At 47.0% G+C, this 139,565-nt stretch overlaps 7 protein-coding genes across 11 annotated transcripts; 5 read left to right on the forward strand and 2 right to left on the reverse strand.

Moving 5' to 3' along the window:
* Positions 1-306: 306 nt before the first annotated feature.
* ATP4A (ATPase H+/K+ transporting subunit alpha) lies at positions 307-43,289 on the forward strand. The gene is given in 31 exon segments (XM_043993879.1): positions 307-316; positions 379-468; positions 621-743; positions 1,181-1,321; positions 1,479-1,613; positions 1,706-1,870; positions 2,183-2,282; positions 2,461-2,622; positions 26,421-26,531; positions 29,500-29,764; positions 29,863-29,922; positions 31,121-31,180; positions 31,182-31,325; positions 31,532-31,645; positions 32,424-32,676; positions 32,831-33,099; positions 33,312-33,510; positions 34,856-34,965; positions 35,088-35,222; positions 36,225-36,417; positions 36,668-36,843; positions 38,407-38,543; positions 38,925-39,075; positions 39,986-40,154; positions 40,508-40,662; positions 40,815-40,938; positions 41,771-41,916; positions 42,048-42,181; positions 42,799-42,900; positions 42,998-43,089; positions 43,261-43,289. Coding segments are annotated over 31 exon segments (4,254 nt in total).
* A 4,172-nt stretch (positions 43,290-47,461) lies between these two features.
* TMEM147 (transmembrane protein 147) lies at positions 47,462-49,617 on the reverse strand. 5 transcript variants are annotated; one of them, XM_043990875.1, is made up of 8 exons: positions 49,543-49,617; positions 48,879-48,963; positions 48,715-48,784; positions 48,558-48,623; positions 48,167-48,303; positions 47,961-48,045; positions 47,759-47,880; positions 47,462-47,665 (listed from the first exon to the last, which is right to left on the reverse strand). In XM_043990875.1, exons 2-8 carry the CDS (start codon positions 48,953-48,955, stop codon positions 47,545-47,547), a joined length of 678 nt encoding a protein of 225 aa, XP_043846810.1. In that variant the 5' UTR covers positions 48,956-48,963; positions 49,543-49,617; the 3' UTR covers positions 47,462-47,544. The 5 variants fall into 5 exon arrangements, with proteins under 5 accessions (XP_043846810.1, XP_043846809.1, XP_043846811.1 ...); XM_043990874.1 differs by having other exon boundaries at positions 48,879-48,968; positions 49,543-49,611; XM_043990876.1 differs by having other exon boundaries at positions 48,879-48,968; positions 49,563-49,604.
* A 295-nt stretch (positions 49,618-49,912) lies between these two features.
* On the reverse strand, positions 49,913-59,659 carry GAPDHS (glyceraldehyde-3-phosphate dehydrogenase, spermatogenic). Its single transcript, XM_043996624.1, has 11 exons — positions 59,602-59,659; positions 55,547-55,685; positions 55,083-55,179; positions 54,827-54,933; positions 53,167-53,257; positions 52,931-53,049; positions 52,209-52,290; positions 51,655-51,806; positions 51,293-51,455; positions 51,023-51,120; positions 49,913-50,907 (listed from the first exon to the last, which is right to left on the reverse strand). The coding sequence occupies exons 1-11, from the start codon at positions 59,657-59,659 to the stop codon at positions 50,835-50,837; spliced, it is 1,179 nt and encodes a 392-aa protein (XP_043852559.1). The 3' UTR covers positions 49,913-50,834.
* Positions 59,660-82,622: 22,963 nt separating this feature from the next.
* SBSN (suprabasin) lies at positions 82,623-87,751 on the forward strand. Its single transcript, XM_043997381.1, has 4 exons — positions 82,623-83,955; positions 85,673-85,738; positions 85,912-85,956; positions 87,318-87,751. The coding sequence occupies exons 1-4, from the start codon at positions 82,633-82,635 to the stop codon at positions 87,339-87,341; spliced, it is 1,458 nt and encodes a 485-aa protein (XP_043853316.1). The 5' UTR covers positions 82,623-82,632; the 3' UTR covers positions 87,342-87,751.
* An 11,337-nt stretch (positions 87,752-99,088) lies between these two features.
* On the forward strand, positions 99,089-110,372 carry LOC122748200 (dermokine-like). Its single transcript, XM_043993880.1, has 16 exons — positions 99,089-99,132; positions 100,126-100,606; positions 100,877-101,101; positions 101,240-101,296; positions 101,644-101,691; positions 101,863-101,922; positions 103,135-103,179; positions 103,557-103,616; positions 103,854-103,880; positions 104,535-104,597; positions 105,571-105,618; positions 105,726-105,770; positions 108,265-108,333; positions 108,559-108,606; positions 108,773-108,820; positions 110,250-110,372. The coding sequence occupies exons 1-16, from the start codon at positions 99,089-99,091 to the stop codon at positions 110,274-110,276; spliced, it is 1,395 nt and encodes a 464-aa protein (XP_043849815.1). The 3' UTR covers positions 110,277-110,372.
* Positions 110,373-111,682: 1,310 nt separating this feature from the next.
* Positions 111,683-117,272, forward strand: LOC122751671 (dermokine-like). The gene is made up of 6 exons (XM_043998803.1): positions 111,683-111,768; positions 113,034-113,081; positions 113,435-113,500; positions 116,281-116,313; positions 116,395-116,442; positions 117,011-117,272. Exons 1-5 carry the CDS (start codon positions 111,691-111,693, stop codon positions 116,440-116,442), a joined length of 273 nt encoding a protein of 90 aa, XP_043854738.1. The 5' UTR covers positions 111,683-111,690; the 3' UTR covers positions 117,011-117,272.
* A 14,848-nt stretch (positions 117,273-132,120) lies between these two features.
* On the forward strand, positions 132,121-135,391 carry LOC122751816 (keratinocyte differentiation associated protein). Its single transcript, XM_043998980.1, has 6 exons — positions 132,121-132,233; positions 133,456-133,494; positions 133,585-133,626; positions 133,854-133,898; positions 134,821-134,868; positions 135,187-135,391. Exons 1-6 carry the CDS (start codon positions 132,147-132,149, stop codon positions 135,223-135,225), a joined length of 300 nt encoding a protein of 99 aa, XP_043854915.1. The 5' UTR covers positions 132,121-132,146; the 3' UTR covers positions 135,226-135,391.
* Positions 135,392-139,565: the final 4,174 nt, after the last annotated feature.

Consider the following 139,565-nt stretch of genomic DNA (forward strand, 5'->3'; position numbering starts at 1 on the left):
GGGCTATAAGAGACCATGGAGTTGGACTCATGAGTCCCTGAGGGGTTAAAGGGTGTCTGAGGCTGGGATGACTCATCTCTGGATCCCCCTGGGGCTGGGGGTGTCAGAAGCGGGGAGGCCGGGTCTTCACGAGGTTGGGGTGCCCAGGGCTGGGCGGTCTGGAACTTCAGGATCTGGGAGTACTCAGACCTGAAGAACTGGAGGTGAATGGCGGGATAGGACTCCTGGGTCCTTGAGAGATTGGGAGCTGCTTGGGTGGGCTCAGATGAAGGTGCCGTGAAGGGTCTAGGGGGTGATTTAGGTCGCATGACCGGAAGTTTATCTTGCCTCCGGGCTAAGGTTGTCCACTCAGGTTCACGACACCCTTTTGTCTTGCAGCCGCGGCTCAGGGCAGGTCCGAGTTCCTGACCATCGTCCCGGCACAGGGAGACATTTACCTGGGCACCTCCTATTACTTCATCTGCAAAGGTGATGGGGCGGGGGGCTCCCAATTCTCACAGCCACTATGTCTTGCGTCTGTGTGCCTGTACTCCGACCTTCCCTTACTCTCTGTCTCTCCTGGGCTCCACTTCATTCTTCTGATGGGCCCGGTGCCTTATTTGCAGTGTCCGGCGGGTAAGTCGAGGCTCGCCTTCGATGGCTGGGACCTGGTGGGGAAGAGGTGACTCTTGGAGGGTCCCCCTTCTCGGCTGAGCCCATCGACGAGGCTTCAGTGGGGTTGCGAGTGACTCTGAGCGAGCCAGGTCAAGGGGACCCCTAAATGCACAGCAGAGATTAGGGATACGGGGGAGAAGGAGACAAGTGAGATCCAACTTCGGGCCATTGGTGCGTGTGTGTGAATGGTGGGGGGGACAAGGGGGAAGACTCGGGAGTTGGAGCACGGAAGGATTGTGGGGATAGGACTTGGGAGACCACGGGGGACACCAGGAGAATGAGAAAGGCGGAGGACACTTCTGACTCGGGGCCTTGGGAAATGGGTGACATCTGTGGGGAAGATAAGAGAGGTCAAGTCTTTTTGTGAAACATGGGGGGAGATGGGGAACCGTAGAGATGGTGAATATGGCTGAAAACAAGAGATGTAGTACTGGGTGGGGCAGGAGATGAAGAAAGGAGGTATAACTGAAGAAAAGTCCAACAGAGACCCACCCCTTCCCAACCTCTGTCCCCTTTTGCCCCTCAGAGAAGCCCCGTATCCTCAGCCTTAACATCAGCCCCACGGTTGGGGAGGAGGGGTCTGTCGCGGAGCTGCAATGCAAAGTCTCAGGCATCCCCCAGCCCAACATTACCTGGGAACATCAGGGCTTGGTCCTCGGAGATAAGGGTGAGTGAGGGGCTAGGGACCCGGATGCCTGGGTCGCCAAAGTGGGGACTAGAAGATAGAGACGACTGGATTCCCTAGGGGGTGGGAGCTTGGGTCCCTGAGAGGGAGGGCGGCAAGACACATTTAGGTCTCTTGTGCATCTCTGCTGCTTCCTTAGGTCGGGTGTCGGTACCGGATGGGATTCTGAGCATCCGGGAGCTGGAGCCGTCGGATGCCGGGGTTTACACTTGCGAGGCGTCGATAGTCGAGCGCAGGGAGAGAGCGCGGGAAAACGTGACGCTGAGGGTGACTTGTGAGCATAGGGCGGGGGGAGACATCTCTGTTTCTTTGTCTTTTGGGGGCCAGTTCATATTCTCACACTCTCCTTTCCCTTCCACTTCGCAGTCCGTCCCCGGCTGGAGGGACCCAAAGGCGACGCGGTATGGACGCGCAGGGGTCGATTGACGGTGCTGGTGCACGGGGAAACAGCCACCGGAACTCTGCCTATCTTGGAAGGGCAACAGCCTCCGGGAAGTTCGCCAGGGGGCGCCCCATCTACTCACCTTCCAGGTGAGTGTTCTGGACCCCCGGGTCTGGGGCGGGGTGGGGGGCAGGGCAGAAGAGCCCAATGTCTGGGTCTTTAAAAGGGCCTGAGGGGCAGCTACGTGGCACAGTGGATGAGCACCGGCTCTGGAGTCAGGAGGACCTGAGTTCAAATCCGGCCTCAGACATTTAACACTTACCAGCTGTGTGACCCTGGCCAAGTCACTTAACCCCAATTGCCTCACCAAAAACAAAAACAAAACCAAAAAAGGGTCTGGGGACTAGGTCCAAGGGCTCAGGCGCGGGAGCTCCCCGCCCATTTCTGTCCTGTTGTCTCAGTTCACTCCTTCTCCGATGGAGAAGGCAGATTTCACCCCGATGAAGCTCCTGGCCTCCAATTCTTTTGGCACCACGGAGCTGGAGATCCAGGTACTGGAAGGTGAGCCTGCGGCAGGGACCCTGACCCCCCAGTCTCTTCCCTCCCTCTCTTAACTTCTCTGAAGCCTTAAGGGAACAACTCCCTTATGGGGAGCTGGGAACCCGAGTTTCTAAGGGGGTTGATTTGGAGCTGGGGGTACGAAATCCTCAATCCTTGCTGCCTTTTCTTTTGACATCAGTACCAGGGACCTTCAAGGACTGAGTTTGGGTGTGACTGGGAGCCTGGAAGCCCGGGTGTCTGAAGGCGCTGGAGCTGAAGGCCCAGATGCCTCTGACTCGGGGGTGGGGGCCAGGACCACGCAATTGTTCAGAATGTGGAGGGTACCAGTGTCCTTAAAGGGGTGAGGACAGGAGGTCTATGGCAAATGACCTCCCCTCCGAAAAGATCTGCCGGTGCTGTCTTCCCCTCTTTTCTCTCTGTCCCCTCCCCCCAGAGTCATCCCCCACAGGGCTGGGTCCCGGGGCCATTTCGGGTTTCGTCTTGGCCCTTCTACTCATTCTGGCCGTTGGGAATAGATGCCCTGTGCTGCCACTTTTGACGTGTGGGGCTCTTTGTTTGGTTTTCTCGTTGCCTTAAGAGAGAACAGGAGGAGACTGGTGAGCCAGGCTGAGATGGGGAGGGTCTGCAGGAGGTGGGGGATGAGGGTGGGAGCAGGACTGCCTCTGGTCCCAGCCAGAGGCCTCAGGACTGACCCCTGTCCTTTCTCCCTTCAGCATGTCTCAAGGATTCTTCTCAAGAAAAGCATTCTCCCTAGTGTCTCAAGGTTGGAGGCGGGAGGTTTGGCGATTGTTTGGGAAATTTGGGGGGGAGGTGGAGCTGGGATGGTTCCAACTCAGAATAAAGTTGATTTCATGGCTTTTCTGGTCTTTCTGATTCATTCTGGAGAAGGAAAGGGGTGTGAAGGAGTTAAGGGAGAGAAACAACCCAGGCCTCCTGAGGGGGGGGGTTATAAATATAAAAGCAAAGGCACCCCTTTACTTCAGGGAGCTCATATTCTTTTTTTTTTTTTTAGTGAGGCAATTGGGGTTAAGTGACTTGCCCAGGGTCACACAGCTAGTAAGTGTTAAGTGTCTAAGGCTGGACCAGAACTCAGGTACTCCTAACTCCAGGGCCAGTGCTTTATCCACTACACCATCTAGCTGCCCCAGGGAGCTCATATTCTAAAGGGAGAATCAACACAGTGGCCTGGAAGGAGCACTTTGGACTTAAAGATAGTAGGGATGGTGAGTGGGGTCATAGGGAAGTAGGTTGACACACCCCATCTAGGGACAGTGGTAGAGTTCATTTGATCAAAGTTCATTCATGTTTCCATTACTAGAGGAAGGGAGGGAAAGAAAGGACTAAAAGGAAGTTGGGTTGAGGAGGAAATGGTGTTCTGGGAGAAGTGGTGAACAATCAGGAGTATGTCATATGTGGGTAGACTTGAACCCAGTAATTTTTTTTTTTTGTGAGGCAACTGGGATTAAGTGACTTGCCCAGGGTCACACAGCTAGTAAGTGTCAAGTGTCTGAGGCTAGATTTGAACTCAGGTCCTCCTGAATCCAGGGCTGGTGCTCTATCCACTGCGCCACCTAGCTGCCCTGAACCCAGTCTTTTTGACACCAAGGTGCTAGCTGATGAACCATGTTGCCTCATTTCCCTTCCCCCTGATCCTCCCCCTACTACTGAGACTAAATATGCTTCTCTGTAGAAACCCCTTGGGGTCTTCCTATTGGCATTATCCCCAGGCTCCATCCTAGTTAATGTCCTACTTAAAATATGGTACCGAGAAAGCAATAGATCAAATAATTAATGGCCTGAATTGAATACCAATTCTGTCACCATAGGACCCTGTGCCAGTCCCTTTCCCTGTCTAGGCCTCAGTTTCTTCCTCTGTACAGTGAGAGGAATGATCAGCATGCTCCTGTTCTGATGTTACATTCCTGATGACACACTTCTGATTCTGATGAGGTGATGAGGGTAGAAGAACTTCTTGGAGGGAGAGGGGGGTCATGATGAGAAAACATAACATGAATACTCAGGGAGACAGGAATGTCCAGGATGAGAGAGTGATAACTTCAAAAGCCAAAGAGTTTAAGGAAGATGAGGATTCTTTTGGGGGGGGGGGGCAGGGCAATGAGGGTTAAGTGACTTGCCCAGGGTCACACAGCTAGTAAGTGTCAAGTCTGAGGCTAGATTTGAACTCAGGTCCTCCTGAATCCAGGGCTGGTGCTTTATCCACTGTGCCACCAAGCTGCCCCTGGAAGATGAGGATTAAGAAAAGATTATGGATTTAATACCTGAACCATCAGCGACCCTCCCCCAGTCTCACCAAAACCAAAATCAAAAACATGTGACAGATGTTTGGACTCCAAACTGGGAAGATTTTATAGAATCCTAGATACAGAGCTGGAAGGGACCTCAGATTTCAACCCATTAAGACTATACAAGGGGGGCAGCTAGGTGGCGCAGTGGATAGAGCACCAGCCTTGGAGTCAGGAGGACCTGAGTTCAAATCCCATCTTAGACACTTAACACTTACTAGCTGTGTGACCCTGGGCAAGTCACTTAACCCCAATTGCCTCACCAAAAAAAAAAAAAAAAGACTATACAAGGAATGAACAGCAAAGCTGGATTTGAGCCCAGGTCCTCTGACTCCATTTTGGAGCTTTCTAGGGTTGAGGATTCCAAAGATTAAGGGACAATTGGCTGGGGGGGGGACCCTGGAAGGGTACCCCTACTAAAATCTATTGACTCACTTCTGTACCCTAAAATTCTGATCTTTGATGCCCAAAGTGATGGAAATGGGATACTCCTCCCCTGGTTCCCCTTGATGCATTCTCCTAGGTGCTTGGAACAGAGAAATAGGGTCTGAGGTCCAGGAGGCAGTGGATGGTTGAAATAGCACTGTAGTCAGAGGACCTGAGTTTGAATTCCCATTCTGCCTTTTACTCCTTTGGGCCTCAGTTTCCTTTTTGGTAAAATGAAGGGTTTGGGTCAGTTGACCTCCTGAGGTCCTTTCCAGCTCTGTGACCCAATTAGGCAGCTGTTACATTATAGCTTGAGTCAGAAAGACCTGAGTTTGGGGACAGCTAGGTGGTGCAGTGGACAAAGCACCACCCCTCGATTCAGGAGGACCAGAGTTCAAATTTGGCCTCAGACACTTGACACTTAGTTGTGTGACTCTGGGCAAGTCACTTAACTCTCATTGCCCTGCCCCCCCCCCCCAAAAAAAGACCTGAGTTAAAATCTTGCCTCAGGTACTAGTCATGTGACCTTGGGCAAGTCACTTTCATTTCACTACCTCAGTTTCCTCCTCTGTACAATGGGGACAATAATAGCACCTCCCTCTCAGGGTTGTGATAAGGATAAAATGAGAGAAAATTAATGAAATATTTCCTTTGCAAAACTTGTGGTGTGAATTAGTAGGCATGCATGCACACAGTTGTTTAACAACATACAATGTGATATTGTATGCTTTGAACTGTTACCCAATCTATGGACATAACCTATGAACTGTGGGCCTTACCATCTGCTCCACTGCTGGACTTTGCAGCTGAATTCCCTTCCATGTCTTGTATTCCCTAATGTAAATAACAATTGTCTTTATTTTGGCCAGAAAGCCTGAGGGTCTCTCCCTGCTCCCAGGTCCTTCCTTCCTTCCTTCCTTAGGTAAAAGAAGCCATTCTTTGCCTCATTTCGTACCTAACCTTAAACACTCAATGGGCATTGCGTCAGACAAACTGAGACCTGGGGAAGAACTCAGCTTAAAAAGGCCAAGGTCTCCCACTGCATTTGGGGCCATCTCCAGTCATCTTGATCTATATTTTGCTGCTGTACCCAGATAGCTCTAGAGGAGAGAGTAAGGCTGGTGACTCTGCATAGATAGCCCTCCCTCACTTAAATCCAATTCACTGCAAGACATGACATCACCTCCTAGATATCATGGTCCTCTTCAAGAATGAAGGACAAGGGGGGCAGCTAGGTGGTGCAGTGGTTAAAGCACTGGCCCTGGATTCAGGAGGACCTGATTTCAAATCTGGGCTCAGACACTTGACACTTACTAGCTGTGTGACCCTGGGCAAGTCACTTAACCCCCATCGCCCCACAAAAAACCAAACAAACAAACAAACAGAAAACCAACAACAAAAAAGAATGAAGGACAAAAAATGTTGAAAACTATCTCTATATGTAACTAGAAAATAATAAAATCCTTTTATGATAGAAAATCAAACAACAACCAAACAAAAAGAATGAAGGACAAATAAGCATCCCTAGTTCTTAGCACAGTATCTGGCACATAGTAAGTACTTAATACATGCTTTCTCATCAATTAATGGATTAATTAATTAATCCATCCATTCATTCACTCAAGATTCTTTGAGGTGAGGGGGAATCAGTCAGTCAGTCAGTCAATAGGCATTTATTGCATGTTTACAATTGGCAAGCAGTGAACTAAGTGCTGGGTATAAAAATAAATGTAAAAATAGTCCTAGCTCAGAAGGAGTTCACACCCTAAAGGGACAATAACAGAGGAACAGTACAGAGGAGAACAGAATTCATGGTGAGGAATGAGGTATAAAAAGACTGGAAAGCTGGGAGGGGGCTAGGTTATAAAAGGTTTTGAATGCCAAATAGAGGATTTTGTATTTGTTCAGGAGGCAATAGGGAGCCACTGAAGTTTCTTGAGGAGGAGAAGGTGATGTGGTTAGATTTGTGTTTTAGAAAAGTCATCTTGGCAATGGGGTGGAGGATGGAACTGAATGAGGAGAAACCTGAGTCAGGGAGACCAGTTGGAAGGCTATTGCTGTGGTCCAGGTGTCTGGCGATGAGGGTCTGTGGCTGTGAGAGTGGAGAGAAGGGGGTTTATATGAGAGATGTTGTGAAGCAAGGAGATTTGGCAACAGATTGGGTATGCCCGGTGAGTGAGGGGAAGGAGCTGAAGTGATTGGGAGGATGCTGCCATCCTGACCAGTCAAAGGAAAGTTCAGAAGAGAGGAGGGATTCATTCGATAGGGAGGATGATGAATTCTGTTGTTTGCATGTTGAGTGTGAGATGCCCATGGGGGGGTCTAATTCAAGATGGCCAATAGGCAGTTGGTGATTCTGACCATTTCTTAGTTTCCTTTGCCATTAACCATGGGTGTCCCAAAGGATCTGTCCTGGGTGCTTTTCTCTTCTCTCTCTATACTACTTCACTTCCCATAGATTTATTTGTTTGTTTGTTTTTTTGGTGAGGCAATTGGGGTTAAGTGACTTGCCCAGGGTCACACAGCTAGTAAGTGTCAATGTTCTGAGGCTGGATTTGAACTCAGGTCCTCCTGACTCCAGGGCCAGTGCTCTATCCACTGCTCCATCTAGCTGCCCCCCCCCATAGATTTATTGACCGTCTCTACGCTGATGATTCTTAGATCTAGTTATCCAGCCCAAACCTCTCTCTTGACCTTTAGTTTCACATCTCCTTCGACTGGATGTCCCATAGATGTCTTAAACTCAGTATGTCCAAGACTGAATTAATTAGCTTTCTCCTCAAATCTTTCAGTCATCCTAATTTCCTAATTAATGTCCAGAGTACGACCAATCTCCCAGTCCTCAGAACCGATACGTCATTCTTGACTCTTTACCTCTCTCACTACCTCCCCTTCCAATTACTTGCCGAGTCTGGTCCATTCTACTTTCCTAACATCTCTTAAATATACCCCTTTCTCACCTCTAAGATTGTTACTTTGGCCTGGACTGCTAGTGGGTCTGCATGTCTCAAATCTCTCTCCATTCAAGTCTATCCTCCACTTAGCATTTAGCAGAGTCTAGAACATAGTAGGTGCTTAATAAATGCTTGTTCACTAACTGACTGATTTGAGACTGGAGCTTGGGAGATAGACTAGGGATGGATATGTGGTTACAGATGGTAACTGAATCTAGGGGAGCTGATGAGATCACCAAATAAGACAGTACAGAGGGAAAAGATCCTAGGGGATGGATGCCCATGGTTAGTGCTTATAATCTGGGATCCAGCTAAGGAGACTGAGAAGGAGCAGCCACACAGGTAGGAGGAAAACCAGGAGAGAGAAGCATTGATGAGGAGGAGGGAGAGCTGGGGCGGGGACACACAGTGAAAATGCTGGTGTCAGGAGATGGAGTGGTTTGTGCCAGGCACCATGCTAATTGCTAGAGGTATAAAGAAAGGCAAAATATGATCCCTGCAAATAAGATCCCTTTCTTTTCTTTTTAAAAAATATTTTTTGGCACAGTGGATAAAGCACAGACCCTGGATTCAGGAGGACCTGAGTTCAAATCCAGCCTCAGACATTTAACACTTACTAGCTATGGGACCCTGGGCAAGTAACTTAACCCTCATTACCCCACAAATTTTTTTCAACTTATTATTAATTTTTAACATTGTTTTCTTTTAAAATTTTGAGTTCTAAATTCTTTCCCTTCCTTCCCCTCCCACTGAGAATGCAAGCAATATGATATCAATTATACATATGAAATCATGTAAAATGTATTTCTATATTAGCCATATATTTATTTTTAATTTTTAAATTGTTTTCCATATTTCTTTTTTCTTTTCTTTTCTTTTCTTTTTTTTTGCAGGGCAATGGGGGTTAAGTGACTTGCCCAGGGTCATACAGCTAGTAAATGTCAAGTGACTGAGGCTGGATTTGAACTCAGGTCCTCCTGAATCCAGGGTGGGTGCTTTATCCACTGCGCCACTTACCTGCCCTCCATATTTCTTAAAAAGCAAGAAAAAATAAAGAAAGTTAGAAAAAGCTCACTTCACTTTGCATTTAGAGTTCAGTAGTTCTCTCCTTGAAAGTAGATAGCATTTTTCACCATGAGTCTTTTGGATTTTTCTTGGATCATTGTATTGATCAGAGTAACCTAATCTTTCACAGTTGATCATCATTACAACATTGCTGTTGCTGTGCACAATGATCTCCTGGTTCTTCCTGCTTCACTTTGCATCAGTTCATAGAGGATTTATGTTTTTCTGAAACCACCTCCTTCATCATTTCTCAACATACAATGGTATTCTATCACAATCATATGTCACAACTTGTTCTGCTATTCCCCAACTGATGAACATCCCCTTAATTTTCAATTCTTACCCACCATAAAAAAGAGCTGCTAGAAATATTTTTGTACATGTACATGTTTTTTCTTTGCTCTTTTTGGGATATAGAACTAGTAGTGGTATTGTTGGGTCAAAAGGTATTCACAGTTTGATAGCCCTTTGAGCCCAGTTCCAAACTCTTCTCTAGAATAAGCATTCTGGACCAATTTACTACTCCACCAACAATTCATTAATGTGTGTGTGTATGTATGTATACATATATACACACACATATTTATACATATACACACACACACATATATATACATATACACATTCACATATATATATATATATATATATATTTCATCCTCTCCAGCAATTGTCATTTCTTTTTTTTTTTTTGGTGAAACAATTGGGGTTAAGTGACTTTCCCAAGGTCACACAGCTAGTTAAGTATCAAGTGTCTGAGGCCGGATTTGAACTCAGGTCCTCCTGAATCCAGGGCCAGTGCTCTATCCACTGTGCCACCTAGCTGCCCTGCAATTGTCATTTCTGATGTATATGAGGTAGTAGCTCAGATTTGCCTTTCTCTAATCCATAGTGATTTAGAGCATTTTTTCAAATAACTATAGATTTTGATTTATTTATCAAAAATTGCCTGTTCATATCCTTTGACATTTATCAACTGGGGCATGGCTATTATTTTTATAAATTCAACTCAGTTCTATATTCAGTATATATTTGAGAAATGAGGCCTTTATCAGAGAAACTTACTGTTACAGATTTCCCTTGCTGCCCTCCTAAGTTTTCTTAGACCAGAAAAATGTCTCACCCTGACCTTTTGTCTGCTCTGGTGCTCCAAAATTTGATTCAAGTTGTTATTTTAAAGTTGTTTGGGGGAGAATGTTGAGAGAGTTCAGCTGGGTGGCTTCGCCTAATCTGCCATCTTGGCTCTGTCCGTCCCCTCAGAGGAAAAAAAAATAAATCAGGAGATCACTTCCTAATGAGAAAGATAACATGTCTCTCCCTCTAATATCCTTCCTACAATGTCCTCTCAGTGTCCCTTATTACCCTTTTACTTTGATGTCTAGAAATCCTTTCCTTTATCCCTATAATCTTTGTCCAGTCTTCCCAGCTGCCTCTTTGCTACCCATTTGTAAATTTCTTCCTGTCTCTACAATAAAATTTACCACTTTCTCTCCTAATGCCCACTCCTCTAAGACTCTCACTATTTTCCTCATAAATATGAATCCTGTCTCACATGGTACCCTTTTCCTTTAAATCCTCTTTGACCCTCCCAGCTTTCCCCCCCCCCCATAACCCCCTCCTTATTTACACTATCAATACCTTTGTGTATTTCTGTCTCCTCTGTGTCTTCTGCCCTGTCCTTCTAATCACCTTGGGGTGTTTTGCTAGTGATGGTACAGGTACTCCCTCTCTACCGATGCATCTACTCTTTAGATGGGCACTGGAAGAAGAAAGACAGTTGAGGGTGATAATTGATGCCTATGTGACCCCCAGAGGCATGGTCTGGAATGTTAAATAAAAATACAATTTGAGCCAGGGCCACAAGGGGGCGCTCATAAGTTGGGCTACCAGGTCCAACACTTGGATTTGTGCCAGGATCTCTGGCCTTGAGCTACTTCCTAGTGCTTGCTGAAGTTCCCCTCAGCTCTATCGAAAATAGATAGAGATCATTAGGGTGCAATATTTCAGAATCGACTTCTGCTCCATTTACCCTCAAGGGCTTTCATGTGACTGAAAGGAAGGCACGTTGACTTTATAGATGAGAGTGCATTTACTCCATAAGATCAAAATTAAAAAGACATCATGCTCCCATCCAGGCCTTTGCTCTGATAATGACCTCAAGGAAATATCTCCACTTCTTGAGTGCAGCCTGTTGTTCCCAGGTAAACCCAAATGACCTTTCTGGGGAAGCCCATTCCCTTTCCTCTCATTCAAATGGTGGTGGGATGGAGAGAAATCATTTCACCAATTACTAGTACAGCTCCCAGGCTCTTATTAAGCTGGCCATTAGAGGACTGGGAGAATGCCAAAAACCTTCCTTCCCCAAATCCTCTGCTTTCAAATGAGATAATATTTGTAAAGCCTGGTATGCAGTAGGTACCTAATAAATGCTTATTCTCTTCCCCCTCTGGGGGGTCTCCAGCGGGATTCTCCAATGTTTTCAACATCCAGATGGTCATGACCTCTTTGGTAGTTCAGGAACTGGTTTTTTCTTACTCAACCTTCCTGGCCCTCAGTTTCCTCATTTGTGAAAAGACCAGTTTGGACTAGATGGTTTTTAAGGTACCTTCCAGCCCTAAATCACTGGTCCTAAGGCACTGAGCCTCCTGGGATCTGGGTTCCTTTATCTATAAAATTAGGGTATTTTTGAAGAAAATTCTTGTCTCCTTCAATAAATTTAAGGTTTGTAAGAGTGGGAGTCATTTCATTTTTGTATTCAGAGAAGGCTTTTTTTTTTTTTTTAGGCAATTGGAGTTAAGTGACTTGCCCAGGGTCACATAGCTAGTAAGTGTTAAGTGTCTGAGGTCGGATTTGAACTCAGGTCCTCCTGAATCCAGGGCTGGTGCTCTATCCACTGTGCCACCAACTGCCCTGAATTTTGTATTTATAACTCCAATCAGTCAATAAACATTAATTAAGCTTATTGTATGCCAGGCTTTGTTTTGATCTCTGGCAAAAACATGGTGTGTTCTCAAAGGAGCTTACATTGTCTGGAATGCTCTTTCTCCTCTGCTCTGACTACTGATCTCTCTGTCTTCCTTTCAATCTCAACTAAAATCCCATCCTTTACTGGAAGCCTTTTCCAACCTTTCTTAATTCCAATGCCTTTCATCTGTAAATTCTTTCCTATTTAAAATGTATATAACTTGCTCTGTATATATTTGTTTGAATGTTGTCTCCTTCATTAGACTGTAAGCTCCTTGAGGGCAGGGGCTGTCTTTTGCCTCTTTTTTGTATGCCCAAGGCTTAGTACAGTGCCTGTCACATAATAGGCCAATACACAACAAATGTTTATTTATTGATCGATAATGGGGGAAATAACATGCAAGCAATTGTGTACTTATGAGATGGTGTTGTTCTTCAGTCATGTCCAACTCTTTGTGACCCCGTGGACCATATCACACTAATACTGGCCATGGGGTTTTCTTGGTAAAGATACTAGAATAGTTTGCCATTTTCTTCTCCAGTGGTTAAGGCAAACAGAGGTCAAGTGACTTGTCCAGGATCACACAGCTAATGAATGTCTCAGGCCAGATTTGAATTCAGGTCTTCTTGACACCAGGCCCAGTGCTCTATCCACTGAGCTCTCTAGCTATCTCTTCTTACAAGATATAAATGGTGTAAATGGAAGGTACTCTCAGAAGGAGGGATCTAGCAAGGGGAGGGGGAGAGATTGGAAAGCCTTCCTGCAGAAGGTAGGATTTGCTTGAGTTGAGTCTTGAAAGAAGCCAATAGATGGAGGTAAGAAGAGAGAGCCTTCCAGGAATGAGCTAAGTAAAAAGATGACATCAGGAGATGGAGTGTTGTGCGTGAGGCAGCTAGTGAAGTGGATGGTAGATTTAGGGAGACCATGCAGAATGGTTTTTTCAATAGTCTTGACAAGAGGAGATGAGGGCCATGAAGGTGACAGCCATGTGAGTAGAGACAAGTTCACATATACAAGAGATGTTGTGAAGATAGAAACAAGGCTTATCAACAGATTGAATATATGGGAATGGATTGTGAAAGAAGAATCTAGGATGACTAAGATTGGGAGCCTGAGAGTTGTTGAGTGATAGGGTAAGGTATTTGGAAGAGAGAAAGGTTTGGGTGAATGGCTGCATTGGCCATGTTGAGTTTGATATGGGGCATCCAGTTTGAGATATCCAAAAGGCAGTTGGTGATGTGGGACTGGAGATCAGGAAAGAAAGTAGGGTTGGGTGTGTATACACCTGGGAATCATCTGCAAAGGGATGAGAGAGACACAGAAAGGAGGGTCCTTGGCCCCAAAGTCCTGCTTCCAAATAATCCAATACCTGCTTCCCAGATTTGGACTTGAATGGGGAGGCAATCCCCAGAGGCACCAGGAACACGTACATCTTTGATCTTCAACAGAGGAAACAGCCTCAGCCTGTCATTCAACTGCCAACCTAATTCTATGGCATACCAGAGTTCAGATTAATCATGGAAGCCCAAGATGTTTGCCCAGGGCTATTGGCCCCACGTGTGCTTCCACAAGTCAAAACAGCAAGTCTGAAGGCTGCCACGCGATGGGATCAGGTCGCTGCTTTGTCAGTAGCTCCATGTTTGACCTTTTCCAGTTAATTTAATGGCCCCCCTCATTTCTTTTTTTTTTAATATTCAGAGGAAGATAGTGAAGTTTTTTGGGTTTTGTTTGTTTGTTTGTTTGTTTTGTGGGGAAATGAGGGTTAAGTGACTTGCCCAGGGTCACACAGCTAGTGTCAAATGGCTGAGACCAGATTTGAACTCAGGTCCTCCTGAATCCAGGGCCAGTGCTTTATCCACTGTGCCACCTAACTGTACCCCCACCATTTCTTAAGCTACAAGTTTGATGTGTAAGATACAATGCTGGGCGTGAAGGAATCTCTGCTATTCATGAAGCTTATATTCTACTGAAGGAAGGTGATATTTAAAAATATATGACACTTTTACTGCATAATGCTTTGTACACTGTGTGCTGACACTTCAGTTGAAACAGTCCAAATGATCTCTTGGGCTTTCTTCAGTTGTTTCAGTCATGTCCAATTCTTCACAACCCCATTTGGGGTTATCTTGGCAAAGATACTGGAGTGGTTTGCCATTTCCTTCATTTTTACAGGTGGGGAAACTGAGGTAAACAGGGTAAAGTGACTTGCCCAGGGTCACACAGCTAGTAAGTGTCTGAGGCCAGATTTGAACTCAGAAAGCTGAGTCTTCCTGACTCCAGGCCTGGCACTCTTTCCACTGCTGTGCCACTTAGCCGCCCAAACCATTTTTCTTAGAATGATGGAAAGGAAACAACAGTATCCCTATATTATTTATCCATCTAAGGAGCAAAATGCCTGAGTTGTCCACCAAATCGTGCTCTCCTCGAACCACTAGCCCAATAGCTTTCTCTTCTGATATTTGTGTTCAGCTTTCAAAAAGGGCTGTATCCTTCACAAATTCCTCCTTCTACCCTTTCTCAGAAGGCAATTCAATCTTCAAATGCCTAGGCTGACATCTCCAAACCATGGCCAGTAGATTCTTGTGGTGTCACTGAGCAGTTCAAAACCTGTGTGGGTTGAATTCAGAATTAAAGTTTGGGGATATATGAAATGTCACTCAAAATATTTAAGATAGGAAATCTATGATTCTACACCCCAGTCTACATCTGGAATTTTTTCTCCCTGTCCAAACCCACCTCCCCTCCCCTCCTCCTATTCATAGCACATAGACACTCAACATATTGTGACCACATAATTTATTGGGTATAGTGAAAAAGAAAGAAAAATGTTAAGTATTCCTACATGGAATTCTGTACTTCTAACCATTTCCCTAAACACCTCCCAATCACCTTCCTGGTTCTTCAGATGGGGTCAAGGAATTTCGGAACCCTTTTCTTTCACAGATCATGGAAAGGGAATAAGGGGGAGGAGAGGATGTATATCTGAAACCCCAATTCTGGGACATGGAGCATAAACAAGGGAAAGAGATCTGTCTCCCTACTCCTAGCTCACCTATCCCCTAGGATTTACTAAAAGTTACAGTTTGGGGTGCCTAGGATCTTTTATTCTTCTAGTCTCTACCTTTTCTCCAGAGTCTCAGACACTTGCTAGTTATGTGACCCTGAGTAAGTTACTTCACCTCGGTCTACCTCAGTTTCCTTATCTGGTAATCATGGTAATCAGGAAGTTTCAAGGACAGCAGAAGAAAAAGAGAACTCTAGATGTGCTTGGACAGATGTCTCATCACTTCCTGCTCCTCCAGAAGCTTCATGACCATTCTGAAATCACTCTCCTTGGAGAGTCCTGGCAATGGGGGGTGGGGAAGGTAGCATTAGATTCCCTGTATCTCTTTCCAAATCATCATCCTAATGATGGGGGCAAATAATAATTTGGAAGAGATAAGAGGATGTGGCATGGGCACACATCACATAATTTGAGGAAATGTCCACTTAGGAAAGCCTTGAAAGAAACTGAGGATTCAAGGAGGCAGAGGTGAAGGAGTACACTCTGGGCTTTTAATTTTTTAAATTTTAGTTAATTAATAATTCATTCATTCATTCATTCATTCATTCATTGCTCCATCCATCCATTTATTTATTTATTTATTTATTTCACTCTAGGCTTAATGGACAGCAGAAGCATGGATGTGGGAATGGAATGTCCAGTTTGGGGAGCATCAAGTAGGATAATTTGCTTGCAACCTAGAGTATGTGATAGGTAGTAAGTCTGGGAAGGTAATCTTAAGGTAGACTTTCAACACCAAGCTGAATTGGGAACCATTAGGAATTCTTGAGGGCAACAGCTAGGGGGTGCAGTGGATAAAGCACCTGCCCTGGATTTGGGAGGACCTGAGTTCAAATACAGCTTTAGACACTTGACACTTACTAGCTATGTGACCCTGGGCAAGTCACTTAAACCTCATTGCCCCGCAAAAAAAAAAAAAAAAAAAACAAAGAAAAAGAAAAAGAAAAAAAATTCTTGAGCAAGGAAGTGACAACTTCCCCTCTCATTTCCTCTCTTATTAGTTCCCTTATTTGTAAAATTTAAAAAAACCCTCAGCAATGTCCTTGTATATTTCTCGGGTAGTTCCTTCATGGCATCATTTTTCCAGTCACTGGTGTCTTTCCAAATTCCCCTGCAAATTTCTCTTACATACAGGATGGAGGGAACAACACAACCTGATCATAAACGGGGGTGGGGATACAGAGAACAAGCACCTAGGGTAGGGAGGGGTGTGAGGTCCATGTCAAATAAAGGTCAGTTGAAGAAATGGGTTGGGTTTAGCTGGGAAAAGAGAAAAAAGGGAAGGGGTGGGCAGGGTCAGAGATGTAACTGACTTTTTTCAAGTATTTGAAGGGCTCTTCATGGAAGGGTACCTAGGTGGCACAGTGGATAGAGCACTGGCCCTGAAGTTGGGAGGACCTGAGTTCAAATTTCACCTCAGACAGTGACTAGCTGTATGACTCTGGGCAAGTCACTTAATGCCAATGGCCTTAAACATTGGGGTCACCTCCAGTTGTCCTGATATATATCTCACCACTGGACCCAGATGGCTCTGGAGGAGAGAGTGAGGTTGGTGACCTTGCACAGCCCTCCCTCGATTAAATCCAATTCAGTACAAGTCATGACATCACCTCCTAATGCCATGATCCTCTTCAAGAAGAAAGGAACAACAACAATAACAAACCTCTAGATGGGACAGTGGATAGAATATCAAGTCTGGGGTCAGGAAGGCTCATCTTCCCAATTCCTTTTTTTTTTCTTTTTTTCTTCCCTTCCCCTTTTCTGGGGCAATGAGTGTTAAGTGACTTGCCCAAAGTCACACAGCTCATCGTCCCAATTTCAAATCCAACCACAGACACACAGACTAGTTGTGTGACACTGGGCAAGTCACTTAACTTCACTTGCTTCAGTTTCTTCATATGTAAAATGAGCTGGAGAAGGAAATGGCAAACCATTCTAGCATCTTTGCCAAGAGAACCCCAAATGGGGTCAAGAAGAGTTGGATATGACTAAAAATGGCTGAACAACAGCTTTAGGAGGATTTGTCCCCAAAGGACAAAACTAGGAGCAATGAGTGGAAATTACAAGAAGGTGAATCAGGGCTTGACATAAGAAACCTTATCTACCGATTGGAGCTATTCCAAAGTGTAATGTGCTGCCTAAATGGGGTAGCAACTCCTCGCCCCCATTGGAGATCTTCAAACAAAGGTCAGAGAGACCCTGTGGGGATGATGGAGAAGGAATTCCCGTTCAAGCATGGGTGACATGACTCAGGGCTTCTTAACTTGAGTCTGTGAACTTGGTTTGGAAAATATCACCTCTTGATTTTTACAAACCTCTGAGTGAAATTGAGCATTTCCTTCAATTATTCCTAATGCCCCTGCCAACATGTTGCCTCCTATATACAGGAATTACAAACCAGGCTACGTGAACTCCATGAGGCAGGAGCTGTGGTCCAGACAGGACCATTAGACTTTTCATTGCATAACTTCAACCCAGGAGATAAAATATATGTAAAGAATTTTCAGAGAACCAGTGGAACCCAACCTGCCTGGGAAGGACCTTTTCAGGTATTATTGACAACTCCCCAAAGAGTCTGATCAGAATTGCCCTACAGGGGTCATATAAGGGAACCTGGGCCCAGAGCTCCCTTGGAAACTTCTGGAGACTCCTAGGACATGTGTGACTCAGGCTGAAAGGACTCAGCTCTTTGCTATGATGCTGCAAACCCCATGAGGCATCTTGGTCCTCCACCCATTGTGATGGCTTTAGGGAGGTGAGTGCTCTGTCACCTCAAGAGGAGGGACAGTTTCCTAGCCGTCTTCTGTAACTCATTAGCATGGCAAGCAATGCTCTCAGTCACCAGCCCACTCTGTAGGGGGTTAGGGAATGGGCAATGATCTTTTCTCCCTCTCTTGGGCATGGTAGCCACTCTTTGAGTATTGACCTGCCCCCAAAGTGTTAGAGGCCTCCTTCCTCTGTCTCCAGTCAGCTCCACAAGATGGACCTGGGACTTCCAGACCTTTCCGGAGGTCCTAGAGGACCTCCCAAGGTCACCTCCAAGCTTTAACGCAACCAGCCACCTCAAGATGGATGCTGGACCACCTTCTCAGGCATAACAGGCAGCTAGGGCCCAGGGGCAAGGTTCTGAATTTGACTCTCCCTGTTCTCCCTGCCATGAGGGAGTGGTCACTATGGGGAGACTAGCAGGATTGTCGGGGGAGGGGGAGAAGGCTGCCACCTATCTCTCCACCCCACACAGGAAGCCTAGCAACAGAGAGAGAGCAAGTAAGAAGCTGTCTCTTCTTTTCAATTGATGCTACATCCCCTCCTGCTGCTGTGGGAGGGTGGGGCAGGATGGGGGACAGGGTCCAGATCAAGGGATCATACCACAGCCCTTAGTCCTTTCAGCACCAAATCACACATGTCCCTGAAGTCCCCAAGCATCCTGGGATTGCTCCTTTAGGCCAATCCTACCCACATTTCCTGAAGGTACCCTCTGATTCAACCTCCCCCATTCCTGTTTTATAGTAGCTAACCACAATAATCTCTACCATTTGCATAGTTCCTATTGGGTGCTAAGCGGTGTGTTAAACACTTCCCTTGATCCTCACAAGCACCCTGGGAGCTAGGTGCTGTTATTAGCCTCCTTTTATAGCCTGTCCTCAGCAAACAGACTGAGGTATAGCTGGCGCATTCGTTCTGGATAGTTTGCCGGGGCTCAGGGGAATGCAAGGCGTTATCTTCTCAGGCACCTTCCCCTCTGCCTCCCACCAAAGAGTCTCAAAACTATGGGCTGGGTTTTTGGTTTGTTTGTTTTATGGGCCAGGTTTTAATGGTCTTCTAAATGCCACATGAGTCCCAGCTGTCTATTCAACCTGGTTCCCATACAGTATCAAACTACACAGTCCTTATGGAAGACCCAGGTCTTACCACAGCTACTGGATCCCCTGGAGATCACTGTCTCTTGCCACCCCCTGCCATTCAAAGTTATGCCCAATCCAACCAACAAGTGACATTTTACAAAACTTACCTGAGTTTGCTGCCCAGTAAACACTTAAAAAGGATGTCCCTAAGACTGACTACACAGTTAAGTTAATTTCTACGCAAGGTATCATAGGAGGGGCAACGGGGTGTAGGGGATGGAGACTGTCCTTGGAGTCAAGAGGAGATGGGTTCAAATCCCATCTCAGACAAATACTGTCTGTGTGCCACTGAGCAAATCACTTCGACTTCTAGTGATCCCAGATAAGTGTCAAGGTCAAATAGAGATGAATCCCTGCAGGTCAGTGACTTAGAAAACCACATGTTAACATTATCTATGTTGTATTGTATTTTTATTTATTTCATTAAATGTTTTCCAAAAATTTGGCTTGGGCAACACTCAGCAGTCCCACAGCTGAGTATGACATCTCTGGTCTAAGACTCTCAAGCTGCTGACTTGGCATGGTGACTTGGAGAAGTAGTGAGAGTTTCCTCCCAGGGATTTCCCCCGACTAGTAAAATCACTCAAAAAGGATCATAATATTATTTCAGTCCCTCTAAATCCTCATCAGGATTATTTGTCCAATTCATTCTCATTTCCTTTTCTTCTAGCGAGGTGACAAAGTGAAGAGAGGGCTGGGCCTGAATCAAGGAAGAACTAAGTTCAAATTCAGACTCAGAGACTTATTCGTTGTGTAACCTAGGGCAAGTTACATCACTTCTGCATGCTTCAATTTTCTCAACTGTAGAACAGCCCCTCCCTCCCAGGGTTGTTGTGAGGATTACATGAGCAAAGCTCTTTGAACAGTGTCCAGCACATAGTAGGTGCACACTAAACATATGTTTATTTCCTCTCCTCCCCTTCCCCACTTCTATTTTGCCCTTTTACTTTGCATCATTTCATAAAGGTTTTCCCAGATTTGCTTGCATTCGTCATTCTTCTTGGGATTAATGACAGTGTAAGAGTCTATTGCATGTGTCCCATGACTTATTTAATTATCCTCCTAAGGCTGGACAGTTAGGTTGTTTCCAGGTTTCACAATTACATAAAATTGTTGCTATGAAAATCTTGTAACAGATTTTTTTTAGGGGAGCTCATTTATTATTTGAAAAAAAAACCAGCACAACAATAACCTTTCAGGTATATTTCTAACAATGGAATCATTGGACTGAAGGTTGTGATAAATCTTGTAACTTTTATGGTATAATGCCAGATTACAGTCTGAAGAAATCCTAGAAGTTTGCAATCCTACCAGCTGCAGATCAAACAAGTGTTTTTTAACCACCTACTATGTGCCAGGCAACAGGGATAAAAGTATGTCTGTGCCTATTTTGTCAAAGCCTCACCAGCATTAAATAAAAAATAAATAATTAGCTCTTTCTCCCAAAGTATAGGTCATCTGCTGCCAGGTATTATTCCTTTGGGGCTACCTCCTTGGTCCCTGAAACTCCCATGTCATGATTACATGGCAGTCACTGCCCTCTCCTAAGGACATCGTCTTCCTGATGCTATTCTTGATTTATCCTGGGAAAAGAAGGTTTTGTTTTAGGATCATGGGATTGCAAGATGAGAGGGAATTAAGAGTTTACCTGCTCCAACCCTACTTTCCTTTTATAGATGAGGAAAATGAGACCCAATATTAGAAAGCATTTTGCCCAAGCACACACATCATAAGTAGCAGAGATAGGACTCCAACCCAGGTCCTTTGTCGCCATACAAGTCCAGCACTGTGCCTGCTACTCCTGGTTGTCCCCAAAGTGCCACAAAACTAAGTATACAGAATAATGAAACAAGATGGAGTCTGCCTCAGATACCTTCTACTTCAATTCAGGACTGGGTTATAGAGGAATCGGAAAGACAGAATTACAGAATTTCAGAGTTGGAAGTAGTCCTCTAATCTGACCCATAGCTGAAAAAGAACCCCGCCTATCACAGCTGAAAAGTGGTCATCTTGTCTTTGAGTGAAGACCTCCAACGAGGGAGCACTGATTACCTCCTGAGACAGCCCATTGTACCTTGGACAGCTCTGATTCTTGGGAAGCTTTTCCTAACTAACCTCTTTCTTCTTGACAATTTCAGCCCATTGCTCCTAGATCAGCCTGCTGAGATCAAACAGAACTAGGGTCATCTGCCTTCCAAGTCACAAGCCCTTTCAGAAACTTGAAGGTGGCTGTCATGTCCCCATTAAGTCATTTCCTCTCCAGGTTAAACATCTCTGGTCTTCTTCTTCTTCTTCTTCATCATCATCATCATCCGTATTTCACCATTGACTCAAGTTGAGCATACAGACTCCCTCCCACCCCCCACCCCCTAGAGCTTCCTCAGGCAAACCCTTTGTTTAACCAAGCCTTCCCTCCCCCACCTTGTACTTGTGCTATTGATTTTTTTTGGGGGGGCAGGGCAATGAGGGTTGTGACTTGCACAGGGTCACATAGCTAGTAAGTGTCAAGTGTCTGAGGCCGGATTTGAACTCAGGTACTTCTGAATCCAGGGCCGGTGCTTTACCACTGCGCCATCTAGCTGCCCCCATGCTATTGATTTTTTAATCCAATGATAAAACTTTACATTTATCCCCATTGTTTCATTTTATTAGATATGGTCTAATCAGTGTTGCAGTCAGTCAAGTTTTTTTTCATGCTTGCCTCTCACATAGGGTGTTAGCTACTCCTCCCTGCAGTGAACTTTGAAACCTAAATTTCCAAAAATCTGTGTATCAGAGAACCATATCCTCCATTTCCCTCCCTTCTGTACCGTCTTCATATTGGTTCCTTAATGTTTCTATCCTCTTTTCCCTATCACTATTTCCTCTGATACGGTGGATAGAGAAATAAATAAATACATCAGTCAGTGAACTTGGGTCTCTCCTTTTTCTTCCCAGGCCCAATCTTGATCCTGTAGTTTTTCCTCAGGGATCTGTAAACTCAGAGCACCGACCATCTTCCTCTCTATGACCCAGGACCCTGCCTCTCCAGCTCTGGTTAAAACACCTCCCTTCTCTTTTCTGTTCCTCCCTTTCTTCCTGGATACTCTTGATTCCATAGAAGTGACTTATCCTTCCTGAAGAAATACCCTTAGGCTTTTGCCCCAATAAATTTGGGGTGTGTACATATGTGGGGGAGGTTTCCAATTTTGGAGCTGAGGATTTTGTGGGTGTGCTCATGTGCTTATGTGTCTGTATATGTGTGTGTGTGGGGGGGCAGAGAATTCCTTCCTTGATAATTGATGATGATTCTGTATGAAGGGTGGTTACTGGGGAGATAAAGAACAAAATCTCAGGATGGGAACAGGGAGCATCTATTCCTCCCTAGCCCTGTGGTCTCATCTTCTTCCCTGAGTTACTCTTTTTTTTTTTTTTTTTTTTTTTTTTTTGCGTGGGGCAATGGGGGTTAAGTGACTTGCCCAGGGTCACACAGCTAGTAAGTGTCAAGTGTCTGAGGTCGGATTTGAACTCAGGTCCTCCTGACTCCAGGGCCGGTGCTTTATCCACTGCGCCACCTAGCCGCCCCACTGAGTTACTCTTAAAAGAGTCACAGGAGCTCTGAATTTGCAATTAGATCTCAGTTTTAACTCTAGCTACAGTCAACCTTTGTGACCTTGCCTTTTCTCCTTAGTGGGCCTCAGTTTCTTCATCTGTAAAATGTAGGGGTTGGATTCAGTGAAGTTTTTGGAGGCATGTGTTGAAGGAAACAAAGGGAAATGGGAGATCAGGGAGAATTTTCTATAGAAATCACAGAAAGTTCAAGGAGAAATATGCAGATAAAGCAGGGGGTGGCTGTGGGGGGAGAGATTTGTGCTCTGTTTCTGCCCTGCCATTGGCTATATGGCTTTGAGAAAGTCAAGGAATTATGGAATCTCAGAACTAGAAAGGACATTGGAGGTCAATCCCTCCATTTACCTCCATGTTTTGATTTTTGATTTTTATAATACCTTCATTTCCAAAGATATCTTTCCTCTCTCCTCACATTCCTCCCCATATCTCACCCAGAGAGCCTCCCCCATTACAAAGAAAAGAGGGGGGAAAGAGGTTCACTTCAGTAGAATAGATTAAAACCTCAATGGAGGGGCAGCTAGGTGGCAGAGTGGATAGAGCACCAGCCCTGGAGTCAGGAGGACCTGAGTTCAAATCCGGCCTCAGACACTTGACACTTACTAGCTGTGTGACCCTGGGCAAGTCACTTAACCCCAATTGCCTCACCAACCCCCCCCCCCCCAAAAAAAAAACCTCAATGAAATCTGCCAGTCTATGTGACAGTCTACACTTTTGGTCCTCCACCTCCATAAAGAAGGGAAGAAGACACATTTTACCATGTTTCATCTCATCTTTCAATAAGTAGATCTTTTCTCCTTCCATTTAACCTTTTGCAATCTAGCTTCCAACTTCATCACCCAACTGAAACTGCTCTCCAAAATCACTCACAATATCTTAATGGCCACTTCTGATGATCTTTCCCCCTCAGTTTTCATTCCTTTCAACCCACTTGCTGTATTCGACAAGGTGGATCACTTTCCCTTCCCAGATGCTCTGGGTTTTTCTCATACCACTCTTTCTTGGTTCTCTTGATAACCTGTCTGATCATCTCCGCTATCTCATGAGCCATAAGAAAACTCCTACCTGTGGGAGTTCCTCAAGATTCCGTCTGGGGCCCTCTTTTCTTCTTCCTCCATGTTCCCTCTCAGGAAACTCATTAGATCCCATGGATATAATTATAATCTTTATGCCAATGACTCAGATCTATATATCATACCCCACAGCTCCAATTCTATGTTACCAATTACCTCTTGGAAATCTCAAACCAGATGGCCTGGAGGTATCTTAAATTCACTCTATTCAAAGCTGAATTCATGATCTTCCCTCTCAAACTCTCATTTCTTCCAAATTCCCTTATTCTTTTCTTGAGGGTACCAGCATCCCTCTAGTCACCCAAGCTCACAACCTAGGCATCATCCCATCAAGTGTCAAGTGTCTGAGGCCGGATTTGAACTCAGGTCCTCCTGACTCCAGGGCCAGTGATCTATCCACTGTGCCACCTAGCTGCCTCTGTACCTATTAATTCTTAACCTTATTACTGGTTCCCTATTACTTCTAGGATCAAATATAAACTCTGTTTCTCTATTAAAGCCCTTCACAATATGACCCCTTTCTAATTTTCCAGCCCTTTTTAGACATTACTTCCCTTTTAGAACTCTGCAGTTGGATCCACCTGGCCTTTTTAATGTTCCTTAAACAATGCACTCTGTTCCTGACCTTTGCACTGGACATCCCCCAGTGTCACTTGATCTCTTCCTCTTTTCCGTTAAGCTGCTGCTCAGACACTATTTTCTGCATGAAGTCTTTCCTGATTCCATCACCTGCTAGTTAGTGCCCTCCCTCCCAGACTACCTTGTATAGGTATTTAACGATTTTTTATTGTTTTTGTTGAGTCCAACTCTTTGTGATCCCATTTGGAGTTTTCTTGGCAAAGATGCTGGAGTTGGTTTGCCATTTCTTTCTTTTTTTTTTTTTTTTGTGGGGCAAGGAGGATTAAGTGACTTGCCCAGGGTCACACAGCTAGTAAGTGTCAAGTGTCTGAGGCCAGATTTGAACTCAGGTTCTTCTGAATCCAGGGCCAGCGCTTTATCCACTGAGCCACCTAGCTGCCCCCTGGTTTGCCATTTCTGTCCACAGCTCATTTTATAGGAAACTGAGGCAAACAGGGTTAAATGACTTTCCTAGGGTCACACAGTAAGTGCACCACTGCACCACCTAGCTGCCCATTTAACTATTTTATATTTAACTTACTTATTCTTATGTTTATTGTTTATATACTTGTACTTTTTACCTTTCCCATTACAATATAAGATCCTTGAGAGTAGGGATTATTTCATTTTTTTGCTCTTGCATCTCCCGGACCCAGAACAGTACCTGGCACATCTTAAATGTTTGCTAATTGACTCATAGGTTTCTTCTCTGGAACAAAACTAGGTTATTATAATTCCACAGCAGGGCAGCTGGGTGGCAGTATATAGAGCACCAGCCCTGGTATCAGGAGGACCCGAGTTCAAATCCAGCCTCAGACATTTACTAGCCCTGTGACCCCTGGCAAGTCACTTAACTCTGATTACCTCCCCCTCAAAAAAATCACACAACATTTAGTTTACCAACTGACTCATTTAACAGAGGAAGAAACAGGCTGAGGGAGTTGAAATGACCTGCCTACAGTTGCGTCAAGTCACTGAAAGAAGCCATTTTTAAAGGTAAAATCTCATAGGAGTTAGAGCTGGGAAGCCCCCCTCTGCACCACTGTACAGATAAGGAAACTGAGGCAGGGGGTGGGGGGAGAAGGATCTCCCCTAGTTTACATTGGGTCTAAGGAGAAGACCCTCTATGGTCATGCTTCTCTATTTGTACAATAAGTCGGTTGGACCAGATGGCATCTAAAGTCATACCCACTTGCTTTTTTGTCTTGGCATGATTTATTTTCCTGGTTGCAGCTGGTTCTAAAGCATGCGTTTATGGCAGCGCCCTAACTATAGTCTGCAGCAAAGTCTCTGAGTTCTGATGACCTCCCCTGAGATCCTTCTCCCTTGTACCTCAGATACCCCCTTTCTGACTTCCAGGGGAGGGGAGAGAAGCTGGGAAGGGGGGGTCAGTTTGGGTGACTGTTCCTTATCTCCCTCTGCTCCCCTGATTCATTTCTTCTCCTTTCACTCAGAGCACAGAAGATCCTAGGATTTAGAACTGGGTGGGACCTTACAGATGGAGAAAATGAGTCCCAGAGAGGCTGTGACTAAGGTCACACAGTAATGGAGTCAGAATTGCAACTTGCCTCCCGATTCCAAATACGGTGCCCTGACCATTATATATACACACACACACACACACACACACACACACACACACACACACACATATATATATATATATATATTTTAGGCAATTGGGGTTAAGTGACTTGCCCCAGGGTTACACAGCTAGTGTCAAGTGTCTGAGGCCGGATTTGAACTCAGGTCCTCCTCTATCCACTGCACCACCTAGCTGCCCCTGCCCTGACCATTATAGAGACATTTCCTGATCCCTGTCCCTACAAAGGCAGGGAGTGTACATAGGGCTTTGACCTTGGTTGAGATGGGGGAGGAGGGGGAGGGTGACCTTCCAAGCAGAGAAGGGCATTAAGGGAAGGTTATCTTATCAGAGAAAGAGAGAAGCAAACACAGGGCCCGAGCCCCAGTGTGTGACACACACACACACACACACACACACACACACATACACACACACAGAGGCTGGCATACAACCCCACCCAGCAGGCCACACATGGCGAACCAATATTCATGATGTCTCATCCTTCACCTGCAGCATAACCCTCTTTCGGCCCCTGCTCCACCCCCTCTCTCCCCTCAACTCCTTCTTATCCCAGGGGAGATAACCTTTTGCTCTCCCTGCAAAAGGAGGTGACAGGCCCCGGGATAGGTGCCTCTATGTCTGGGGTACAGGCAGCTGTGATAACAGCTCTCTTCTTGAAGGACACGTACCCCAACATCACCTTTTGTTCACCAGGTCTCATAGATGGGAGGGACCGCCACCTCCCACTTTCTTCCTCAGGAGGGCCCCTGGGGGCAGAGAGACAGGCAGAGCCATGAAATCCCTGAAGGGGAGATTACTTCAAATTTCTTCTTCCTTCAGTCCATCCTTCACACAAGTGCTAAAGCTCAGGTCAGATCATTAATAAACCTCTAATAAATAAGCTCCAATAGTCCCCTCCTGACACTAGGAGCAAATGCAAACTCTTCTCTTTGGCATTTTTTAAAAAAATTCAGTTTCTATCCCTTCTTTTTTCTTTTATTATTATTATTATTATTTTTAGTGAGGCAATTGGGGTTAAGTGACTTGCCCAGGGACACACAGCTAGTAAGTGTTAAGTGTCTGAGGCCAGATTTGAACTCAGGTACTCCTGACTCCAGGGCCAGTGCTCCATCCACTGCACCACCTAGCTGCCCCCTCTTTGGCATTTAAAGCCCTCCCCACTCTGGTGCTAACCTTCCTTTTTACTGACTAAATATACTTGGCTTCCCTACACACTTTTCCAGTCTAGCCAAACTCCTAGCTGCTCCTGCCCTCCTCCCCACCCTTGCTATCTTGGTGTCATCTGTATTTTTCCTACACATTTTGCATCAATACATGTCTCCTCTTAGAGAATATAGTTCTTTGGGTACAAAAATTCTTCCTCTTTTATCTATGTAGCTTCAGTGCTTAGTGTAGTGCCTAGCACACAGAAGGGGAAAGGGAAGGGAATACGCATGGTGGTTACTAGGTGCCAGGCACTGTGTAAGCACTTTTACACTTGTTATCTCCTTTGAGCGCATATTAAGCACAGGAAGTGCCACCTGGCTGCCCTAGCAAACCTTAATTTACTATATAAATGTTCGCTATTATTGTCACGGCAGCTAGGTGGCGCGGTGGAGCGAGCACCAGGCCTGGAGTCAGTAAGACTCTCCAGAATTCAAATCTGCCTTCAGACACTTTCTAGCTCTGTGACCCTGGGAAAGTCACTTCACCCTGTTTGTCTCAGTTTCCTGATCTGTAAAATGAGCTGGAGAAGGAAATAGCAAACCAATCCAGTTTCTCTGCCAAGAAAACCCCAAATAGGGCCGTGAAGAGTTGGACAGAATCGATTTGGTTTTGTTTGTTTGTTTTTGTTTTGTTTTTTTGGTGAGGCAATTGGGGTTAAGTGACTTGCCCAGGGTCACACAGCTAGTAAGTGTTAAGTGTCAGGCCCGATTTGAACTCAGGTCCTCCTGACTTCAGGGCCGGTGCTCTATCCACTGCACCACCTAGCTTCCTCTAGTTGGACAGAATTGAAATGACTGAACAGCCAAGGGCTTGCAAATCATTTTACAAATATTATCTCATTGGAGATGAGCTGTCTAAAGATCATCTAAATTGTAGATGAGCAGAGGGAAGGATCTAGCATTAAGGGAGATTAGGAAGAGAGGGAAGGGGAAAGGGAAGCATTTACATAGTGTCAGGCATTGTACTAAGTGCTTTACAAATAGTATCTTATTTGATTCTCACAACCCTGGGAGATTTTTCAGATGAGGAAACTGAGTCACAGAGCGGTTAAGTGACTTGCTCAGAGTCACACAGTTGGTAAGTTTCTGAGGTCAGATATGAACTGAGGGCTTCCCGGGTCTACCACAGATGCTTTAGGTACATGCAAGCTGCAAGATTGTGTTAGCTTTTTGTTTCTATGTCACACTATTGATTCATAAAGACCTGGCATTGGGTCACACTACATTCTGTATGTTCTGTGTGCATATGCCTTGTCCTGTGAATCATTGCCCTATCTGTGGGTGGTCCCGCTCACTTAGGATCCTATATGCTGTTGGCACCATGCACAGGACATCCTGTGCGCTGGTGACCTGACTGCTGGTTGCAGCATGTGCTAAGCTTCCTATAGCTTGGTGGTGTCATACACTGGGCATCCTGTGTGATGGCTGCCCTTGGCACTGGGTGCCAGCTAAGCTAATTTAGGACCAGGTGTTATTTATCTTGGGATCAGAACCAGCTTCTTCCAGATGACTTTACCATTCCTATGGTTTTCTCTTAACTTTCTTTAGTTTTAAAAAAATCCCTTTTAGAGGACTTCTGCTTAGTCTTAGCTAACTCAGGGAGAAAGGGCTTGGCCCAAAGCGGGCTGAAGAGGACAGAGGTCAGGTCATGGCAAGGGGCAGAGTAGGGGCAACAGCTGCTTCAGTTCTGGAGATCAGAGGTAGAGGGGGCGTCGTGGCAGGCTGAATGAAGACAGAGGTGGGAGAGCCCTTAAGGGAGGGGGCAAGTCAGTCCGAGTGTGACTCCTGGTCCCCCCCTTTCTGTGGCTGTCCTGATTTCTCCTCCTCTAACCCCTCTGGCATTTCTGTCCTGGCTGTTGTCCCAAGCAGCCAATAATCAGTGTCAGTCCTTGCACCCTTATCTCTAGGTCCCTTAGGGGCTGGTCTTGTTCTCTCCATACCCTCCCCGCCCACCTATATCAGGAGCTGTCAAGGTTGAGGGGACATTTGTCTGCCCACTTCAACCCCCCAAAGAAGGCCCTGGAGCAGCCATGGGGAAGACGGTGAGAGCGAGGTGTGGGAAACCCTGGACCTGGGGTTCCCACCCACCCTATACAGGGAAGCAAAGCTGTGGCTTCTTTCCTGGGGCCAGGGGAGAGAGAGGCTGAGGGTACCAGAGTCTTGTTCTAGACCCAGAGAAGGCTATGGTCCTGTTCTGGGTCTAAGAGAAAGACAGGAAAACTGGGGACCTTGTCCTGGATCTAGGGGAAAGGATAGCTGAGGCCCCCACCTTTGTCCAGGGGAGCATGGGGGAGACCGGGGGTCTTGTTTGAGGTCCAAGATTCGCAGTGGCTGAGGATTCCATCCCGGGTAGAGAGGAGGGAGAAGACTGGGGGTCTTGTTTGAGGTCTGGAGAGGAGGTAGTTCAGGTTTTCATCTTGGCTCTAGGGGAGAGGAGGCAAGCAAGGCCCCCTTGGGGATCCAGGGGAGGCTGAGGCCGTGTCCAGGATCCTGGCTGAGGGTGACGGGTGGCTTCTGTCCCCTCTTGTTTCCATTGTCCTCCCTCCACCAGGACAATTATGAAATGCACTCAGTGGAACTGGGCCGGATGGGCCCTGGGGGAGACATGGGAGCAAAGCTTCAGAAGAAGAAGAAAGGAGGCGGTGGGGGGAAGAAGGAGAGGCTGGAGAACATGAAGAAAGAGATGGAAATTGTGAGTGGGGGACACGAGGAGGGAGGGCAGGAAGGGATGGCTGGGGGTGGGAGGGCAGTGGGGGAGGTCACTGAACTCCTCTGTCTGCCTGGTTACAGAATGATCACCAGCTTTCGGTGGAAGAACTGGAGAAGAAATACCAGACAAATGCAACGAAGGTGAGGAGACATGGAGAAAAAGACAGAAAAAGACTGACAGATAAAGAAGAGAGAGAGAAGAATAGACTCAGAGACAGGGGTAAAAAGAGGCCAAAAGAGAGAAAGGGGAGAGACAGGGAAACAGAGATAAAGAGACAGAAAGAGACTGAAAAAGAGAGAAAGAATTAAAGAGAGAGGGACGGAGACAGTAGGTAGAGAGGGGAGAGAGAGATAGAAGACAGAGACAGCCAGAGAGAGAGAAGGAGAGAGGGAGGGAGGGTGGGGGAGAGAAAGAGACACAGAGACACAGAGAGAGAAAATATCAGAATTTTAGCATTGGGTCTCCCGCAGCTGTTTAGTCCAACCTACACCCAAACACAAGTCTCTCCTATAGCATCCCACCCTACCACAGGATCATCCAGCCTTTGCATGAAGATTCCCTGTGGCGGGGAGCTCACTACCTTCAGAAGCAGCCCCCTATTCCACTTCAGACCGGCTCTTTCATTGTTGGGGTTTTTTCTTCTCCGGACAATCAGCCTGGCTAATTTGCCTTTTTGAAGCTCCTACTTGTTGCTCCTGGGTCTTCCTCACTGGGACCAAGCTGAGGAGGGCTAACCTTCCTCATGCCGGCCTTTGAGTGCTTGGAGACAGTGCTTATAGCATGTCCCTAAGTCTTCTCTTCTCCTTCAGTTGATCCCCACCTGGCAGGAAATTGAGGCCCTTCCCCATCCGAGTTACTCTCAAGCTTATTGACATCCTTCCTAAAAAGGGGGAGCCTTTTAGAACTGACTATAGTAAGCCAGATGTGCTCTGTTGTGGAGAAAGAGACTGGGAGACCCAGAGATAGACACAAAAGAGACAAGCTATAGATAAAGGCAGGAAAATAGATTAAGAAGAGAAGAGGGGGCAGCTAGGTGGCGCAGTAGGTAAAGCACCAGCCCTGGATTCAGGAGTACCTGAGTTCAAATCCTGCCTCAGACACTTGACACTTACTAGCTGTGTGACCCTGGGCAAATCACTTAACTCCCATAGCCCCGCAAGAAGAAGAAGAAGAAGAAGAAGAAGAAGAGAAGACCAGGAGCCAAAGTGAGGCCTGAAAAGATGGAGACTACTGACCTGGAGAGCAGAGACTATGACAGTGCCCCTTCAAGAGCCAGTCTGGGAGGAGGTGTTGGGTGCGGTTGTCCAGCTCTGACCCTTCTCTCCCTGCCTTCCCCAGGGTCTGTCCACCCGCTTGGCAGCTGAGATCCTGCTCCGAGATGGGCCTAATGCCTTGCGCCCCCCCCAAAGGCACGCCTGAGTATGTGAAGTTTGCCAGGCAGTTGGCAGGGGGGCTCCAGTGCCTCATGTGGGTGGCAGCAGCCATCTGCCTCATCGCCTTTGGCATCCAGGCTGGAGAGGGGGACCTCACCACAGATGATAATGTGAGCACACTGAGTAATTCCCCAGCAGTCAATGTCCAGGGAGGAGGGTGGGGAGGCTAGAACATCATGTGTCCAGGATGTTCTAGACTGGAATGCATCCTGAGCAAGGGAAGGAGCGACCAAGGAAGGAACAATGGGCTGTATTCCCTTTCTCCTTAATGTCCTCCTCCCCTTAAGTGTAATTACCTCCTCTCTGCCCTCCCCAGCTCTACTTAGCTCTTGCTCTCATCGCTGTCGTTGTTGTTACTGGCTGTTTTGGTTACTACCAGGAGTTTAAAAGCACGAACATCATTGCCAGCTTCAAAAACCTTGTGCCACAGGTCTGGAATGCCCCAATATGGGATGGGACTGGAGGTGGGAAGGATGTAGCAGGGAAACAGGAAAGAGTCCTGGATTAGGAGACTAGAGAAGCCTGGGATGGATTGATGGATTGAAAGAAAAAGCATTTATTAAAAACCTGCTATGTGCCCAGTACTGTCCAAAGTGGTCTGGGGAGTCATGGGGCTGGTGAAAGAGCCACAGAGGCAGTTGATTATCATTGTCTTTCTAGTTGTACTGACTTGATTACTGTTTCCAGAGCAAGAGGTGGAAGGGAGTGGGAGAAAAAAAAAACAAACAAAAACATTAATGAAGCACCTACAATGCGCCAGGCACACTGAGATATGATCTTATTTGAGATGCACAACAATCCTGTGAAGTAGGATTTTTACATTTTACAGTTGAGGAAACTAAGCAGGGTTAAGTGAGTTACCAAGGGTTACACAGCTAGTAAGTAAGTATCTGAGGCTGGATTTGAACTCAGGTCTTCCCAACTCCAGATCCAGCGCTCTATCCATTGTGGTGCCACCTAGTTGTCTCACCTGGAAGTTGGGGTGGTAGGAGGTGGAATGTATAGGGTAGAACCTGGTGTTCTGGTGGATGGCTAGATCGGATGGAGGGCTGCACTATACAGGTCAGGTGAGTTAGTGCTCATTTACCCACTAATCAGGACAGCCCAGCGTGGAGTGGAGCCAAAGATGAGTAGATTAATTCCTCCAAAGGCTTGGTCTGGATCTTGGTCCTCCCTCACCCCCCTCCCCCAACCCCTGTGCCTCTCAGCAAGCCACCGTGATCCGAGAAGGGGACAAGTTCCAGATCAACGCTGACCAGCTGGTGGTGGGAGACCTGGTAGAGATCAAGGGAGGTGACCGCGTGCCGGCAGACATCCGTGTCCTGTCTGCTCAGGGCTGCAAAGTAGACAACTCTTCGCTGACTGGAGAGTCAGAGCCACAGACCCGTTCTCCAGAGTGCACCCATGAGAGCCCCCTGGAAACACGCAACATCGCCTTCTTCTCCACCATGTGCCTGGAGGGTCAGCATCCCACCCCAGAGGAGCCATCGGCCCCTGCCCGTAGCCAGCCTCCCACCTCCCATCTCTGGCCGGCACCTGAATCCCTCCCCATTGCCCAGGTCACTCTGGTCCTGATCCCCCAGCTCACCCTGTCCCCCTCGGTTCCCTCTACCAGGCACAGCTCAGGGCTTGGTGATAAACACCGGGGACAGGACCATCATTGGGCGCATTGCGTCACTGGCCTCGGGTGTAGAAAATGAGAAGACACCGATCGCCATAGAGATAGAGCACTTTGTGGATATCATTGCTGGCCTTGCCATCCTCTTTGGTGCCACCTTCTTCGTCGTGGCCATGTGCATTGGCTACACCTTCCTCCGGGCCATGGTCTTCTTCATGGCCATTGTGGTGGCTTACGTGCCCGAAGGACTGCTGGCTACTGTCACGGTGAGCTCGGAATGGGGGCCCCTCCAAAGGTCATGGTGAGCCTGGAACACGGGTCATTATTAGCTGAAAACAGCCTCTGAAAGGCCACCAGCTAGCCACGGTGGTCCAGCTGGAGCACAGAAGGAACAAGGGGAGGGCCCCTGGGTCCTGGGCAGGGAAGGGGAGGGATGGGGTTGGCAACCTGAAATGCAAGTTCTATTCCTTCCCCCAAGGTCTGTCTGTCCCTGACTGCCAAACGCCTAGCTCGGAAGAACTGTGTGGTCAAGAACTTGGAGGCTGTGGAGACACTGGGTTCTACTTCTGTGATCTGCTCAGACAAGACAGGAACGCTTACTCAGAACCGCATGACTGTATCACATCTATGGTTCGATAACCATGTGCACACAGCTGACACAACTGAGGACCAGTCGGGTAAGGGAGTAGGGGGCCAGTCATCTGGGTGACAGGGCGAGGGGGCCCGGGGGCACAGGGACCTAGCCTTAATTCTGGCTTCAGTACCTAACTATATACCTGTTTACATCACTTTCTTCCCTCCTGAGCCTCAGCTTCCAGACAGACAGACATGACAGATACACACACATTATATATATATATATATATATATGTATGTATATATACACAAAGATGGAAAGGTAGAAAGATGGATGGAAGGATAGTTAGATGCATAGATAGATACACACAAAGAGATGGATAGATAGATGATGGATGGATGGATGAACAGATGGGTCAATGTATGGATATATAGATCTATACATACATACAAAGATGGATAGAATTTAAGATGGATGGATGGATACAGTGATAGACACAGATACCTCTATACACCCAAAGATATATGGATAGATGACAGATGAATAGATGAATGGATGGATGGGCAGTTGGGTAAATGGATAGATAGATACATACATAAAAGTCAGATGCATGGATGGATTGATATAAATAAAGCATTTATTAAGTACTTACTGTGTACACCATGTGAAGTGCTAGGGAAAGAAATAAAAGTGTAACAACTGGACACTGATTGCTAGCTCTTATAGAGCACTTTAAGGTTCACAAAGTGCTTTACAAGTATTATCTCATTGGATCCTTACAACCCTAGGAGGTAATTGCTACTATCAGCCCATTTCACAGATGGGAAAACTGAAGCAGACAGCAGTTAAGTGATTTGCTTGGGATCAAACAGCTAGTCCGTGCCCGACTGAGGCAGGATTTTAAATCAGATCTTTTGTCCCCAAGTCCAGTTTTCTTCCCACTATATCACATGGGACACCCTCTTTAACTCAAGCAAGGAAGACTGTTCCTGTCCTCAAAGAGCTTATATTCTAATGGGGGAAAACAACAGAGAAGCTGGAAAAGGGGAGAGTCTGGCTACAAACCCAGCCACAGGCTTAAGAGGTGGAGGTTTGGTTCTTGATGAAATCAAGTTAATAATAAACTATATAAATGTCCTACCAGAAGCCAGGCTAGTTCTAGGGGCAGGGTCTGATCCTGTGGGGGAGAAGTGGGGGTGATACTCCGTCCTTCGTTCTCAAAGAGGACCAATTACATCATAAGGATGACTCCTTGTGAATGGTGGCCAGGATATGCGAATTCTTCCAAATGAAAGGCTCTAACCTCTTAGTCCTGAGATCTGATTATTTCACCCCTGGTTTCCTCATCTCTTGATACGGTTGGGTGGCCCTGGGGCCAGTGAAGTTGGAGTGCTTTTCACAGGCACCAACCTGTCTCCCTCTCACCCACTATGTCCCCCTACCAGGACAGACCTTTGACCAATCTTCAGAGACATGGCGGGCACTGTGCCAGGTGCTAACCCTTTGTAACCGTGCAGCCTTCAAGTCTGGCCAGGATGCGGTGCCAGTGCCAAAGGTGGGGCCTGGGGGCCTGGGGAAGGTTTGGGTGGAAGGGAGCGATACTCCCACAGTTGAAGGGAGGGCAGGATGGGGGTCCCTGGCTGATAACATCCCCTTTGTCTTTTCCTCTGGCCCCAGCGCATTGTGATAGGAGACGCCTCAGAGACAGCCCTGCTCAAATTCTCAGAGCTGACCCTGGGTAATGCCATGGGCTACCGGGACCGCTTCCCCAAGGTCTGCGAGATCCCCTTCAACTCCACCAACAAGTTCCAGGTGTGGCCCTCAAATATCTACGGGCTTGCCTGGGTCTACCCCCTTCCCCAGAGCCAGCCAGCCAACCCCCTTCCCAAAGCCTTCGAGATTCTCCCTGCTACCCTTCCCAGAGGGAGCCTTGTAGGGGGCAAAGTGCCCTGGCTTTGGGAGTCAGGACAGACTGACCCCCACCAGCTCCAACACTGATTAGCTGTGTGACTCCAGGCAAAGTGCTTCCCCTCTTGGGCCTCAACTTTGGCATCTGGAAAATGGAAGTTATGAGACCCATCTCTCCTTGTGGGGAGGAAAGTGCCCTTACAAACTTCAGATCAATTATAGAGATGGGAATTAGGAGTCTCATCAGCCCATTCCCTGAAATGGCCAAGCCAGAGCCTCGCCACCTCCCTCCATGTCCCATCAATTCATCGAGGCAGTACGGCATAATGGGTAGAGTGACTGATGTGGGATCAAGAAAGCCCGGTTCAAATCCCACCTCAGACACTTACTAACTGTGTGACTCTGGGCAGGTCTGGTTGCCTCAGTTTACTCCCCTGTAAAATGATGGGCGTTGGACTCAGGGGCCTCTACTTCTAGCTCTAATGATCTCATCCTAAGATCTGTGTACCTATGTGTACTGAGGAGGTCATTTGCTGGACTGAGGGGAACTCCATTGGTCAAGGGACCTTTGGTTCAACCACTTGCCACCTCCTGGATCCCTTTTTGCCTCCATGTGATCAGACATTTATTCTGTTTAGCATTTATTATTTATTGTGACCTCCCAGCCCACCCTAACTTCTCCCTTATAACTAGATTCACACTCCCCTGAGTCCCCTCTACCTGGGTCCTTCAGAAGCAAAATGCTCAGGCTTTGGAGTCAGAGTCCCTGGGTCCAAATTTCGTCTTTGTCCTTGGGATCCGTGTGACCCTGGATGTGTAATTTCACCTTTTTGGCACTGTAAGCTGAGGGGCCCCGAAGGGCCTTGCCAGCTCTAAGCCTCTGCCCTGCACCCCCTCCCCTGCTAGCTGTCCATTCACGAGCTGGAGGACCCGAGGGACAGGCGCCATGTGCTGGTGATGAAGGGAGCCCCTGAGCGGATACTGGAGAGATGCAGCTCCATCCTCATCAAAGGCCAGGAGCTACCTCTGGATGAGCAATGGCGGGAAGCCTTCCAGACTGCCTACTTAGCCCTGGGGGGGCTGGGCGAGCGGGTGCTCGGTGAGCAGGGCATGGCGGGGCTGAGGATGGAGCCTGGGGACGGGGGCTCAGGGCTGGGCCTCACCACTTGTATACATGACCTGGCAAAAGCCTTCCTTCCCTTGGGGCCTCGGTTTTCTCATCTGTCAAATGGGAGATTTCGAGGGTCTGACCAACAACCTGACAACTTGGTCCTGGAGTCCAAGGGAGTCCCAGGCCCCCCCCTTGACGAGGCCCCAGGCAGGGCCCTAATGCACTCTGGTGTCTGCAGGATTCTGTCACCTCTACCTGAGCGAAAAGGATTTCCCGCGAGGCTTTGCCTTCAACCCCGATGAGATGAACTTTCCCAACAGCGGCCTCTGCTTCGCTGGGCTTGTCTCCATGATCGACCCTCCCCGGGCCACCGTACCAGATGCTGTGCTCAAGTGTCGGACGGCGGGCATCAGGGTACCGAGTGTGGAGCAGGGGCGGGGTGACAAATCAGGGAGGGGATGGCTTTGGGATCCGGGGATGGGAGACTGTGACAAAGGGATTCTATAAGGCAGCTGTGTCTAAAAGAAGGAACCTGAGGTGGGAAAGTAGGAGACCTGGGCTTGAATTTTAACTTTGCTCCCCAGCTGTGCCTGCCCTTGGGCAAGGCGTGGAACCTCCCCAAGTCTCAGTTTCTTCATCTAGAAAATGGGTGAGTTATATCTAAGGTCCTTTCCAGGTTTAAAGCCTATGATACAAATTCTGTCACTTCTCTTTGAAACTCACTATCCCGAACCAGCTAAGTGACGCCGGATAGCTAGGGCTAGAGAAAGGGACTTGTAATCATCTTCCTGAGTTCAAATCTGGCCTCAGACACTTACTAGTTGTGTGACCCTGGGCAAGTCACTTAACCCCCATTGCCTCAGTTTCCTCATCTGTGAAATGAGCTGGAGAAGGAAATGGAAAACCACTCCTGCCTCTCTGGCAAGAAAATCCCAGATGGGACCATGGAGAGTCCTGTACAACTGAACAATGGCATCCTTAACTGTAAAGTGGGGCTGGTGAGAGGTGGCTGAGTAGCCAAGGTGGATTATAAAGAGAGGGGGGTGACCTTGGAGCCAGGAAGGCCTGCGGTCAAGTCCGACCTCTGAACCACACGGGCTGTATATAAGACCCTGGGTAAGTCACTTAACCACACTGGGACTTCCCTACATTGACAAGTCATGAGTCTGGACCATTAAACACCCACTGCAATTATAATTCTATTCCAACAGGGGAGCTGGGAAGAAGCACAGGGGCAGGGACTGGATCTGAAATTTTTATTGGTTATGAGTCAGCACCTTCTCTGCCTAGAGGCCCAACTGGTTAAGTGATTTATTCATGGTCACACAGCTGATAATAAACCTTAAAAGTGGATTGAGGAGCAGCCCAGTAGATAGAGCACTGGCCCTGGATTCAGGAGGACCTGAGTTCAAATCCGGCCTCAGACACTTGACACTTACTAGCTGTGTGATCCTGGGAAAGTCACTTAACCCCCATTACCCCGCAAAAAAAAAAAAAAAAGTAGATTGACACTAGCTGTGTGACCCTGGGCAAGTCACTTAACCCTCATTGCCCCCCCCCAAAAAAAAAAGTAGATGGAAATATGAGATGGTTACTATGGATTGTTATCAATGTACCCAGCGCTGGGGATGTAAAGGCAGAAACAGTGCCAAGGAGCAGAGGGCACTGTGGGTTCTAGGTTTAGGTTAGGCAGGGAAGGGGCAGTGGAGCTTACAGGCCCAAGGACCAAGAGGAGGGTGTCTCCACATGTGGCCCATTCCTGATGTAGGGGCACCAGTCAAGGGGAAAGATCTCCTGGACTGGAGTCATCAGGCCGTGTGCCATCTACCTATGTGACTTTGGACAAGGCACTGTGGCTCTATCCACTTCAGCGTCCTCACCTTAAAAATGAGGGAGCTGGACTCTCCCTCTAAGGGTCCTTTCAGCTGCATATTTATGAACAGAGATCTGGGAACTGCTCTCCCCTCTTCACTCCAGGTGATCATGGTGACAGGTGACCACCCAATCACTGCCAAGGCCATAGCTGCCAGTGTGGGCATCATCTCGGAGGGCAGTGAGACAGTTGAGGACATTGCTGCCCGCCTCCGTGTGCCAGTGGAGCAGGTCAATCGTCGGTGAGGCCCACCTCTCTCCCCTCCTCCAACTCTCTCTCTCTCTGTCTCCTCAATCCTGGAGATCTCCTGAGCTTTTTGTTTGGTCCTTTTCAATTATGTCTGACTCTTCCTGACCCCATTTGGGGTTTTCTTGCCAAAGATCCTGGAGTGGTTTGCCATTTCTCCAGCTTATTTGACAGATGAGGAAACTAAGGCAAACAGGGTGAAGTGACTTGCCCAGGGTCATATAGATACTAAGTGTTTGAGGCCAGATTTGAACTTGTGAAGATGAGTCTTCCTGACTCTAGGCCTGGCACTCTATCCACTGTGCCACCTAGATGCCCGGCCAGGTGCCCTGAGCCTGACCTAACTCTAATTACACCCTCTGTTCTCTACCCCCAGGGATGCTCGTGCCTGTGTGGTGAATGGGGCCCAGCTGAAGGACATGGACCCAGCTGAGTTAGTGGAGACCCTACGCATGCACCCAGAGATGGTGTTTGCTCGGACCAGCCCCCAGCAGAAACTTGTCATTGTGGAGAGCTGCCAGCGGCTGGTATTCAAGTCCATCAGCATTTATTAAGTGTCTACTGTGTACAAGGCACTGTTCCTAGCACCAGGGATAAAAAAGTCTCCTTGACAAATTCCCTGTCTCTGTATATGCCTGTCTGATGCGGGGCTGGTTCTTGAATCATAGATAGGACCCAGAGCCAAACCCTCTCATTGTACAAATGAGGAAACCGAGGCCCAGAGAGGTCAAGCCCAGATCTGGTCCCAGGTCTCCTGCCTCCAGATCTGGGGCCCTCTGGTCCTGGTCCTGTGTGTCCCAGGCCAGGGAAATCCCTGAAAGCACCTCTGCCCCTCCTGGGCTCCAGCCAGGCCTGAGATCAAGAGTCTTTGGTTTCAGTTCTAGCGCTGATTCTAACTGCCCAGGGACTGGGGAGAAGTCCATTGCCTTTTGTTGTTGCTTTTTTAGTGAGGCAATTGGGGTTAAGTGACTTGCCCAGGGTCACACAGCTAGTAAGTGTTAAGTGTCTGAGGCCGGGTTTGAACTCAGGTCCTCCTGACTCCAGGGCCGGTGCTCTATCCACTGCGCCACCTAGCTGCCCCAGCCCACTGCCCTTTGTTTCCCCTCCAGGGCATGATGGTTTTGGAGTGGGGAGGTGAGAACAACCCTCCACTTGTGTGCTCAACCGTGTCATTGCCTCTTATGGAGACTGTTTTCCTGTCTGATAAATGGAAGTTTGGAAACCCTAATTGCCCCCGCAGCTCTAAATCTATTGCTTCCAAAGTCCTCTGGACTCTAAACCACAGCCTTTATGTTCTCGCCCCCATGGGGTGCAATCTGGGCCGTACCAGCTTCTGTCCTGGGCTCTTCGGGAGGCGGGAGGGTTAGGTACCGTGGGGTTTAGGCTCCCAGGCCCTGACCCTCAACCTGCCGACCTCCCTTTGCCTGGCCCCTGTAGGGAGCGATAGTGGCCGTGACCGGGGACGGGGTGAACGACTCCCCTGCCCTGAAGAAGGCGGACATCGGCGTAGCCATGGGCATCGCGGGCTCAGACGCCGCCAAGAACGCGGCCGACATGATTTTGCTGGACGACAACTTCGCTTCCATCGTTACTGGCGTGGAGCAAGGTCGGGGCCGGGGTGGGGCCGGAAGATGGGGTGATGGGGGAGGGGAGGGCCTCAGAGCAAAGGCGGGACTGAAGTGTAGAACGGGGGCGGGGCCAGGATGCGGGATAGGGGCGGGGCCCAGAAGGGATGGGGGCGTCCGGGGTCTCCAAGGTGCTGAATTTGGGGTAGCACCAGAGCAGAGACTAGGCCAGGATTTGGGGCTGGGGATGAGCATGGAAGTCACCCTGCGGGTCGGAATTTGGGGGCAACCTCGAGGGTCAGCAGGACCATGGTGGGGGGTGGGGAAAGGCGATCCGACCCAGGGAGAATCCCGCCCAACTTCAACTCTGCCCCCGCTTCTCCCTCTCCCCCAGGGCGTCTGATCTTCGACAACCTCAAGAAGTCAATCGCTTACACGCTGACCAAGAACATCCCCGAACTGACCCCCTATCTCATCTATATCACTGTCAGCGTGCCCCTGCCCCTGGGATGCATCACCATCCTCTTCATTGAGCTGTGCACTGACATCGTGAGACTTCGGCTCACCCCTGACCTTGACCCTTGACCCTCGACCCCGACCTTGAGACCGTACTAGAGCACTTGGCTCTGATATCCCCCCCTTTCCCCAAATAGCCTCCTCCCACATTCCCAGCGCCCCTCACCTGTCTTCTGTCTCTCTAGTTTCCCTCAGTGTCTCTGGCCTACGAGGCGGCAGAGAGCGACATCATGCACCTGCGGCCTCGCAACCCCAGACGCGACCGGTTGGTGAACGAGCCGCTGGCTGCCTATTCTTACTTCCAGATAGGTGAGGGAACCCGGCACGGCCCCCAGTTTCTCTTTCTCTCTCCCTCTCCTCCCTCTCCCTGTCTCCATCTCTCCCCTTCTTCTGGGGTGGATGAGGTGTTAGGGAGGACTAGCAGCTCTGGTGGGAGGGCTTGCGGAGCCCAGGGCTGCTCATCCACCCTTGGTAGCTACCTGTCACCCAACTCTCACCTGTGGGAGGGCTGCTCATCCACCCTTGGTAGCTACCTGTCACCCAACTCTCACTTGTGGTCCCAGGAATCTGCAGCTTACACAGTGGCCACACCGGGCCACTATCTGGGCAGCTGAGGGTAACCCGGGTCTCAAACCCTTCAGTGGCTTAGGGGGATGTCTACCCCAAGTGGGTGAAGACTTTCTACAGTGGAATGGGCGGAAGAGAATTTGTTCCAACGCCCACAAAGGCGGTTGGGGCAGGTGCTATGGAGAGCTTAGAGCTTGGTTAGACATGGAAGGTTCCAAGGCCATCCATCGCCTCCCAAGTCATCCCAGTCATTTTGATTTTTGTCTCATCGCTGGACTTTGTAAGGGACCTTCTGCCTTCTAGTCCACTCTCTTGCTTTCATAGATAAGTAAATGGAGGCCCCCAGAGGTGCAGTGACTTGCCCAGGGTCTCTCAGTAAATGACAGCTGGGATTTGAACCCATGACTTTTGAATCCCAATTATGATCAGCTTCAAGGCTGACCTGGGGAAGCCCTCAGCTGGACACCAGAGACACTGACAGGGCTACAGCCCCCCAAAGGGATGACACCTGGAAAGGAATGGGCATCCGATCCTCAGGGCTAAGGAACTGTCTCCCTCTTTCCCCTGCCCCCAGGTGCCATCCAGTCCTTTGCTGGCTTCACTGATTACTTCACAGCCATGGCCCAGGAGGGCTGGTTCCCCCTGCTCTGTGTGGGCCTGCGGCCCCAGTGGGAGAATCACCACTTACAGGACCTGCAGGACAGCTATGGCCAGGAATGGGTGAGTCCTGGTGACCCTTGAATCGAGCCCAGGCATGAAGGAGGGTGACCGAGGGAGAGGTGGAAATTGGCTGAACCAGGCTCTAGGGCTGACCCAGCCTGTCTTGTGACCTCTGACTCCTGACCCCCTAGACCTTCGGCCAGCGTCTCTACCAGCAGTACACCTGTTATACCGTGTTCTTCATCAGCATCGAGATGTGTCAGATAGCAGACGTGCTCATCAGGAAGACCCGCCGGCTCTCTGCCTTCCAGCAGGGCTTCTTCCGGTGACCAACCTCACTCCCAGCCCTAAGATCCCCTTCCCCCATATACACACTCCCTTAATCTTTATCTGTGGTTGGTATGCTGGAACGCTAGCTCTGTAGTCAAAGGACCTGGGTTCCAGATCTTGGTCAAAGTCCCTTTCCTCCTCTGGAAAATGAAGGGATTTCAGCTCCAGATCTAAGATTCGAGTTCAAATCCTGCCTCACACACTTACTAGCTGTACGACCCTGGGCAACTCACTCAACCTGTCTGCCTGTTTCCTCATCTGTAAAATGGGGATATTAACAATCTCTACCTCCCAGGAGTGTTGTGAAGATCTGTAGGGGGCTTTGTAAGCTTTAAAGGATTATGTAAAGGTGACCTAAATGGGAGAAAACCAAGGTCTAGAGAGGGGAAGGGACTCCCTTGGCTGGGGTCCCAAGGAGTCACTGGCAGAATGGGGAGCAGAGCCCAGGTTTCTTAACTCCAGGACCAATGCTCTTCCAACCACCCCACCTGCCACTGCCCTCCCTAGCCAGTCTCTGACTTCCTACCTCAGCCTTCACATCCCAGACTCCTCCTTCCAATTCCCCTAATCTTGCTCCACCTGCCAGATGCTAAACCCCTATTGTCCCCCCAGGAACAAGATCTTGGTTATTGCCATCGTATTCCAGATCTGTATTGGCTGCTTTCTCTGTTACTGCCCGGGAATGCCCAACATCTTCAATTTCATGCCCATCCGGTATGGCAACGGGGGGATTTGGGCACCTCTGACACTAGTGGGGACTCTGGGAGGTGCCCTGTCCTTCCTGGTGACCCTTCCCTTCCCCTCCCTCCAGGTACCAGTGGTGGCTCGTCCCAATGCCCTTCGGCCTTCTCATTTTCATCTATGATGAGATTCGAAAGCTAGGCGTGCGCTGCTGCCCAGGAAGTGAGTTTAGCTGCAGATACCCACATCCTAACCTCTGATTGACTGACTCTGACTTCACTACTCAACAGTGCCTAAACTTTTCTCCCAGGGTTCTTAGGTACTCATGGTCCATTTTTATCTTTCTCTGGCCCTTTTCCTCATTCCTTTCTTCCCATCTCATCTCTCCCTCAGGCTGGTGGGACAAGGAGCTGTATTATTAATGAAGAAGCCACTGAGGACCTGGCCTTCCCTGGGGCAGAGATCTCAGACTGGAGGAGGAAGAAGCTGGGTGTCCTAGAGGCCTGGATTCTTCATGGGGGCTGGGGGAGACCAATAAAGAGTCATCTGAGACAGGACACAGGAGTTCTCTTTTCATCTGTACTACATTTACACACCTAAACAGCCTCTTGTGGAAGAATGATTGATTTTTTGGTGAGGCAATTGAGGTTAAGTGACTTGCCCAGGGTCACACAGCTAGTAATTGTTAAGTGTCTGAGGTCGAATTTGAACTCAGGTCCTCCTGAATCCAGGGCCGGTGCTCTATCCACTGTCCCACCTAGCTGTCCCACGGAAGAATGATTTTTCTTACCATACCCTCACAGTAACATTACACATTGCCACTTGCAGGGGAAGGTGACATTTGCTGTATCAACAAAATCAGAATTTTAGGACTTGAAGGATCTAGTCTAACATGCACCCCAACATAGTTTGCCCTTTCCTTCTTCATTTGACTGAAGAGGAAACTGAGGCAAATACAGTGAAGTGACTTGCCCAGGGTTACACAGCTATTATGTGTCTGAGGCCGGATTTGGCCTCAGGAAGATTCCCGAAAGGGATTTTGTTACAACTATAACAGACTCAACAAGTAGTCTTTGAAGTTTCCGATCAGGGAAAGAAGACATCATTGCCTCTCCAGATAGGCCACTCCAGTTTCGGACTGTTCTGATGATTAGGAAATATTTCCTAATGTTGAACCTAAACCAGCCTCTTTCCCACTCCCCCCCCCCCCCCCCCCGACTCCTGGTCCTGTCCTCTGGGGTCAAACAGAATATGCCTAATCTGTCCTTCAGTCCTTTAGATGCTTGGCAATGACCATCCGATCGCCCTGAGTCTTCTCTTCAGGCCAAATATCCTGGTCCCTTTAATCAGTCCTCATACTGGACCCAAAACCCTTCCCCATAGTGGTCACCTTTCTCAGGACCCTTTGTATCCATATCCTTATGCTGTGGTACCAGAGCTGAAACAATACTTGTTTGTCCTTTGTTCTTGAAGGGGACCGATGTCATGACTTGCAAGCTAATTGGATTTAAATGAGGCAGGGCTGTGCAAAGTCACCAGCTTCACTCTCTCCTCCAAAGCCATCTGGATCTAGTGGAAATAGGTCAGGATGGCTGGCAATGGCTCCGGATGCAAAGGGAGATGTTGGCCTTTTTAAGTTTTGGTCTTTTCCAGGTCTCAGTTTGTGTAAGGTAACACCAATCCAAGTGATTAAGGGTAGGTAAGAAATGAGGCCAAAAAAAAAGGGGGGGGGCAGCTAGGTGGCACAGTGGATAGAGCACTGGCCCTGGATTCAGGACCTGAGTTCAAACCCAGCCTCAGACGCTTGACACTTACTAGCTGTGTGACCCTGGGCAAGTCACTTAACCCCAATTGCCTCACCAAAAAAACCCAACAAACAAAAAAACAAAACAACAAAAAAAGAGGCCTCTTTTACTTAGTAAATATATATATGTACACACACACACACACACACACACATGTGTGTGTATAAATACAGCAAACCTAGTATCTTAAATGAAGGCTGAATTCTAGAAGCTCAGAGCCAGAATCAGACTTCAGAAGGTAGTCTCCAATTCATCCTGTAACCTGAGCACAAACTTCCTCTATCACCTCCCCGACAAAAGCTTTTACCTGAATATCCTCCGCGATAGGGAGCTTACTGCATTAGGAGGCAGTCTATCCCACTCGTAGGCAGTGCTAACTGGTAGAACCAGGTAATAACCATAAGGGAAAGGAGAAGGCACTTGGTATAAACAATCGATCATTTTACAGAGGGGCCAGCCCTAGGTCATTCAGTAAGGTAGTGATGGAGGCTCAGTAACCAGCCTGGCTCAGGAGATTAGAGACAACAGCTTGGCTGGATTTGAATCCTGGCTCTGTTATTTAATTCTTTTATGGCTTAGAACAAATGGAGAAAGAGCTGGTCTTGGAGTGAGGAAGACCTGGGTTCAGATCCTGCCTCAGACACTGTAACACTGAGCAAATCAGAGAACAGAGGGACTCTGTTCTTGGGACCTCTCTCAATGTAGCCCAACATCTCAAAAAATTATATACACATGTTTACACACACACACACACATATATATACATACACATACTGTTAAGGTATATATATGCACACAACTCATATTAAGCTTTCAATCCACTAAATCCTGGTATCTTTTTTTAAACTCTAAGTAGGGCCTCAGGTTGGGCCAGTGCCGAAAAACCATTTTTACCCGTCTGACCCTGTGTTTTGCAAACTTTTATTATGACGACCCAGGAGGACATGTAAACTGCAGCTTCAAGGCTCACATGGCAAGTCCCTTGCTTACAAGCCAACGACAAGCTGCACCAAGTACAAAGGGTATACAGGGTGTACAGTCTTAACTAAGACTTTTGGGATATGTTGTATAAACAGTTTGGCCATTTTCTTTCTTTTTTTTTTTTTGGTGAGGCAATTGGGGTTAAGTGACTTGCCCAGGGTCACACAGCTAGTAAGTGTTAAGTGTCTGAGGCCGGATTTGAACTCAGGTCCTCCTGAATCCAGGGCCACCTAGCTGCCCCTAGTTTGGCCATTTTCAAGCAGAATAGCTTGTTCTGTCCATATCAATTGGCCAAAGTCATGAAGGAGGGCTGGGTGATGCATAACTGATGCCAGAGGCTCACTTGGCACATGCTGTCTCACTAGATAACTCAGTCAAGGGCTTTTCTCCTGGTCATATGGTCCAAAACTGGTAGAGGTGGAAAGATCTTTTATTTTACCAAAAAACAGAATGAGGGCCAGAGAGAGGAAATAACTTATAGGTCATATGTGACATGCTGTAGTGGAGAGAGCACTAGACTTGAAGTCAAGAGAGGTCTGGGTTTGAATCCTGACCTTGACGCTAACTAGGTGACTTTGGAAAAAGTCACCTAATCTCTGAGCCAGTTTCCTTATCTGTAAAATGGGGGTGATAAAACCTGCAGCACCTATCTCAGAGGGAGGGCCAGTGTTTATATAACACTGGTAAAAAGTCTTTGTGATTGAAAAGGCAGCTGGACTTGGAATGAGGTGACCTGGGTTTCAATGCAGCTGGTCACAGATGTTTGTGTGACTTTGGACAAGTCACTTGCCTTATTCTCTTTCCCTATGTAAAAGGAGGGGGTTGGACTAGATGTCTGCGAAGACCCCTTTCTATTTACATATCATCAGCCGTGGCAGAGTCTGGACTTATTTGACCAGAAACATCCACCAGCTCTGATTGTGACCCAGTTTCTTCCCCTGTGCTGATGCTCAGTGCTACACCAGGTGCTGAGAGGGAGAGGGATAAATAGACCCAGGTCCCAGCCCTTGGGAAAAATAGAATCCAGCTGGGGGTGGGGCATAAGGCACATACGTACCTGGGAAAGAGAAGCTGGTGCACCAGGAGTGGCAGGAGCTAAGTGCCCACTGAGGGGGTTACTGAGCTCAGACAGTACAATGTACTGGTTACAGGAGTAAACCTCTGGCTCTCTCGGAGACCTTGTCCCTTGTTTCAGAGTAGGAAATAGACCCAGAGAGGGGAAGGGATCTGCTCAGAGGGGAGCAGAGTCAAGGGGAAATGCAGAAAGTGCTCTGGGGACACGGGAGGTGGGCAGGGACATGGGTAGCCGGGAGATTGAGGAAGGGAGGCTTGCTTCACGGATGTGGAGGACTGTAGAAGGCAGATGGGAAAGGAGTCTTAAGCTTGGACGTGTTGGAAGTGGTGGGAGCCATGGTCACTTACTAGTGACCGAGCCTTGGTTTTCCCATCTGTAAATGGGGATGAGAGGAAGCCTGGGAGAGGATCACGGACATGTAGAAATGGAAGGAAACTCATGGGTCATATAGTCTAATTGTGTCAGGAGCTCTGTGCTTTTAATGTCTTTCCTCCGCCATCTTGGATCCACCCCTGGAAGTTGGGGTCAAGTAGTCTAATCCCCTCCTTCAGATGTGGGGGCACTGAGGCCCAGAGGGGTTCACAGGCCCACAGATTTAGCTTTCTCGGACCTCAGAGGTCATTTAGTCCCGAGGAGATGTGAGCAGGATTCAAGATCAAGGCATTTGACTCTAAATCTGGTAAAAGGTTCATGAAAAAGGCAGGGGAGATGCAAGTAGAATAACACAAGGGGGAAAAAACCATAAGAACTCTTTTAATTCTAAAGAGAGGCCTAAGCCCAGGAGTGGAGGTCCCTGGAGGGGCTTGGGGGAGAGGGTCAGTTGCTGTGTACAAGAGTGACAAAGAGACTGAGGGAGCTCAGGGCGAGGACACCGGTCATCACCGCTCGGACCAGAAGCGCCGTCCAGCTGCCCAGGGAGAAGAGGTGGACGAATGCCCTGAGAGGAAGGAAGAGCAAGGGAGAATAAAGGCTCCTCCTTGGAGGCAGACCTCACCCGGACTCACCCCGATGGGCTGAACCCCTCACTCACTCCAGGATAAAGGCTTTGTAGACGCTGATTCCCAGAAGGAGAGTCAGTGGGGGGCGGAAGTTTCGTGGCAGGTCATATCGGGTAAACATCCATACCAGGGCAGAGACGGCAATGTAGTGGACCTAAGGGCAGAGGTTGAGGGTCAGCCAAGAGAGAGGGGTCCACAGGGCAGGGGTGGTGGGGTGGTAGGGGTCACAATTACCAGGCTGATGTTGGAATCGATGCTCATCTGGATGTATTTCCAATCAAACTCGATACCTCGGGCCCCGACCCAGAGAGGGATACAGCTAGAGGACAGAAGAGACAGGGGCTGGTGGCTCAGGCCACCCTGGGGAGTTGGGAGTCTGCCCCCCTCCTCCTCCCCATCCCCAGTGGCCCAGAGACAGGGGTCCCAGACATCCTACACACCGGGACATGATGAGCTCTGCCGTAGCCCACCCCAGGGCTGCCACCATGACCTTGTACTCGCCCTTCCCTGCGTTCCGAGACATGACGAGGTGGAGACCCACAAGGTCACCCAGGTCCACAGTTGCCTTCATGAATTCCTGGCAGAAGGGATAATTTTCAGAGTTTAGGACCTTAGAGTTCACCTGGCTGAAATCCCACATTTTTCAGAGAGGGGACCCGCGGGATTGGGGGAGGAGGCTTCCAGGATCCAAACCCGGGTCTGGCTCCAAATCCAGCAAAGGGCTCTTTTCCTGCGGCCCCCCCTCCCCCCAGTCCCTGGCTGTCCTTTTCCCAGCTCCCCTACTTCCAGGGCCAGGTCTTGCCTCCCCATCATCTCCCAGGAGCTACTCACCCCTATGAAATCATAGATACCAGCTCCACCTTCCCACGTGGGGAAGAAGGTCGCGAGAAACAGCATCTGGGGGACAGAAGGAGGGCTTAGAAGGTGCAAAGGAGGGGCTGGGGCACAGGCAGCCTGCTGACTTCTTCCCAGCCCCCCAGCTTCTCACCTTGCACAGCTGCACAAAGAGATAGGTGGCTCCCGCCTGCACACATTTCCAGAAAGCGTTGTACTCTGACCTGAGTGCGGAGGGATTCCTACAGGTGAGAGCCAAGCCCAGGAAGCTGGTCCACCCTCCACGGCACCCCGACCCCAGCAGCCCTCAGTACTCACAGGCCACTGCACTTGTAGGTGATGAAGTAGGGGAAGTACGCCAAGGCGAAACAATTCCCAAAGTGGAACAGGGTCATGGTGGGACCTGAGCTAGCAAAGGAGGGACGAAGCTCCTCAGGGCTCCAGGTATCCACCTGCCTCCCCCTCCCCTTCTCTGGGACCCAGATAGGATGGCTCTGAGCTCTCCTTCACCGCCTTGGAGACCCCAGTCTCTAGCCATTGCTCTTCAGTTCCCTTTGAGACTTAGAGGGACTCAGGTATCCTGACCTTAGTCTCCAAAGGGGGGGGGTAGGTATCCAACCCCCAACCTCTCCCCTCCAGGGGGTCCTGGGGACCTGTCCCCAACCTCTCCCCCACCAAGGGACACATGCATCCTGCCCTCAGCCTCTATTTCCCCCAAAGAGACACGGGTTTGCTGCCCCAGCCTCTTACTCTCCAAGAGGACCCGATCCTAACCTCTACCCCCCAAAGAGAGCCAGGCGTCCAGTCCAGCCCCTAGCCTCCACCCCCACCCCCCATCTCCCCGCCCCCTAAGGAGAGCCGGGAACCCAGTGCTGCCCTCAGCCTCTCCCCATCCACCTACCCCCACCCACAGCCCCCTCGATGACCCGGCCTGAAGACCAGGATCACGGTGTCCAGCACCCGTTCCGGGTCCCCCACGCACCACGAGCGGCCCTGACTCACTGGGAGCTTCTCTAGGACTCCCTGAGCATGCGCCAACCTCCCTCGTCCCTTCCCCCTCCACGCACCGGCGGCTGGGAATAGTAGTTTTCTGAGCGCACGTGACCTCGGAGTCTGTTTCGTGAGGACGGAGTCAGCCAGGAGAGGGGCGGAGCCAGATGGGCTAGAGCAGGCGAGCGAGGTGGGGCCGGGCTGTGGATGCTCCACGTGGCGGAACTCCAAGGGTGGCCTCGACCTCTTCCGAGGCCTGTGCTCCTCTTCTTCACCGCCTCTTGGAACCGACCCCTTCCCGTGCAGGCCCTCCCCAACCCCCCGCCCCCACCCTCAAAGCAAGATCTATATATACACGCAGAGACATGTGCACAGACAGACCTGAGGCAGGACTGAGAGGGGCAGGACGCCCAGGCACTGAGAAGGGAAGGCAGTATAGACGGGTAACACCGGTGCCCAGACGGGCGAGATGCACAGACACACGAACAGGCTGCTAATGCACAGAGACTGAGACGACACACATAGGATACACAGATACTGAGAGAAAAGGGTAGACGTTGATGCTTATATGGCCAGCTAACACACAGGCAGGTAAGTCTCAGAGACACAGAAACACAGACACCCAGACACACACACACAGGCACATGTATAGACAGGCCAAAGAGACCCACAAAGAAACAAGGAAGACACAGATAGATGAGCAGACAGGCATCCCAGACACAGACACAGACTTCACACAGAAGAGTGGAGCAAGACACACAGGCCTGGGCATGTGTATAGACATGGGTATAGCCAGGCAAAAACACAGACACATGCAGAGACAGGGGAGACAGAGATCAGCACACACAGACGGGAAAGACGCTCGGGTAACCGTGGCCGGAGGCCGAGTACACACACTGTGGCACACAGAGCCGTCAGAGCTAGCTTCCTAGCGGGTGCTGAGATGTTTATTGGACATGTTGACACTATCCCTCGGGTACCCTCATGTGAAGTCGCCCCTGGGGGAAGGAGCGGGGAGGAGCAGTGCTGGAGGGGGAGGGAGTAGTACTGACGAATAGATACACACACACCACACACACGCATACGCGGTGACTCCCGCCCCCTAAGCGCAGAGGTTGGGGTGAGTGTTGGCAGGATAGGGACAGCTGATGGAGATGCTCGCACTGGGCTGGAGGGGAGGGGGCGACGCCGGCGGACCAGACCAGATCGAGGTCCGGGCGGTTGAGGGGAAGGAGTACGCTGTGCCCTGCGGGGGTAGACTCAGAAGCGGGGTTCCCCTCCCCCTCACTTCTCTTTGCTGTGCATATGAGTCAAGAGATCGGCCACCCGATGGCTGTAGCCATATTCGTTGTCATACCTGGGTTGGGGTGGGGCACGGTTTGCGTCGGTGGTGTGGGATCCGGGATTCCCTCCGCCTCCACCTCCATCTCCACAGGGACCCAGCCCAACCTCCCCTCCTTTTCCCAGCTCACCAGGCTATAAGTTTCACAAAGTTGTCATTGAGAGATATTCCGGCCTTGGCATCAAATATACATGAATGAGGGTTTCCGATGATGTCAGAAGAGACCACCTAGCAAAGAGGAGGCCAGGATAAGGAATGAGAGTGCACCTACTCCTTACCCCGCGTGGATCTTTCTTTCTGGGGGCGAAGGGCTCCTGATAATCGACCTCTGACCTCATCTTGTCTCCAGGATGCCTGTCCTCCACCCCCACCCAAAACCCCCATTGGCCCAGGCCCTCACCTCATCCTCTGTGTAGCTGAGGATACCAGCCATCTGTCCCCTCGAGGCTTTTTTCACAGCCTCTTTAATGGCATCGTAATTGGCTGGGCGGTTTAGCCGGCAAGTGAGGTCCACTACGGAGACGTCTGGCACTGGAACCCTGAATGCCATCCCTGTCAATTTCCTGAACACGGGGTAGACAGGAGAAAGGATCAGAACAACTCTGGGACCCAAGATGTTGACCTTTCCCCTTGCTTCCTCCTGCACCCCTTTCAGTATCTTTAATGCCATCCAGCTCCCCCACACCCCAGCTCTCCAGATCATTGCTCCCATACTTCCCTTTTGTTACCCCCATTCTCAAAAGAAGAACCCAGCCTTCATACCCATCAAGTTCAGGGAGGACTTTCCCTACAGCCTTGGCAGCACCAGTGCTGGCTGGGATGATGTTCTGGTGGGCACCTCTACCATCCCTCCATGACTTGACTGAGGGTCCATCCACAGTCTTCTGTGTTGCGGTGTAAGAATGGACTGTGGTCTGGAGGGAGAGGAGGGAGATTAGACCTTAACGCTCATCCCAGTTTACTCCAGCCCTTTCCACAGTGTTCAGTGAGAGAGAGAGAGAGACAGAGACAGAGACAGAGACAGAGACAGAGAGACAGACAGAGAGAGACAGAGACAGAGACAGAGAGAGACAGAGACAGACAGAGAGACAGAGACAGACAGACAGAGACAGACAGACAGACAGACAGACACAGAGAGAGACAGAGAGAAACAAAGAGGGAGAGACAGAGACACAGAGACAGATATAGATAGAGACACAGAAACAGCGATACAGAAAGATTCCAGGCAGGTTCCCTCACTCTCACCCACCTCCACCCCTCCATTCTTCCCTCTCACTCCATATAGTCCCACATTACCCTTTCCACATCATGCTTACCATAAGTCCCTCGACTACCCCAAAATTATCATGGATGATCTTGACTAGGGGGGCCAGGCAATTGGTGGTACAGGAGGCATTGCTAGAATAGAGAAGGGTGAAGTAGAGTGGGGGTGGGGGAAAGGTGTCAGGATCTATGGCTTTGACAAAACTAAATGTGAATGGAGAATGGCCAAAGAAGTTGCAGTATGTAAATGTAAGAGGATATTATTGCCTTAGAAGAAATGATGACTCTGAATAATTCAGAGGGAAATAGAAAGATTTCTACAAACTGATGCAAAATGTGTACAGTAAGCAGAACCAGGGAAACTATATGCATGAAGACTACAACAATGTAAATGGAAAGAGCTTCTCTTGGACAAATGAAGCTGAATCTGAATTCTAATGACCCCAAAGAAGCAGGTAAAAGTTTATCTTTGTCCCTTTTTTGCAGAGGTGAGGGTCTAAAGACATGGAACATTATATATACTGTTAGACTAAGCTGATAATGTTGGTTAGGTGTGCTGAGCTTTTTTTCCTCTTAATTTTTTTTTTTTTTTGGTTACAGGGAATGAATTACTGGGAGGGGAGGGGATAAATTCAGAAATGAAGATGATGTCAAAATAAAATTATAAAAAGCAACAAAGGGGGAAGAGCTTGAGGGGATGGTTCAAAGTGCCAAGGTCAGAAGGGGCTGGTGAAGCGTAGCCACTGGAGGAGCCCCACCCAGATCACCTAGTTACCTTACAACAGTCATGTTGTTGGGGTTATAGGTACTCTCATTAACACCCATGACAAATATGGGAGCATCAGGGGAGGGAGCAGAGATCACCACTCGACGAGCTCCAGCCTTGATATGGTCCTAGTGGAAAGGCTGGTATAACTAGCATATCCCATATTCCAGAGGAACCCCCACCCCTCACCTCAGCACATGGTTCTGAGCCCCCTTATTCACTCCACTTGCCCAACTTTCTCTCACCGAGGCTTTTTCTGTTGTGAGGTTCAATCCAGTGGATTCTACCACGTATAGGGCCCCAACAGTCTTCCAGGGGATTTCTTCGGCTTGCATACTAGGGGAAGGGGAGGAGAATATTTCATGAGTCCCTGATTCCACCCTCCCCCTCCAATACTATTAATTTTCTTTCTTCTCTTACCCTATGATTTCTCTCCCAGTTTCCTTGGTCCAAGGCCTCAAAAATCACTCAAACCTCCTATCCAAAGGCTGTTCATTGCACACACCATTTTGAGATGTCTTTCTTTCTCTTCATTCAAAAATCTAGCTCAACTCATCCCTGCTTAGAAGCCTCCCCTGGTTAACTGTGCTGGAGCCACTAGTTAAGAGTGCTAGAATTAGAATCAGAAAGACCTGAATTTCAAATTCTGCCTCATACACATAACTAGTTGGGTGGACCCCTGGGGCAGGAGTCTTCTATCCCTCTGTAAAATGGGGATAATTATAGCTAATGCCTTCCCCTCTTCATGCATCTTGTATGTATCTATTTATGCCCATAGGCAGCTAGGTGGTGCCATAGTGGATAGAGTGCCAGACCTGAAATCAGGAAGACTCATCTTCTTGAGTTCAAATCTGGTCTCAGACACTTAGTAGCTGTGTGAGTCTGGGCAAGTCACTTAACCCCGTTTGCCTCAGTTTGTTGTTATTCAGTTGTTATCAGCCATGTCTGATTCTTCATGACTCCATTTGGGGTTTTCTTGGCAGAGATATTGGACGGGTTTGCTATTTCCTTGTCCAGCTCATTTTACAGATGAGGAAACTGAGGCAAACAGGGTTAAGTGACTTGCCCAGGGTCATACGGCTGGTAAGTGTGTGAGGCCAGATTTGAAATCATGAAGATGAGTCTTCCTGACTCCAGGCCTGGTACTTTATCCACTATGGTGCCACCTAATGAGTTGGCACAGTTACTGGAACAAAGCAAGTGCTTAATAAAAATGCTTGTTAATTGATTTATTAGTCTGTGTTCCATTGGCAGTGCAGGGATAATTTCTATCATTTATAGGCCATTAGAATTGAAAAGACCCTTGGGGTTCATCTAAGATCTCTAAGATCTTTAACTTGGCTAAGAATTAGATGTAACAGGTACAAATTCTACAGGGTTAGAATTTTGACTCAATGTAAGAAAAGGTTCTGTAACAATGAGGGTGTCCCAGAGTGAACAGGCTGCTTTGGGAGATGCTGGTTTCCCCTTTCTCTAGATGACCCCTTTTTGTAAGTATTGTAGAAAGGAACTCAGGTAGATATGGGTTGGACTAGATGGTCACTTAGGTCCCCTTTTCACCCTTAAATTGTGTGAATTACAGATTCAATCTCTCTATTTAACTGGATAGGGCCCAGAGATCCAATGGCTTACCAAAGCTCACACAGTTATAATGGAGCTGGGACAAGAATGGTGGTAATCTGATTCCTTTGGGGTACAATGCTGAAAAGTTTCTACAGGTTGTTTGTAATTTCTGCTAAACTATCAACCCCTTGATGCCGTGTCTTTGTTTTAGCCATCCCTTGTTTTGCATTCTAGGAAAGCTCTTCAGAGGGTGATTAATAAACTGGCCTCCCCTTTTCCCACACCTATCTTCCCACTTTGCTCCCAATCAAATCTTCCTGTCACTAGAGGAAAGAGTCTTACCTCTGGAAGACATTGATCTCTTGTTTGTTCACTAGCAACTTTCCATCCTTGACTTCAACAGTACCGATGAATGGACCATGAGTAGAGTCATACTTGAACATGTATTCCTTAGGGAAAGAGAAAGGTAATGCGTATTGGGGATACACATGAGGGGGCAGTGCTGAGGGCAGGGAGAAGCATCGCTAGGAGAGCCCACTCCCATATAGATGAGAATGGGGTCTTCCTCCTTCTTCCTGTCCCCATGACTTTTCCTCACCATGTAGTTGACATCAATGAATGGATCGTTTACTGCGACAACTTTTATTCCTTTCTCTACGCAGGCTCGCAACACCAGCCGCCCAATCCGTCCAAATCTGATGCAGGATGGAAGAGTCAAGTGTGGTCAGGAGCCATCCTCCCATCAAATCTCTATCAAAATTAGCAGTGTGTGTGTGTGTGTGTGTGTGTGTGTGTGTGTGTAGGGGATTAAATGTGAAAGATTAAGGAAGGTTGACTAATTAAGAAAGGCTATTGGAAGTGATTGGGAGTTGGAGAAACCTGGCTATGGTGCTCTTGGTCTTGGGAAGAAGGAATTTCAGGGAGATTTGGGCCGGGGGAAGAGAGGAAGATGGATTCATCTATGGTACAGTTTTCCTCTTACACTCAAATCAGAAGGGAACTCTCAGGGAAGCCTGAATTCATGTGGCTTCAGTATGGAGGGAGCAAGTCAGGAAGGCTCACCCATTGATGCCCACTGTTAGCCCGGAACTTCCACGTATTGCTCGTGGAGAGCTTTGGCCACGGGATCCAACTGCTTGTCCAGTCTTGCCTGAGACTGTTGCTGCATGGGTTTCTGATTCAGTGTGCTGTGATCTGCCACCTGCTCATTTTGGATGAGGAGAGGGGGAGACAGATGGACATACATACAGAAAAGACAGAAACCTTCATTAGGTTTCTCCTTATGGACAGAGCTCACTTCTAGGTTATGAGAAGGGATATGGCACACACATGAAATTATTTTAGCCTTGGAAGAACAAACTGGTTGAAGTGACCAGTTAGATAGATGTGAAACGGAGAGTGTCAGTTAATATGATGTCACTTCCTCCTTGTAGGTGCCATTCTTGGTGACACACTTATGTTCTCTCTCTCTCTCTCTCTCTCTCTCTCTCTCTCTGTCTCTCTGTCTGTCTCTTCTCTTTTGATATCACCAAATGCAAAATTATATGGTCAAGTTCAAATAACACATAAGTGATGGATAATATAGAATTGAGGACTATATCCTGGAGAAGAGGAGCTTGTAAGCACTTTCATTTTTTTTAAAATAAGTTTTTATTGAGGGTTTTTTGCATCACCCAGCTTTTTATTTTTTATCATAAAAGTATTTTATTATTTTCTAGTAACATGTAGAGATGGTTTTCAACATTTGTTTTTATAAGATTTCTAGTTCTGAATTTTTCTCCCTCCCTCCCTTCCCTCCCCCCTCCCCAGGACAGAAAGCAATCTGATATAGATCATATATGCACAATCACATTAAATATGCTTCTGCATTAGTCATGTTGTGAAAGAAGAATCAGAACAAAAAGTTAAAACCTCAAAAAAAGAAAAAACAAAACCAAAAAAAGTAGGAACATCATGATTCAACCTGCATCTAGATTCCACAGTTCTTTTTTTCTGGATGTGGAGAACATTTTCCATCAATCACCCAGCTTTTTTTTTTTTTGTGAGGCAATTGGGGTTAAGTGACTTGCCCAGGGTCAAACAGCTAGTAAGTGTTGTGTCTGAGGCCAGATTTGAATTCAGGTTCTCCTGACTCCAGGGCCAGTGCTTTATCCACTGTACCACCTAGCTGCCCCTAATCACCCAGCTATTTTCCAGAATCCCTGCCCCCTTCTCAGAGAGCCATTGATCCCATATAACAAATAGTATTTTTTTTTGGTGAGGCAATTGGGGTTAAGTGACTTGCCCAGGGTCACACAGCTAGTAAGTGTAAAATGTCTGAGGCTGGATTTGAACCCAGGTCCTCCTGAATCCAGGGCTGGTGCTCTATCCACTGTACCACCTAGCTGCCCCACAAATAGTATTTTTAAAGTCAAAAAAGAAAGAAAAAATGGGAGAAATAAGTGCAATTTATCACTACATTGAAAAAGTCTAAAAATATGTGCAATGTACACAACATCCCCTCTCTGCAAAGGAGTGGAAAGGGACTGTCTTCTCATATCCCCTCTTGTGAGCCATGCTTGTTCTTTATAATTTTGCAACATTCAATTTGAGGGGTGTTTTTTCCATTTACATCACTGTAGTTATTTAATATACTGTTCTCTTGGCTCTTCTTCACTCTGCATCAGTTCATAAAGATCTTTCCTTGCTTCTGTGTCTTCATTAGTCATCATTCTTACAATAAGCTGCCACCATTTTTTTAGATTTTCCCCAGTCAATCAATGAGCATTTACTTTGTTTGCAATTCTTTGCTACCACAAAAAGTGCTACTGGAAATTTTGGTGCATATGGGGACTTTCTTCTTATCATTGACCTCTTTGCTGCTTAAGTTCAGTAATGGGATCTCTGAGTCAAAAGATGGGGACATTTTAGCAATTAATTCCAAATTGTAGGCATCTACTTTCAAGGGGTGGTGAAAAGAAGTTAGGAAGGCAATTATTATGGTGCAGGAGGGGAACAAAATTGTGTGGAGAAAATGTGTGTTTTAAAAGGGATGTGGAAGAAACCAGAGTCTCCAATACATGAATGTTGGAGTCACACCAAAGTTTTGGAAGGGTAGAGAAGAATATGAAGACCAAAGATCCTGGAGGACTTTGTGTTTGTGTGATGAGACAAAGATGGCAAGTCTAGAAAATTCCATTTTAATAGAATTATCCCTCAGTGTATGGGGTCAGAACACTTGGATTCAAATTCTGGAGCTGCTGGTAGATTTTTCAGGGTGCATGTTTCTGAAATGAGGGGTCTAGATGGTCTAATGGCATTGATGAGTTCATTCTCACAGTTCTTTTAAACACCCACAATCCTAATGAACCCAAGGCTCTGACGGGAGGATGGTATTGAAGGGGAAGAAAGATAGAGATGGGGGGTTGGAACTCAGGAATCCTGAGACAAGACTCTGTCTCTGCTATTCTTAATTTAATTTAATTTTTATTTATTTAGAATTTTACTTTTCCCAAATTACATGTAAAAACAAATTTTAACATCGATTTTTAAAAATTTGTGTTCCAAATTCTCTTCCTCCATCTCTCCCCATCCCCATTAAGAACTCCAGCAATTCAATATGTTATACATGTGTAGGCATTCTGCTATTCTTGTGTGTGTGTGTGTGTGTGTGAGACAATGGTGGTTAAGTGACTTGCCCAGAGTCACACAGCTAGTACGTGTCAAGTGTCTGAAGCTGGATTTGAGCTCAGGTTCTCCTGAATCCTGGGCTGGTGCTTTATCCACTGCATCACCTAGCTGCCCCCATTGTGCTATTCTTAATATAAAACATCTGATAGACATATCCTGAGATATCTTAGTGGCAATAAATGTTCATAAGCAATGATAATAATTTACTACTGATGGTAATTCAATAGTTATTAGTGACTATGAGTGTCTGTCCTTTTCAATACAATTTCATTGTCTTTCTCTCTGGGGCTGTTTCTTGCTCCCGTAAACAGGGGCCATTGCCATTCTTTGCTTTTACCTCCTGGCTCATGGAGTGGGGCTTCAAGGCATAAGTTAAGAAGTCTCTATATGGGAAGAACCCAATCCAGAAACTACATTGCCATCCCCACTACTCCAAGGCTTGAAAGACTAGTACCATGGACAGCAGAAGCAGAGCATGAGGAAGAACAGTTGCTAGGGTTCGTTATTATAACTGTCCTAGGAAGGGAAGGGGTTCATCCAGCCCAGGCTGTCAACTTCAGTAACTTGAAAATCTTTTGGAACAATGAGCCTGGCTAGTCTGATTCCCATCGTGGGGAACATGTTGCTGAAGCTTTTCTCTTACCCCCAATTTACCCAACAGCTCTTAAACAGTGGGGAAAGAGGATCAGAGACCATGCTAGCCCTTTCATTTTGCAGATGAAGAAATGCCTAGGGAGGCAGTTAAGTGACTTTGCCTTAGGTCATCATCTTAGAGGTAGGATGTGAACAACTTCCCCTCTCTCCCCCTCTCCCCCCTTCTCCCTCTCTCCCTCTTTTTCTCTTTCCTCTCCCTCCTTCTCTCCCTCTCCCTCCGTCTTTCTTTTTCCTCCCTCCGTCTTTCTCTCTCTTTCCTCCCTCCCTCCCTCCTTCTCTCCTTCGTTCTCCTCTTCCTCCCTCCCTCCCTTCCTCCTCCTCCTCCCTCCTCTCTCTGTCTCTGTCTCTCTCTCCCTCCCCCTTTCCTCCACCCCAGCCTACTTTCTTTAAACACATCCCTTCCTCCAAGTTTTAGCTTCTCTTTAAGCCTCACTCCCGTTCTAATTATGAGAGCCTGTGATGCCCCCTCTCCCTCGTCCCCAGGCTTTGTGGGAGTGAGGGCGTCTCTCCTCCAGCATGACTTGCCCACTTCAGGCTCCAGGTCGCCGCGTTAAGACCTCGAACCTGGTGAGGCAGATGAGCGGGAAAGGAGGGTCTGGCCACGCCTCGGGGCGGAGGCATGTGGCGACTACCAGAATCTTCCTTAGTCTTTGAGGGCGCCGGGAGGCTCACTCAGAGCCGGGCTTTGGTTCCTTTCCCGGGGCAGTGGGGCAGCGACCTGGGCGGCAGGGGGCGTGCAGGACCCCGCAGGTGGCTCCGGTCCACGCCCCCTTGCCTTGGGCGCGGTGACTCACCTTGTCGCCGCAGCTGGACCACGGTGACATTTGTGAGGATGACGTCTCTTTTCGGCATGGCCTCAGCCTCTCATGGCCTCTCAAATTCTCATGGCCCGCGTCTACCCCGCGTCCCCGCTGGGATGTTACTGAGGCTTCCCTCCGCCCAGGTCCTTGGGTTCTTGGGGGTCGGGCTGTGTCGTCACAGTGCCCTCTCCTGCTGAGCAGCTCTCTGACCTCACAGAAGAAGGCACCTACTAGCGCACGGGAGATCTGAGGCCGTGTCTTCCGCTTGCCTTGCCGTCTCCTCTTCCTCCTAAAAGACCAGGTAGTACACCCGGTATACGCTAAGCACATGCTAGACCCACATTGAAGGAAGGCTGATCCTCGTCTCCACCCTTCCCACGGAGAATATGGTGACGGGGAAGGGTCTTGGTTCAGGCACCAAAGTACCTCTTCGCTGTAATGTTGCCCTCTGAGGTTGGCAATGCTGTGCACAGGTGGAGCTCCGCCCTTTCTCCCCAGCCATTTATGGTTCGGTGGTGAGTGTTAGGGAAGGGAAGGGAAGGGAATGGACTAAGCATTTATTAAGTACCTACCATATGCCAGGCACTGTGCTAAAACACTTGACACATTATCTCTTTTGATCAGGGCGATACTAGATTGGTCACAAAGATAGGAGAGAAATGGTAGTAAGGAGCAGATTTTCCTAATTGGAATAATATAATGATCGGGATACCATCAAAGGCACAATGGAAAGAGTACTGGCTTCTAAATCAGAAGACTCGGGTTCAAATCCCACCTCTGACACTTACTATTGGACCATGACTGGTAAAGTGTGGAGGTTGGACTCTATCATCACCCCCTCAGAGGGTCCCTTCCAACTCTGAATCTTTGATTATAAGCTGGGTTCTTCCTCTCTTTAAGTCTCCAATCCATTCTTTAAAAAAAAATTTAATTTAATTTATTTTTTATTTTTGTGCAACAAACATTTATTTTATTTTTCCAGTTACATATAAGGGTAGTTTTCAACATTCATTTTCATAAGATTTAGAGTTCCAAATTTTTCTCCCTCCCTCCCTTTCCTCCCCCCTCCACAAGACAGCAACTAATTTGTATAGGTTATATATGTTCAATCCACAAGTGCTCTTTTTATCAGTTCTTTCTATGAGGGTGGATAGTATGCTTCATTATTGGTCCCTTGGGATTGTCTTGGATCATTGTATTGCTGAGAGTAGTTGTCATTCACAATTGTTCATTGAACAACACTGCTGTCACTATACACGATGCCCTCCCAGTTCTGCTCATTTCACTATACATCAGTTCATATGAGTCTTTCCAGGTTTTTCTGGGATGATCCTATTTGTCATTTCTTATAGCACAATACCATTCCACTACAATCATATACCACCACAGGTTCAGTCATTCCTCAATTGATGGACATTCCCTTGATTCCCAATTCTTAGCCACCATGAAGAATTGCTATAAATATTTTTTTGTACAATCCCCCCCTTTCTCTTTTTCATGATTGATATTGTTAACTGTTTCCCTCCATCCTATTCCCTTCCCAATGATATTTACTCTATTATCTATCTTCTTTCACCCTATCTCTCTTGAAAAGGGATTTGCTTCTGTCTGTCCCCTCCCCCAAACTGTCCTCCCTTCTTTTGCCCCCCCCTCTTTTTTGTGGGGTAATGGGGGTTAAGTGATTTGCCCAGGGTCACACAGCTAGTAAGTGTCAAGTGTCTGAAGCGGATTTGAACTCAGGTATTCCTGAATCCAGGGCCGGTGCTTTATCCACTGTGCCACCTAGCCGCCCCCTTGCTCCTCTCTCTTTATCCCCTTCTGTCCTATTTTCCTGCAGGGTTAGATAGATTACTCCACCCAATTGAGTGTGTGTTAATACCTCCTTGAGTCAATTCTGATGAGATTAAGGTCTTTGAGCCTATTCTGATGAGTGTAAAGTTAATTTATTGCTCTGCTCCTCCCCCATCTCTTTCCCCATTACATAAACCTTTTCCTGTTTCTTTCATGTGGGATTTCACCCCATGCTGCCTCTGTCCTTCCCCCTCCCTAAAGATGTCATCATGGGGCAGCTAGGTGACACAGTGGACAAAGCATCCACCTTGGACCCAGGGGGACTTCAGCCAAAATCTGGCCTCAGACACAAGATAGTCATCCACTGCACAACCCCAGGCATGTCCCCCAACTCCAATTTTTAATGGTTCTCTAGGATCTTGTATTTGAAAGTCAAATTTTCCATTCAGTTCAGGTCTTTTCATCACAAATGCCTGAAAATCCTCTTTTTTTGTTGAAGTCCCATTTTTTCCTCTGAAAGATTATAATCAGTTTTGCTGACTATGTGATTCATGGTTGTAATCCCAATTCTTTTGCCCTCTGGAATATTATATTCCATGCCCTCTGGTCCTTTCATATAGAAGCTGCTAGATCTTGTGCTATCCTGACTGTGGCCCCACAGTACTTGAATTCCTTATTTTTGGCAGCTTGCAATATTTTCTCCTTGACCTGGGAGCTCTGGAATTTGGCTATAATATTCCTGGGAGTTTTCCTTTTGGAAATCATCTCTTTCAGGAGGTGATTGGTGGATTCTTTCAATCTCTATTTTACCCTCTGCTTCTAGAATATCAGGGCAATTTTCCCTGACAATTTCTTGGAAGCTGATGTCTAAGCTCTTTCCTTGATCATGGTTTTCAGGTAGACCAATAATTTTCAAATTATCTCTCCTGGATCTATTTTCCAGGTCATCAGTTTTTCCAAGAAGATATTTCACATTGCCCTCTATTTTTTTTTTATTCATTTGGATTTGCTTTATTGTGTCTTGGTTTCTTATAAAGTCACTGGCTTCCATTTGTTCAATCCTAATTCTTAGGCAATTATTTTCATCAGAGAGCTTTATCCACTGCACCACCTAGCTGCCCCTGTCAAAGTCCTTTTTGAGTGCCTCTATGGCCTGAGAGCAATTCATATTTTTCTTGGAAGCTTTAGATATAGGGGCCCTGATGTTGAAATCTTCCTCTGAGGGTGCACCTTGATCTTCCTTGTCACTAAAGAAACTTTCTATGGTCCTCACCTTTCTCTATCTTCTCATATTGCCTTTCTTTTATTTGACTTTTAGCTCCCCCAATACATTCTAATAAGAAATCTGCAGAGCTGACATGTCTCTCCAGCATGAATCTACCAGAGTAAGGAGGAGGATAGTGTAATTGATAAAATGGTCTCTCCTCTCCTCTCCCCCCTCCCAGTGTTATTCCATGAGATTAACTTTCATTTACTCTTTGTTTTTATATTGTTTATACCTAATTATTTATATGTTGTCTCCTCCATTAGAATGTGAGCTCCTTGGAACTATTTTTGCCTTTCTTTGGCTCTCTATCATTAGCACAGTATCTAGCATGTAGTAAGTAAGCACTTAATAAATGCTTGTTGGCCAACTTTTTGTTGATTGATTTGTTGACTGACTAAGATGACTCTGTGTGTGTGTGTGTGTGTGTGTGTGTGTGTGTCGCAGAGCTATAGAAATTCTAGATGGCATTGTTGCAGGGGCAATGGGATTTAGAATAATGTGGTTAGAGAGATGAGGAGACAAAGGGAGAAGGATGGGGAAGTAGGTGGAAATATAGAAATGGCTCCCTGATATTCATGCACTCTATTAATTAATTAATTAATTAATTAATTAATTAATTAATTTTTACAGGGCAATGAGAATTAAGTGACTTGCCCAGGGTCACACAGCTAGTAAGTGTCAAGTGTCTGAGGCCGGATTTGAACTCAGGTCCTCCTGAATCCAAAGCTGGTGCCACTGCGCTACTTAGTTGCCCTCCATACACTCTAATTCCAACAGGATCTCAACATCTACCTGGTGATCTATGTGGTCATATTTGATTGGTTCCTTCTCTCACTCCTTGGTAAAATGGTATGGAGATGATATCTTTTGACTCTCAGAATAAATCGGATTTAAGTGAGGCAGATTTGCAAGAAGTCATCAAAGACCTGTGGTTCATCTCAGCTAGCAGCACTGATGAAGTCACATTGATTAGTGATCAGTCCATGATCCTGGAGAGATGGGCTAAACACTTCCATAGTGTTCTCAACAGATCATCATCACTCAATGCTGAAGCCATTGACCATACCCCTCAGGTTGAATCAATACCTCTCTAGCCAAACTTCCAACTGAAGAAAAGGTTTTGATTGCCATCTGTCTCCTCTCATGTGGCAAAGCACCTAGTACTGATTCTATTCTAGCTGAGATTTACAAGGTGGGGGGGGTCTATTGCTCATACAAAAGCTGACTGAAATTTTCTGGGTTATATGGCAAGAGGAGGTGAAGAGTTCAAAAATGCTTCCATTGTCCATCTCTATAAAGGGTAAGGAAATAGATTGTCCTGTGACAACCACAAGGGGTTTGCTCTCTTAGTCATTGCTGGCAAGATTCCTGTCCGAGTCCTCCTTAATAGGCTGATCCTTCATCTGGAAGATGGTCATCTACCTGAGAGCCAGTATGGCTACAGAAAGGGCAGAGGAACAGTTCACATGGTGTTTGTTATCTGACAACTCCAGGAGAAATTCCAGGAGCAGAACAGAGGCCTTTACACAGTGTTTGTCCATTGACCAAGCCCTTTGTTACTGTCAGTTGTGAGTGCTTGTGGAAAATCATGGCAAAATCTGGTTGTCCAAAGAAGTTCATCAGTATCTTAGCTCAGTTTCATGATAGCATGCTTGCACAGATTCTGGATAATGGATGATTGTGCTTTCTTGTGCTTTCCCAGTCACCAGTGGAGTGAAGCAGGTGCTTGCTCCCTTGCTTTTTAAATTTTTTTTTGGTGAGGCAATTGGGGTTAAGTGACTTGCCCAGGGTCACACAGCTAGTAAGTGTTAAGTGTCTGAGGCTGGATTTGAACTCAGGTACTCCTGACTCCTGGGCCGGTGCTCTATCCACTGCACCACCTAGCTGTCCCCCTTGCTTTTTTAGCATGATGTTTTCAGCAACATTGTCAGATGTCTTTAATGAGGATGAAGGTAAATTATTGCATTGAATGTAAATTATTTAGCTTGAAAAGGCTACAAGCCAAGAGTAAAGTGGAAGGAGAGTTGGCGCATCATTTTTTGTTTACAGATGATTGTGCATTCAATTCAGCCTCTGAAATGGAGATACAACAAAGTATGCATTGATTCTTCACTGCTTGTGCACAAGAAAACACAGATTCTCCACCAGCCAGCACCATATCATCCAGATGTGGAACCACTGGTTACAGTAAATGGATTGAATGCTATGGTTAAGTTCACATACCTTGGCAGTATGCTATCCAGGGATGTTCACATAGATGACAAGGTTGATGCATGCATTGCTAGAGCTAGCTCAGTGTTTAAGAAGCTCCATAGGAAAGTGTGGGAGAGAAGAGGTATTAAACCGACTACCATATTGAAGGACTACAGAGTCATTGTGCTGACCTCATTGTCGTATGCCTGTGAAACCTGGACAGCCTACCAGCACCATGCCAGGGAATGGAATCTCTTCCATTTGAACTGTCTTAGGAAGATTCTGAATATCACCTGCCAAAATGAGGTACCACACACTAAGGTCCTTTTTAAGGTTGAACTATCAAGCATTAAAACTCTACAGCAGAGAGCACAACTCCAATAGCCATGTTCAAATGCCAAATATATGTTTGCCTAAAAGTCTATTTTAAGAAGAACTCACACAAGACAGGCGATCACATGGACATCAGAAGAAGTGACATGACACACTCAAGGTCTCTCTGTTTCTCCAGTAGCCTTTTTGAAGGGGGGGGTCAATGAGGATTAAGTGACTTGCCCAGGGTCACACAACTAGTAAGTGTCAAGTGTCTGAAGCTGGATTTGAACTCAGGTCCTCCTAAATCCAAGGCCGGCGCTTTATCCACTGAGCCGCCTAGCTGCCCCTCTAAAGCCTCTCTATCATATTCCCAACCCTATTTTTCTGCCCTTCTCTCATTTCCCTACTTAACTTCTGCCATCTCAAAAGCTATTTAACCTATCCTGTCCTCTTTTCCCTCATTTCAGAGAAAAAAGGCAGCTTTCTTCCTTACCATGTTTAACCCTTCCCTTTGTGCCCTTGATCCTATCTCTTCCTGGACCTTAACTTGCCCATAATTCAATTCAGTTCAATGAACATGTAAGTGTACAATTTTCCTTGAATATTCATTCATTGAGTACTATGTGCAGGTCACTTCACTATTTTATTCTTTCTCTCACCTTAAAGAATCATAGGATCACAAATATAAAACTGGAAAGGATCTGAGAGGCTATAGAGCCCAACTCTCTTATTTTATAACTGAGGAGACTGAGGCACAGAGAGGTTGTGACTCCCTCAGGGTCTACATGAGTAGCAAAAGTGTATTTGAACCTAGTCTGGGTGACTCTAAACCCAGGACACTGCTACCTTTTAATCTTCTCTTCTATATGGGTTCCCTCCCTTCTGTCTTTGTCTACAAACATACTTCAGTCTTCTCCATCCTAAGAATAGTAGCTCCCATCCTTTCCTTTCATCTTGCTACTCTCTGAAGCTATTCTAGATATTTCTTTTTAGGACCACGGGATCTAAGAGTTGGCATGGACCTCAGAAGTCATCTAGCCTGACCTAGAAAAAGGCCAAGAACTCCTTGTATGAGATGCACAACGAGTGGTATCCAGCTTTTGCTTGAAGACCTCTTCTGAGAAGAGCCCATTATTCCCCTGAGTAGCACATCCTATGTGGGGAAAGCTATAATTGTTAGGATTATTTTTTACACAAAATCTACTTCCACCTCTTTATCCTATCTATGCCCTTTGGGGCAAAGCATATCAAGGCTAATCTCTCTTACATCACGGCCCCTCAAATATTTTCAGACGGCTTTCCCATGTTCTCCCTCCCCTCCCCCAACTCAGCCCAAATCTTCTCTTCTTCAAGGCAAACATCAACACCTCCTTCAGCTGATTCTGTTATAGCCTGATTTCTCTAGACTCCAATTCTTAACTCTTTTTATATCATGGATCCCTTTGGAAGTTTGGTGAAGCCTATAGACCCCTACTTGGAATAATATTGAAATTCATAAAACCAATTCCATTGGATTATGAAGGAAGCCAATTATATTGAAATACAGTTACCAAAATATCTTTTTAAAAGTTCACAGCCCAGGGGCAGCTAGGTGGTGTAGTGGATAAAGCACCGGCCCTGGATTCAGGAGGACCTGAGTTCAAATCTGACCTCAGACACTTGACACTTAGTAGCTGTGTGACCCTGGGCAAGTCACTTAACCCCCACTGCCCTGAAAAAAAAAAGTTCACAGACCCCATGTTAATGACCCCATCACCATTTATCGTCCTTCCAAATTATATCACCAACACAAAATACTAAAGTAATACCCACACTACTAGAGCTTATCATAATATCTGACACATGGTAGGAGCTTTATAAATGCTTGTTAAATTTTACACAGTGGGGGCAGCTAGGTGGCACAGTGGATAAAGCACTGGCCTTGGATTCAGGAGGACCTGAGTTCAAATCCAGCCTCAGACACTTGCCACTTAACTAGCTGTGTGACCCTGGGCAAGTCACTTAGTCCTCATTGCCCTGCAAAAAAAAATTGTACACAGTAACAGCAATGTTGTAATTATGACTAACTATGAAAAACTTAACTACTGTGACCTACAATAATTCCAAAGGACTGGTGATGAAAAATGCTATCTATCTCCAGAGACAGACTCTGAGTGCTGAATGAAGCAGAATTTTTTTACTTTATTTTGTCTTTTTTTTTTTTTTTGCAATGACTAGTGTGGAAATATACTTTGCATGCTTTCATATGTATAATGGGCATTGTATTTCTTGCCTTCTAACGAGTAGGGGAGGGGGTAGAAGGATGGAGAGAACTTGGAACTCAAAATAAAAATAAAATAAATGCTTCTTGACTGACTTTTGACTTAGCTATTAATTAGAGAAATGTTTCACTCCTTCTGAGAGACATTTAATAGCACTCATATTCTTAATTCAGGTTATTTCTGAACTTTGTGCTTGTGTTTTTGCTTGTGCTGTGTTAATTTACACTCAGTTGTCCATTGTTTTGTAGAGCAGATGTGTTTGTGAGGTACAAAGAACCATGGCTTTTGGGGGGGGGGGTGGAGCGAGGGGAGAGGTACGATTTTCTGTTTCTTTCCTGGCAACTAGTATAGTGCTTACACTCAGTGGGCAGTTAATATATTTGGACAAACCACCACTAGATTTCTAGAAAGACTGTCTCTGGGGGCAGCTAGGTGGTACAGTGGATGAAGCACTGGCCCTGGATTCAGGAGGACTTGAATTCAAATACAGCCTCAGACACTTGACACTTACTAGCTGTGTGACCCTGGGCAAGTCACTTAACCCTTTATTGCCCAGCAACCCCCCCCAAACAAACAAAAAACAAAACCCCCCAAAACAAACAAAAAACCCCAAAAGACTGTCTCCACTGCCTTGCCACCTATTCACTTCTCAGCTATCAGCATTCTGTGCCCCCCCCCCACCACACACACTACCCTGGCATTGCTCTATGTAAGGTCACTAGGGATCTCTTCATTCCCAAGCCCAGCAGACCTCACATCCTCTTTGATCCTTCTGCAGCACTCAACACAATTGGCTACCCTCCTCCGAGAGCATTTCTCTTCCCTTGGATTCCATGATGCTGCTGTTTCCTGTTCTTCCACCTGTCTGACTGAGTCTTCTTGGGCTCCCTCATTGGCCCTAAATCTGAGCAACCTAAAACCTCTTCCCTTTTCTCTTGACAGTTCCTTGATGACCTCACATACTCCCATGGCTTTGAGTATTACTTCTATACATATGCCTGCCAGATTTCTATCTCTAGCTCCAATATCTGCCCTGAACCCCAATCCTATCCCAATTGCTGACACCCTGATGGACATTTCCACCTGGATATTCTGCTAGATTTTCCTACTCGACATGTCCGAGGGTGAGCTCATTATTCTCTCCCCTACTCTATGATCTGACTCCCATTTTTCATGATTCTGCTGATTGAACCATGATCCTCCCTGAATAATTAGGTAGGCTGAAAATAAGAAATCATCTCTGAGGTCTTCCTTTCCCTCGCCCTACACCCAACAAGTTGCCAAGTCCTGTGGTTTTGATTCCTGTGATATTGCTCACATCCATTCCCCTCTCTCCACTCATAATGCCACTGACTTGTAGATCTCTCATCTTACCTTATCTCTTACCTGGACTATGGTAATAGTTTCTCAACTGCTGCCGCTACTCACAGTTTCCATCTTCTCCAATTTTTCCTTCATAAACTGCCAATTTAACTCAACATCTGCAGTATACCAGGCAGCTGTCCTAGGTGCTAGCTATATAAAGATGAAAAAACAAAATAACCCTGGCCTGTGGTTAAGGAATTTATAGACAAAGGGTGTTTAGAGCAGAAACAATAATTTGTATGGACAACTAACCATTTACCCCTCCCTGGGCCTCAGTTTCCTGACCCATCAAATGAGAGGGTTGGAATAGATGGCCCCTAGATTCCTTCTAGCTCTCGATCTAAGATCTCATAATTTAGATCATTCAAAGTATAACGAAAGGTAGAATTATAAGGACAAAGGAATGCTCTCGGAAAATTGGAAAACACTTTCATGTGGGTTAATCATCAGGAAAGCATTTGTGGAGGAAGTGGCCCCTGAGCTAGGTCTTTAAGAGTTGGATATCACCTGCTGGGGGGTGGGAGGAGCATTCCAGAAATGAAAAACAACCTTAGTAGATGAATGCACAGAGGTTAGGAGATGGGAGAATGATATTGGGGTACAGTTACTTTGGTTTGGCTGAAGCACAGAAGGTATGACTGAACATGCATATCTGGAGTGTTTGTTATGTACAAAGCACAGTGCTCATTACTGGGGTTATGACTAGGAAAGGGAGACAGTTCCTATCCCCCCAAAAGTTCATGTTCCAACAGGGAGACCACTGAGATGGGAGGATTCAGGTGCAGGGTAGGTGGTAAGGCGCTGGTAGATTCAGTTTGGTGGGGCTATAGAGGGGGAGGTAAGACAGATTTAAAAAAAATTAATCTTCTTTCTGCCATTTTTATTGATAAAACCATACCCCTTTCTGATTCTGACAGTATCAAGGACTCTAGTGTTGATAACTTTCTCCCCTGGGTCTTCAGGAGCTGGGTACTATAGCACCAGCAGATAATGATAATGATCGCTCGGATTTACATAGGACTTACTAAGTGCCAGGCACTGTGCTAAGTGCTTTATAATTATTATCCCATTTGATCTGTATAAGCACCCTGGGAGATGTCATCCCCACTTTACAGATGAGAAAGCTGAGGTAGAGGTCTTGACTTGCTCAGGGTCACATAACTAGTAAGTATCTGAGGCTAGATTTGAACTCAGGTCTTTCTGACTCTAGATTCAGTGTTCTATCTACTACACCACCTAGCTATGTCTGAAGGGGGAAGATGAAGTTTCCAGGCTGAGTCTCCACTAGAGTGGCTTTCCTGTATGATGAAGGTTGGAGGCATGGTTGGTGGCCTGGGGGATGCTTGAGTCCAGGATTTCAGGCTGTCTCTATAGGGGTAGGGAAGTAGAGTGAAATAAATCTGGAAAACTCAATTGGACCCAAACTATCAAGGGGAATGGGGGGAGGTTAATTAATTGCCAAGCCTAAAAAAACTTCTCTTTTATTCTCTAATAATCATCTTCCTAATCACTAACGGTTGGGATATGGATGGTGGTAGCCAGAGCCCAGGAACATGACTTCAAGTCTCTCAGTTAAATGCAGTCTACCTTGAATAAATGTAAACAGCAAAAGAAGCTTTAACTATCCCATGGGAGAACTTGCAGTTGACCCTGGAACTACCCCTTCTTTGTTCTGTCTCTATATAATACCTGACCTGACTTTGGGTTGGTATGGGAATCCACCATGTTACTTTGTCTGGCTGCCGCCCAGGACGACTGGCCCCTTGCGAGTAAACTACCCCGATTAACCTAATTAACCCTAATAAAACCTATTAATAACCCAGCTGGCATGGGTCCCTCTTTCTTTGGTATCAGTATCTTCTTGATGCCACCCTACAATTGACATAATTAGGGCAGAACAGATATGCTCCCTTACATTTGCTGTAGTTGGCAGGAAAGTCTGTCCCTCTACAAATCTTGAGTCCTTATAGGATGTCACCCTGCATTTCTACTTGTTGAAATCTTTTTTTTTCCTTCAAGACCCAGTTCAGTTTCACTTCCTCTATGAAACTTTTTTTTTGCTCCAAATACATACATACATACATATATACATGTGTGTATGTATATATTTCAATCAACAAAAATCCTCCTTATCCTCTCCCCATGAAGACAAAAAACCCACAAAACCTTGGTTAAAAGCATATATAGTCAATCAAAACAAATCTCCACATTGGCCTTTCTGTTTTCCGAGTCTTTCATCTCTCAATCAGGCTGTGGGTAGTATGGTTCATCATCTGTGCTCTGGTCATCATGCCAATAAGAGTTACTAATTCTTTCAGAGTTTTTTGTCTCCTGATTCTGTTGATTTCCTTCTACATCAGTTCATACAAATCATCACAGGTTTTTCTGAGAAACCCTCTCCATCATTTTTTTTTGGGGGGGGGCAATGAGGGTTAAGTGACTTGCCCAGAATCACAGAGCTAGTGTCAAGTGTCTGAGTCTGGATTTGAACTCAGGTTCTCTTGAATCCAGGGCCAGGAAAATCACTTTAGTGGCTGAATGGGAGACTGGTGTGGAGTGGGGACAGACTTGAGGCAGGCAACTCCCCACCCAGCTATTGCAATAGTCTGGATGTGAGGTATGGAGGGTCTGCACCAGGGTTGGGGCATTGTAAGAGAAGTGAAGGGGGTAGAGATGTTGCAAAGGTAAAATTGACAGGCCTTGGCAACAGACTGAATATTGGGGGGCAAGAGAGAGAAGTTCAGGATGACTCCTGAGTTATGAGCCTGGTACTGCCCTCTATAGTAATAGGGAAGGTATGTGTCTGTAAGGGGTTGGGGGGAAAGAGCATGAGTTCTGTTTTGGACAGATTGAGTTTAAGATGTCTAGAGGGAGAAGAGAAGAGGGCCCAGGACAGAGCCCTGAGGGACACCCATGGTCAGAAGGCACAATCTGGAAGAGGATCCAGCAAAGGAGACAGAGAAGGCACAGTCAGATAGATAGGAGGAGAACCTGGAGAAAAAGCAAGGTCTCTTGAAAACCTAGGGAGGAAAGAGTAACAAGAGGAGAGAGTGATTAGCAGCATGAAGGACTACAGAGAGGTCAGGGAGAATGAGGATTGAGAAAAGGCCAACAGATTTGGCAACTTACGAGATCACTGGTAACTCTGGGGAGAGCAGCTCTGGTGGAATGATAGGGTGAGAAGCCAGATTATAAGAGGTTAAGAAGAGAGTGAGGGGCAGCTAGGTGGCGCAGTGGATAGAGCACCGGCCCTGGAGTCAGGAGTACCTGAGTTCAAATTTGGCCTCAGACACTTAACACACTTAGCTGTGTGATCCTGGGCAAGTCACTTAACCCCAATTGCCTCACTAAAAAAAAAAAAAAAAAAAAAAAAAAAAAAAAAGAAGAGAGTGAGAGGAAAGTGGAGGCACCTATTGTAGACACCTTTTTTTTTTTTTTGTGAGGCAATTGGGGTTAAGTGACTTGCCCAGGGTCACACAGCTAGTAAGTGTTAAGTGTCTGAAGCCGGATTTGAACTCAGGTACTCCTGACTCCAGGGCCACTGTGCCACCTAGCTGCCCCCATGTAGACGCCTTTTTGAGGAGTTTAGTTACAAAGGGCAGAAGAGATATAGAATGATAGTTAGCAGGAATGGAAAGAACAAGTGAGGGTTTTTTTTTTCAAGGTGGGGGAGACATGGACATGTTTGTAGGCAGGAGGGAAGGAGCCAGTAGAGAGGGAGAGATTAATAAGTGGGAGAGTGGGGATAACAGGGGGGCAGTCTGCTGGAGGAGATTGGACGGAATGTGGTCACTTGAGGAGGTAGAAGAGTTGGCCATGGTAAGGAGTAAGGCCACTTCATCATGTGAGATGGGGAAAAGGAGAAAAAGACACCTTAGAAATAGGAGATGAAGGGGGCAGCTAGGTGGTGCAGTGGATAAAGCACTGGCCCTGGATTCAGGGGTACCTGAGTTCAAATCCAGCTTAAGACACTTAACACTTACTAGCTGTGTGACACTGGGCAAGTTACTTAACCCTCATTGCCACTCAAAAAAACAAAAAAAAAGAAAAGAAAAAAGAAAAGAAAAGAAATAGGAGATGAAGAGGAAGCTGACAGTGAATGGCTTCATTTTTTTCTGTAAAATATGAGAAAGAGATGCAATCAAGATTAGAAGGAAAGCAGAAAGCTGGGAAACAAGTTTTACAGTCAGTGTTTCTGACAAAGGCTTCATTTCTCAAATATATAGAGAACTGAATCAAATTTATAAGAATGCAAGTCATTCTCCAATTGAGAAATGGTCAAAGGATGTGAATAGGCAGTTTTCAGATGAAGAAATTAAAGTTATCTATAATATGAAAAAGTGTTCTCAATCACTATTGATTAGAGAAATGCAAATTAAAATTATTCTGAGGTACCACCTCATACCTATTAGATTGGCTAATATGACAAAAAAGGAAAATGATAAATGTTGAAGAAGATATGGGAAAATTGTAACGTTGGAGCATTGTTAGTGGAGTTGTGAACTGATCCAGCCGTTCTGAAGGGCAATTCGGAACTATGCCCAGAGGGCTATAGGGCTGTGTATACCCTTTGACCCAGCAATACCACTACTAGTTTTATATCCCAAAGATATCACAAAAAAGGGAAAAGGATCCACATGCACAAAAATATTTATAGCTGTTTTTTTTTTGTGGTATCAAGGAATTAGAAATTGAGGAGATGCCCATCAATTGGAGAAAAGCTGAACAAGTTGTGGTAAGAAATGATGAGCAGGCAAATTTCAGAAAACCTGGAAAGACTTACATGAACTGATGCTGAGTGAAGTGAGCAGAACCAGGAGAACATTGTACATAGTAACACCAACATCATGTGATCAACTGTGATAGACTTAGCTCTTCTCAACAATACAATGATCCAAGACAATTCCAAAAGACTCATTTTGGAAAATGCTTTCTACATCCAGAGAAAGAACTATGGAGTCTGAGTTCAGATCGAAACATACTATTTTCATTTTTGTTGTTGTTTCTTATTTTTTGTGTTTTTTCCCTTTTGTTCTGATTCTTCCCTCACAACATGACTAATGTGGAAATATGTTTAACATGATCGCAGTCTATAACCTATATCAGATTGCTTGCTCTCTTGGGGAGGGAGAAAAATTTGGAACTCAAAATCTTACAAAAATAAATGTTGAAAACTATCTTGACATGAAATTGGAAAAAATAACATACTATTTTTTTTGTTTTTTGTTTATTTGTTTTTGTTTTTGGTGAGGCAATTGGGGTGAAGTGACTTCTCTAGGGTCACACAGCTAGTAAGTGTCTGAGGCCGGATTAGAACTCAGGTTCTCCTGACTCCAGGGCCAGTGCTCTATCCACTGTGCCACCTCGCTGCCCCATAACATACTATTTTTAAAAAAATATGAGACAAAGTTCTCACATAGTGGGTGAAGGGGACCCATAGGAGATTTGAGGAAGGATGAAAAGGTTTGGAAGAACCAGTGGAGAGTGAGAGAGTGAGTTGATGAGGGAGGTAGAGTAGGATTTCCTAGTGGTAGTCAAAGCCTAGGTAAGGTTGTGTGACATAAATTTGTAGTGGACCCAGTCAGAACAGCAAAGGTGATGAGTAGTGGGAGTAATCCAAGGCTGAGGCTTGACCAGGCATAACTGGGGATAGGATAAGGGGGTGAGGGATTAAAGAGAGGAGGACAGGATAGTGTGAATTGGTCCACCAAGGAGTCAAGATGGGGAAGAGAAAAGAATGCAGAGTAGATGTCCTGGGAGAGAACTGAGGGGATCAAAGGATTGGATGCCACTGTGTGAATGAAGAGTAAGGTTTCATAAGGGAAGGAAGAGGAAGAGGTGAAAAGCCAGTAGATTATGGTCAGATAAGGGGGCTTCAGAATTCTTGAACAGAGCGATAGTTCATTTGTGGATGATGGCAAAATCAAGGGTATGTCCATCTTTGTGGGTAGCTGACGTAGGGTGGAGGAGTAGCTCATGGGAGGAGAGTAGGTTGAGGAGCTGAGTGGTTAGGGTGTTTGAGGGAGACTCGATTTGTATTTTGAAGACCCTTAGTATAAGGGCAACAGTTGGGGAAGAGAGAAAAATTCTAAGTCAGATATTGAACTCATTGAGGAAGTAACAGAAATGACCTGGGGGTCTGTAGACGACAGCTCCCAGGATTTTGATTGGGTGGTAGCTATGAAGGGCATAAACCTCAAAGGAAAAGAAGTTCCTGAGTAATGGAGGAAGGGGGAGAACCTGGAAGTGGCGATGGGGCGCAAGGAGTACTCCAGTTCTCCTTGAGGGAGAAGGAATGAAAAGACACATCCTTTCCTTGATTGTATAGATGTTTATTTGTATAGTCCAATTATGTGAGATAATTTTCCCGAGCCTTCCTTTCCCTCTCCATATTACTCTTTCCCTCTTTTTCCATTCTTCTCTTAAGAAGACAGAACAAATGGTGGAGATGTGGAATGATCTAACCATGCTGGAGAAAAACTTGGAACTATGTGCAAAGAGCTACAAAACTGCATACCCTTTGACCCAGAAATATAACTACGAGGTCTGTATCCCAAAAAGATCATAAGAAGGGAAAAGGACACACATCTACAAAAATATTTCTAGCAGCTCTTTTTGTGGTGGCAAAAAATTGAAAATCGAGGGGATGCCCATCCATTGGGGAATGGCTGAACAAGTTGTGGTGTATGAATGTAATGGAATACTATTGTGCTGTAAGAAATGATGAGCAGGCAAATTTCAGAAAAACCTGGACTTATATGAACTGATGCTGAGTGAAGTGAGTAGAACCAGGAGAGCATTGTACACAGTAACAGCAACATTATGCGACGATAGACTTAGCTCTTCTCAGAAATACAATGATCCAAGACAATTCCAAAAGACTCATGATGGAAAATGCTCTCCACATCCAGAGAAAGAACTGATGGAGTCAAAGCATACACTTTTTTTGTTTGTTTTTCCCCCCATGTTTTTCTCCTTTGTTCTGATTCTTCTCTCACAACATGACTAATGTGGAAATGTGTTTTACATGATTGCACATATATAACATATCACATTGCTTGCTGTCTTGGGGAGCAGGAGGGGAGTGAGAAAAATTTGGAACTCAAAATCTTTCAAACAATGAATGTTGAGGGGGGTAACTAGGTGGCACCGTGGATAAAGCACTGGCCTTGGATTCAGGAGGATCTGAATTCGAATTTGACTTCAGACATTTGACATTTACTAGCTGTGTGACCCTGAACAAGTCACTTAACCCTCATTGCCCTGAAAAAAAAAAGAAAAACAACAACAACAAAACCCAACCCACAAACAAACAAACAAAATGAATGTTGAAAATTGTCTTTACATGTAATTGAGGGTTTTTTGTTTTTTTTTGGTGAGGCAATTGGGGTTAAGTGGCTTGCTCAGGGTCACACAGCTAGTAAGTGTTAAGTGTCCGAGGCAGAATTTGAACTCAGGTCCTCCTGAATCTAGGGCCGGTGCTTTATCCGTTGTGCCACCTAGCTGCCCCATTATATGTAATTGAAAAGAAAAATACTATCAAATTTTCAAAAGAAGACAAAACAAAACATAAGAAGACATAACAGAACCACTCCTAGTCCTCTATGACCCCTAATGGCAGGGATCAGAGAGGACTCAGGTATTCCCCCCATATTTTAATGTCAGCAGTTTATCTTTGTTTATTCCTTGGTCACTGTTGATTCATAGTCACCTTTCTGTGCTTCTCTTCACTCCTGTGTTTGAACTTCAGGGTTTACACTTCAGCTCTGGTCTTTTGATCAGGAATGCCTGGAAGTCCTAGATTTCATTAAAGATCCATTTTCACCTGTTCCTTTATATTCAGTCTCACTGGGTAAATTATTCTGGGCTGTAAGTCCACATCCTTTGCCTTCTGGGATATATTCCAAGCTCTCCCATTCTTCAGAGTGTTGGCTGCTGAGTGTGATCCTGACTGTGGCTCTTCAGTACTTGAGTTCCTTCTCTCTGACTGCTTGCAATGTTTTTCTTTTTTTCCCTTTTGTTTTTTTTGGATGTAATATTTTTCTTTAGCCTGGAAGCTCTGATGTTCCTGGGAGTTTGCATTTTGGGGTTTCTCTCAGGAAATGTCAAGTAAATGCTTTCTACTCTGCTTCGCTCTTTAGTTCTACAAGATCTAGGCAGTTTTAAGATTTCTTGTAATAGGACATCTAGGTATTTTTTTTTTGGTCATAGCATTCAGATAGTCCAGTGATTATTAATTTTTTTCTTGATCTGTTTTCTAGGTCAGTTGTTTTTGCTATGAGATACCTTACATTTTCTCATATTTTTCAGATTTTTTACTTTGTTTCAATTTTTCTTGTTATCTTGTTGGGTCATTGGCTTCTATTTGGGCCATTCTAATTTTTTTTTAGCAACAAACATTTATTTTATTTTTTCCAGTTACATGTTAGGGTAGTTTTCAACATTCATTTTCATAATTCAATTTCATAATTCAAATTTTTCTCCCTCCCTCCCTTTCCTCCCCCCTCTACAAGATCACAACCAGGTTATATATGTACAATCCACAAGTGTTCTTTTTATCAGTTCTTTCTATGGGGGTGGATAGTAAGCTTCCTCATTAGTTCCTTGGGATTGTCTTGGATCATTGCATTGCTGAGAGTAAATACTGCTGTCACTATGCACAATGTCCTCCCAGCTCTGCTACTTCATCATACATCGATGTTCATTAGTCTTTCCAGGTTTTTCTGGGATCATCCGGTTTGTTATTTCCTATAGCACAAGACCATTCCACCACAATCATTATAGCACAGCTTCTTCCATCATTCCTCAATTGATGGACATTCCCTTGATTCTCAATTCTTAGCCTTCACAAAGAGTTGCTATAAATATTTTTTGTACAATTTCCCCCCCTTTTCCATGATTACTATTGTTAACTGTTTCCCTTCCATCCTATTCCCTTCCCCATGATATTTATTCTATTATCCATGTTCTTTCAACCTATCACTCTTCAAAAGGGATTTGCTTTTGTCTGTCCCTCCCCCCCACACACACACTCTGCCCTTCCTTCTTTTGCCCCTCTCTCTTTATCTCCTTCCCCTCCTATTTTCCTGCAGGGTTAGAGAGATTACTCTACCCAATTGAGTGAGTACATTATTCCCTCCTTGAGCCAATCTAATGAGATTGAGGTCTTTGAGGTAAATCTGATGAGTGTTAGGCTCATTTACTGCCCAGATTAAATAGATTACTCCACCCAGTTGTGTGTGTGTGTGTGTGTGTGTGTGTGTGTGTGTTAGTCCCTCAAACCAACTCTGATGAGTTTAAGGTCTTTGAGCCTTTTCTGATGAGTGTAAAATTCATTTAGTGCCCTGCTCCTCTCCCATCTTTTCCCCCACTCCATAAATCTTTTCCTGTTTCTTTCAAGTAGGATTTCACCTCTGCCCTTCCCCCCAGTACATTCCCCTCACCCCTCAATTTAACCCTCAAGATTTCATCATGGGGCAGCTAGGTGACACAGTGGACAAAGCATCACCCCTGGACCCAGGGGGATCCCAGCCAAAACCCGTCCTCAGACACAAGACAGTCACCCACTGTATGACCCCAGGTATGTCCTCCAACTCCAATTTTTTATAGTTCTCTAGGGTCTTGTATTTGAAAGTCAAATTTGCCATTCAGTTCAGGTCTTTTTATCACGGGCCATTCTAATTTTTAGGCAATCTGTTGCCTGGACAGATTTTATACCTTCTTTACCAAATTGTTAATTCACTTTCTAATTCTTTCTTCCTCGCTCTCATTTGTTTTTCAATCCCCCCCCAACCCCCACCATGTGCTTTCATTTCTTCTCTTCATGAGTTGGCAAAGAATGAGAGTGGATGCTTATATAAAAGCATTTTTAACTCTTTAAAAAAACCCAAACTCTTACTTTATTTCTAGTTGGGAATTCTAGTTGGGTTTGTGAACAAGCTATGTTTTTCTCTGAGGTGTTGCTTGTCATTCTCTGCATTTGTGTCTTGAGCATCCCTGCCACCATAATGGTTCATTAAGGTGGGATTTTTGTTTATTTGGTTGTTCGTCCATTCTTCTAACCTACTTCCTGACTTTGGACCTGATGTTAGGGATGGGCTCTGTGTTCCTTTGGAGGGAGGCTCTGGGCTTGTCCTGTTGCTGTTCTCTTAGGGAATTGAGTTTTGTTTTATTCTGGGACATTGTGGACAGGCTGGAGTCCTATAGGTTTCCAGTGCTCCCAAAGGGGCCTGATCCAGGGCAAAGTCTGACTACTCAATCTGAGCTCTGCAGATTCCTGACCTGGGTTTGGGTCTGTACAACAGGGAATGCTGCTGGACTCTGCCCCTGCCAGCCAGCTCTTTTGGTTCAGAGTGACATAATTGTAGGCTCCACTTTGGTCTGGGATTCCTGCCCTAGTTATTCTTCTGAAGACTGGAGTAGGTCCTCTGTTCCTGAGGTGTAAGCCATACCATTGCTGCTTCTGGTAGCTTCCGAACTTACTCCCTTTCTTGGAACCTAGCTTGGGGTCTCCTTACCCAAGAATGTGAAGGTCTCCTCTTCTCCACACTCCTGCCCAGTCCCCTGCTTACTTAGCTTGGATCTGTGACTGAAAACTTGGTAGTTAGTGAAAAGCTACCATTTGGTACTTCTTTCCTTTGAGGTCCCTGGTATGGGTCTGAAGGTACCCCAGTATCAGTCTGGGGCCTCTTGCCCTGGTGCAAGTTTCTCCTAGGGTAATAGTGCTCTATAATGGCATGCTCCTGTCCCCCTCCCTGCAGTGTCCACAGTCTCCCAATGCTGACCTTGACTGGACAAATGACTCACTGTGATTTTTTTTACATTTATCCAACAGAGTTTGGTCTGGTGCATCTTCTAGGTCTGTTTTGTGGAAGGGAGCTCAGCTGTATGGCTTGTTCCTACTCTGCCATCTTGGTTCCTTTTGTTTCTTTTGAAAGTCAACTTTAGACCCTTTAATCATAGGATTTAGAGCTGAAAGAAGCCTTAAAAATCATCTAGTCTCACCCTCCATTTAAAAAAAAAACAGATTTGAAAACTGAGCCTTAGAGGACCTACAGGAAATTCCACCAGGAAGTAAGCAAAGGAGTGGGAATTCACACCCAGGTCCTCTGACTCAATGGGAACTCTTTTTGCTGATCCAGCTTTAATTTTCCCTCCTCATATTTCTTCAGGCTCTTTGCCTGGATCCCTCATTGATCTCATCTCATCCTTCCTTGAGTCTTTGGGTTATACTTGTTGGGGGACATACCTTCCCCTCTCCCAGTAGAAATGTTCTTAAGGGCAGAAACTGTTGTTTCTCTTCTTTAAGTTGATGCATCTCCCTACCCACTCTTACATATGATAAATGTGTTGAGTTGAATGGAAGAACAGAGAGAAATAGAGGAGAGAGAGAGTGAGAGAGAGAGAGAGAGAGAGAGAGAGAGAGAGAGAGAGAGAGAGAGAGAGAGAGAGAAGAGGATAGCGATAAAGCCAGAGGGATAGGAAGACAGGGAGAGGTTGTGGAAAGGTGAGGGGAAATAGGAGAGGACAGTGAGAAACAAATGAGGGTGCTGGAGGGAGAAGAAAATAGACAAGCTCAAGGGAATGGAGAGAGGAGGAAGGCGGGAAGAGAGTGGGGGGAGTGGGAGAGAGAGAGGAGAGCAGAAACAGAAAAAGAAGGAGGGGGAGGAGGAGGAAAGAAGAAGCGGGGAAGAGAGTGGGGGGGTGGGAGAGAGAGGAGAGAGGAGAGAGAGTATATAAGAATATGAAACAAACAAAAAGGATAGTGATAGAGCCAGAGGGATAGGAAGATAGGGAGAGATTGTGGAAAGGTGAGGGGAAATAGGAGGGGACACTGAGAGACAAATGGGGTGCTGGAGGGAGAAGAAAAAGGACAAGTGGACAAGCTCAAGGGAACACTTCCATCTCTGCCTGTCTGGGAAATCCCTGAGGAACTGATTTCTCCTCTCCCCTTCACCCAACCTTCTTGCTCTTTGTGGTTTCTCTAGCTAAAGGTCACAAGAGGCAGCATAGGCAACCCCCATCCCCTTTCAGTCATCACTCAGGAACAGAAAAGCCACACCTGGAGCTCTCTCCTCCCATAAGATTGACTTTAGGTCTCCAGGTGATGAAATTTTTTAAATGTCTCCCTAAGAAAACTGACATAAGTGAAAAGAACGCATTACCAAAGTTACGTAGAAAGTGGGAGTGACAGACTGCTTAGGTTCTATGAGGAGAGTGGGGGTCCCTTGGAAAGGACTAGGGTGCAGGCTGTTTGAATACCAGGAAGGGAAGGGGTTGTGCTGCTCTTGTTTGGACATAACATACAAACACGTGAACAATAAACACACCTGCCCACCCCCACGCACATAGCTGCCCCACCTCCACTCACTCACACCCTGTACCTCCCTTACCCCCTGACTCACATCCCTGGCCTCCCCACCAAAAATGAATTCCCCCATTCTTTGTTTCCAGTTCTGAGTCTTGCCTTTCATTCCTGAAACACAATAGTTTTGCTTTAAGAGCTGCCATTCATTCAATCCCTAGCTAGGATGCTTGGCTGGGGCGGATAACTGAGAGAGTCTCAGAGCTCATGCTTTAGCCTCTTCCATCCACCCAAACTCACCCTAACCATCCTCATTCCCTGCCTCACTCAGTGTCCCCAGACCAGCTTGTGTCCTTGAACCTCAGCATCCTCCCATTTCCCAGATCTCTTTCCTACTCCTCCAGTTCATCTAATTCTCTCTCAGGATGACAACATCTGAATTCTTGGGAAGGATCTAGGGAAGGCCCTGAGGTGAGGAGAGCAGGAAGTTTGGGCTCACTGGCCCCCAGCCCAGTTCTGCCTCTGACATCCTTCTGCTATCCCAGGTTTCTAGCCCCTCCCCATGGGCACCCCAACCGGATTTTCAGGAGACACTGCGTCTGCTCTCAGCTTGATCAAAATCAGCTCTCCTGCCCTTGCCCTAGGGTTGGGAGGCAGGATGCCTGGGTCCTGGCAAGGGAATGGTATTCATATTCTACTATGTGAACCCCCTCTCCCATCCCTCCCCAGTAGACCCTGCATCTGGGAACTTAGACATCCTACCCTCCATCTCACTTCCCAGTACTTTGAGAAGACGTAAGAAGAAATGCTGCTGGCATTTATCTTGGCTTCTCCTGAATCTTCCCCTGTACTTCTTAAGGGTCCTTCCAATCTTTGAAAACCCCAGTGTCTCTACACTAATCATTGCATCTCTTCTGATTCTCCCACGATTTGGGAATTGAATAGTTTGGTTCTGATAGGGAAGTAGGAGATGGGGATGGTGGGGTGGGGTCTGGAACATCCAGATCCTGGTAGCTCAGGGTACTTGAAACTGGGAGGAGAACAAGATGACTTTGTCATGGGCAGGTAATGGGAAGGGTGGGGGCTAAAAGGCCAAGAATCTGGGTCCTAGGGAGGAGACCCACATGCTAGAGGGAGTGAGGTACCTGGATTCTAGGAGGGGAGGGGGACTGAAAGTGGGAGAAAGAATCAGGAACCAACAGGAGTGACAGGATGCCTGAGTTGTGGGAGGAAATGAGAAGAGGTGGAGGTTGGAAGGTCAGACATTTGGGTCCGGGGGTGGAGGGACCCTTGCTGGGTCAGAATCTTGGATGCCTGGAACCTCTTGCAATGTGACTCACCCCTCCCCCTCCTCCTTCCCATTGCTCAACCTGAAATCTCCCTGGGAAACACCACCCTTCAATGGGGACCAGCAACTGTCTCATGGGGTAGCTGAGTCATGGGGGAGTGGAATAGGGAGGGGAGGCAGGAGGATAAATAGCAGCCTAGCCTCATTAGCTCCTCTCTGCAATCCCCAGCACCCTACCAACATGCATCCTGCCACCTTAGTCTGCACTTGCTCCTTCTTGCTGCTGTTGGGGGCCTTACCTGGCTGGACAGCTGAAAATGACCCCTTTGGGAAGGTCATTGAGGGCATCAACCATGGGCTGAGCAATGCTGAAAGGGAGGTGGGCAAGGCCCTGGATGGCATCAACCATGGGATCACTCAAGCTGGCAGAGAAGTAGAGAAAGTTTTCAACGGCCTTAGCAGCATTGGGAAAGAGGCTAGCAGGGAGGTAGACAAAGGCGTCCAAGGGATCAACCACAGTCTGGACCAACTGGCCCATGGAACTAACCATGCTGCTGGGCAGGCAGGGAAGGAGACAGAGAAAATGATCCAAGGCGCCAACCATGGGCTCAACCACGCCGGGAAGGAAGTGGACAAGGGCATCCAAGATGTGAACCATGCTGTCGGGCAGGCCGGGAAGGAGGTAGACAAGTTTGGCCAAGGGATCAACCATGCTGTTGGGCAGGCCGGGAAGGAGGCGGACAAGTTTGACCAAGGGATCAACTATGCTGCTGGGCAGGCCGGGAAGGAGGTGGACAAGTTTGGCCAAGGGGTCAACTATGCTGCTGGACAGGCCGGGAAAGAGGCAGACAAGTTTGGCCAAGGGGTCAACCATGCTTTTGGACAGGCTGGGAAGGAGGCAGACAAGTTTGGTCAGGGGGTCAACCATGCTTTTGGACAGGCTGGAAAGGAGGCAGACAAGTTTGGTCAGGGGGTCAACCATGCTGTTGGACAGGCAGGGAAGGAGGTAGACAAGTTTGGCCAAGGGGTCAACTATGCTGCTGGGCAGGCCGGGAAAGAGGCAGACAAGTTTGGACAAGGGGTCAACCATGCTTTTGGACAGGCTGGGAAGGAGGCAGACAAGTTTGGTCAGGGGGTCAACCATGCTGTTGGACAGGCAGGGAAGGAGGTAGACAAGTTTGGCCAAGGGGTCAACAATGCTTTTGGGCAGGCTGGGAAGGAGGCAGACAAGTTTGGTCAAGGGGTCAACAATGCTTTTGGGCAGGCTGGGAAGGAGGTAGACAAGTTTGGCCAAGGGGTCAACCATGCTGCTGGGCAGGCAGAGAAGGAGGTAGACAAGTTTGGCCAAGGGGTTAACCATGCTGCTGGGCAGGCAGAGAAGGAGATAGAGAAGGTTAACCAAGGGATCAACCATGCTGCTGGGCAGGCTGGGAAGGAGGTGGACAAGTTTAACCAAGGGGTCAACCATGCTGCTGGGCAAGCTGGGAAGGAACTGGAGAAAGTCAAGGAGGATGTCCACCATGGGGTCAACCAAGCCGGCAAGGAGGCCAACCAGCTGCTGAATGTAGGTGAACAAGGGTGGGGAAAATTGGGGTTCTGGGATAGCTGAGGGAAGGAGAGGTTCAACATTGAACAGATCGGGAAAATCCACATGGCTGCTTCCTCCATGAATGGTAGAAAGGCTAGGGGATTACTCTTCTACTACCTCCCTTTCCCACCCCTCCCCACAGCCTCCTGTGGGTTGTACAACCAAGCTGATTCCTACTGTCCTCTCCCTAGCTCATTTGGCAACCATTTATTGAATGCCAACTATATGCAAAGCACTGGCGATAGATACAAAGGTTTTAAAAATAATATAACACCTTCCCTCAAGGAGCTTACACTCTACCAGTAAGAATACAAGGTAAAGTGTGACGGGGTCAAAGGAGAAATTGAGACAGTACTCTAAGAAGCCCCTCTGGTACAAAGCAGAAGGAAGTTTGATCAGGTTGTAAAGTCACCCACCCCCAACCCTAAAGATTGCCCCCATCTTCAAAAACTGTATTGGTTACTTTCCCTTCTCTCCCCTCCCCAGCTCTTTGTCTCGTGACAGAAGCTGCTCTGAATTTGGGGCTAGATCTTTGGGCAAGGAGGTAGGGGGAGATATGACCCCACCTTCAGGGAGCTGCTGATCTAGATAATTAATTAGCAAGGTCTAATGGGCGAGGCAGAAAACACGTGAGACATCACACAATTACACAACATGATACAAACCGATTCTGTTAAGTGTCCTGGGGAATCAGGAGTAGGAGAAAGATCAGAGCTGAAAGGTCAGTGAGGGAGGGCTTCCTAGGGAAAGGGAAGGGAGAACGGTGGCTGGTGCTGAAGGGAAAGCAGAAATGCTTCCAAAGGTGTAGTTTTTGAGGACAAGGGATAGAGGAATTTACCACATTGAGTGAACGGCTGGGGGACTGGATGCCTGCATTTCTAATCCTCGTTCTCTAGTTGTTGACAGTCATTGGGATTAACAAGGTGGTGACAGCATCTTGGGGCGAGGACTTGGCTTCTGCCACCAGGCAGGAGGCCAGTAGTGGAGGTGTAGATAGGGCAGGGCTCTGGGGGAGAGAGCACTGACTCAGAATTTGGGATTAAGAAAGAGAGGGACAGGGCTGGGATTAGGGGAAATTTGGAGTTGGGTCATGAGGTTTGGTGGCAGTGGGATTGGGGGAGTGGAATCACCCAAGGAATAGGGATAGGGAGAAGGACAAGGCTAGGTTTAGAGATGGAGGTAGTCTTGGGTTGGGATATTTATAGCTGAGTTAGGTTTGATACCAACTCTGGGGTCCTGGTATCTGGCCATTGTCTCCATTCTCTCTTCTTTTTTTTGGGGGGGGGTGAGGCAATTGGGGTTAAGTGACTTGCCCAAGGTCACACAGCTAGTAAGTGTTAAGTGTCTGAGGCTGGCTTTGAACTCAGGTCCTCCTGACTCCAGGGCCAGTGCTCTATCCACTGCAACACCTAGCTGCCCCCTTCCATTCTCTCTTCTACCAAGAATGAAGTCAAGGTGGGATGTTGGGGATGAACCTTGGATGGAGGAGGGAGCCTCTCTTCTTAACTCTGAGAGAAGCCCATTTCTCAACCCTCCAGTAATACCTGCCTGACTTGGTGCAACCAGACCATGGGGGAAAGCTTTCTTACTTTGTATGCTCCAGCTTCCCCTAAATGGAGAGGGGTCTTCTACCAAAGGTTTGGGCCCCCGAGGAGACTAAGGGACCCTAATGTGGTTTGGGTTTTACCCTCAGGGTCATGGAGGAGCTGGTCAGCACGGCAGCGGCAGCGGGGCAGGAGTCACACCCTTGAACTCTGGGGTAAGTTCTCCCTTGCAAAGGCTTGAACTCTAGAAAGAGGGAAGGGAAAGGGAGGCAGGAGGAGGGCAAAGGGGCCCTGAGTCCTGGGGAGATGAAAGGGGGCTAGCAGGCCAGGCAGCAGAGGATGACCAGAAGAAAGCTGAGGGGGTTAACTCTTGATCTTCAATTTCCAGGCCTCGGCCAACATGCCCTTCATCAACTTGCCAGCTCTTTGGAAAGTAAGTATTGTCACTCTATCCTCTCTTGTTTGATAGGAATTTCCTGAGGGCAGAGGGTCTCCCTGCCTCCCCTCCTCCCCCCTTCACCAAGGAATAGCTCCCATTCTCATCTTTCCACTTTCAGTTTGGGGTTATCACTATGCACCCTTCGGTTACCTCCCACAGTCTCCTAAGGTCAGGATGAGAGTTGGGTGACAAGACCACTTGGGGTCCACACCCATTATTTAGCCATAGAAGGACCAATTTGGACCAATCTGGCCATTTGCCAATGTGTTTCCCTTACCTTCCTGGAGTCCACAAACCTTTTTCCTTCACCCCTAGCCTTAGGATCATCCATAGAAGATTTCAATCAATTCATCAATTATTAAGTTCCTACTATATGCCAACCACCACACTAGGCACAGGGGACAGAAATATAAAAGTCAGGCAATCCCTGCCCCCACAGATCTTACACTCTGTTAGCTTTTTTTTCTCTGTCATCTTTGATTCATTCCCCCAGCCAATAGCTGCTAAGCACTGGGGTCTCTGTTCTTTCCTAGGTGGAGGCGAGTCCTCCTCTTATTCCTTGTACCAAGCTCCCTGCTCCATCCCTCTCTCCCTCACTGTGTTCCCAAAGGGATACTCTGGCTCTTTGCAATTGAGCAAAGCTTCCCCCTTTTCTATCAGCTGCCTGAGATGAGGGTAGGGGGAGGACAGGTCATGCAAGGCAAAGGGGACAAATTCATCCCTCTCCATCAGCCTGTCCCTTCCCCCCTCTTCCACCCAGGACACTGGGGCCTCCCTCCTCCCCCAACTGCTCAGCTCTTAAGGACAGAACTAGTAGAAATGACGCACACTCTATGTAACCCCAACACCTAGAACAGCGTTTCATCATGAAGACCTGAGATCCAACCTCAGACACTCACCAGATGTGTGACTCTGAGCATGGCACTTAACCTCAGTTTTCTCATCTGTACAATGGGGATAATAATAGTACGTGAGGATCAGATGAGATAATAATTTTAAAGTACTTAGCACAGTGCCTGACACATAGTAAGTGCTATGTAATTAGCCTTTATCATTATCATTATTTATAAGAGTAAGACAATCTCTTCCATCCCCGTGTGTTATGGCTTCTGAACTCAACACTCAACAGTTCCCTCTTTGCCTCAAAAGTCCAGTTCTTGTCTATTTTATCAGTCTATCACACACCCCTTTCCCCCCGTACTCCAAAGCCCCCATGAGCCAGGCCAGGCCACAGCGTTGAGGTCTGTTTCTACCTCTGGCTCCATTTCCTTTGTGTTTTCCCCAAGTCTCTCCATATATCTGTCTGTCTCCTTTGGACGCAGCCCTCATGACTGTTCTCTCCTTTTTCTTCCCAGAGCATCGTCAACATCAACCCATGAACTGACTGATGGGCTTTGTCAGCTGTGCTGAGCAGGACTCACAGACTGATCTTCAGAGTGTTTGTGGAGAACTTGGAGGGGAGAGTGCTGTGTCAGGGGTGGATGGGGAGGGGAAAGATAACTTCCAGGACACAAGGAGTGGGGCCAGGGGGATTGTTAATAAACTTGATAAACTGGTACTCACTCCCCCTTTCTGTCTTTTAACATTTTCCTTTTTTTTATTATGAACTTAAATGCAAGCATTTCCACATACCAGGGTGTGTGTACCTGCAATGGGTTTGAAAAGCTTGTTAAGGAAGTAGAGGGAATATCTGGTAAATAACTGTATTATCCTATTTAAATATACCCAGAGTAGTATCAGTTAGTAAAAAAAATTTACACTTAATGACTGTATGATACTAAAAATGTTATGGACTCAATAAAGTTTTCTTTATGAAAATTACCCTATTTGGTTTCTTGCGTGAATCTGCTTGGAAAACTCTAGAATTTATTTCCTTTTACATTTCATATTTCAGGAAGGTTCTACTGAAAGATACAGGGTTACAGAGATTGAAAAAAAACTGGGAATGCCTCTCATATGTACACGAAACCATGAATCTCTGTTATGCAGAGCTTGGCTTTTTAAAGTATGTTGCTCAGTCATTTCAGTTATGTCCGACTCTTTGTGATCCCATTTGGGGTTTTCTTGGAAGAGATGCAGAAGTGGTTTTCCATTTCCTTCTCCAGCTTGTTTTTCAGATGAGGAAACTGAGGCAAACAGGGTAAAGTGACTTGCCCAGGGTCACACAGCTAGGAAGTGTCAGAGGCTGCATTTGAACTCAGGTCTTCCTGACTCCAGGGTCAGTGCTTTATCCACTGCAGAGCCACCTAGCTACCCCATTTTAAACTATATTATATCATCTATTGATTGATTGATTGATTGATTGGGTGGGGCAATGAGGGTTAAGTGATTTACCCAGGGTCACACAGCTAGTAAGTGTCAAGTGTTTGAGGTTAGATTTGAACTCAGGTCCTCCCGAATCCACTGCTTTATCCAGTGCTTTATCCACTGCGCCACCTAGCTGCCTTGCTTCTGGATCTCCTTCTCAACTTTTTTCTGTTCTCTTCCGAGTGTTTTAAAAATGTTTCCTTGACATCCCTTTCTTTGCTTTTTAAATTTTGCATTTCTTTCTCCCCTCCCCCAAGTGAAAGCTGTCCCTTCTGATCAATAGGTATAAACAAAAACATTGTGCTCACTGGGCCATGTATCCAAACATATATCTCATTCCACATCTACAATCTGTCAGCCACTTTGGACTTTGGAGTAAGTGAAAGAACCCAGACTCAGGATTCAGAGGACCTGAGTTCAAATGCCACCTCAGTTTCCCTAGATCAAAAATGGAAGCATTGGCCTGGGTGGCTTCTGAGGTTCAAAATCCCTACGACTTCTTTGGGAAGAGGAAGGGAATCTGGTCTGTTGTTGGCCTTTGGGAGTTGTTGGTCATGGCATCAGCCAGACCTTCCAAGTTGTTCAAAGTTATTTTCCTTTACAATATACTGTTGTCATTGTATAAATTGCTCTCCCCTGGTTGTATTCACTTCAATCTGTGAAAAGAATTCAGGACCTGCAACCAGACATTTAAGAACTGGGCAAATCAACTCCTGGAGCCTCAGTTTCCTCACCTGCAAAGGGGTGATACCTCATAGGATTGTTGTGAAGCTCAAATAAGTCCTTTGCAAACCTTGAAGCACTACCTAGCTACGAGCATTTCAAATGAATCTTCCCAGGTTTCTCTGAACAGCTCTTCTTTGAATACCTTTCTGGGGTTGGGTGGAATAAGAGCCCTCATTCCTGGAAAAGGGGCAGAGTTTGGGCCAGAGTCATTTTTGAGACACCTTCCTTCCTTCTCTTTCTTTTCTTTCTTTCTTTCTTTCTTTCTTTCTTTCTTTCTTTCTTTCTTTCTTTCTTTCTTTCTTTCTTTCTTCCTTTTTCTTTATTCTTTCCTTCCTCTTTATTTCCTTCTCTTTTTCTCTCTTTTCCTTCCTTCCTTTCTCCTTTTCTCTTTCTTTCCTTTTTCTCTCTCCTGCCTTCCTTCCTTCTTTCTTTCTTTCTTTCTTTCTTTTCCTTCCTTCATTTCTTCTTTTCTTTTTCTTCCCTTTCTTTTTTCACTCTTTCTCTTTCCTTCTTTCTTTCTCTCTTTCCCTTCCTTCCTTCCTTTCCTCACCAGCCAAATGAGTGAATTGACTATCTCACACATTGTCACAGTGGAAAGAAGTTGAATTCAGATGCAGAAGACTTGTGTTTCAGTCTTGGTAATCTTATTTAGTAGACCTGGGTGAACTCAGGCAACTCACTCAGCTCAGATAGGGTTTTTTGTTTCCTCCTCTCTAACATGAAGGGTTTAACTGAGGCAAAGATGAAGGTCTCTTCTATTTCCAATGCTAATTCTGTGAGTTTGGGTGGGATCCCAAGCCCTGACCTTATGATCCCCCTATATGTGAGCCCAATGTTGTGAGAGATGACACTCTCATTTTTATTTTATTTTGTTTTATTTTTGTTTTTGGGCAGGGCAATGAGGGTTAAGTGACTTGCCCAGGGTCACACAGCTAGTAAGTGTCAAGTGTCTGAGGCAGTATTTGAACTCAGGTCTTCCTGAATCCAGGGCCAGTGCTTTATCCATTGCACCACCTAGCTGCCTGCTTTTCTTATTTTTTATTTTTGTTTTGTTTTTGAGGGGGATGACACTCTCAAGCAATTCTTCAATAGTAGTAAATATATTTAGGTGCTTTTGAGTGCAGAGGACAACCAGACAGTGAAAGAATATGGGCTAGGGAGTCAGAGGACCCGGGTTCCAATTCCGGGAGAGGTTGGGGGAGACAAAAGGTTTAGCTAAGATATGGTCTCTGGCTTCATGGAGCTCACAGTCTAAGAAAATCAGGCAACTGTATTGTGGATTATTAGGGAAGTCAGTCAACAAGCATTTATTAAGCACCTACTACTTGCCAGGTGGGCAGCTAGTGGTAGAGCCCCAGGCCTGGAGTCAGGAAGACTCATCTTCCTCAGTTCAAATCTGGCCACAGACACTTTACTAGCTATGTGACCCTGAGCAAGTCACTGCAACCTGCTGGCCTCAGTTTCCCCATCTGTAAAATGAGCTGGGGAAGGAGATGGCAAACCGATCCAGTGTCTTTTCCAAGAAAACCCCAAATGGGGTCATGGAGAGTCAGATGTGACTAAAACGACTGAACAACAACAACAATTTGCCAGGCACTGTGGTAAATCCTGGGGATATAAAGAAAGGCAAAAGATAGTACCTGACCTCAAGGAGCTCACATTCTAATGACAGACACAGCATGCAAACAACAAGGTACAAAGAAGACACATGTAGGATAAATCCTTTTTTTATTTTTTATTTTTGGCAGGGCAATGAGGGTTAAGTGACTTGCCCAGGGTCACACAGCTAAAAAGTGTAAAGTGTCTGAGGATTTGAACTCAGGTCCTGCTGAATCCAGGGACAGTGCTTTATCCACTGCACCACCTAGCTGCCCCCTAAATCCTAATTTTTATTGATTACATTTGTCTTCTCTCAATTCATAAGGTCCTCATTTCCTCTCTTTTGCAACAGACTCACAGTTGGTTTTTCTTCTCTCCTCTTTCTATTCCATCCTCCATTTTTGTTGAGTCATTTCAGTCATGTCCAACTCTTCGTGATCCCATTTGGGGTTTTCTTGGCAAAGATATTGGAGCGGTTTGCCATTTCCTTCACCAGGCCATTTTACAGATAAGGAAACTGAGGCAAACAGGGTTCAGTGACTCACCCAGGGTCACACAGCTAGTAAGCATCTGAGGTCAGATTTGAACTCAGGGAGATGAGCCTTCTTGACTCCAGGCCAGGCACTCTATGCACCATGATGCCCCCTAGCTGCAGTTTTGCAGTTTTTCCAACACACCAGAGGTTTCCCCTCTCCGACTTGTTCTCAGAATCCCCGGTGTCCTTCAAAGCTCAGGTCAAATACCATCTCTTACATAAGGATTTCCCCCCTGATGTTTCCCCTCTTCCCCCAGGACAACTGCTGGTCTCCTCCTCCCAAATGCCTTGTGTTAATGTTGATGAACTTCTCTGTTGCTTCTCCCAATTAAATGCAAGCTCTTCAGGGCAGGTAGTGATTCATGGCTGTCTCTGTAACCTCAGCACCTCTTAAACTGCCTGGTATGCAGAAGGTCCTTATAAATCTTTCTCACTGACCGTCATTTAGCCGATCTCTTTCCTCCCCTGCAACCTTCTCTGTCTTTGTCTTCCCTGGATGGGTGGGGGTCATAGGTTGGCTCTGGAGTCAGAGGATGTGGGTTCAAATCCTGCTGCTCGGGCGTATTAGACCTTAGTGGTCCCCTGCTTCAACTCCTTCATTTTACAGAAGAGGAAACTGAGGCACAGGGCTTTAGAGGGACTTGCCCAAAGTCAGGCTTTGAACCAAGGTCTTCTGAACCTTACTCCAGTGCTCATAGGTGGAGAAGTGTCTCAAAATGAAACAAATGAATAGTATGTTATTGGCATAATAACAGTAAGAACTTACCCCGCCCCTGAGGAATCTGTGTTGAAACTGGAGGATGCCAGAAGGGCAGGGAGGGAGGACCAGTGAGACTTCTATTGAGCAGGTATATAGACAGGTTCACAAGAGACACCCAGACGGCAGCCAGACCCAGAGGCTGTAGACACCATCTGTAGGATTCCAGATTCAAAGCCGGCAAGGGCTTTAGAGAGGTGGTTCTAGAGGCAGAGAACCTAAAGTTCAAATCCTGGTTTGGGGTATGGGCCTCAGTTTACCCTCTTGCAAAAAGAGGAGGTTGGACTAAATGTCCTCTGAAGTCCCTCTCAGCTCTAAATCTATGCTCCTAGAGTCTAGTCCAAGTCCATAACTTTACAAATGGGGAAACTGAGGCCCAGAAAGGTGGTTTGCTCCAGATCACATAGGGTATTAGGTAACAGAGCTGTTATCCAAACCTAAGTTTTCTGATTCTTTTTTTTTTAATTCTTCTTTTTTTTTTTTTGGCGCGGGGCAATGAGGGTTAAGTGACTTGCCCAAGGTCACACAGCTAGTAAGTGTCAAGTGTCTGAGGCCGGATTTGAACTCAGGTCCTTCTGAATCCAGGGCCAGTGCTCTATCCACTGCACCACCTAGCTGCCCCCAGTTTTCTTATTCTAAATTCCTAACTTTCCCCTTTGTATTAGGGGAGTGCTGGTAAATATTTAACAACCAACTCTCCTCCCCCCTCAAAAAAAATCTATGCATGACATACTTTTCAGTTTAATTTGCATTACTGGCATTTCCATCATTCTTAAATCTAGATGATGAACAAAACCATCAAACAAACCCTGTTGTAGCATTTGTCCTTTTCTGAGATGTAAATGTTCACATGCAAAATTTTGAGTGAGCTAGAGCTAATCCCAGCATGCCCTGGCCTTGCATTTGCAAGGGCTCTAGCACTTCAGCTCCCTTGAAAATAGGAGCAATAGCTGGCTTTGTTGCTCATTCTATCCTTGTTTTGTTGTGGTTCAGTTGTTTCAGTCACGTCCGACTCTCTGTGACCCCCATTTGGGGTTTTCTCGGCAAAGATATTGGCATGGTTTGCCATTTTCTTCTCCAAATTATTTGACAGATTAGGAAACTGAGGCAAACAGGGTAAAGTACCTTGCCCAGGGTCACACAGCTAGTAAGTGTCTGAAGCCAGATTTGAACTCAGGAAGATGAGTCTTCCTAACTATAGACCCGGTGCTCTCTCCACTGCACCACCTAGCTGCCCATCCATACTTTACAATTTTCTCTATACTAACCTCCTCCAGGACAATCTCCAGTCTTCCCCTACTGACCTCACCCCCTCCTACCACGCCCTCGGAAGCAACAAAAGTAGTAGAAACAGATAGAAAGTCCATCTCAGGGAAAAACTGAAATCTGAGGTGTGTCTATAGGGTGTGTGTGTGTGTGTGTGTGAATCTCATGTATTACTGGGATATGTGGAAATAGCAGGATGGTCCCTGAGGGGTCCAGGGAATCAAAGCCCTTTAGTGAGTGATTGTTCTGTCTGGAATGAGTTCTGACCTAGGGTTAGGGTCTCCTCTCTCCAGCAGAGATCCTGGCCTTTTGAGTAAGATGGGTAGGCTCGGAGGGGTCGAAATTCTCTCATCCCTCAGGGTTTTAAATTCACCTAATCCCTACCCCAACGCAGGCCTCCCCACACTTTTACTCACCACTTGTAGTTGTAAACCAAGAATGATGCAATGTAACATCTAATTAGCTTGCCTGGTCTTGGTGGTTGGGAAGACCTACCTGCAGCATGGACTGCAAGACTGAACACAGATCCTTGTTCCAGAGATATTGAAATGTTTCTAGCAGCACTTTCTGTAGTGGATGTACTGAGAATGGGAACAGCCGAATAAGCTGTGGCATATGAATATGGGGAAATATTATGGTGCTGTGAGAAAGGAGAAATGGGAAGGATTCAGGGACACTTGCAAAGACTAGTATGAACTGATGCAAAGCAAAGGAAGCAGAACCAGGACAACAATTTACATACACAAAGGACACAACAGCCTAAAACCACCCTGGGAGACTTCAGAACCCTGATCAATACAATGACCTCCCATGACATCAGAGCACCTAAGGGTGAAGGTAGGCTCCCACCCATTGGCAAGGAGGTGGTGGGAATAAGTGGTAAATGAAGGAAAATTTTCTTTTATGGTTTTTCTCTTTTTAAAAAACTCACTTTGTTGATATTTTCTTTATATCACCTTCATTTTAACATATTCCCTCTTTCCCTCCCCAGGAAAGCATCACTTGAAACAAAGACTGAAGAAAGGAAAAAAAAAAAAGCATTTCAGTAAAAAACAAGTAATCCATTCATTATACCTGACAGTCTATGCACTGCTCCACACTCATAGTTTCCATCTCTACAAGAAGGGAGGAAGGGAAGGCACTTATTTTCTGATGTAGCCAATGTGTTGCTTTGCTTTGCTTGATTATATGTATTTGTTATAAGAGAGACTTCTGTATAATCACAATTACAAAATCTATTTTATCTTTTGTGATTGCCTCTATCCCTTGTTTGGTTAAGAATTCTTCCCACATTGTTGTTGTTGTTGTTGTTGAGTTGTTTCAGTCTGGCCCAACTCTTCATGACCCCACTTGGGGTTTTCTTGGCAAAGATACCATAGTGGTTTAGCCATTTCCTTCTCTAGCTCATTTGACAGATGAGGAAACTGAGGAAACCAGGGTTAAATGACTTGTCCAGGGTCACACAGCTAATAAGTGTCTGGGGCTGGATTTGAATTCATGAAGATGAGTCTTCCTGACTCCAAGGCTGGTGCTCTATCTACTTTGCCACCTAGCTGCCCATGTTTTGTAATATGACCTTAATATCTAATATCCCTATGAGCTTATTATGGGATATGGTGTAATAGGTTGGTCTAAACCTAATTTCTGCCAAATGCTTTCCTGTTTTTCCTTCGGTTCTTGTCAAATAGGAAGTTTTTTTCTAGGTTATCTAAGTTCCTGTGTTTATTGGGCACTGGGTTATTGAGTCCAGTTGCTTCTGGTTATCCCTTATCTAGATTGCCTGTTGCTATACCTTTCTATTTTTAAAACAATGCCAAAGAGCTTGGATGATTAATGCTTTGTAGTATAATTTGAGGTCTGGAAATGTTCTATAAAGGATGGGATGTAGAAGAAGGCCTTGGGAAGTAACAGAAAGGTGGAAAAAAGGAAGAAAAGAGCATTTAAAAAGCACATCAAAAAAGTGCCTCTATGATGGGATGCCCCTAGATGGAAAAAGGAAACAGGCCTCCATCTTGATATATCAACATAGTCAGAGCCAGGGTCAGAGAAAGAAAAAAGACACTGAGAGAAAGAGTTGCCTCCCAGCATGGTGACCTCTCTCTCTCTCTCTCTGTTTATTTCTATGTTACTGCGACACAGATAGGGAGACACACATTCTGACATGACTATGATTCTCAGTGCTATCAATGAGTGCCAAATGGAAGGGACAGGGACAGGACCATCTGCCAAGGAAATGCTATGAGCTGTGGGGGAAGGTGAAAAGCCTGGGGGAGGTGTGTGGGGGGTCTGATGCTTGGGTCCTGGGAGAGGAGAACTATGAGAGGGAACTCTGCCCTTAAGTCCTCACAGGGCCAAAGAGTTAGTTGGAGGGCACTGGTCTGACCTCATTCCTTTGATAATCCTCCCAGAGCCCTAACAGGCTTTGGGTCCCTGCACTGTTCTGCCCCTGAGGGATATTGGAAGATGGGGGATTGTTTTGAGCTGACCCACCCCTCACGGGGCAGTTTTAAGTTCACACCCATGCCCCCTCTATGAATGGATAAACAGGATGCAGAGGTCCACTCCCTACTTCCCTCCTTTCCTCCCACTCCATCCCCAGGGTGGCTGCTCCACCTACTCGCTTCTTCACTCCCTGTCCTATTCCCTTGGCCAAGAGCAGCCCAAATGCCATCACAATGACACTTTATTCCCAGGGCCTTCCTGGACACCAGAATTCTCCAAGCAGGTAATATTCAGAGGACAATGAAAACAACTTTATAGGCTGGGATAGCAGTAGTTGAAGAGGAGGTCATGTTTGGGAATCTTGGGAGGTGAGACCCTGATCCAGAGAAGGGGGAAAATAGTGGGGAGAGAGAAAGAGAGAGAAAGAAAGGGGGGAGAGAGAGAGAGGGAGAGAGAGAGAGAAGCAACCAGCATACTAACCAATCAACTATTCAATCAACCGACAGACATTTATCAAGACACACAAGGGAAGCACTGGGGATAGGGACTAGAATATGATTTCCTTAGTCTAGGGAACACCTGGGTGTGGACAGCGCCCTTACCAAAGCAGGCTGACATCTTCTCTACATCTTTTCACTATAGAAGACCCCTTGAGCACTGAGAGGCTCTGATTTACCCAGGATCACACAGTCAGGATGACAGAAAGAAGACCTGGCTCCAGGTCTCCCTAGCTTTGAGGGTGACCTTTTATTCATCCATTAGAATGTAAGCTCCTTGTAAAGCATGTATAAACAAAAGTTGAGAACTATCTTTACATGTAACGGAAAAAATAAAATATCTCATAAAACCAAAAAAAAAAAAAAGAATGTAAGCTCCTTGAGGGCAGACAGGGTCTGGCTTTCTTTCCATTTGGATTTGGATTTCCAGTGCTCAGCCCAGTGCCTGGTATATAGCAAGTGCCTGATAAATACTTGTTGACTGACCAACTCTACCAGATGGTATTGGAAATGAAAAATAATTAGTTCTTCCCTTGGGCTTATATTCTACCAAGGGGCATAACCCATACATACGTGTATGTAAATATAAAGTACATGCAGAATAAATGCCAAATAATTTGGAGAGTGGCACTAGTATTAAGGGAGAGAGGTGCAGAGAAATGACTTCATTCCAGAGGTGGCTCTTGAGGGAGGTAGGGATTTTAAAATGTAGGTGAGAAAGGAGATGAAATACTGTGTATGAGATACAACAACTTAGCTTAGTCCTTGAGAAGGTTGTCTCCAATCAAGGTCTCCATTTCCTTTCTGACTTTCTACGGTCTGGCTGCTGACCTCACTATTCCCCCAAAACTGCACTCTCTAAAGTGACCAATAGCTTTTTTTGTCTTGACCTCTCACACAGTGCCTGGGACACTGTGGATCATCCTCTGCTCTTTGGTACTCTCTCTGGGTTCTCCTCCTATACCTATTTATCTGATCTCCTCCTCTGTCTCTATTGCTGGATCTTTGCCCAGGTCAAGCCCACATGGCTCTTTATCCTAGACCCTCTTCTCTTCTCCTTCCATACTACTTCACTTAATGATCTCATCAGCTCTATGCTGATGATTCTAAGATCTACTTATCCGGCCCTGATCTCTCTCTTGAACTCCATGCTCACATCTCTAATGGCCTACTAGATATGTCAAACTCAATACACCACAGACACCTTAAATTCAACATGTTCAAAATGATTCATTATTTTTCCTCCTACATCTTCCTCCCTTCTGAACTTCCCTATTACTATGAAGATCATCTTTATCCTCCCAGTCCCTCAGCCTCATAATCTAAGTGTCATTCTCAACTTCTCACTATCTCTCATCTTGCAATATCCAATCCATTGCTAAGCCCTGCTACTTTTGCTTCCATAACATCTCTTGCATGTGATCCCTTCTTTCTTCTGATGCTGCCGACACTCTGATGCAGGCCCTTATCACCTCATATCTGGACTATTGCAACAGTCTGGCTGTTCTCCCTGTCTCAAGGGTGTCCCCAAGATAGTCCATCTTCCAATTAGCTATCAAATTAATCTTCTTAAAGTGCAGGTCTAACTATATCACCTCCTTATTCACTAAATGCTAGTGACTCCCTATCACTCCAGGATTAAATATTTAAAAATTATTTGTTTGGCATTCAAAGCCCTTTACAACCTGGCTCCTTCCTACCTTTCCAGGCTTCTTACACCTCTTTCCTCCCCTTTACTCTGCAATCCTCCATCTCCAGACTTTGGGCATTTTCCCCTGGCTGTGCCTCCTGCCTAGAATGCTCTCTCTCTTCATCTCTACCTCCTGGTTCCTCTGGCTTTCTTCAAGTCCGAGCTAAAACCCCACCTTCTTCAAGGAGGCTTTCCTGATACCTTTTTTTTGTGTGTGAGGCAATTGGGGTTAAGTGACTTGCCCAGGGTCACACAGCTAGTAAGTGTTAAGTGTCTGAGGCCAGATTTGAACTCAGGTCCTCCTGACTCCAGAGCCAGTGCTCTATCCATTGTGCCACCTAGCTGCCCCTCCTGATACCTTTTAATGTTAATGCCTTCCCTCTGTTGATTTTATTTTCCCAATTTTTCTTCTACCTTTCTTATTTGATTTTTAAAAATTCTTTATGAGCTCTTCCAAGAAGGCTTTTTGAGCTTGAGGCCAATTCATCTTCCCCTTTGAGGTTTCATATGTAGGCGTTTTGACATTGTTGTCCTTTTCTGAATTTGTGTTTTGATCTTTCTTGTCACCATAGTGGCTTTCTATGGTTAGGGCTCTTTTTTGTGTTTTGCTTATTTTCTAGCCTGTTTCATGATTTTTTGAGCTCTGTTCCTGGAGTACCAGGGACACTGTCCCAAGCTTTTTGCACTGGGGGTAAGAGGCCTGGTCACTGGCTTTCTTGCTTGGGCCTCCAGGGCTGCCAGCTTGCTCACTGCACTACAGTCGCCTAGTCTAGTCATGCCTGTTCTGTCTTGGGTTTCAGGGCTGGCAGTTTGCCTACTGTTCTGGGGCTTAGAGGTCTCATAGCTGGCCTGATGTGCCACTGGCCTACTGAACCAGGACCCTGGGGCCTCAGTTGCTGATCTGTGCTGTAGCTAAGAGTCTCCCACTGGCTTGCCCAGACACTGACTGTGCTGGGCTGCGCTCCCCTTTTACCAAAGTGAGAAAGACTTTTCCTGAAGTCATTCTAAGTTATTTTAGGCTGGAAAATTATCTCACTCTATCTTTTTGTTGGTTCTGTCATTCCAGAATTCATTTAGAGCCTTGTTTCTGAGGGAAACTGGGGAGAGCTCAGGAAACTTCCTGGCTTCTCTCTGCAATCTTGGCTCCACCCCGCTGTTGATTTTCTGCAATTTATCCTGTATATACATTGTTTATACATAGTTGTTTGCACACTGTCTCCTCATTAGACCGAGCTTTTTGAGACCAGGGACTGTCTTTTGTCTTTCCTTGAATTTCCAGAGCTTAGCCCATAGTAGGCACTCAATAGATGCTAGTTGACTGCCTGTCTGTCTTAGAGGAGTTTGTGAAGAGGTATGATGTATAACAAGCCTGGAAAGGTGGTCTGGAGTTCAGTTGGGATGAACTTTAAATGCCAAATAGAGGAATTTGTAGGTGATCCTAGGGGCAACAGGGAGTCACTGGAGGCTTTTGAGCAGGGCAGGGATGTGGTTAGAGCTGTGCTTTAGGAACAGCACTTTGGCAGCACTGGGGAAGATGAAATTGGAGCAGTGATTCAAGGCAGACAGAAACACAAAATGACTTAGATGAAAACACAAGGCAAAAAACGACCAAGAAACAAAACCCTAACAATCCCAAAAAACAGGGGCTGAGAAAAGGAACTAGAAACAGAGACGGAGATCTTGTTCCATTCACGTGTCTTTGCTGCCTCATGGCAAACCTCCCATTCAACCTGAGCCAGCTCACTCAGCTGTTATTCTCCATCACTGCTCCTCTGATGGGCTGTACCCTGGGCGTTTCTCCCTCATGAGGTATTCCCCCATACACACCTTTGAGTGAGACCAATGGTTTCTCTCCCCGGGTGCCCTTCTCCCCACCCAACGCTCTAAATTCCTTTGGTTAGGAAACTGGGATATTATTTGCACTCTGTCCCTCCCTGCCTGCTCTCCTAGCTCCCTCCTGTTGCAACACAGACACCCAATTAGAGCTCATTACCTTATCATCAGCTTGGCCATGAATCACAGGGGGTGGAGGCATCTGGGGGCCCATCCCACTTTGTCACCTCCCTCTACCTGTCAATGTATAAGGAGCAGTGACTGGATGAAGGATTTTGGAGAGTCAGGGGAACCAAGGAAAGAAGAGAGGGCCAGAGAAACAGAGGGAACAAAGACTCAGGGGAGGTTGAGAACAGAGTGAATTAGAGACAGAGACAGAGACAGAGAGAAGAAACAAGAAGGAGAAGGGAAAGTGAGAGACAAGAAGAATAAAAGCTAAGAGAAAAGGAGAGGAGGCAGAGATGAAATTGGAGGAATTCCTTCTTGGCCTTATATTGACCCTGTCTTTCAGGGGCAACTGGGGAGTTCCTCTGGTTGCTGAAGGCCCTGGGGAGTTGGCAGCTGGAGGAGAGATTGGTAACGGAATTGGGGAGGCTTTAGGCCATGGAGTTGGAGAGGCTGTCAAACATGGACTTTCAGAGGCCGCTAACCATGGAGCTAAGGAAGCTGTTGGCCATGGGGTTGGAGAGGCTGTCAAACACGGACTTTCAGAGGCCACCAACCATGGAGCTAAGGAAGCTGTTGGCCATGGGGTTGGAGAGGCTGTCAAACACGGACTTGCAGAGTCCGCTAACCATGGAGCTAGGGAGGTTGTTGGCCCTGGGGTTGGGCAGTCACTTGGTCATGGGTTGCAGGATGTAGGTAATGCCGTCAGTCATGCTGGGAGCTCTGTGGGCAACGATATCAGTAAGGCTGGCGAGGCTATCGGTCATGGAATGAATTCTGCCCATCGTCCATGGCTGGGAATCCCTCATGGGGCCAGTAATACTAATGTGAGTGGAAGGGAAGAGTGAAAGAACAGAGGGGGGAACTGTCAGGAGGTAGATGGGTTGTGGGTATCAGGAAAACTGGAGCATGAGTGGGGTTCAAATGTCCACAGGCCCCCATGTCCTGTCCTGTTCTCCATCTGCTGCCCTTCTGTCTCTCTTTTATGTTGCTTCTTTCTTGGGGTCTTCCTCTCGATCTCTGTCTCCCAGTGGCACCTCCTAATATCCCTTCCCAGTCAGTAAAGGACACCAACTCCAAGGATGCTCTCTTTGCAGGCACATGGTGGCCAGCTTTTATCTGGAGGTCATGGAATCGCTGGAACCCACGGCTCTCATACTGGTCATGGGCTCTTGGGGGGTCATGGAAGCACAAGCAGCAGTGGAACCAGCTCTCAGAATGGTCATGGGCTCTTGGGAAGTCATGGAGGCCAGGGAAGCCACGTTGGAGGCCACTCTCAAGGAAGTGAGGGCAGCTTATCCAGCCAGGGGACCAATTCTCAGGTAAATAAACTCAGCCCATCCCCAGCCTTCTCTCTCAAATCTTTTTACTTATCTCAACTCCCTCCCTCCTCTCCCTGTATCGCCATCCTAACCCAGAGTCCTCTTCTCCACATGTTACTTCAATCTCCTTCATTGCAGGGGAGTAATTCAGGCAATGGGAAGCTGGCAGAGAGAAGCAGCAACCAGGAATCAGGGGTAAGAGTGAAATCCAGGGAGGAGATTGGTAGGAAGAGGGGAGTTGTAGACTGGACAAGATGGTGGTGGGTGAGGGAAGAAGAGCCTGATGAAAGGTGGATTGGGGGAAGTGGGGAAGGTGATGAGGGGAAGAAATAAGAGTAAGAGGTAAGTTGGATGAGGAGAGGCAGGAAGGAGGGATAATGGGAAGAAGCTGGATGTTTGGGGTGGGTGGGTGGGGGGATGGAAAGGAAGAAGAGACAGGAATGACGACCAAACCTGGAGGAATAGACTAGATGGAGAGGGATTCGGATTCTGGCTTGAGGGGATTGAGACTCCTTAACTCCTCAATCTACTTTTCCCCTTAGTGTACCAACCCCCAGTCCTCTGGATCATCCAGTGAAAATGCCTCCGGGGTAAGAAGATATGGGGAAACTGAAATATGTTGTGGGTGTGGGGAAGCTTATCTCTCTGCTCATTCCAAGTGTCCACACAGGAAAAGAAAGGAGAAGAGAGGGAGGGGATGGAGGATAAATGAAAGCAGTAATCTTGATTTCTCTGACTGTGTGTCACTTCCTTTCTCTTAGAGAGGCTTAGACTCACCCTCAGCATCCCCTACTCAGACCTCCTATGCAAACTTTCCAAAGGTGAGCCTTATGTCACAGGCAGGAAGCTCTGTATGTACAAAGGGCTGGGATGGCTGTCTTTGGTGAGCATGCAGTGTCTAAGGTGTGGTGGTGATGAAGGGTTGCTGTCTGGATAAGGGGAAAAATACTTAGACGTTGGCATCAATGCCAACAAGGGCAAATGGACACAGTGCAAAAGGAGTCCCCATTGACAAAAGGACAGAGGTGATAGAATGGACAATTTAAGAAAGGAAGACTGTTAACAAGGGAGGAGTTTTAAAGGAGAACCGAAGAAGGGGAGAGGAAGGGGGAACTGGCCCATGAATCATCATAGGGTCATGGATGCGAGAGCTGGGAGAGACCTTAGAGGCCAACCACTTCATTTTGCAGATGAGAAAACTGAGGCCCACATGGTGAAATGACTTGTTCAAAGCCGCATAGGTTCAAGGGACAGAGTCACTTCAAAGCTCCCTTTCTATTCCATCCTAAGCTCAGAGGCAGCAGAGGTCAGTCAGTTAATCACCAAGCATTTGTTAGGTGACGCAGTGGATAGAGCACTGGAGTCAGGAGGACCTGAGTTCAAATCTAGCCTCAGACACTTGATACTTACTAGCTGTGTGACCCTGGGCAAGTCACTTAATCTCATTTGCCTCACCAAAAAAAAAAAATTAAATTAAAATTAAAAATTAAATTAAGGACTCATCTATGTGTCAGGCACTTGTGCTGCTAAGTGGTAGGGATGAAAAAAAAAAAGCAAAAAACAGTCCCTGCCCTCAAGGAGCTTACAATCTAATGGGGGATACCACATGTACACAACTATGTATCAACAGGAAATATACAGGATAAATTGGAGGTAGCTTCAGAGGGAAGGCTCTAGGGTTAGGGAGGGGTAGAAAAGGCTTTTTTTTTTTCTTTCAGAAGGTGGGACTGTAGCTGAGACTTGAAGGAAGCCAGAAGGGAGAGATGAGGAAGGATGTGTTTCTTCAGAGGAATGCACTGGCACTGGCAAAGCTTTCCTGCAGAAGATAGGATCATTTAGGAGGGGAGCAGATATGGGTGGTCCACAGTCCCATGATGTGATGGGCTGGTGAAAGAGGGAAAGGGAGATTGACAGACTTCAATATGGCCAGAGATTGCATGCTCTGGTCCTGGCCGAATGATTCTAACTGGATTAACTCGCTTCTGCATTCATTCTTTCTGCCCCCAATAACCCTATTCCAAATTTCTGCCCAGGAAACAAACTCAGAAGCAGCCAGTGGGGGGAGTAGCAACAACCAGGTAAGCATTCTGAAGAGCTCTCCTGGTTACTGAGCTCTAAGGGTGGGGGAAGCATGGAGGCTGTTTCCCAGACCTCCCTGATTCCACTGTGATCTTAGCCTCCTGACCCAGACCTAATCTCAACTTCAAAGAAGAGCCTGCGATCCAAGTCCCCTCCATAATAAGAGGCACATTGCTTTCCAAATATGTTTGTATTCCTTAAGCAACCCACCAGTTGAGGAGCTGGGGAAGGTGCTTGGGGGAAGGGATGGTTGGGGACAGGAGGAGAGAGAAGCCATTGGAGATGACATTAATTGCTGACCTACAAAGCCTGTGTGAATTGATTACTATACTCCCAAGTCCTTTTATGTCAACTTCAGAATTCTCCATTCTTTCAGGGATCTACATCATCATCTTCTGGCAGTGGTGGAAGTAGTGGAGGGAGTGGCACTCAAGGGGTGAGTGTGTGTGTGTGTGTGTGTGTGTGTGTGTATTGGGAGAGGCAGTTCAAGCAGTAGGGCTACTGGAAAGGCAGGTGCTGGGATTAGGGGTTTGGAACTAGATTAGGGTTTCAGGATGGGGCTCAAGTTCTGATTTGGATCTTTGGGGTTGTGACTGAGTTCCTGTGATTTTATGGTCTGGGTTTATAGTGCCAAGGTCTGCCACTAAAACTTTATTCTCTTTTCCCCTCCCAGTGTGAGAATACAGACACTGGAAGTCAGGTGAGATTCAGAAGCTGTTAATTGGTGATTCCCATCATCCTTCTTACCAGTAACACTACTCTTAGGAATAATAACTTTAACCCCAACCCTTCTCTTTACCACTTATCCCAATCTTATTTTTCATCTCAACCCAACCCCAACTACAAGGTCCCCTCAGTCCTAACAAGGAACTCTGACCCTCTTCCTAGGAGGTATAATTTAATGGGACATAACATATATACGTGCGCATGGAAATAAGTTTTAAAATTCACAGAACAATAGTCAGGGGCAAGTCTCTACAAGCACTAGCTTTATAAACAGGTGAGACTGTGCCAAGGTATGTTACACACCAAGACAATTTAAATGTACACCATGGAGATTGCCGGTGAATACAATGGGGAAGTCTTTGACAAAGTGAAGAATATTTTCCCATGATAAATAACTACCCCTCCTGTTTTGTTTATTTTGTGCATCCTGATGCCATCTCAGTTTTGCTTAAAGCAAGGCATGCTGGCAACTCAGGAAGCATATGTAGAGGCTTAGGAGATAAAGAAGGGAGTACTCAGTCTTTAATGAGGTTAACCATTAAGGGATGGGGTTTTTTTGGAGATGAGTTTGCCACAAGGCTTGGTGAAAGTAATCCCCATCCTTGGTCTCTCCCTTCCTCTCACCCAGGGAAGCAACTCTCAGCACGGTGGCCAGTCTGGACACAGCTCTAACAGTGGGTCTTTCACCCGGGTAAGGAGCCTGGAAACTGAAGGTCTTTCTTAGAAGGAATAAGCCAGACCATGTCAAGGAGAATGGGGAATAGTTCCCAACCGTCTGTGCTAATGAAGGGAAGCTGAGGGGCACAGTCTTCAAATTCTCTTTCTGGGCTTGGATTGTACTTTGTTCCTTTCATGGAACACACGTGTATCTAATGATCTGGAACTCCTATGGTCTTACATAAATAATGAAGTTGCACTGTGAAGAGTTCACTGGGGAGAAGCTGGAAAAACGTCTAGTCTCCCCACCCTTAGTTCCTGTCTGCTCCTAACTCTCAGACTGAGTCAAAGAATCAACCTAAGTTGGGCCTTTCCTACTTTTTTTTTTAGTAAGGCAATGGGGGTTAAGTGACTTGCCCAGGGTCACACAGCTAGTAAGTGTTAAGTGTCTGAGGCCGGATTTGAACTCAGGTCCTCCTGAATCCAGGGCTGGTGCTCTCTCCACTGCGCCATCTAGCTGCCCCTTTCCTACTCTTTTGACCCATTCTTCCTCTTCCTAAAATTGGAGCTTGCTGGGCTCCCACCTTCTCTGGAAGACGATAAAGAAAAGAAAGTGCTTTGGTTTCAAAAATCTCCCCTCCCAAACTCCGGTTTGGCAGAAGGGTGTTTGTAGGGATGACTATGGATTGATAACATCAAGTAAGCAACAGGAGGTGATACTGTCAACAACGGAAAGGTGAAACAAGATTTTCATGCTCCACATAGAGATAGGGATCAGGTTTTGCCGAGGGAAGGAGGGAGGTAACCTGTCTGCTTCATAGGGTTCTAGAGTCCTTTACGTCCCTACCTACACGTTAAGAAGTCCTCCCATCCATTGGGAGAGAGTCCAAAAGGTTTTCAAGAAAACCTCAACTTCTTTAAGATCCTGGAGATTTCTAGTTACCCCCAATTCTCTTCCCCAACCCCAGTCTTCTCAGCTTCTAACTTTCTGTTTCATCTTCCCACAGGAAACATTCAATCAGGGGAATCAGCCCTTTGGAGGCTCCAATAACCAGGTGAGGATGGAATGAGGCATGGGTTTGGGAGGAAATTGAGTTGATGGACAGGATGCTGAGTTTCCTTGTCTCTGGAGGCTTGAATTGTTTTCCTCTCCTCTTTCCAGGGATCTAGCTCAGTAGGACAGAGTGGAAGTTATGGGAACAATTTTGTGAGTCGTACTTTATTTCTCCATTGCTGGTCAGAATTATGTCTGATGGATGAAAGTCAGACAAAATTAGCTGGGACATTGCTGGGTGTGTCCAACTCCTGAGGTCCTGATGGCTCAGTCAAGCCTTCATCACACACAGGTCACCTGTAGGATCCATAGTCCTCTACTAGGTGCTGGGAGAAAAATCAAACCCAGCTCCTGATCCTAGAAACCTTAGTTGGGCAAAAAGGTATACACGCACACACAACCATGAAATTGTTATGGTGGAAAATGGAGTACAGCGTTTGGGGTAGGGGTTGGGGTTCTTAGGAATTCCTCTTTAAAGAATTACACCCTCCTGCACGCAAAAGCAGTTAGAATAAGAATGTTCAAAAGGCAATATAGCATCAAGGACAAACATGTTGGGACTGCTAAGGAGCCAGTGGAGCTAATCAGGAAGGGCTTCCAGAGGAGGCCAGACTGAAGCTATTTTAAAGAATGGATGAAAAAAAATGGATGAGAGAGAGAGAGAGAGAGAGAGAGAGAGAGAGAGAGAGAGAGAGAGAGAGAGAGAGATGACCGAAATGGGTGGGACATGAAGAGGAGAGCATCCTGGGTGGGTGGGGGAGTGGGGGAGTGTTCTTGCCATTTGAAGGGATGAAAAAAAAAAATCAGGCCAGAACAAAGGAGGGAAGAAGAGGGAAATTAGTTAGAGATGACTTATAGAAGAGAGGAATGTCCAGTTCCACCAGTCTTGATAACTCCTTGGTTGTTCGATAAGAGAATTTCAAAATGGGGAGGGGACCCATTGCCAAGATCGGGGAAGAAACACTGACTCTGGAGCTAGGAAGTTACTAGCTGCACTCGAGAGAGTCCAGCAGATTTAAGGTTAGACTACCCAGGATTTTTCAAAATATTTGAAAAACTCTGGGTTCAAATGCAAATGAAGTGTTCAAAGAGAAGGGGCAGAGGACCGGGAACTCTGAACAAGTGTGAGTGTTGGCTGGGACATCTTGTTCACCACAGTATGAAAGTGTAATAATTTAGGTGGTGGGAAATTCTACCTGAAGGGGGACAGGCAGACCAATTAACAGAATAAGTAATATTCTATTATAGTCTAATAATAGTCTATTCTAATCATAGAAAGTGTCAGCTTTTATCATGACTATGTTTACGTTAATCCATGAATGGACAAAGTGGTGTTTCTATTATACAAAGTCCTTCCCTGCCCCCTAATCTCAAATTTTCCATATTACTTTGTATTATTTTCTACTTTGTAGGGAAGTTATGTTTACATGTCTTATTTCCACTGTCACACTTTCAATTCAATTCGATATAGCAAGAATTCAGCAAAGCACTGACAACTCTGGAGATAAGGAGGAGGAAAAAAAACCCCAAAGTCCCTGTCCTCAGGAAGCTTACACTCTACCAGGATAGATAATATGAACACAGATCACAGGACTATAGACCTAGGGGTGGAATGGACCTCAGCAGCCATCTATTCCAACCCTCTCATTTCATACTTGAGGAAACAGACCCAGTTAGGCTAAGTCAGGTTCCATGGGGAGGGAGCAACTGGGGCAAGATTTGAACCCAATGCCTCGGTAGTCTTTTTACATATAAGTAAATTCAGAGTAATCAGAGAGAGTGGAGAACGATAACAGGAGGGTGTGGCTAGATCTCTGGAGAGATGCCCGGGAAGTAGGGTTGCCTGAGCTGAACTTAAAAAGGAAGACAAAGATTCCAAGAGCTGCAAATGAGAAGGGGGTATGCCATAATAAGCTCTTCCAAGGCAGGAGTGGTTTCTGATTTCTCGTGGAGTGGAAATAGCCCTAGACTTGGTGTATAGGACCTGAGTTCAAATTCTATTTTCCTCACTTAAAAGCTCTGTAACCTTGTTCTTGTCACCTTTCCACATCCCCATCCCTTTACTTGGAAAGTGGGAAAGATAATGTGTATTTCATAGGGCCACCATGAGGTGGGTTCATTATAGACTAAGGCACAACCTTATATCTTCTGTTCTCTTCTCTGTCTCTCTTTATCTCCGTCCCTCTCTGTGTCTGTCTCTGTGTTTGTCTCTGTTTCCACCTCTGTCTCCGTCTCTCTCTGTCTCTTTGTCTCTCTTTCTCCCTCTCTCCCCTACAATGCTGTGCCCTTAGTGGTCATTTCTTGAATGTTACTTTTGGCCAAGGGTGACTAAGACTTGGGGCAGGAGACAGAGGGGCCAGGAGAGTAGGCATATACTTAGGAGGTAGTCAGAGGTGGATAGAGAGAAGAGTCAAGAGTTTCTTACTCGTCACTCCAGAAAGACAGCTCTCCCTGGAGGCAGATTTTAGGCCCTGACACAGGGGAGCAAGGGAGCAGGTTTCACGTGATGACATTAAGGTCAGATTGGGACAAGGCAGACTAGGACAGAGAAGGACTAAGGCTCGAGATGAGGGGGGAGGGCATGGTTTGAAAGAATGCCCAGGTATGCAGAACTTGGGCATTCACTTTTCTTTGACCTCTTCTACAGGGATCTGGGTCTAACACGGCTGGAGGAGAAATAGGAGAAACTCAAATCAATGGTGAAAATAGTGTCTATGTAAGTCCTGTCATGACTGGCATTTTACATTTCCATGTGGGGTGGGGGAATGGGGTCAGCTTGGAGTCATGGCATTTGTGGGCCCACTGTTGCCTTGCAGTGTGGCCTTGACACCAACCTGTTTCTGCCCCGATTTTCCTCCTCTTCTGGGACCAGGTATCCTGCCTGTAAATCTTGTCGTCTTTGTATGACCCCCTCACCCCTTTTCTCATTTTTGCTCCTTAGAACTCTCCCAATGCTCAAGGCTTCTTCAACTTTGATACTTTCTGGAAGGTAAGTCTGGTAACTAGCCTCCTCTTCCCTCCTGACCAGTTTCTCCCAATGCAGACTGTTCAGGTGTACAGGGTGCCTGGGGCTTGTATTGGGAACGTGCCTCTCATTCTTAGGTTCTGAAAGCTGCCTGCATTCTGGTCTAATTCTGCTCCTCCTTTCTCTGCAGAACTTTAAATCCAAGCTGGGTTTTATTAACTGGGACGCCATAAACAAGGTAAGGGCCAGACTGGGAGGCCAGGGCATAGGGGTGTCCTTCGAGGGGAGATGAGTAGAGGGGAAAGAGGGAGTAAGATTCCAGACCCAGACTGATGTCTCCAAGGGAATATACGCCTCGGAGAATGTTGGTGCTTGGAGATTGTCTAGGACCATCCCCTTATGTTACTGAGGAAGGGATGGGGAGCCTAGAGAAGTGACTGGATAACAAGCCAGAACTCAAAGCCGGGTCTTCTGACCTCAAGTCCCATGCTCATCCCGACACACCCCGAGGATGCTGAAGAAGGGCTTATGTCATGGATCTGGAGGAGACTAGAGGCAGAGGAGAAGATGCCTCTGGGTCCTTGGAAGAGAGAGAGTATTTTGTGGCAGAGACCTGGAGGTTGTGGACAGGACATGGCTAGGACTCATTAATGCCTTCCCCCTACAATCTTTGGTGCCTTGGTTTCCCTCTCAGGATCTTCCTAAAGCAAACTAACCTATCCAATTCTCATGGTACCTGGGAGGGGGGAGAGGAGGTAGGGTAGATAGTGAGAGGAAGTATGGGACAGAGAAAAGAGCAGAGGACCTGGGTTCAAATTCCAGTTTCTGCTACTACTGGTGTAGAGCCACCTCTCTGGGCTTCCGTTTTTTGATAGAAAATGAGGGGAATGGCGCATGAGGGACCTTCCAGCTCTAGCTATAGGATGTTATGTATCGAGCGTGGCAAGGCTGGTCAGGGGTGGGAGCCAGGACATGCATGAGCATGAGCACATCAGTGCAGAAACTTAGACATCTGAGACCATGCTCCACTTCCTTCTTGCAAGTAATTTGTACTGGCTTGGGCATCTCATTGTCATTTTGGGCTGAGTGATACACTTGGGAGGTGATCACCTACTCACAGCTCAGGAGAATGAACTGGGTTGGGAGGATTTCCCAAAGACTGAAGGGGGAAGGACACCTGGGTAATTCCAAGTAGAAAATAGAGGATTGAGGAATTGTGGTCCCCACCCTCACAGGATGTGTGGTCTGACAGAGAAGACACAGGACCCATTTTCAGGGAACTTCTGGTCTAATAGAGAGATGCAGCTCCTCAGGGACCATATGAACTCAGAGAGTTTGTGGTCAGATTAGGGAGACAGGACAAACACACACAATATATACCCATGAAAGAGATGTACAGATATTAATAGACTATTACATTAAATGTAAACAAATATGATGAAACTAAGTTCTGGGATGCAAGGGAGATAAGGTCAGGAGGGCAGCTACTATGAAGAAGCCTTCCGGGAAAATGCAGGGAATTTTGCCTTGGACACAATGGACAACAGGGCACTACTGGGGAGGTTCTGGACCATCCAACCATGACCCCACACACTTCATAGTCCATCCTTCCCAGAATCCCTACCCCCAGCCCAGAGCTCTCTCTCAGAGCTTATTTTTTTGCCCAGGACCAGAGGAGCTTTCGCATCCCGTGATTTCCAGACGAGGAGTTGCCAGATGGATGGGACCCTCAGGCCCCTCTCCCAAATCCCCTAAAATGAGAACATCACCTTCTCCTTTAAATAAACCGCAGCTCCCCTGCACTCCTGGTCTCTGCTCTTTCTTGCCGCCTTTTCCATGTTTAAGGGGGAGAGGGTTGGAAGGGGAGAGTGAGGTGCCAAGACTTGGGAGGGGGAGTTGGGCACAACAGTAGAGGGAAGAACTGGGCAGAGAGGTCTCACCACTGAGCTCTCCCACCAGGTCTTATTCCTTTGACAATGGAGAGGAGCTGGGGTAAATCCAAGGCAAAAAATTTGGGTAATGAGGCTGAGATAATAGCGCTGTACACTCTGGGCTTTCCCATCTTCCTTTCCACTTCACTGCCCAGAATTGAGGTTTTCTCCACTCAGTCCACCAACCTCTCCCTTAGAGGCTCCAAGCTGTCTGTGTGTCCAACTCCTCCCAAGTCTTTAGTCACCATGAAAGACTGTTGGCGGCAATGATGTTGGGGAATGGAGTGTGTGTGTGTGTGTGTGTGTGTGTGTGTGTGTGTGTGTGTGTGTGTGTGTGTGTTTGGAGGGGGACAAGAAATCTCAGGAGGAAAGTCACACACACCTGTACCAAAAGGAGTAGGGAAGGAGTGAGGCTCCCGGCTAATTTGCTTCCCGCTTTTCCTCCACAGCGTCACTTCCCACGCCCCAGTACACGGGCCCTCCTTTACTTGAGGCGGCTCTGGGAGGTAGGAGAAGCCCCAAGGACCTCCCGACCCTTTTGATCAATCCCCTCCCCTCTCCAAATGTGGCCATCCCTGTTAAATCCCCCATCTCTCATCCTCCCCTCAATCTCATTTCCTTCCTAAGACTCAGACCGACTCCACTTTTAATGTCCACATTATTCTGCCATCAGGCAATAACTTTCACTACCAGGCTCCATGTCCTTACCCTCATCTTCACTTTGCACCTAACCTAAACCTGGTGCCCAATGCTCATCTCCAAGGTGATGCCCAACTCTGTCCCTACCCCTATCACCCAGGTCCTTCCCCAGAAATCAGGATCCCTGCTTCTCTATGAACTATCTCTTTTTCTCTCTCTCTCCCTGTAGGATTTCAAACACAACACACCTTACATCAACTGGAGAATGATCACTGAGGTAAGGGGGCTGGGGTCCCTCACTTTGGGATGGGCAGTGTGGGTCTGGGGAATCTGGATGGCCCCTTGGCCAACAATTTGCTGACTCAGCCCCCTGCCCCAGTTACTTCTTTTGCTGGTTTATGCAACCATGGGTGGAGGTGGGAGTTAGGGTACAGAGAGAAAGCTGTGAGTCATAGGGGAGGGAGGTCCTCCCCAGTCTTCCCAGGTATAAAAGCTGAGGGCTGGGAGGTTGGAGCAGTAGGTCCCAAGCTGCAGGAACATGAAATCGTCTACAATCCCCGTTCTGCTGCTGCTGCTGCTGCTTAACTTGACTTGGCTTGGGGGGAGCCATGGCAGGGTGGGTAATGGAAAGAGGGAAGGGGGAGAGCAAGTGGAGGGAGGGCAGGCGAGAGCTAACCTGATGCCTTGTGCCTGTCCCTCCACAGTAGGGTGTTTTGAAGTTCTGGGCTGGGCTGGCAAATGGGACATTAGAGAGAGTTCTTGAGGAGGGAAACGGATAAGATTAATATTAGAGGTCAGTATATGAAGAAGGGTCAGTTTAACGTCTTGGTCTGCTGATTTGGGTGGGGAATGGCAGGACACTTGGGTCTTGGGAGATCAGGGGTTCGAATGTAGGACAATTGGGCCCTAGAAGGGAGCAGTGATCAGGAGAGATACCAAGGTCTTGGAAAAGAGGATTTGAACTTCGCGTTGGGGGGGTCTTGTGGAGGCATTGAGGGAGTAGAAGGTGCTCAGTTAAGGTCGTGAGTAGTGGGGCTGTAGTTGGAAATCTGCTTTAGGAAGAGCATTGACAAAGGAGGCTAGAATCAGCCTACTCTTTCTGGAAAGGTAGAGGTGAAGATTAGGATGGTGTGTGGGTAACACTGCCCTCATGTTCTGGGCTGAGGTAAAGTTGAGTTACCCTAGGATCCAAGTTAAGAGTTGGTGTTAAGCCTCTGTTTCCCTTATTTCTTTCTCTTTCCCTTAAAAACAAACAAACAAGCCTGGGACTCATTTATAGATCACAATGAAAAGTTCTTCAGACTAGAAACATTTTTTTCCAGACTCATACAGGAGGGTCTGGGTGTAGAGAGGGAGGTCGGGGTTTAGAGAATGACACTTACTGATGGATTCATTAATTTATGGACGCAGGGGATGGGGGCTGGGTTCTGGGAGGGGAGCAGGGGCGGGAAGCAGGGGGGAGTGAGTGAGGGTGGAGGCTGGCTTGCTTAGGCTCTCAGCCAAGCAGCTGGTATGGGGGTGAGGTTTCTCCGCCTGTTGCTCAAATGTCTTCAGCCCCAGGAGAGCCCAGGTGTCTGGGTTTGGGGTGAAGAGGGCGGGGTTGCCGAGACCAGTTCTCTACCTCCGCTGCCCCCACCCCGAGAGTGTTGAAATCGACAATCTAGATCTGTCTGGGGGCGATGGCACCCTTCTCCCCGCCAGGCTTTCTGCCTTTTGTGTGGGAGGCTGCTGTTACCCAGGGGCTACCGAGAGGAGCAGGACAGGATGCTTTGGTTCTGGGAGGCGAGGAGAAGCTGAGCAGCGGGCCCCCAGGTCCTGGGATGGGAGCGGGGACTGAACAGGCTGGCAGAAGTACTAAGTATCCTTCCTCCCCTTTTCTAGGGTCTAGACGAACCCTCTCTTCAGAAGAGAGCGGGGGGCGCCAACCAGGTAAGCCTGTTTGACTTGGAGTCGTAGGACCCAGTCTGGAGAGGGAGCCAAAGCCAGTGGTCCTTGCTTTGAAGCTTTCTGTCTGATGAGGAAAGACGCACCGGGAATGTGCTGTGTTAACTTGCGCCAATTCAGAGAGGATTCAAGGGAGGGCGGTGGGGGTGGGGTGGGGGGTAATGAGAGGAGGCTTCTGGGAGGAAGGAGCCATCTCTGCCTAACTCTGTCGAGGCTATGGGAAAGCAGAGAGGGGAGAAGGGACCCCAGGGAAGCAGAGGAGCTGGGGGTAGGCGAGGCGGGGCCCCGGCCAGGAGGGCTCCCTCTTTAGCTTTCTCTCCTTCTCCCCGGTCTCACAGAACTACAACCAGCAAGCGTACCCCACTGTTCAAGGAGGGCAGTACCCCTACGGGGCGCCGTCTAAGGTAAGGCCTGCTTGTGACCTGCTCCGCCTTCCCATGGGGCCCTGACTGCGAGCAGACTGGGGGCCTTCACCACCCGCACCGGGATTACCCATCTCTGGCCAGGTGGTGCCGAGTTCCCACCCTGCCTGAGAGGCGCTGCGCACAAGCCCCGAACCTCTACCGCGGTTTCCTCAATTGTACAATAGGGGTAACGACAGCCTCCCCTCTTGGGGTTGCTGTGAGGATCGAATGCAGTGTTTGTGCTGCGCTCGGCACAGTGCGGGGCACACGGGCGGCCCTTAATAAATGCTGCTCCTCCCTTTTCCCCAGACCCGGCCCACTCTGGCCCCCAGCCTAGCTCCTGATGCTTTTCTACCAGGTAGTAGTAAAGGATGCCTGGCGCTCAGGGATATTCTAATGGACGGGGGCATTCCCTCCCGCAGTGCAGACGCCAGCCTGCGCATCCATGCCTGCCCTTCCTGGGTGACCTTTGGCCACGTGAGCCCGTGATTTGCCCCCCCCCCAATAACTTTGAATGGGCCTGATTCTCCCAGAGCGAGGCTGAGAAGGGTGCACGAATCTCCCCTGGGCTCATTAGGTGAGGAAGGAAGAGAATTCAGCCACTCAGCCCTCCCAAGCATATACCCCCCAGCATCCTCTCTTCCCTACACACACAGACACATATACACACACCATATATACCTACCACATACACACTACACACACCACACACATCACACATGTATCACACACCATATGCACATGCACACCTATCACACACACATACCACAATGTACCACACACACACACAACATGTACCACTCACTGAACACACACACACAGCTAAGGGAGAAGGGAGGGCAGCTGTCTGCCCAAGTTAGAAGAGGAGAATTAAGCCACAACCAAATGCCTTTCCCCGCCACAAACTAGGCCAGTGATCCCCAGGGCATAGGGTGCTTTGGGTGAGAGACTTTCCCAATGCAAACTGGCCTGTTTGCTGGTGCCCCAGCAGGGGACGCTTGAGTTTTCTTGGAGTCTTTTGGGGCTCAGTTTGAACCTTACCTTGTCAGTCATGCACCCCTCTCCTCCCAGTTGATTACATTCCACACATAGTCTAGCTATTTCCACGTCCTGTTCCCCACCAGAATGTAAGGGCAGGAAGTGTATTTTTGCGTTTCTTTGCATCCCCAGGGCTGACTTACTTAGCACTTACTTAGGGCCTGGCACCTGGGGGATGCTTTAAAAAAGCTTATCGGCTGGCTAAAACATTGACCTAGGTTAAGTGACTTATCCAAGGTCACACAGTCAGGATGTGTCAGATGCTAGACTTGAAGGCAGCTCTTGGTGGCCATGCCAGGCTGTCCTAGGAACCACTGATCCTAAAAGCAGCCACAGTCAGGCAGAAAAGCTTTGGGGCTTGGTCTCTGCTCCAGATCTGATGGGTTGACTTTGTCCAGGGAAGGGAGAATGGAAGAGGGCAGGACAAGGAGATGTGAATCCTGGAAAGTGGCTGATGGCGAGGAGAGAAGGGGCTGGGCATCAGGAGCAGGCTCCTTCTCCCAAAGCAGTCCCCATCCCTCTACATAGCTCTAGAGAAGTGCCGAGAGTCACACATGCGCCGGTGCTGGAGCTGAAGGGATTTGAACCTGGCTCCAGACCACCCTGCCAACAAGGGGAAAATGCAAATGTTTCTCAATGTTTTGTGGAAGCTTGCTTTGCTCCAGAGTCCCCAGTGTGGATTTTTAAATTACAAAGGATGAATGTTAGAAAACTAATCCCTGGGAAGCTAGGTGGCACAGTGGATAGAGCACTGGCCCTGGAGTCAGGAGTACCTGAGTTCAAATCCAGCTTCAGACACTTGACACTTACTCTCTGTATGACCCTGGGCAAGTCACTTAACCCCAGTTGCCTCACCAAAAAAAAAGAAAGAAGAAAGAAAGAAAGAAAGAAAGAAAGAAAGAAAGAAAGAAAGAAAGAAAGAAAGAAAGAAAGAAAGAAAGAAAGAAAGCTAATCCCTAGGAAGAAGACAACCAGGGAGACTTTTCCGAAGGGCCCCAAGCATGTAAGGGCCTTTGTTCCTGGGGAAGGGCAAGATGACCTTTCAGACGTTCTCTGGAAGATGGGAAATAAGTCTGAAAAGCCAAAAACAGAGATGCCTCAACTCTCAGCTATGGAAACAGGGAGATGATTTGCTTTGTGCATTGTACTGGGGCAAATGTTCAGGTGCCTAGAAAGGAATCTCTGGGACTGTCCTCCTTCCCTCCCTCCCTCCCTCCCTTCCTTCCCTTCCTCTCTGCTTTCTTGCCTTCTTCCCTTCTTTTCTTTCCCTCCTTCCTACCATCCCATCCCTCCAAGGTCCCTCCTAGGTCCAAGCAGTTGATCCTATGGTCCATGTGAATAAAACAGAACTAGGAAAGTAAGTCTGATTCCCTCCTATCTAAAGAGTGCAATGAATTCCCAAGCCAAAGAGAAAAGCTTGGAAGGTTTCTCCCATTGCTTTGGCTTCGTTTTAAATGTCTCGTCCGATCCAAGGAGGTACTTGGGGAAAGGCCAGGATGGGGGGGTCCTGGCTGGAGGACAAGACTGGGAGAGAAGAGGACAGCTCTGGGCTCCGGATCCTCTGGACAGAGAAGGGGAATGGGGGCCCAGATAGAGGAGACAGTTGGGAGGGCTAAGGACAGGGGATCCCTCTTCTCTCTGGTGCTCAGTCTCTTCCCCCAGAAAATGAAAGGGCCACCCTCTTAGGGGTCATCCCTTAGTGGTGCCTTTCTCAAAGCCCCAATCTGAACTTGTCTCCACAGGGAGGCCAAAGTGGACAGCTGCCAACTTCCTCGGTGAGTAACGGAGAGAACTGGGATGGAGGACTGGGACCTTTGTGCCCAAGTGCCCTCTCAAGTGCTCTCTCTTCTCTTTAGGCTTCTCGGGCACAGCCGGACTTGCTCCAGTGGGTGAGGTTTTGGTAGGTGGGTATCAGAACGCGCTGGAATGTAACTGGGGGGGGATCCACAAATTCATGGGTCGCTTCCTTGGAGAAAGGAGAGACCCCTGGAGGGGTGTCCTCAGGATCCAGGCAGCCAGGCCTCTGTATGGGGGAAGCTGCAGGGAGCTAGGGACAGACTCAGAGGGAGGCAGACAAGGGTCTCATTGGATTGGATGGACCCCTGGCTGAAGTGAGCCTGAGGGGGAGGGGGATACAAGTGAGAATATGCTGAGTGTGACCACTGAGCCAGGCTGGGTTGTGGAGAGGCTTCTTGGAGATTAATTGGCCAGCAGGTTTGGAAGAAGCTGGGGGACGGGGGCTGGTGGAGCAGAGAGGGAGAGCCTTTGCAAGGAGGGGCCGTGGCCTCTGTCAAGGCCGAGAGGCAGAAATGAACATCCTGGGTGAGAGAAATGAGTTTAGTGGCAATGCACTAAATTGAGATGAGCTAAGCTATAATTAGCAAAATTGAGATGAGCTTAATTAGCCTATATTCAGGAAGGGAATGGGAGGCTGGAAGGCTTTTACTATTTAAATTCTCTCCTCTCTCCTAGAGCCCAGGACTTCCAGGCACGAGGGGGCCTCAGCACATGCCCACTCTGACTTCAGCCCCCCCAACCCCTTTGCCTGGCACCTGAGACCCCATTTGTTTAGTTCTTGTCCCATGCCTGTCCCCTGCTCTGGCATGGGACCATGGCCAGGTGGCCTCAACCTGGAGAGATGAAGGGTATTCTCTCTGGCTAATCTACTGGTTACCATGACAACTGTACAGGAGACACTTGCTGCTTTCTTGTGAGGCCTTCTCAGAGGAAATAAAACAACAATGTTGCTACCTGCCAATCTTTCTGTTGGTCTATTCCTCCACATTAAGTGAAGGCTAGGAATAGGGTGGATGGGGGTGAACAAGGGAACCTGGGGCACAGCCCTCTCCTGGCCTCTTAATGTTTATTTGGGTTTTGGAGGCTGGTGGTGTCTGTCTCATACAGGCGGCAATGTGGGGACTATACACAGGCCTGGTCCCACTGCTGATTGGTGGGTTGGCGCCCCGCCCCCCCCCCCACTGCAGGCAACCAGGTGAGGCCTGATGCCCAGTGATGGGCAGAGCCCCCGCACTCAGGAGCTACCATTACAGCCTCCTGCCTTCACACTGGGCTCCTAGTCCAGTCTGGGTACCCACAACATGTGGCGGTGGGCTGAGAGGAGGGAATCCAAGCTGTAATCCTCCTTCCTTCACAAGCCCTCATCTGACTTGTGCAAAGCATCCATAAGATTAGGAGAAGATAACCCATCCCAGCCGCCTCAGAACACCTGGGGAGAAGAGGGATCCTCAGATTGGCCACAGCCAAAATGCACCCCTAGGATAGGGTGATGAGAGGGGAAAGCGGGGCGGGGAGAGACAGAGACACAGACACAGAGACAGAAAGGAGCAGAGGTCCAGAGACAAAGATCCAGAGAGAGACAGACAGAGACAGAGAGAAGATAGACAGAGATAGGAGCAGAGAGAAAGAGAAGCTGAGACACAGAGACTGACATACAGAAAGAGAAACAGAGACTTCTCCCACAGAGACACAGAACCCTCCCAAAGATCAATGTATGTCCTTCCCGCTCCCTGAAAGTATGAGATCAGCTTCCCAAAGGAGTCTCAGTGAGCGACCATCATAAAGGGAAACAGGAATAGCCCAGAAAGAGACAGAGCCTCCCAGGTTTGGAGGAGAGACAGAAGCACTGCTGTGCCCCTAGAGGCAGAGACATGCCTCCAGCCCCAAACCTTCCCTTCCTCTGTTCTTCTCCTGCCTTTCTCAGGGCCTCCTTATTGGGGAGGGCCTGGGTCGTGCCTCTCTTCTCCTCATGGCGGAGGGGGGGGTCATGGCCCCCTTCCCCCCCTCTTGCAGCCGCATCTACCCGTAGTTTGGCCTGTCTGTGTTGGGCTGGGATTCCTGGGGAGCTGTGCTCTGGGCAGATCCTGCTCTGAGCCCTCTCTTTTCTGGTCTCAGCTCAAAAACCGAACTTCTTCCCATGGATTATTATGGAGACGACAGGGCAATGCTGACGGGAGCTGGCTGGCAGGAGGTGGGGAGCCAGGGCTGGGGGTGGAGCCTCATATATGTAGACCAGGCTTTGGGTTTGGGGAGTCCCCATCAAGGTTTCCTAAGCATGGGCCTCATCCCAGAGATGCCAGCCGTCTACCACAGAGCCGGGCACAGAGAGAAGTAGTATTGCTAAGAGCACTGGAGTCAGGAGAGATTTGGGGCAAGTCACTACCTCAGTTTTCTCATCTGTAAAATGGGGTTCATCATCATCCTGATCATTGCATAGCATTTTAAAATCTGCCACTTTTCTATTGACATGATCATGTTTGATCCTTACATCACAGCCATAAAGCAGAAAACTAAGGCATATCCCAATTCAGTTGATAAGGAAGTGGAGGTTCAGAGAGGTCAGGAGATTTGCCTGTGGTCACACAGCTGATGTCCCCGTCCTCTAGCCACCAAGTTGGCTCCCCAGGGATCACACTCAATTCCCTACTCCACTGCCCCGCCCCAGCCTTATCCCTACCCCACTATTCAATTGGTCACCAAATCCCATAGATTCTGCCTGCCCAACATCTGCTGTCTGGATCCCCTTGTCTCTGCTCACACCCCCCTGTCGAACCTCCCATCTGGACCCCTGCAGTTACCTCCTCACTGGCCTTCCTGGATCCGGCCTTTTCCTCTCCCATCCATCCTCTGCTGAGCTTTGTTCCTGAAGCACAGACATGTGCTCCTCTTCCCGGGAAGCTCCAGGGACTCCCTATTGCTGCTGGGGTCAAAACAGACCCCTCTGGTTGGCATTTAGAGGCCTCCCCTCCCCCACTGCCTCTGGCCTTTCTTTCCATGCCCCCCCTCTCTCTCTCACACACACACACACACACACACACACACTACTCCAGGCAGCCTCCTTGCCGTGGGTCGAAGGGCATTCGATGTCCCACCCACGTGCACCAGTCCTCCTTTCCCTTTCCTGGGGTTCTTGGGATCCCCCTCCCTTCAAGGCTCCTCTCATGTTGAGGGCCTCTGAAGGCTGGGTCCCTTAAAGACAGGGATCACCTGGGGCTCTGCTTCTGAGGGACTCAGCCAGGTGCAACGTCCTTGAACATTCCAACAAACACCGTGTGAACTGAGCTAGGGACGGTTAGATGGCGCTCTCTGCAGGGTAAGTCTTAGAGCGCTAACGGGCTTCTCAGGGTTGGAGCATCTCTGGTATTTACTTACCTGTGTTCCTGTTGTATCCCTCCAATAGAACAGAAGGTCCCTGAGGGCAGGCGTGGGTTGGTTTTTGTCTGTGTATAGGCAGTCCCAGGGAGAGTACCTGAAATGTAACAATACCTTAATAACATACTGGGTTTTAAGCTTTAGAGACATTATCTCATTCAGTCCTCCCAGCAACTCTAGGAGGTAGGCACTATTATCTCCATTTTACAGATGGGGAAACTGAGGCTGAGAAAGGTTAAGGGATTTGCCGAGGGCCGCAGAGATGGGAAGTCTCTGAGGCAGAGATCTGAACCCAGGGCATGCTGACTCCAGGCCCAGGGCTCTGTCCATTGCACCACGCCGCTGCCTCAGCCGTAAGCTGGCTATCGTCCTTGGCGGCTGATCCACTGTAGCACGAGCTGGGGTGTGGCGCGGCCACAGAGGATGGGTCACTGAGCTTTTCTGTGCTGTAGCTTGTGTGTCTGGAGCATGGGCCGGGTCAGAGGCTCTCTACGGTCCCTCCCCCAGCCCCGACCTGAGAGGCCTCTGCCCAAAGCTCAAAAAGAAGGGACCGGCCCTTGACTGGCAAGGAGCCCAGGAGCAGGGGATGGTCAGTGACCCAGGGATGTTTGGGCTGCAGGACCTGTTGAAGAAGCTGGGTGACCAGGATTATATCTGGTAGCTTTCATGCAGCTCTGAGTGCTCCAGGATGTCAAAAGCAGAGAAGTAACCAATCCCCAGTCACAAGGATGCCAACACATAGCCAGAAGTTCATTGTTCATTGTTAGGAACAGATGATGGGGAATTCTGTCAATATTTAGCCTTTACATAGTTCTTTAGGGTTTGCAAAACACTTGACATATCTTATCTCATTTGATTCTCACCACAACCCAGGGAGGGAGGTGTTATTTCCCCCACCCATTGGCAGATGAAGAAACCAGGGCTGTGAGAGGTTTGAGCGCAGTGCCCAGGGTCACCTAGCTGGTGCCTGATGCAACATGGGACAAAGGCAGGTCTTGACTCCCAGTGCAGGACTCTATTGACTGGAGACCCTGGGAAAGGCCAGCCAGGCCCTCAGGCCCCCTGGACCCAGGTGGAAGCAGCCAACACACAGCCTGTCAGTCCCATGGAGAAACGGAAGCACGATCCAGGCTGTCTGCCAACCTTCTCCCTTCTGTCCTGCCCAATCTGGCTCCAAGCTGCCTTCCCCCTTTCCTAGGAAGCGGAAGGTTTGATGCCAGCAGCATCTGCTCCCTTCTTTGCTCATCAGCTTCCCTCCCCCTCCTCCTTCCCCTCTGCATAGCATCCACTTGTGTGACGTTTCCCAATTGCCCGGAGGACACAAGAGCCAACTTGTCCAAGATTGAACTCGTCTTCCCTCCCAAAGCTGCCTCTCCTCTTGACTTACCCATTTTGGCTGATGCTGCCACCATCCTCCCAGGTGCCAGACTTTAACTCTTTCCTCCCTCTCTTTCTGAACCTGGGTGCCCATTCCATTCTGTTGCTTCTCCCTCTGAAATGCTGAAACAATCTGTTCACTCCTTGGATTTCACCATTAATTTCACATCATCCAAATTTAGAACCCCATCTCAGCTCACTGAAACCATTAACATTATCTTCCAACTTCTCCTCCTGCCTCTTGTTGTTCCAACAGCCCATCAATCAATCAACAAGCATTTATTAAGCACCGACTGTGTGATAGGGACTGCTTCAGGTTCTGGGGATACAAAAAAGAGGAAACATTCTTTGACTGTCCTCAAGAAGTTTGCACGTCCTCTTCTCCAATGAATTCTTCATGCGCTGCCAGTCTAATCTTCCCATGGCACTGACCTGCTTGCTCTTAATTCTTCTCTAGTCAAGACATCTTAGTCAATTGGGTAAAATCTTTTTAAAACCCTCTGCTTGGTATTTAGGGCTCCTCAGTTGGACCCTTAGCTAACTTTCTACTCTTATGTCATGGGTCTAGCCATATGGAAGGATTCATTGTTCCTTGTGGACTTCCCCCACCATCACCCCTGCCTGTTGGCCTTCCTTCCTTCCTTCCTTCCTTCCTTCCTTCCTTCCTTCCTTCCTTCCTTCCTTCCTTCCTTTTTCTTTCTTCCTTCCTTCCTTTCATTATTTCTTTCTTTTTCTTCCTCCTCCTCTTCCTCCTCCTCCTTCTCCTCCTCCTCCTCCTCCTCCTCCTCCTTCTTCTTCCTTCTCCCTCCTGGTTCTCCTCCTCCTTCCCACTCAGAGGCCACTTCCTCCTCCATGGTCCTCCCCACCTGGTCTCTTCCAAGCCCTTTGATCAATCAATAAACATTCATTAAGTACCTGCTACATTCTAGGCACGGTGTCAGGTGCAAAGACCAGAACAAAACATGCCCTGCCCTCAGGGAGCTTATATCCTAACAGGGGGAAAAACAAGCACACTAAGAGCAGATACAAGCTAAACTTAGAGAAGAAGGTATCACAAGCTGCCATATGCAAAATGTGGTATTCAAGGTGATTCTTGAAGGGATCAAGGGGGGCAACTAGGTGGCACAGTGGATAAAGCACTAGCTCTGGATTCAGAAGGACCTGAATTCAAATGTGACCTCTGACATTTGACACTTACTAGCTGTGTGACCCTGGGCAAGTCACTTAACCCTCATTGCCACATACCCCCCCCCAAAAAAAATTAAAGAAAAAAAGAAGGGATCCAGGGATTCCAAGGGGCAGAGATGGGGAAGGAATCCCTTGCAGGTTTGGGAGAGCCAGTGAAAAAGACCAAGGTTGGAGATGGAGAACTGTAATTGAGGAAGAGCAGAAGGCTAGCCTGGCTGGACCACAGAACCCATGGAGGTGCAAAATGGGTAAGAAGGCTGGGTGGGCGGATGGAATCCAGTTGGGAAGAGTCTTAACAGAGGAACATGTACATGTTGAATCACTTTCTAATCTGGACTAGAGCTATTTGTGTCTGTCTCATTCCCTCTCCTTCATCAAAAACTCCTTGAGGGCAGAGATTCTATCTTTTCCATCTCCATATCCCCAGGCCCAGCAGAGTCCACTTGGAAAGTGTGTGGAATTGAATGGCTGATTCCTTAGGACCATATAATGTCCTCTCTCCTCACTAGCTCAGTGACCTGCATGTGGAGCACTGCATTTCACAGAATGAGGGGCCATTCTTTGCTGTTTACTGATTTCCTAAGGCATGAAAGCAAGGGCAGGGGGATCAGGAAAGCATGGGAAGAAGCAGGCAGTCACAACCACTAAGCTAGTACTCATGATTAGGGGACAAGCCCTTGAGGCCCCCAGGTCTTGTGTGGGTGACATAGTGCAGAGGAAAGCAAGAAGTGCGTGCCTTTGGTCTCCCCCAGCGTAAAGGGGGAAGGAAGACTAGTTAAGGTTACTTACAGCCTTCATGTCCTGCCTGGACATTTTCACCAGCTGTCCCGGGCATCTGGAAGGCTCTCCCTCCGCGTGTCCACTCTCGGCTTCCCTCAAAGTCCTACCCTCGACAAGAAGCCTCTTCCAGCCCTCCTTAATCTGAGTGCCTTCTTTCAGAATTTCCCTCCAGTTTACCCCGTCTGTACCTTGTGTGTGCATAGCTCTTTGCATGTTATCTTCCCCATCACAATGTGAGCTCCTTAGGAACAGGGACTAAGGTTTTTGTTTTTGTTGTTGCATTTCCCCACATCCCCAGCAATTAGCGTGGTACCTGGCACACAGGAGGCTTTTAATAAATGTTTATGGGCTTAACTTGACTCACAAGCAAAGAAAGCTCCCCTACTACCAGCCAGCTGAGCACTGTGCTTAGCTGCTCCGGACCCCAGGAGCCCATCAAAGAAAGGTGAGATCTTGTCCCAAGAAGGGTAAGGTGAATCATGGGAATATTCCTGGAAGATGAAGATTTTAGCACACATCGAGAACTTGTACCCACTGCTGGGAAAGGGCTGGGGAGTAGAGAAACCAGACCTGTTGCATATCACTGACTGTTTACCTGAATAAATCAGTAAGGCGGGGCTGAAGATAAGGATGTCCCAAATCTGGCTAGCTTGCAGCCCATCACCTGCAGCCTCCCCCTCCCTGTGTCGGGGTGGATTCCTCCAAGGAGTCTGCCATCTTCCTCCCCTCAAAGCTTCACCCCACTTCCCATTTCCCCTTGCTGCTGGGTCCATCATATTCCAAGTCACTCACCGCCCCTCCCCCCAAAGTCCAGGCTTCCTGATCTCTGGCACTAGGTGTGTCTGGGCTGTAGCAATCAGGGCCATGTCCTAGCAGATCTGGGGTGGGGTGGGGGAGTGGGAAAGACTGTGGGAAAAGGGGTTCTCTGGTATCCTCAGAGAGAGAGGGAAATCAGGGAAGCCACAATGCCTTTCCACTGGTAACTCCAGAGCACCCATGTGCAATCACTGCTTCACGTCTTACTCAGTCACCAGCTCCAGCCCACTGCACCTCCACAGTATCTCTAGTACCAATCTGTTCTTGCTGCTGCCGCCCCAAGTCAAACAATCCATACCTTCACCAGCACTGCTTCACCTGCCTTGTAATGGGCTGGGTTCTAGTTTGTCCCCCTGAGTTCCTCTATCTGGCACAGTCCATCGGATCAACCATTCCAATGCACATCTCGAATCCATCTGCTCTCCCACTCGAGAGCCTTCCACAGTTCCCTATTACCTATGGAATACAAAGTCAACTTCCTTAGATTGGTATTCAAAGTCCTCCATAAGATGGCTCCAACTCGAAGCTGTGGAAAAATTGGAACATTGTTGGTGGAATTGTGAACTGATCTAATCATTCTGGAGAGCAATTATGCCCAAAGGGCTATGGGACTGTGCATACCCTTTGACCCAGTAATACTAGGTCTGTATCCCAAAGAGATCATAAAAAGGGAAAAGGAACCACATGTACAAAAATATTTCTAGCAGCTCTCTTTGTGGTGGCAAAGAGTTGGAAATCGAGGAGATGCCCATCAATTGGGGAATGGCTGAACAAGTTGTGGTGTGTGAGTATAATGGAATACTATTGTGCTGTAAGAAATGATGAGCAGGTAAATTTCAGAAAAACCTGGAAAGACTTAAGTGGACTGATGCTGAGTGAAGTGAGCAGAATCAGGAGAACACTGTACACAGTAACAGTAACGGCAATGATCCAAGACAATTCCAAAGAACTCATGATAGAAAATGTGCTCCACATCCAGAAAAAAGGAACTGTGGAATCTGAATATAGATTGAGCCATACTGTTTCTTTTTCTTTTTTAAAAAATATTTTATTATTTTCCAGTTACATATAGGGATAGTTTTCAACATTTGTTTTCACAGGATTTTTAGTTCGAGATTTTTCTCCCACCCTCCCTTCCCTCCCTCCTCCCCAAGACGGAAAGCAGTCTGATAATAGGTTGTATATATACAATCACATGAAACATATTTCTACATTAGTAATCTTGTGAAAGAAGAATCAGAGCACAAGGGAAAAACCTTAAAAAAGAAGAAAAAAAAACAGTCCAAAAGTAGAAACAGTATGGTTCAATCTGCATTCATAATTCATAGCCCTTTTTTTCTGGATGTTGAGAACTTTTTCTATCATGAGTTCTTTGAAACTGTTTTGGATCATTGCACTACTAAGAAGAGCCAAGTCTATCACCATTGTTCATCACACAATGTAGTTGTTACTGTGTACAATGTTCTCCTGGTTCTGCTCTTCTCAGTCAGCATCGTTTCATGTAAGTCCTTCCAGGTTTCTCTGCACTCCTCCTGCTCATTGTTTCTTACAGCACAATACATTCTTTTCTTTGTTGTTGTTTTTTTGTTTGTTTGTTTTGTGGGGCAACAAGGGTTAAATGACTTGCCCAGGGTCACACAGCTAGTAAACGTCAAGTGTCTGAGGCTGGATTTGAACTCAGGTCCTCCTGAATCCAGGGCCAGTGCTTTATCCACTGTACCGCCTAGCTGCCCCATTCCATTCCATTAATATGCCACAACTTGTTGAGCCATTCCCTTATTGATGGACATTCCCTCAATTTCCAATTCTTTGCCACCACAAAGAGAGCTGCTATAAATATTTTTGTACATGTGGGTCCTTTCCCCTCTTCTGTGGTCTCTTTGGGATGTGGACCTAGCAGTGGTACCACTGGGTCAAAGGGTATGAACAGTCCTATAGCCCTTTGGGCATAGTTCCAAATTGCTCTCTAGAATGGTTGGATCAGTTCACAGCTCTACCAATAATGCATTAGTGTTCCAATTTTTCCACAGCTTCTCCAACATTTATTATTTTCTTTTTTTTTTGTCATATTAGCCAATCTGATAGGTGTGAGGTGGTACCTCAGTGTTGTTTTAATTTGCATTTCTCTGATCAATACTGACTTAGAACATTTTTTTTCATATGGCAATAGATAGCTTTGACTTCATCAGAAAACTGCCTGTTCATATCCTTTGACCATTTCTCAATTGGGGAATGACTTACATTCTTATAAATTTGATTTAGTTCCCTATATATTTTAGACATGAGGCATTTATCAGAAACACTGGCTATAAAAATTATTTCCCAGTTTTCTGCCTCTTCTGTTTGCATGAAAACTTTTTAATTTAATATAATCAAAATCTTTCATCTTGTGAACCATACTGTTTCTACTTTTGTTTTTGTTTTTTGAGGTTTTTCCCTTGTGTTCTGATTCTTCTTTCATAGCATGACTAATGCAGAAATATGTTTAAAGTGACTGTACATATATAACCTATATCAGATTGCTTTCTGTCTTGGGAAGGGGGGAGGTTAGGGAGGGAGAAAAATTTGGAACTAAAAATTTTATAAAAACTAATGTTGAATTGTGTGATGAATAATGGGGATAGACTTGGCTCTTAGCAGTGCAATAGTCCAAAACAGTTTCAAAGAACTTGTGATAGAAAGTATTCTCAACGTCCAGAAAAAAGAACTGTGAATTATCAATGCAGATTGAATCATACTGTTTTTACTTTTGGACTGTTTTTTTTTTTGTTGTTGTTTGAGGTTTTTCCTTTGTGCTCTGATTGTTCTTTCACAAGATAACTAATGTAGAAATGTGTTTGGTGTGACTGTACATATACAACCTATATCAGATTGCTTTCCGTCTTGAGAAGGAGGGAGGGAAAGGAGGGGGGAGAAAAGAAAAATTTGAAACAAAAATCCAGTGTAAACAAATGTTGAAAACTACCCTTATATGTAATATGTAACTGGAAAATAATAAAATAATTAAAAAAAATTTTCTTAGTGAGGCAATTGGGGTTAAATGACTTGCCCAGGGTCACCCAGCTAGTAAGTGCTATGTGTCTGAGGTCAGATTTGAACTCAGGTACTCCTGACTCCAGGGTCGTTGCTCTATCCACTGCGCCACCTAGCTGCCCCATAAAATAAAATTTTTAAAAAGAGAAGGGAAAAATATCCAGCAAAACCAATCAGCCCATTGAAAAAGTATGAAATCATATACAATGTCCTACATTTGTAGTCCCTCACCCCTGCCAAGAAATGGAGGAGGTGCCTTCTCATTTCTCTTCTTGTGGGCAGAACTGAGCTTGGTCCTTATAATTTTTCGCTATTGCTTTCAAATGCCTTGTAATTATTGAGTATCCATTAAAAACATTTCTAATTTAAAAAAAATTAAATAAAAAACCCAAATGTTGAAAACTATCCTTACATGTAACTGAAAAATAATAAAATACTTTTATGATTAAAAATGTGAACTCTCATCAAGTTTTGTTTATGCTTCTCTAACAGCCCTTAATAGTAATGTGATAATGGCCAACATTTATAGAGTACTTTGAAGTTCACAAAGCATTCTGTAAATATCTCATTGGATCCTCACAACCACCTGGGAGGTAGGTGCTATTATTATCTCCATTTTACAGATGAGGAAACTGAGACAGATTCAGGTAAATCCCAGGTAAAACTCAAGGACACAAAAGTAGGAAGTCTCTGAGTCTGGATTTGAACTCAGGTCATCCACTGCACTTCCTCCACCTGCCCAGCCTGCCTAGGATTACTGTTAGATAGACTTGTCTTAGCCCACACGCTAGACTGTATACTCCTTGAGGGCAGGGATTGAATCTTATTCTTCTCTATCTTCTCCTGTGCAATTTAGCATGTAACTAAGTGCTAAGTGGGCAGCTAGGTGGTGGAACAGGGTCAGAGGCCAGGCCTGGAGTCAGGAGGACTTGAGTTCAGATCCAACCTCAGATACTTACTAGCTGTGTGGCCCTGGGCAAGTCATTTAACCCTGTCTGCCTGAGTTCTTCATCTGTAAAATGAGCTGGAGAAGGAAATAGCAAACCAGTCCAGAATCTCTGCCGAGAAAACCCCAAACGGGATCAAGAAGAGTCTGACATAAATGAAGTGACTGAACAACAACAACAAAGTGGGGGCACACTGTCCAGGTGCTAGCCAAGAGCTCATCAAATGGCTGGAGGTTTTCCCTCCCCACATTCTCCAGCACGTTCCCATACCCACACGACCCAAGTGCTATTCACTTTTTTAAAAAAAGATTTAAAAATAATAAAAATCTCATTTAGTATTTAGCACTAGCTGGAACAAAATAGAATCAGGAAGGTGAATTTATTGCAAAACAATAGCCACAGAATGAACTCCAAAATGCAAAAGAAATCTCTTGGGAATGATCTCAAGGGATCAGCCAAATTCCTGCTTTGTTTGGCTTTGCCCAGTCTCCCTCTCCACACCTTAACTCTTGGAGCTGACCCTGATACTGAGGACCTGACGTCAAGGAACCCCCGTGCTAATTGGTTGTTAATAAACAATAATTTATTATCAATTAAAACCTACTCCTCCAGAACGTCTTCCTAAATTAACCTCACCTACCACAACCATTCCTCCGCTTTATCTTCTTGCACAATGAGCACTAAGGTAGATTAATTTGAACTTGCTGTGTGTGTGTGTGGCCTGAGAGCAGGCTTCAGGTGCTTTCCTGGCACAATGCAAGATTGTTCTGCACACTGCAGGATCAGGGATCCCTGGTGGTCCTTGGGGGCAGGATGCTGCAGACCTGGAGATGAAAGGAGGGGGCAGGAGGCTTCAGGTCTTTGGAGAACTTGGGATAAATCAGCCAGCAAGCATCCATTAAGCACACATGTAGCCTTGGGGATAGTAAGACAAAGAAGGAAGCAATTCCTCCTCTCAAGGGACTTGCATTCTGATGAGAAAACAAGATCATACGAAATAATTCCACCTCTGACTGTGTGACACGGGGCAAATCCCTTTGCCTCTTGGCTCTCTGGGCAACCCTTTAAGATGAGGGTCCTTCACCTTTCTGGTGTCCCGGGTCCCTTTAGCAGTCTGGTGAAGCCTAAGGATCCTTCTCAGGATGTTATTTTTAAACACATAAAAACACACAGGATGACCAAGGAAACTGATTGTGTTGACATGTAGTTACTAGAGTATTTTTATAAAAACAAGAGCAGGGAAACAAGATGAAGAAACCCTGCCTACATTTCATGCATTTCGGAGAAGGTGGAGACCTGCATTAGGAGAGGGAGTTTTTCTCTCAGGAGGTTCCTTATAGCAATGAAATCACAGGTTTCAGTCCTTCTCTCCATCCATTTTATGTGTGTACATTGCTTTGCCCATTCCTTGCCTCAGACAAACTGAGACCTGGGAAAGACCTTAGCTTCAAAAGGCCAAGGTCTCCCACTGCATTCTGGGCCATCTCTAGTCGTCCTGATGTATGTCTTAACACTGGACCCAGATGGCTCTGGAGGAGAGAGTGAGGTTGGTGACCTTGCACAGCCCTGCCTCACTTAAATCCAATTGACTGCAAGTGATGAGATCACTCTGAGGTCATGGTCCTCTTTGAGAATGAAGGACAAACAGCCGCAGAGGCAGCAGCAAAAATAGCTTGCCACAAGGTAGTTTGGGAAGGAGGTCCCTGGGGTAGGGGATGAGGAAAGGCCACAGGTAGAAAGAAGATGGTCTTTGAGGAGAACGACTCTGAGGCAGAGGTGAAGAGGGAGCAAAGGCCGGGGGTCTTGGGGAGACCAGAGAGAGACCAGTTTGGTAGGACCTCAGAGCATGGGATAAGGAGCAATGTCTCTTGAATTACAGCTGGGGTTCAACCAAGAAAAACCTCAAAGAGTCTCCTACCTAGTAAACCATCTATACGGGGGTTTACAATTGCATCAGACCTCAGGTCGAAGAGCAGGTTTCTCAGATAAGGTCTCGGTTTGCATTCTCTAGCACCTCCCAGTTATGCTAGTAACCAGTTAAACCACACCAGCCTTTTTGTGGAGGTGTTCCTTGATTAGGAATGGTGTTTTATCCTCTACTAAGGACTGACCTCAGTTGGGGGTGGGGAGGGAGCGGGTCACCTAAATGGAGCAGGTTACTAGAGTTTAACACACCTTGTTCCTCTTCCCTACCTGGTTCCCAGGTATCTCTGGTCCTTCCTCCTTGTACCTTATGTTCCCCTGTTCCTTATCTTAGAACTCAATGGCAATTGTCTTCTCAGATCAGTGATGATTCCAAGGTGAAAGGCAGGATATTTGCATCCTGGGAGAGAAAGGACCGTAGAGGTCAAGTCCAAACTGGGTGATCTCATCAGCTACCTTGGCTCCAATCATCATCTCTCTGCAGATGACCCTCAGATCCACTTGTCCTGCCTTAACCTCTCTCCTGACCTCCAAACTCACATCTCCAACTGCCTGCCTATTGGGCTGGATAGACATCTCAAACTCAACATGTTCAAAACTAACCTCACTATGTTCCCCCTCACCTCCTGTCACACACCCCCAAGCCCTCTGTCAAGGAGCCTACCAGGCTTGCAGCCTACTGTGTCATCCTAGTCCCGCCCCCCCCCCCCGCCCAGCCCCCATAGCCAATAAATTGCCAAGTTCTGTCAATTTTGCCATCTCTTGTGTATGAGCACCTTTCTTCTCCGATGTAGTCACAATTCTGATGTAGACCCTCCTCACCTCAAACCTGGATTATCACAATAGCCTGCTTGGTGCGGAGGGGTTCTGCCTGCCTCAAATGTCTCCCCACTCCAAACTGTCTTCAACTCAGCTGTCAAAGAGACCTTCCTAAAGTGCAGGTCTCGGGGTCAGCTAGGTGGCGCAGTGGGTAAAGCATTGACTGTGGATTCAGGAGGACCCGAGTTCAAATCTGATCTCAGACACTTGACACTTACTAGCTGTGTGACCCTGGGCCAGTCACTTAACCCCCATTGCCCCACAAAACAAAACAAAACAAAACAAAACGAAAAAACCCCAAGTATTCTAAAGTGCAGGTCTGACCCCATCACTCCCTGACTCAAACTCTAGCGGCTCCCTATGGCCTCCAGGATCAGCAGCTTTCACAGCTTTAGGGCCTGGACCCTTCCTACTTCTCCAGTCTTTTCATGTCTTATTCCCCTCGATACAATGTGAGATGCAGTGGCGCTGTGCTCCTTGCTGTCCCTCACACAAGAAACTGCATCTACCAACTTGGAGCATTTTCCTTGCCCGGCCTCCATGCCTAGAACTCTCTCCCTCCTTATCTCTGCCTCCTGACTTCCCTCAGGTCCCAAGTGAGGTCCCACCTTCTGCCAAGAACCTCCCCCAGTCCTCCTCCATCTTAGCATCTTCCCTCTGAGATTACCCCCTATTTATCCTGTATGGACCTTAATTTGCACAAAGTGTCTCTCCCATTAGACTGTGAGCTCCTTGGGATCAAGGACTGCAACCCCAGGGCTTAGTCCAGTGCCTGGCACATAGTAGGTGCTGATTAAATGCTAGTTTCTTTTTTTCTTTTTTTGGTGAGGCAATTGGGGTTAAGTGACTTGCCCAGGGTCACACAGCTAGTAAGTGTTAAGTGTCTGAGGCCATATTTGAACTCAGGTCCTCCTGACTCCAGGGCCAGTGCTCTATCCACTATGCCACCTAGCTGCCCCTAAATGCTAGTTTCTTAATCAACAATTCTGTTGTTTTGCAGATGAGAAAAGTCCAGAGAGGTTGTAACTTACCCAAAGTCATACAGGTAGTATGGGGCAGAAATGTCAATTTAACCTAGATTCTCTGAACTCCATTTAGCTTCAGATGCTAAGTGACGATGACTTGGGACTTGGCACAAAGATGCCTGAATGTTAATTAGGAGGAAAGTATACAAGGACTGGGGGGATAGGCTATTTACATCGTGGGAAGGAAATGAGAGACTTGGGTGGAGGAAGTCAAGGACTAGGGGGCAGGATAATTGGGTCCTAATACCAATCCCTGTGAATAACAGGTTTGCCCTGTCTTCATCCCATCTCCAAGTCTGTGAACAACTCTATTGATGCCCTACCTCCCCAGTGCCTGGGGCAGAGCTGGGGTTGTGAAATCATTTGCAAATGGGGAAGAGCAAGGTCCCCCCTCCCTGAGCCCAAGGGATGGGTGGTGGGATGTAGGGGTGAGTCAATGGGGTGGGAGCCCTAACTCTACACGTTCACCTCCTGGGGGATATAAAGGACAAGGGCTGGGGCCACGCCTCAGAGCACTCCAAACCAGTCATCATGAAGGTCCCTGTCCTTTCTGTCATCGTCCTGCTCTCTCTCCTGGCTCTCCAATCTGCCCAGGGGGCTGCCCTAGGAGACTCTCAGGTGAGCACATGGTTATTTTTCCTTATCCCCCCTATGAGCATCAGTGTTTTCTCTTACTTGGGAAGCGGAGGGTGGGGTGGGGAGTGGCATTCCTGGATTCTTACTTCATTTCTTATAATGGTCATTTGGAGACTGAATTAGAACATGTGGCTAGGAGAGTTTGGGGAGAGGAACAGAATATTTGGATCTCGGTTGGGGAGGATGCCTAGATTTCTGGTATGTCTTTGTCCTGGGGGAAAATCAAGCAGAGGCTGATAGAATACCCGAGCTCCCATCTGCTTCCATATTCACTGCAGGGGCCCTTCATTCTGAAGTGCAGATGACATAAAAAGCCTAAGATTTGGGACAGTCCTAGGTCCTCCATGGATGAAAGTGTGTGTGTGTGTCTATACAGGTCTACTACCCAACACATACACATATATGTGTGTGTTTCTATACAGTAACCACCACTGTTGATGTTGCCTTTGGCAGAGAGAAAGAAGGGATAGTAGGGCTCTGTCTGGTCTCTTGAGGGCAGAAGTCTCTAGGTTATGACAGAAATCTAAAGTGTATGATACATGATGGGGAAGGGGAGAAGTGAAGCTCAAGGCAGGCAGGACAGGGTACACTGGGTGGGAGGAAAAGCATCTGTGAAGGAGCAGAATTAGATGAGCCATCAAGTCCTAGATTTAGCACTGGAAGTGCTTTGATCTCAGACGTCATTGGGTCCAACCTCCTCACTTTTCATAGGACAAGAGAGGTTGAGTGATTTTCTCATGGTCACACAGTCACTGTCTGGGGTGGGATTTGAACTCAGGTCTTGCTGACTCCAAGCCCACTGTGCCACCTTGTGGAAGTCAGAAACACAACAATCCCGGCTGGAAAAAGCAGGCAACCTGGCTCTCGCTTCTGAAGGAACTTCTCATGTGAAGAATTCTTTTTTCTCCTTATTCAGTGTTCATGTCCTCTGTAGATTATCAATGATTGGACTGGACACCCTAAAGCAAGACTTAGCCCCCCAAATCCCCTTCTGGTCCCCATTCTTGCAACTCCCCAACTCCCCATCTTCCCCTCCCCCAGGCCCAACCAACCACTAGGACAGAGAAGATAAACTGAGGCTCAGGAGAGATGGCAAAACTAAGACATTACTCAGGACTTTCTCCTGAATGCTAAAGTCAAAGAATAGGGTGGTAGAGACCATGATGATAATTTTCCTTTTTCCCTTCCCTTCTCCACTTTCCAGGGAGGGACCACAGCGGCAAATTATGCAGAGGGATCTGAGGTAGGCAACCTCATTTCTTTTCCCTATTTCTTGCTTTTGCCCTTCCTATGCCTTTGAACCTCCTTTGATGTCCATTTTTTTTTTACCTAGAACACAGACACCCAGTTCCTGAATGTTGATAGGTGGCGGTCTGTAAGTATAAGTTTTTGTCTCCCCAGTCCTTCCCAGACAGGCAAGATTCTACATCCATATTAATTAACAAGCTCCTCTCCCAGGCTCCAAAGTTGGGTAACTTTGGGGTGGTTTCACAACACTTGGGTGAATGATCTGTCCTTCTTTGGGGTGGGTGCTGGGGTAGTGGATGAACCCCACCCCTACCCCCACCCCTCACCTGCTCCTTCTACCCCCTCTCCATGCAGGCCTTCCAGTCGAAGGAGTTCCTAAACTGGCATGCCCTCTTTGAGGTAAGCATGTTGCCTTCTTGCTTCCTCTCAGGGTGGGGACAGAAGATGGCAGCTCTCAGAAACTCTCCCATGTTCTGGGGGAGGGCAATAGAGAAGATGCTTTTCTTATTCAACCAGCTGCCCCGGCAGGTCCTGTTCAGCAAATCACTCTACAAAGCTACTGCCAGATGTAGGGATGAGAGGAGAGGAGGGAGCAGGAGGAAGAGGCTGAAATGTTGCAGTCATTCACAAAATCAGAGAATTCGCCAGATCCTCCCGCCCAGCCTCCTCACTTAATGAGAAAAGTTGAATTCACTATAGAAATGATTTGGTGAAACCCGAGGTCACACAAGTTCAGGAGATCTTGGATTTCAAGTTGGAAATGACCCCTGAGGCTAACTAGTAGTCTCCTAAATTAGAGCAACTGAAGCCCAGGGAAGTTACTGCCTTGCTTAGAGTTCTGCAAAGAGTAAGCATCAGAGGCAGGATTTGAACCCCGGCCCTCTGAGGCCAGAGCTGCTGGTCATTCTTCGGGACCACCTTGCCTCAGTTAGCAGCAGTCAGAACTAGAACCTGGGTCCCCATATCAACACTGCCACTTGTTCAATATTAACTAGAATGGGGGGCAGCTAGGTGGCGCAGTGGATAAAGCACCGGCCTTGGATTCAGGAGGACCTGAGTTTAAGTCCAGCCTCAGACACTTGACACTTCCTAGCTGTGTGACCCTGGGCAAGTCACTTAATCCTCATTGCCCCACAAAAAATATTAACTAGAATGATAATTTCTATAAAGCATGTAGTAAATCCTAAAGCAGGATATGAATGTCGGCTATTAAACAGTTATGGAGTAGCACTATGTCTCTGAGCCATGCTCACTCTTCCTCCCTTTCTGCTCCCACAACACCTTCTGACTCTTGGACCATATCTTTATTCTCTCCTTCCAGGCTATTAAAGAAAAACTCCCCTTCCTCAACTGGGAAGCCTTCCCCAAGGTAAGAAGTTGGGGTGCACTGGGAGGGTCCAAAAGGTTTGGAGGGGGTGAGGAGGAAGGGAGACAGTTGGGAAAGACGCAGGGGAAAGTTTGGGGATTGTTGTCTCCTGTTATCATATGCAGACAAATGGGAACTTGGCTAATGAAGTCCAGAGAAGGGTGGGTCCTTGAACTCCTGAGCCTGAAATTCTTGGGAAGGGTCCAATCTCCCTAATCCTGTAGCTGGGCCTCTGTTTCTGCCCAGAGGCCTCCAGTTCCCTGGGACATGGGGTCCCCATTTGTTCACCTTTCCTCCCCTCTCTCTGACCCCTTTTTCTAGTTGAAGGGAATGAGGAGTGTGATTCCTGACTCACAGTGACACTCCAACCCGCCAGACCCCCACGCCAATACCTCCCATCACGAAGCCCTGATTTTCAAGACCTAAACTGCCCTGGAGAATTTGGGGGAAGGTCTAAGATCTGCTTCATCCCAAGGACATCTCCCCTTGCCCTTGTAGGTGTAATAAAGATGATCGCACCTGTGAAAGCCTCCTTGTGCCTCTCGGCCCTTTGTTCAAGAATAGAGATGGGAGGGAAGCTGCGGGGTAGGGAGAGCCAGCAGGCAGGGGGCAGGAATCATGGGTCCTGAGGGTCAGGAAAAAGAGGAGGCAGGAGGGAGAGAACTGGAGACTGGATGGAAAAGGTGTGATGCTGCCAACTGCACCTCAAGGGGACACTTCCTGACATTACTCTGGAGGAGAGGATGACCTGCACCTGCGAAGGTGGCCTCAAGGGAACTTGAAGTCCTGACAGAGCCTATTCCACATCTCCTTACCCTCTCGACACCCCTAAGTAAAGCAGCACATTCATTTATCAAATACTTGCTGAGTCCCTACAAAACAGTCTGCAGTATACTGGAAGTAGCAAGGGTGGGGCAAGGATATAAAAGGGGTTAAGGCTGCATCTAAGTGCTTATTTTTAAAAATAGGTTTTATTGGTATTTTCTTTTTGAATTGCTTATAATTGGCCCCCTCCCATTCCTTTCTCTCTCCCCACTCTTAGATAGCTATCATCTATAATGAAAAAAAATATAGAAGAGAGAGAAGAGAGAGGGAGGGAGGAAGAGAGAAAGAAGGGGAGAGACAGATAGAGAATCAACACATTTCTAAAACTCTTATGTCATATGCAATGTACCACAGTTCTGACCTGTACAAAGGAATAGGAGAGGTATATTTGTGTGTCTTTTGTTTGGGGCCAAGCCAATAACTTATTGATACACTTCAGGCACAGTAATTTCCATCAGAGAGGTTCATCATAAGAAAGGGACAGAGTACTACAGATGCTGGAGAGAGAGTGAGCTTTATCCAAGGGATCAACATAGAAGGGACAATGGAGAAGAAGTTAAGAGAACAATCGATTTTAAATAGTCATTACGAATTGCATAACTACTATCTGTTACACTGTAGATTAGATGCCACTGAGAGGTGGATTATAAGGAAAGCTGAATGCCACAAAACTGATGCTGGAGAAGATTTTTGAGATTTCTTTGGACAGCAAGGAGATCGAGTCAGTCAATACTTAAAATAATTCATACTATTTGCTGGAAGGTCAAATACTGAAGCTGAAGCTGAAATACTTTGGCCACATAATGAGAAGATAAGACTCATTGGAAAAGACCCTGATGCTGAGAAAGAGTGAAGGCAAAAGGAAAAGGGGACCGCAGAGGAGGAGATGGATGGATGGCATCATGGAAACAATGAGCATGAGCCTGGACAGACTTGGGGAGATAGTGAAGGACAGAAGGGCCTAGTGTGCTATGGTCCATGGAGTCACAAAGTCATGACGTGCCTGAACAATTGAACAAGAAGATAGGGCCTTCTCTAGGGTTGGCCTATGCAGAGGTTTGAAAACAGTGACCACAGGGAGGAAATGAGCAAGAAATTGTCCAGAGTTTGCCCACTGAGCTTAATTTTCAAGCATTGAATTGTGGGGTGGTTAGGGAATACTACAGGGTTATACTTTTTTGGGGGGGGGCGGGGCAATGAGGGTTAAGTGACTTGCTAAGGGTCACACAGCTAGTGTCAAATGTCTGGATCCGGATTCGAACTCAGGTCTTCCTGAATCCAGGGCCAGTACTTTATCCACTGCGCCACCTCGCTGCCCTCCAAAGGTTATACTTTAAGAGCAGCCAAGGTCACAGTCAGTCTTCAGTCAGCTCATGGAAAGCTGCCCCTCTGACTCCATCAGGGACAACTCCCTCACATTTTGTAAAAGGTTAACAGGGGGTAGACTCATCTTTGCACTTTATTTGAACCTACTGACATCCTGTCTCCTGGTTTCCTGCCCCTTACTTTCTTTTTTTTTTTCCCCTTTTTTTCTTTTTTGTAGGGCAATGAGGGTTAAGTGACTTGCCCAGGGTCACACAGCTAGTAAGTGTCAAGTGTCTGAGGTCGGATTTGAACTCAGGTCCTCCTGAATCCAGGGCCGGTGCTTTATCCACTGTGCTACCTAGCTGCCCCCCTTACTTTCTTATTATAAATTACAAATAAGGCTGAGAATCCCCACCCCCAAATAAAAGAGTAATATCAGGCAAAGGGATTCCACAAGCCAGGCTATGAGAGAAGAGATGGGTCAGCTCAGGGAGAAAGGCAGCTGGGAATCAGCACCAGAGTAGGAAGAGATCTCAGTGGTTCTTGGTGTTGTAAGGGTTAAGAATCAGTTCCCTCAGTATTGTTTGAGAATTGTCCTTAGCCTCCTGAGAAAGGCAGAGACAATAACTAACCGTGTGAAAACTTTCCTGTGGACTGTGACCACATCACTGTTGTTCCCTTTTTGATATTACAAGAATGTAACTGAAAACTATGAGCTTTTGTCCTTTTTATCATTGTGTCCTTTCTTAATCTTTTTAAATTTTATGATGACTATAAATGTGAGTCAGAAATGGCTTTAACCAGAGAGTTCTCTGACCAGCAGGGGAAACAGTGCCGGCCAGAGGGTCTCCTTGCAATTGCTTGTATGATGCAGACTCTGCACCTCTCTCTCTAGAGGGTGACCTTCTCACCTTGGGGTTTCAGGCACAATCTGGAGGGGCTGGGAGCACCTTTCCAATGTTGTGGCTCAGGAGCCCCCAGTAGGGTTTATTTCTCTCCCGCCATTCCGCTTGGTTTGGGCTCCACCATCATCGCACTCCCCTTTGCCAATGATCTTTCCACTCCTCGAAAGTTTATCACCAGCAAACCCATCATCATGGAGACTGCTCCAGTTTTAGTTTCTATCACCTCTTCAGTTCCCTCAGTTGTCTCTGATTTGAGGACTGGAGAGCAGAGCAAAAAACCTCCTCCCACGAGGGCTCAGAAGTTCAACCAACTCTTCGTTTGCCTCCAGCTGCTCTGTGCAGTTTTGACTCCACCACCATCATCCCTCCCACAATGGGTCACCCTCTTCACATCTTGCTTTTGCACGCTGTCTTCCCCCATTAGATTGTAAGCTCCTCGGGGGGAGGGACTGTCTTTATATATATATATATTTTTTTTTAGTGAGGCAATCGGGGTTAAGTGACTTGCCCAGGGTCGTCACACAGCTAGTAAGTGTTAAGTGTCTGAGGCCGGATTTGAACTCAGGTACTCCTGACTCCAGGGCCGGTGCTCTATCCACTGCACCACCTAGCCGCCCCAGGACTGTCTTTATTCTTATCATTTGGATTCCCAGCTGTATTCCCAGTTTAGCACAGTGCCTGCACATACTAGGTGCTTAATAAATGGCCACTGTATTGTACTGTAACGCTGTTCTTCCTCAATTATCAGTTGAGCTGGCCAGATTTAATTAGCTTTTAGAAAATGGAATTTACCACAGTGCTATAACAAGAAGCACTGGTCTAAACCATACCCTCCCAAGTCTAGGACATATGCCACAAAGGCATACAAAGTCAAGGGGAAAGTGGCTTTAGGCTTAAAAAGCTCTCATAGCAAAGGGGTGAAAGGTTTGGTTGTAGGACATCTTGTCCTCCCCTCTGTGGGGACCTCACCAAGTTCTCCTTCCATGTGATGTAGCTTTCATGGGACTCCTGAATTCTATTCTTAGTTCCATGTGTAACTGCTGCCCTTAGACACAGCCTTTTGGGGAACACTGCTACCATCACAGATGAGAAAGCCTGAATCTTCCAGCCCTCTGAGGTGACTTGGTCAGGCTCATGCTGGTGGGAAAAGTCATGTCCTGGATTCAATCCTAGGTCCTCTGAGGCCAAATCCAAGGTTCTTTCTCCTATATCCCAGAGGCAAGTAGGTGGCACAGGCTTGGAGTTAGGAAGACCTGAGTTCAAATATCACCTCAGACACTTACTAGCTATGTGATCCTGGGCAAGTCACTTAACCCCAAGTGCCTTAAATATCTAGAGCCATCTCCAGTTGTCCTGCTGTATATTTTGCCACTGACATAGATGGCTCTGGAGGAGAGAGTGAGGTTAGTGACCTTGCACAGCCCTCCCTCACTTATATGCAATTCAGTGCAAGTCATCACATCACTTTTCGATATCAAGGTCCTTTTCTAGAATGAAGGACAAATAACAACTGTAAAATAAAGATATAATAGCACTTAATCCCCTGGGTTGTTGTGAGGATCAAATGGTATAATATTTGTAAGGTGCTTAACATATTGTCTGGCATCTAGCATATAGTAAGTACTATATAAATGCTTATTATCTTTCTCTTCTAATGAAGTAAAA

The sequence above is a fragment of the Dromiciops gliroides genome, chromosome 3 (assembly GCF_019393635.1).
Source record: "Dromiciops gliroides isolate mDroGli1 chromosome 3, mDroGli1.pri, whole genome shotgun sequence".
Classification (NCBI taxonomy): Eukaryota; Metazoa; Chordata; class Mammalia; order Microbiotheria; family Microbiotheriidae; genus Dromiciops; species Dromiciops gliroides.

What these genes read in the sequence shown, in the direction of transcription:
- TMEM147 (XM_043990875.1), bottom strand. Translation starts at nt 48,955, where the DNA reads ATGACCCTGTTCCACTTTGGGAATTGTTTCGCCTTGGCGTACTTCCCC. An exon ending in ACCTACAAGTGCAGTGGCCT is followed by an intron (nt 48,785 to 48,878) that starts GTGAGTACTGAG and finishes CTCCGCACTCAG; the next exon opens with GTCAGAGTACAACGCTTTCT. An exon ending in TCGATTCCAACATCAGCCTG is followed by an intron (nt 47,881 to 47,960) that starts GTAATTGTGACC and finishes CTCTGCCCTTAG; the next exon opens with GTCCACTACATTGCCGTCTC.
- GAPDHS (XM_043996624.1), bottom strand. Translation starts at nt 59,659, where the DNA reads ATGCCGAAAAGAGACGTCATCCTCACAAATGTCACCGTGGTCCAGCTG. An exon ending in CTAACAGTGGGCATCAATGG is followed by an intron (nt 55,180 to 55,546) that starts GTGAGCCTTCCT and finishes ATCCTGCATCAG; the next exon opens with ATTTGGACGGATTGGGCGGC. An exon ending in AACAACATGACTGTTGTAAG is followed by an intron (nt 52,291 to 52,930) that starts GTAACTAGGTGA and finishes TCTCTATTCTAG; the next exon opens with CAATGCCTCCTGTACCACCA.
- SBSN (XM_043997381.1), top strand. Translation starts at nt 82,633, where the DNA reads ATGCATCCTGCCACCTTAGTCTGCACTTGCTCCTTCTTGCTGCTGTTG. An exon ending in AGGCCAACCAGCTGCTGAAT is followed by an intron (nt 83,956 to 85,672) that starts GTAGGTGAACAA and finishes TTTTACCCTCAG; the next exon opens with GGTCATGGAGGAGCTGGTCA. An exon ending in TCACACCCTTGAACTCTGGG is followed by an intron (nt 85,739 to 85,911) that starts GTAAGTTCTCCC and finishes TTCAATTTCCAG; the next exon opens with GCCTCGGCCAACATGCCCTT.
- LOC122748200 (XM_043993880.1), top strand. Translation starts at nt 99,089, where the DNA reads ATGCTAGTTGACTGCCTGTCTGTCTTAGAGGAGTTTGTGAAGAG. An exon ending in ACTTTGATACTTTCTGGAAG is followed by an intron (nt 108,607 to 108,772) that starts GTAAGTCTGGTA and finishes CTTTCTCTGCAG; the next exon opens with AACTTTAAATCCAAGCTGGG. An exon ending in ACTGGGACGCCATAAACAAG is followed by an intron (nt 108,821 to 110,249) that starts GTAAGGGCCAGA and finishes TTTTTTGCCCAG; the next exon opens with GACCAGAGGAGCTTTCGCAT.
- LOC122751671 (XM_043998803.1), top strand. Translation starts at nt 111,691, where the DNA reads ATGAAATCGTCTACAATCCCCGTTCTGCTGCTGCTGCTGCTGCTTAAC. An exon ending in GAGCGGGGGGCGCCAACCAG is followed by an intron (nt 113,082 to 113,434) that starts GTAAGCCTGTTT and finishes CCGGTCTCACAG; the next exon opens with AACTACAACCAGCAAGCGTA. An exon ending in CCTACGGGGCGCCGTCTAAG is followed by an intron (nt 113,501 to 116,280) that starts GTAAGGCCTGCT and finishes TTGTCTCCACAG; the next exon opens with GGAGGCCAAAGTGGACAGCT.
- LOC122751816 (XM_043998980.1), top strand. Translation starts at nt 132,147, where the DNA reads ATGAAGGTCCCTGTCCTTTCTGTCATCGTCCTGCTCTCTCTCCTGGCT. An exon ending in ATGTTGATAGGTGGCGGTCT is followed by an intron (nt 133,627 to 133,853) that starts GTAAGTATAAGT and finishes CTCTCCATGCAG; the next exon opens with GCCTTCCAGTCGAAGGAGTT. An exon ending in ACTGGGAAGCCTTCCCCAAG is followed by an intron (nt 134,869 to 135,186) that starts GTAAGAAGTTGG and finishes CCCTTTTTCTAG; the next exon opens with TTGAAGGGAATGAGGAGTGT.